The sequence below is a fragment of the Chrysemys picta genome, chromosome 10, assembly GCF_011386835.1.
Source record: "Chrysemys picta bellii isolate R12L10 chromosome 10, ASM1138683v2, whole genome shotgun sequence".
Classification (NCBI taxonomy): Eukaryota; Metazoa; Chordata; order Testudines; family Emydidae; genus Chrysemys; species Chrysemys picta.
In genome coordinates this window covers 26,892,914-27,007,835 of record NC_088800.1, presented here as the reverse complement: position 1 = coordinate 27,007,835, position 114,922 = coordinate 26,892,914, and the positions used below count along the sequence as shown (strand labels likewise).

Sequence of the window (114,922 nt, the reverse complement as noted above, 5' to 3'; positions counted from 1 at the left end):
CACAAGTGCTTGCAGCACCATTGAAAAGTACCCCTTGCGGTTTATGTACTCGGTGGCTTGGTGCTCCGGTGCCAAGATAGGGATATGGGTTCCATCTATCGCCCCACCACAGTTAGGGAATCCCATTGCAGCAAAGCCATCCACTATGGCCTGCACATTTCCCAGAGTCACTAACTTTCGTAGCAGCACCTGAGTGATTGCTTTGGCTACTTGCATCACAGCAGCCCCCACAGTAGATTTGCCCACTCCAAATTGATTCCCGACTGACCGGTAGCTGTCTGGCGTTGCAAGCTTCCACAGGGCTATCGCCACGCGCTTCTCAACTGTGAGGGCTGCTCTCATCTTGGTATTCTGGTGTTTCAGGGCAGGGGACAGCAAGTCACAAAGTTCCATGAAAGTGCCCTTACGCATGCGAAAGTTCCGCAGCCACTGGGAATCATCCCACACCTGCAACACTATGCAGTCCCACCAGTCTGTGCTTGTTTCCCTTGCCCAGAATCGGCGTTCCATGGATAGAACCTGCCCCATTAACAACATGATCTCCAAAGCACCGGGGCCCGTGGTTTCACAGAATTCTGTGTCCGTGTCCATGTCCATGTCCATGTCCTCATCATGCTTGTCACTGCGCTGCCGCCCCCGCTGCCTCCTCGCCTCATTTTTCTGGTCCTGGCTCAGCATAAACTCCACGAGAACGCGCAAGGTGTTTACAATGTTCATGACTGCTGTCTTGAGCTCAGCGGGCTCCATGCTTGTCGTGGTATGGAGTCTGCAGAGTTCACCCAGGAAAAAAGGCGCGAAATGGTTGTCTGCCGTCCGTTGCTTTCATGCAGGGAGGGAGGGAGGGAGGAGGTGAGGCTGTACCCAGAACCACCTGCGACAATGTTTTTTGTCCCATCAGGCACTGGGATCTTAACCCAGAATTCCAATGGGCGCGGGAGACTGCGGGAACTATGGGATAGCTATGGGATAGCTACCCACAGTGCAACGCTGCAGAAATCGACGCTAGCCCCGGTACTTGGACGCACACCGCCGAATTAATGTGCTTAGTGTGGCCGCATACATTTCGACTTTATACAATCTGTTTCCCAATTTCGAATTATATAAATTCGGATTAATCCCGTAGTGTAGACATACCCTAAGACTATGTTTACACTTAAAACGCTATAGCAGCACAGCTTCTGTGCTTCCCTAGACACTTGCTACAGTGACAGGAGGGTCCTCCCATTGCTGCAGTTAATCTACCTCCCTGACAGGCAGTAGCTAGGTTGATGGAAGAGTTCTTCCATCTATCCTGGCTTTGCTACATCTCTTGCAGTGTGGATTTTTCACATCTCCTGTAAGAGGTAGCTATGCCAATGCAAGTTTTCAGTGTAGGCCAGCCCTTAGCTCTGCTGGCCAGCTGGTTGCAGGCTCTACACCTTTCCACCACCTTTTTTTACCCCATGGGTTTGGGTATGGAATACAGCATGCTGCCCCTGTTCTCTTGCCTACCTCTGGATCCAAGGTGCAGGGAGCTGCACGGGGCCATCATGGGTAGTCTTATTCTCCTGGGCAGTTGCAACCAGGCCCTGATAGTCTCTGCTCTAAAAAGCTTACAGGCTAAAAGCTTCAGCCTCCTGCTTCCCTCTCTCCCACCCCTTCTCCCATTCCATCTGCTAAAATGATCAACTACTAAATAGTTGGTTAAATAGCTCACATTTGAAGTGTCACCATTAGGCTTAGAGATGAGATGAATCTGAGGCAGAAAATTTCACACCTCTGAGCTGATGTTTATGGCTGTCTGCAGAGTCAAGACAACACAGTTTCATATTTGGAAAGCTTTCTTTGCAGTCACGAGGCTAGAAACTTTTTTTTTTAAATGAAAAATCAAATTCTGAAAAATTGAAATGTATTTATGTGGTTCCACATGAAACATCAGGTGGGCCAGCGCTGGTCCAGGAGCTCTGTGTTTGCCACACCTGACGTAAAAGGAATCTTAGAACTTGGTGAATGTGAGAGAAATTGTGCACCTGTGTCAGTGGTCATCATATTGTATTTGCTCTCTTGTCTGGCTTCGTTGGGTATGTCTATGCTGCAATCAGACACCCGCAGCTGGCCCATGCCACCTGATTCAGGCTCGCTGGGTTCAGGCTAAGGAGCTGTCATAACTATAAAGGGAAGGGTAACAGCCCTCCTGTGTACAATACTATAAAATCCCTCCTGGCCAGAGACTCCAAAATCCTTTTACCTGTAAAGGGGTAAGAAGCTCAGGTAACCTGGCTGACACCTGACCCAAAAGACCAATAAGGGGACAAGATACTTTCAAATCTTGGGGGGGGGGGGGGGAAGGCTTTTTGTTTGTGTTCTTTGTTTTTGGGGGAGTTCGCTCTTGGGACTAAGAGGGACTAGACATCAATCCAGGCTCTCCAAATCTTTCTGAACAAGTCTCTCATATTTCAAACTTGTAAGTAAACAGGCAGGCAAGGCGTGTTAGTTTTATCTTTGTTTTCTCAACTTGTAAATGTACCTTTTACTAGGGTGTTTACCTCGTTTGCTGTAACTTTGAACCTAAGGCTAGAGGGGGGTCCTCTGGGCTCTTTAAGTTTGATTATCCTGTAAAGTTATTTCCCATCCTGATTTTACAGAGATTATTTTTACCTTTTTTTTTTTAATTAAAAGCCTTCTTTTTAAGAACCTGATTGATTTTTCCTTGTTTTTAGATCCATGGGGGTTGGATCTCGATCCACCAGGAATTGGTGGGAGAAAGGAGGGGGGATGGTTAATTTCTCCTTGTTTTAAGATCCAAGGGGTTTGGATCTGTATTCACCAGGGAATTGGTGAAGAGTCTCTCAAGGCTACCCAGGGAAGGGAATTAGCACATTGGGAGTGGTGGCAGTGGACCAGATCTAAGCAGGTAGTTAAGCTTAGAAGTTTCATGCAGGCCCCCACATTTGTACCCTAAAGTTCAGAGTGGGGAAGCAGCCTTGACATGGTGGCACAGTGGTGGGATCATTTTAAACCAAAAGCTAGTAAAAAATTTTTTTTCTCCTTTCTAGCTGCTTGGGAAGCAGAACTGAAGGTAGATGCATATCTGATCTCTCCTTGCCTGAAGGCAGAGGTGTTAAGTTTTTTTTAACAAGGGTCTTTGTTAAGAGAAGGGTTCAAGCAGTGAGCAAACAGCTGGCAAAAAGAATTTACAAGCTGAATTGTTTTTTTTCTTTCTACCTCTCGGGGATAGCTAATTAGAAAGTCTCTGTTACCTAAGCAGCCTGAGCTGAGTGCATCCCAGTTTCAGTGAACCGCAGAGGAGGTGTGACCCAGCACAAGAAAGCAGGAAAATGACTACCAGTGAAGCAGTTAACAAACTAGAACTGGCCAAACTAGAAGCAGAAGAAAATGAAAAGAAACATCAGAGACTGCTCCAATTAAAAAAACTCGAGAAAGAAGCTGCTATGGAGGAGAAAGAAAGAGAAGAGAAAGCCAAAGAGGAGGCCCACAAGAGAGCTATGGAGCAAAAAGAAAAAGAGATGGAGGAGAGAGAAAGAGAGAAGAAGCATGAACTGGAATTAGCACAGGCTAGGCCGGATATACCAGCCAATCCTAGCAACCCCTCTCCAGGTACCACTTCCCATCCCAGAAACTTCCCCACCTACAAGGCAGGCGATGATACTGAGGCCTTCTTAGAAAATTTTGAAAGGGCCTGCCTTGGGTACAGCATCACTACAGACCAGTACATGGTAGAGCTGAGGCCGCAGCTAAGTGGACCCTTAGCAGAGGTGGCGGCTGAAATGCCTAAGGAACACATGAACAGTTATGAACTTTTTAAAAACAAGGCCAGAATCAGAATGGGGCTAACACCCGAGCATGCCCGTCGGCGGTTCAGAGCCCTAAGGTGGAAACCCGATGTGTCATTTACCCGACATGCCAACCACATTGGGAAAAATTGGGATGCCTGGATATCAGGAGCAAATGTTAAATCTACAGAAGAGTTGCCCTTCCTAATGCAAATGGAGCAGTTTTTAGAGGGTGTTCCTGAGGAAATAGAAAGGTACATCCTAGATGGGAAGCCCAAAACTGTAACCGAGGTGGGGGAGATTGGAGGCAAATGGGTGGACGTGGAAGAAAAGAAAAAAAATAGTAGCAGTTGGAGCGAATATCAGAAGGGGCAACCTGAACAAAACCTTACCACCGGGGACAACCCAAGGCCCCACCTACCTCCCAAGGGAAACCCCAGACGCCTTCTCACCCAACCACACCAGTCTCCACCAACCAACATCACCCCGGTGATACCTTAGCAGGGCGATGTTTTAAATGTAATGAACTGGGACATATAAAGTCCCACAGCCCCAAGAACCCCAACCGATTACAGTTCATTACACCACAATCACACCAAAGATCCCCTGGCCCAGATGACTCTCTCATACCCTTGGAGTGAAGGGAAACCTTGAGAGTGGGCGGAAAGAAGGTTATTGCTTGGAGGGACACTGGGGCACAAGTGTCGACTATCCACCAATCCCTAGTGGACCCCAAACTCATCAACCCAGAGGCTCCAATGACAATTCAACCCTTCATGTCACAGTCTATAACCTTGCCTACAGCCAAGTTGCATGTCCAGTACAAGGGCTGGTCAGGAATGTGGACTTTTGGAGTCTATGACAATTATCCCATCCCCATGCTGCTGGGGGAAGACTTGGCCAACCATGTGAAACTAGCCAAGAGGGTGGTAATAGTCACCCGCAGCCAGGCTAAGCAAGCTTTCACCCCCATCCCTGTTCCTGAGCCGTCCACCAGGGCCCCGTCTGTGTTACCAGAGACCCAGACAAAGGTGGTGGAACCGGATCCCCTGCCAACGACTGCAACAGCCGTAGTGGATCCAATCCCAGAGACCCAGCCAAAGCCAGTCCCAGAACCGGAACTGGAAACACAACCAGCGCCAGAACCATTGCCAGCACTGAGTACAGCATTTGCAAACCGGTCTACAACTCCAACGCCAGAGGGCACCAGCGAGCCTGAACTGGCAGAAGCAGCAGATAACCCTACCCAAGAGGCCCAGCCAGAGCCTGAAATACAACATAGTGCACCAGCGGACAGCAGTTCACAGTCAACGGAAACAGCCCCAGTACCTGCATCGCTTCCAGAGGGACCAAGCCCAAGTCCACAGTCCAAGGAGGAACTGATGTCTCCAGCATCAAGGGAACAGTTCCAGGCTGAGCAGGAAGCAGATGACAGCCTTCAGAAAGCTTGAGCGGCGGCACGGAGCACCCCACTGCCTCTCAGATCTTCTAACCGATCCCGGTTTGTTGTAGAACAAGGACTTTTATACAAGGAGACTCTTTCTGGTGGATACCAGGAAGACTGGCATCCTCAAAGACAGTTGGTAGTTCCCACTAAGTATCGGGTAAAGCTCTTGAGCTTATCCCATGATCATCCCAGTGGCCATTCTGGGGTGAACAGAACCAAAGACCGGTTGGGGAAGTCCTTCCACTGGGAGGGAATGGGCAAGGACGTTGCTAATTATGTCCGGTCTTGTGAGGTGTGCCAACGAGTGGGAAAGCCCCAAGACCAGGTCAAAGCCCCTCTCCAGCTACTACCCATAATTGAGGTCCCATTTCAGCGAGTAGCTGTGGATATTCTGGGTCCTTTCCCAAAGAAGACACCCAGAGGAAAGCAGTACATACTGACTTTCATGGATTTTGCTACCTGATGGCCGGAAGCAGTACCCTTAAGCAACACCAGGGCTAAAAGTGTGTGCCAGGCATTAGCAGACATTTTTGCCAGGGTAGGTTGGCCCTCCGACATCCTTACAGATTCGGGAATTAATTTCCTGGCAGGGACCATGTGGGAAGCTCATGGGGTGAATCACTTGGTTGCCACCCCTTACCACCATCAAACCAATGGCCTGGTGGAGAGGCTTAATGGAACTTTGGGGGCCATGATATGTAAATTCGTAAATGAACACTCCAATGATTGGGACCTAGTGTTGCAGCAGTTGCTTTTTGCCTACAGGGCTGTACCACATCCCAGTTTAGGGTTTTCACCATTTGAACTTGTGTATGGCCGCGAGGTTAAGGGGCCATTACAGTTGGTGAAGCAGCAATGGGAGGGGTTTATGCCTTCTCCAGGAACTAACATTCTAGACTTTGTAAGCAACCTACAAAGCACCCTCCGACACTCTTTAGCCCTTGCTAAAGAAAACCTAAAGGATGCTCAGGAAGAGCAAAAGGCCTGGTATGATAAACATTCCCTAGAACGATCCTTCAAAGTAGGAGACCAAGTCATGGTCTTAAAGGCGCTCCAGGCCCATAAAATGGAAGCGTCGTGGGAAGGACCATTCACAGTCCAAGACCGCCTAGGAGCTGTTAACTATCTCATAGCATCCCCCACCTCCAACATAAAGCCTAAGGTATACCATGTTAATTCTCTTAAGCCCTTTTATTCCAGAGAATTAAAGGTTTCCCAGTTTACAGCCCAGGACACCGATGACGCGGAGTGGCCTGAAGGTGTCTACTATGAAGGAAAAAGTAATGGTGGCGTGGAAGAGGTGAACCTCTCTGCGACTCTTGGGCGTTTGCAGCGGCAGCAGATCAAGGAGCCGTGCACCAGCTTTGCGCCAGTCTTCTCAGCCACTCCAGGACGGACCGAATGGGCTTACCACTCCATTGACACAGGTAATGCTCACCCAATTAGAACCCCACCCTACCGGGAGTCACCTCATGCCCAAACTGCTATACAAAGGGAGATCCAGGACATGCTACAGATGGGTATAATCCGCCCCTCTAAGAGTGCATGAGCATCTCCAGTGGTTCTAGTTCCCAAACCAGATGTGGAAATACGCTTTTGTGTGGACTACCATAAGCTAAATGCTGTAACTCATCCTGACAACTATCCAATGCCACGCACAGATGAGCTATTGGAGAAATTGGGACATGCCCAATTCATTTCTACCTTAGACTTAACCAAGGGGTATTGGCAAGTACCACTAGATGAACCCGCCAAGGAAAGGTCAGCCTTCGTCACCCAGGCAGGGGTGTATGAATTCAATGTACTCCCTTTCGGGCTGCGAAATGCACCCGCCACCTTCCAAAGACTTGTAGATGGTCTCCTAGTGGGACTGGGAGAATCTGCAGTTGCCTACTTCGATGATGTGACCATTTTTTCTGAGCAGAACACCTGGAGCACCTGGAAAAAGTCTTTGAGCGCATCAGGCAGGCAGGACTAACTGTTAAGGCTAAAAAGTGTCAAATAGGCCAAAACAGAGTGATTTACCTGGGGCACCAGGTGGGTCAAGGAACTATAAATCCCCTACAGGCCAAAGTGGATGCTATCCAAAAGTGGCCAGTTCCAAAGTCAAAGAAACAGGCCCAATCCTTCTTAGGCTTGGCCGGATATTATAGGTGATTTGTACCACACTACAGCCAAATCACCGCCGCACTGACAGACCTAACCAGAAAGAAACAGCCAAATGCAGTTCAGTGGACTGATGAGTGTCAAAAGGCCTTTAACCAGCTTAAGGCGACACTCATGTCTGACCCTGTGCTAAGGGCCCCAGACTTTGACAAACTGTTCCTAGTAACCACAGATGTGTCCGAGCGGGGTGTGGGAGCAGTTTTAATGCAGGAAGGACCGGATCGAGAATTCCATCCTGTCATGTTTCTCAGCAAGAAACTGTCTGAGAGGGAAAGCCACTGGTCAATCAGCGAAAAGGAATGCTACGCCATTGTGTACACGCTGGAAAAGCTACGCCCATACATTTGGGGACGGCGTTTCCAACTACAAACAGACCATGCTACGCTACAGTGGCTTCATACCGCCAAGGGGAATAACAAATAACTTCTTCGGTGGAGTTTAGCTCTCCAAGATTTTGATTTTGAAATACAACACATTTCAGGAGCTTCTAACAAAGTGGCTGATGCACTCTCCTGGGGAAGTTTCCCAGAATCAACTGGTTAAAAATTGTTCTTGGAATATGGAACATATTGTTAGCTTGTAGTTTCCAACTACAAACAGACCATGCTACGCTACAGTGGCTTCATACCGCCAAGGGGAATAACAAATAACTTCTTCGGTGGAGTTTAGCTCTCCAAGATTTTGATTTTGAAATACAACACATTTCAGGAACTTCTAACAAAGTGGCTGATGCACTCTCCCGGGGAAGTTTCCCAGAATCAACTGGTTAAAAATTGTTCTTGGAATATGGAACATATTGTTAGCTTTTATATAATCAGTAGTATGTCTAAAGGTGCATGTGTCTTATTAACTCTATTTTCTCCTAGAGCTCCAAGAAGAAATCACAGCCAGTGTGGAACCGGCTGTCCAACACTATCTGTGATTTGGGGGGCGTGTCATAACTATAAAGAGAAGGGTAACAGCCCTCCTGTGTACAATACTATAAAATCCCTCCTGGCCAGAGACTCCAAAATCCTTTTACCTGTAAAGGGTTAAGAAGCTCAGGTAACCTGGCTGACACCTGACCCAAAGGACTAATAAGGGGACAAGATACTTTCAAGTCTTGGGGGTGGGGGGGGGAGGCTTTTTGTTTGTGCTCTTTGTTTTGGGGGGAGTTCGCTCTTGGGACTAAGAGGGACCAGACATCAATCCAGGCTCTCCAAATCTTTCTGAACAAGTCTCTCATATTTCAAACTTGTAAGTAAACAGGCAGGCAAGGTGTGTTAGTTTTATCTTTGTTTTCTCAACTTGTAAATGTACCTTTTACTAGGGTGTTTACCTCTGTTTGCTGTAACTTTGAACCTAAGGCTAGAGGGGGGTCCTCTGGGCTCTTTAAGTTTGATTACCCTGTAAAGTTATTTCCCATCCTGATTTTACAGAGATGATTTTTACCTTTTTTTTTAATTAAAAGCCTTCTTTTTAAGAACCTGATTGATTTTTCCTTGTTTTTAGATTCAAGGGGGTTGGATTTTGATCCACCAGGAGTTGGTGGGAGAAAGGAGGGGGGATGGTTAATTTCTCCTTGTTTTAAGATCCAAGGGGTTTGGATCTGTATTCACCAGGGAATTGGTGAAGAGTCTCTCAAGGCTACGCAGGGAAGGGAATTAGCACATTGGGAGTGGTGGCAGCGGATCAGATTTAAGCAGGTAGTTAAGCTTAGAAGTTTCATGCAGTCCCCCACATTTGTACCCTAAAGTTCAGAGTGGGGAAGCAGCTTTCACAGGAGCTATCTAATTGTGGTGTAGACATTTGGACTCGGGCTGGACCCAGGCTCTGGGACCCTCCCATCTCACAGGGTCCCGAAGCCTGGACTCCAGACTGTGCCCTAACATCTACACTGCAACTAAACAGCCCCTTAGCCCAAATCCCGGGAGCCTGAGTTAGGTGGCACGGGCCAGCCGCAGGTGTCTAATTGCAGTGTACACATACTTTTCCAGTCATTCACAGCTCTCTAAATTCAGGGTGTGGTTTATTTTGTATTGAACTAATGCAAATCAAGTCATAGAATTACTGTAGAGTAGAAATAATTAAATGTCTATTTCCAACATTTCAAGGTATTTTCACTGGTAAGTGAAGCTGTTTAGTTTTTGTCAGGAGGGAGAACAGAAAAGGACACTAGCCCCCTTTTTTTTTTTTTTTTGACCTTTGCTCAAGGGAGGTGGCAGAGCTCAGAAATTTTTTTTTTAAGTTGCTAATAGAAGCCTAGTTTGTTCCCAAACTATTACTTAGAAGCTTTTGGTTTTTTCTGCCTGCTGCAGACCAGATAATTAGTTCAAAACAAATGAAGGTTTTTCAACACACATGGTAAATTTATAAGCATTCCCAGTCCTCTCTTTAAAACCATGCTGTCATGCTGAAACAGGGGGACTGCATTGTTCTGAGTGTAAAATCTTTGATAGAGAGTAGGAGGTATAAGGTGTTGATTTAAAAGGCTCTGAGGCAAACCAATTAGAGGTTCATTGACAACCCAGTGACCATTCATCTTCCAGATTAAATGTAAAAATAAGGTCCTGACCACTTGTGGTCATTTAAAACTCCCAAAGCATCTTTCGAGACTGTTGTCCTGGTCAAATTCCAACTTGCCGTCATTACATTCTGCCTACCCCTACCCTAAATCCCAACAGCAGGTTCAGATGGAACAAATTTATTCACCATTTGCTGACGTAACTGCTGTGGTCATGTTGCAATGCACTATTAAGCAGTTGCTGCCTTTCAGCTTATGAGTTGCTTCATTTCAGTGGTGTATGAAGTGATTCGTGGGCATAATTTGTACTGTGCTTTGAGATCAAAGGTACTGTATGAGTGTTATCATTTTAGCCCCAGAATGTCTGAGAACTGTGTGGAGGGAGTTTTAGAGGTGCAGTATAGATAAAACTAGTTGCTCTTAAATGGTGAATAGGTAAAAGGCAGGAGATGCTGTTGGACAGATAAAAGGAATAATATATAGGGAAATGAAGTGCTTATGGTTTCAGGTACTGGTTGGCACAGAATATGATTCAAAGGATCGTTTCTCTGTGCAGCAAAGCATAATGAGAGAACACTGGGAAGCAAAAGAAGGATATAGATTTATTGTAATAGGAGACTCAATCATATGCTTTGTGGGTATCTATAGCTGTAAAAAGGGGTTAGCTAACAGGATTGTTGTTAATCTTCCAGAAGCAAAGATGAAGGAGGTTGCAGAGAGACCTGATAAACTATTCAAGAGGTTTGGTGTTCAGCCTCTTGTAGCACAACGTGTTGGACTAAATGATGTCAGAGATACTTAAAAGGAGATTCAGACTCTGCCTGGAAACTGAGAGCAAGGAAGCATGAGACAGCATAAGATATGAGAGCCTTTTAAAGGTTTTATCTGCCTCCTAAACTGCTCAATCGCGGCAGCATGCTCAGTTTCCTGTCCTTTTGTCCAGACACCTCATAGCACCTGAACTTTTAACCTTCCATGTTCTCAGGTGTAGATGCTCAGCTGCTAGACTATTTCTAAAACAAACAGCTTAAAAAAGAAAGCAGCTAAATAAATAACTGATCTGTGCAATCCTGTTTGCCCAGGGAATAGCCACATGCCAAAATAACACTTTGTTCAAACTGCAAAATGGATACAATGGATGTAGGGAACCAATTTTCTACTAGAGGCTGCCAGTTCCATTAACCTTTGCCCCCATGCTGTGAATGGAACAGCACAACTGTGCCTGCCTGATTTATCCAGCAGCCTGAAAGCAGAGATTATGTCCCAGAACATGAAGGTTTTCTCTCCATAGATAACTTGAGTTTAGTAGGTACAGCACAGCTACCCTTGCGTACTCACATTCTGCTAAGTGCCAACAGCGCCTTTCTCCTTCACTAGTTAGCAAAGAAGGTCAGGAAAAACCAGCAATTTATTCCCATCATTTAAAAAAAAAAATTGTGTGCCCAAAAGAGGACTTGGTGCTTAACAGAAACAAGACATGGTCCCTCCCCTGGGGAGCTTCCAGTCCAAGGCCCTAGCCCTGTTATGAAATCCACTAGTGCAGAATTGTAGCATCCTACAGGCTTTAGTGTGGGGCACTGTACAGTGTAGGGGTCTGTGCTCAGAGTCCCATTGTCTTGATTGGGACACTCAGAACATTGTATGGGCACGGAGGTCTGTGCGAGAGGTCCAACTGATTTCGATAGGATACTGTATGGGTGCAAGGGTTTGGTTTAGGAGGAGGGAAGTACACCTGTAGCCGATATAACGCTGTCCTCGGGAGCCAAAAACTCTTACTGTGTTATAGGGGAAACCGCGTTATATCGAACTTGCTTTGATCTGCTGGAGTGTGCAGCCCCGCCCCCCCGGAGTGCTGCTTTACCACGTTATATCCGAATTCATGTTATATCAGGTCGCGTTATATCGGGGTAGAGGTGTAGTGTTAAACTGGCTTGGATTGCTGGGCTTCCTTATGATTCTGGGGATGGACCTGCACCCCAAAACCACAGAGCTGGGTGAGAACCAGCAGCTCTAAAGTGCAAGAGGCACATACAATGAGTAAAGCACCCTGTGAACCTGGTGAGGAGTTGAATAATTAGTTATTGTAGAACTGCGTAAATATTTTAAAAAACCCAAACAATTTATGAATGGCTGTGAATAAAATACCTAAGTGCAATTTGCTGTAAAATATCTGCAGATCCCAGAAGTTTGTTTCACATTATTGAAACATTCATCTCAGAAGTGGGCTATTCATTATTTAGCATTTATAATCATTATTCTTGCTGTACGTAGCTTGTATCTGTATTACTTTTGTGCTCGCTTGTTCCTTTTAATGTAAAATAAAGGTAATTGTGTTTGAAAGTATAGAGCTGTTCCTTGTATGTGGGAAAAGAGAAGTTATTCTCTAGACTTAAAAATCTGTCATCCAGTCAGGGAACAGAAAATCTATACCAGGCGACTATAATACAAATGGTGATTAATCAAAGTGAACAGTTTATGAACAACCCCATAGACTGAATACTAATGAATAATGCATGCATTTGAGGAAACTATGATTAGCTCCTGAACAATCCACTAACAAAAAAAGGGTTATTTTTCAAAAGATATTGTTTTAAATAAATAATTTAACTAGCTCTTTTTAATTGGCAGACACAACATTAGCCAATCATAGCATGTTTTCAGCAAGTTCTGAATCATGATAGAACCCTTTTGCACTGTTCCGTGTTTACCAGTTTTCTTGCCTTAACATCTGCTTTAGTCTGTGATGCCAAGTACCCATCTATTGGTGTTAGAACACAATGTTAAATATTGAAATTACAAAATCTTAGCGCAGTATTTTAGTAGTATTTAACCCTATTTTTTGGGGGCTTTGTATTTCTTCAATCTTCTTCAGTTATAGCCTCAGTGGTAGGAACTTATACAAGAAAATATGAAGATGTACTAATATAAAAGAAAATATAACTTATGGTAAAATTTTCAGATGTGCCCAAGTGACCTATGCATCTAAATCCATATAATTATTTAGTTAATTGAGGGTAAATAGTGGAATTGTATTGAAGTAACTATGAAATCTACATGAATGTCAGAATTTCAATGTGATACCCAGTGGGGATAAAATCCCACTGCTTCTTGCTTTTAAATCAAGGAGTCTCTGCTGTTTAAGCTAAAGAACTAGGTCTGTTATCTGGAACAGTAGCAGACTCATAAACATCTTAGGTGAACCAGCTAGGGGTAGGACATCCATATAATTCTCACTCCAAAGTAGCATGGATGTTTCTGATTCCAGCTTTTTGGATCTGATCTCTCTTAAGTTTTGTATCAGTGCAGCTCCACAGACTTGAGTGACGTTACTCCAGAAGTACCTATGTTATACCAGAATCTGATTTATAGTATGTAACAAAATCAGAACACTCCCTTTCACCTGACTTTGAAACAGATTACTGTTTGACACAATTTTCACTGTAAAGTGAAGCTTTCAAACAAACATGGATGAAAATTCACTTTTTAGACAGTGAATAGTTGTCACCAGCTAGTGTCACTATTTTGTGGGTTCTACAATAGAAGCCACAATGCTACCACCCTTTTAAAAAGACTGCAGAATTAACATGTTCTTCAAATATATTCCCAAACAAGGTCACTTGAATAATAATCCATATGACCAGAGACACAATTACTGTGTAAATCTCACACACAAACAGGGATCCAGGAGAGCAACTTAGATTTTTTTAAATTGCGAAATCACAGGCCTCTCCCACATGAACTAAAGGTTATCCTCTCTGTGAGACAGCTACATCACTCATCTACATGTATTTGGTCCACTCATTATAGTGGCAAGCAGAGATTGAAGGTAAGCAGTGTTTTCCCCAGGAATTGAAATTAGGGGGGGTGTTGGCAGGTGAGGGCCAACGAGGGTCGAGACCATGAGGGCAAAGGTGTGCTGTATGGCACCATAGTAAAAATTGAAAAATGTTTCACGACCATTTTATTAGCTTTAACTCATGTTTTAAAATCATCACAAAAATAAAAGTTGGCCATTCAAGCCTACTAGGAAGCATTACATCTACATCTGTCTTGGTTTCTCATTGTAATTTTACACTCTTTGGTGTCTTCTTGTGTGTCTGTTACTTCCAGTCATTCATGATATGCTCATGATCAGGCAGAAGGTGACTTCTTTCAGAATACAAATTTTTATTCAATGAGGAAAAAGTATGCTCAACTGTAGCTGTTGTGACTGCGAGTAGCAAGAGATGAATTCCTACTTCTTTCATCCCAGGAAACATAGCACAAAGACTGGGTTGAACCACTAGTGTTAGTCGTATGATATTCCACTCTGTGTTCAAAATTCTCTATTCTGTCCTGATCACATAGCAGCCCTATTGCTGGTAGTGCCTCATGCCACTCAACCATAGGTGTTTTATAAGACAGGAATCTGTAAAAGCTACGTGGAGGTTTAGTAGAATCCAGAACTCGCTATTGTACATTTGTAAGAATCAAGTCTATGTACTTTTTCAGTTGGCTTAACAAGCACTTCTTGTCCTCTTCACTTAAGGAGTCAATATATAGTACTATAATTAGTCAACTTCTGGACTGAAGTCTTTGCTTCTTTCAGTACATTTTAAATGGATATCTTTGATTGATCCAAGAGGAGCTTCTATTGCTGGACAAAGATCTACTACTGCTATAGGAGATGCCTGGATGACATAGTTTAATGATCCAAGTGCTTTCAACAGTAGACTTTTGAGAGAGAGAATGGCAATAGTCTTCTCTGAACTTAATAACAAAAGTAGTCCACCAGCCTCACTACTTAGATCTGTCCTATTTTGGTGGATACTTTCCAAAGTCAATAATAACAGTTGCAGTAATTTTAAGATAGCAGCCAAGACTTGCTCATAAGAAAGCCAGCAGGTTTTTCCAGGTTGGACTAATTTGAACTTCAATCCCAGTGTATCTTCTATTTGTTCCCAAGAAGTTCCGTCCTTTTGGACTCTTGCTGGAAAAAAGAGTATAAAACAGCCATTAAATTTTTGGCTTTGAAATGTCTTTTTAAAATTCTGCAGCTTGTACTAGTGCTAGTTGGAGTAGATGGCCTCTGCAGTGTGTATAGGAGAGATTAGGGTTACACTTTTCTCTGAGCAAAGCTTGTACTCCACTATGTCTTCCAGAGAAGTTTGTAGCTCCATCAAGTGCACAAGCAGCCATCTGTTTGGGGTTCAATTGACAAGCATTTAACTCTTCTAAGATGTGACAGATGCAGCTGATGTGTCTTCTGTAACCTGAACATCTAGAATACATCTACTGGCCTACCATGGACATCAAGATAACATATCCAATAACTTAATATTTGATGCCTATTTGCATTGGTGCTTCATCAGCCATGTATGCACATATTCTGAATATGGTGAGAGAATTCTTCACTTTTTCAACTGCTGCATTTTTCACTGTTGCACCGCATGCTTCTAGAGCAGTGGTCTCCAAACTTTTTTGATCGCGCACCCCTATCAGTAAAAAAATTTTGAGCATGCACTCCCTGCTGCGCCGGCTCTACCATTTTTGCCGAAGCGCAAAAAAAAAAAACACTCTCGGACTCCCGCCCGAACTGCCGAAGCAAGAAAAGAAAAAAAAAAGCACTTCTCCTGCCGTGCACCCCCAAAGATCTTCTTGCACACTTTGGAGACCACTGTTCTAGAGTCAACTGAGTTTTTTCAGAAAGATAGCAAGCATTTGCCAGTCTTTTTTGAAACCAGTGTCCAACCTCAAGATTAACATTGGTCTCCAGTTTGTAGTGTGTGGTATCTCTTGCTTAAATAGAAAGTATGATGCAACAGCCATGTTGGTTCACAAACACTGAGTTGTGTCTCTAGCATTTTTAACAGCCTAATTATGTTCTTCTAAAATTGGCTTTGACAATGACTGGCTTATAAGGTTTTCTGCATGTTGATGCAGTCCAGAGGCATGGTGTTTTGCAGCCTTTTCATATAGGTTGTCAGTATTGGCTTAACTGATCAGTCTGGCAAACCAAGCTCCTTCACTTTTACTATATAAATCCATGATATGCCCACATCTTGAATACTGCATGCAGTTCTGGTCACTCCATCTCAAAAAAGATATATTGGAATTGAAAAAGGTACAGAGAGGGCAACAAAAATTATGAGGGGTATGGAACAGATTCCATATGAGGAGAGATTAAAAAGACTGGGACTTTTCAGCTTGGAAAAGAGATGACTAAGAGGGGATATTATAGAGGTTTATAAAATCTTGACTGGTGTGGAGAAAATAAGGAATAAGGAAGTGTTATTTACCCCTTCACTTAACACAAGAACCAGGGGTCACCCAATGAAATTAACAGGCACTAAGTTTAAAACAAACAAAAGGAAGTATTTCTTCACACAACACACAGTCACCCGTGGAACTTTTTGCCAGACCAAAATTATAACAGGGTTCAAAAAAGAACTAGATAAGTTCAATGGCTATTAGCCAGGATGGGCAGGGATGCAACACCATGCTCTGAGCGTGCCTAGCCTCTGTTCGCCAGAAGCTGGGAGTGGATGACAGGGGATGGATCTCTCGATGATTCTCTGTTCTGTTCTGTTCATTCCCTCTGAAGCACCTGTAATAGTCACTGTTGGAAGACAGGATACTGGGATAGATGGACCATTGGTCTGACCAAATATGGCTGTTCTTACATAAAAATAATTATAATAAAAAAGTTTAGTACAGAAACTCTCCAAGATAACGACCTCTTGAGGTAGCAATGATGTGAGATAATGACCTTGGCAAATAATGCATTTTAAAAATCTTGACCTACTAGGAAATGTATTTATATAAATTTCCCAGTCTCAAATCTAACATTCTATAGTGAAGTCACTAAAACATAATCCAATGCTCTGGCCGCTGTTGTTTGTCAAGCCACCGTTCACTCTACCACTCTGTCCCCAATGGCCCTGCACTGTCACCTTCTGTTGCCACCTGCCACTGTGACCTCTGCGTGTCGGTCTCTCGTGGTTCCACCCAGCTCTCAGTGGGGGAACTTTGCTGCTAGTACTGGCTGGACTATCTCTTCCACAGAAACACTGTCCCACAGCAGGTCCAAGCACTTAGATCTGATTATCAGTGATTTCAGCTCTAGTGGTCACTTATGAAGCCTAATCAGCTCTCTCCCTAAACAGGAGAGAGGGGCAGGTCAAAAAGGCAGAGCCCACACCACCAAGCAAAACACCTGTGCCCCACCCTCTCTCTCTTCACTAGGATCTGGCATCCAAACCTCCTGCTTAGGGAGTGCAGTTCCATTGAGGCTGACCAGTGCTTAATTTGTAACAAAAGAGGTGCTGGGGCTCAAGCAACTTTGTTACTTTCATAACTGATGTGACAAGCCCAGAGGTCCCAGGGCTATGAACTGCAAAGTCTAGAGGTGCTGGGATTCAGCCCTGGCAAGCCCCAGCACAAATTAAGCACTGAGGGAGACCCCTTCATTAAGGGCTTGTCTACACTGGCAAGTTTTTTCGATGAAACTAATGTCGCCAAGGAAAAATTGACAAAAGTAAAGTCGCCAAAGCGTGTCTACATTTGCTCCCTCTGTCGACAGATCATGTCCACATTTGGGGCACCTTTGTCGACAGTGAGAGAGCAATGGACTGTGGGTATGTATCCCACAGTGCCTGGCGACAACATCCGTCGCTAGGTGTTGGGGGACTGCAGAAACACAGCGCGGCACGTCCTGGGATGTGCAAAATGTACCATCATGCACCGCTTTGTGTCCCACCCTTCTAAGATCTCTGGCTTCCTTTCACACCGTTTTTCCAACTGTCATTCTTTTGTAGTGCGCTCCAGCATCTGCAGTGACAGAGAGGATGGATCCCTCACTTCTCTCTTATGCACTGTTAGCTGTCGTGAGGACATCACATGGCAGCACAGTTACTCTCTGAGTTACTTGCAAAGTTAGCAGAGGATGAATTGCAGGCACCCGAGTGTGATATGGACAGCAGCAACTTATCAGTGCTTTGTGCATTCACAGAGCAGCTACATACGGTAGACTGTTGCTTTTGGGCTAGGGAAACAAGCACTGATTGGTGGGGTCGCATTGTCATGCAGTTGTGGGGTGACAACCAGGGGGTACAGAACTTCAGGAAGCGTAAAGCAACCTTCATGGAGCTATGTACTGGACTGGTCCCCGACCTGCGGCGCAAGGACACCAGATTGAGAGCTGCCCTTCCGGTAGAGAAGCATGTTGCAATCGTTGTGTGGAAGCTGGTGAATCCAGACTGCTACCAGTCAGTCGTAAATCAATTTGGAGTAGGAAAGTCCACTGTTGGGGCTGTATTACTCCAAGTGTGCAGGGCAATAAATTGCATCCTGCTGCGGAGGACCATGACTCTGGGAAATGTGCATGAAATAGTGGATGGCTTTGCAGAGGTGGGTTTCTCTAACTGTGGCAGGGCGATTGATGGCACACACATTCCAATTTTAGCACCAGACCACCTTGCTTCTGAATACATCAATAGGAAGGGATACTTCTCCGTGGTGTTGCAGGCGCTTGTGGATCACCAGGGGCGTTTCACAGACATCAATGCAGTCTGGTCTGGAAAGTTTCGTGACACACGCATCTTCAGGAACAGTGGCCTGTACAGAAAGCTGCAGGCGGGGACTCTCTTTCCAGACCACAACATCACAGTGGGGCATGTGGAAATGCCCATAGTAATCCTGGGAGACCCGGCTTACCCCTTACAGCCCTGGCTCATGAAACCTTACACAGGGCACCTGGACAGCAGCAAGGAGCGTTTTCACAACAGGCTCAGCAGATGCTGCATGGTAGTCAAATGTGCCTTTGGCTGTTTGAAAGCTCGCTGGAGGTGTCTCATGGCAGGCCAGATCTTATTGAGGATAATATTCCCGTGGTCATAGCCGCATGCTGCACTTTGCATAATCTGTGTGAATCTAAAGGTGAAATGTTTGTTCAGGGTTGGAGCACTGAGGCAGAGCGCTTGGCTGCACTGTTTGAACAGCCAGATGCTAGGGCTGTCAGAGGAGCCCAGAGGGCTGCTATTAACATCAGAGAGGCTTTGAGGAACCACTTTGACAATGAGGGGCAGTAACACGTGACTGCTTTGGAGTTGCTTCCCTGTTGCATCCATGTACAATTTTGGGGCCCAAGATTCGTGCAACACAATGCTTTAGGAACCTGTTCCCGAGATTGAATTGATTGCTATTCCCTTTTGTAGATCACAGAATAAAAATGCTGTACCATTAAATACCTTAGCCTTTATTTATTGTTAAAAAGGGTAAAACCTCACAACTGTGTGTAGCTCCAGCTATCATTGTGCAAGCTGTGAGAGGGGGTGGAGTGATGGGGAAACGCAGGAGTGCTGTGAAGTGAAAAGAAATCTGTGGGCATAGAGGAGGGTGGGGTTGGCAAAGAATTGTGCATCGGCTGCAGTGGCGCTCGAACTCGGATCTGCTCAGTCTGCAGCTGTATCAGAGACTTGAGCATCTCTATCTAATCCTCCATAACTTTTATCATCCGCTCTGTCGCTTGCCTAGAAAAAGCAGCATTCTCTTTTCTGTCCTGCCTTTCGGCTTCCCAGCACTCTTTCCGTTCCCTGGTCTGTCTCTCATCGCGCTGTATAACCTCACAGAACATGTCTTCTTTACTGCACCTAGTTTTTTTTCTTATCTGCCACAGCTGGTCTATGGAGGTGCGTGGTGTGTTCTTCAAGGTCTGTGCTGAACAGAAGCGGGATTGTTACATTCCAGCAAACGATTGAAACATTTTAGTAAAAAGGGCATTTTGCTAGTAGAAATCACTTTCTCTCTGAGACTCTAGGCAAGCACACAGCTCTGCGAGCACCCCAATCATGGTGAGTTTCGGGAGTGGGGGAAGGTGGTTGTGCATACGGACAAAAAGGTCATGGCTTGCAGGGTACCTTAGCAGAGATCTCATTGTAAAATTATCCCACAATTTTTCACAGGCGGCCAACCTGCTGGCTGACATCTCGCTGCTGAGGGTGACCAGAGAAACCAGGGCTCTGCTGCTGAATGCTTGCGGTTTTCACCCCGGTCTATATGCAGCTCAGCTATGTGCTGTTTTAGTCCCAGCTCCAGTGATTGCTAAATGGTATGGGACAGTTTCCTACAATGTGGGAACTAACAAGGCTGCAATCCCTTGGAATCTGTGGCAGAGGATTAACAAGTACCTCTTGGAAACTTTCCAGAGCCACTCTCTGGAGGATTCCCTGCAGGTCTCGATGTCCATCGATACCCTGCTTGGCCATGCAGATTAGCTACACTGGGCAATGTCCAGCTCACAGAAAACCTGCCTCCCACTTTTCAATTCCCTACACAAGCCACAGCAACTTGTCTGGCATCTCATCTGCTTCCTGCTCCCCGTTGAGCACTTCTGGAGTGGAGAAAAGTTCCTGGCTGCCTGCCCCACCGGGCAACCCTGCTGGGAACAATGCATCCTCTTCTAGCTCGACTTCTTCATCCACAATTTCAGCCTCCAGGTTACCTCCTTTTCAGCTGCATGCGAAGTATCCACGGGGCAATCAGTGATGAAGGTGGGGTCACCACCGAGGATAGCATTCAGCTCCTTATAGAAGCGGCAGGTCTTAGGTGCACCACTGGAATGAGGGTTCGCCTCCCGCGCTTTATGGTACGTCTGCCTCAGCTCCTTTATCTTCGCTCTGCACTGTTGCATATTCCAATCATAGCCCTTTTCACACAGCCCTGAGAAATTTGCCCATATGTGTCCCGATTCCTATGGGTCACTCACAGCTGTGACTGAACAGACTCCTCTCCCCATATACTGATCAGATCCAATTCAGCGGTGCTCCAAGCGGGAGTGCGTTTGGTGCAATAGCCAGCCAGGCTCACCTGGGAAGCTCCTCTGGGAAGCCGGTAGGATGACCAGCTAGCAAGTGTGAAAAATCAGGACAGAGAGTGGGGGGTAATAGGAGCCTATATAAGAGAAAGTCCCAAATATCGGGATTGTCCCTATAAAATCGGGACATCTGGTCACCCTAGAAGCCGGCTAACAGGAAATGAGATTTAAAAATCCCGGGGCTTGCAAGGGGGAGGGGCGGGATGGCTGCAGGGCAGCGGAGTTCAAACCGCTGACCAGAGCGGCAGCATGGGAATTGTGGGATACTTTCTGAGGCCAATAAAATCGAAAAAAACCACTGTGGTATCTACACTGGCTGTTTGTCGACAATAAAGGGAGGGAAAAGACAAAAGTCTCTCACAGGGGTGGAAGTTTTTTTTAAAGTGTGTATTAATGTTTCAATTTCAGTTCAGATTTCCAGCCAATGACTAAATTGGCAACACTGCATGTAACTGAGGTGTTGGGAACAATCGGAGGGAGTCTAGGGAAATCCCATAAGGATGATGAAGACTTAAGTCCAAATTCTGCCCCTACTGAAGCTAATGGATGCCCTGTCACTTACTTCATTGCCCTTAAAGTACAATTTGTTTTCAGCTGGCTTTAAAATGGAATCAAAGGATAAAGAACTATGTATGGCAGAGATCAGATTTCCTGTTAGGACACAGGAAGTGTTAGCTAGTGTGTAGATAAGAATGGAAACAGTTGTTTAAACTCTGGTATCTCTTAGAGTGAATGCAGGTCCAAATAATATATACCCATGAATATTAAGGGAAATGGGAGTAGAAATTAAATCCCAATGTGCTGTTTAAATGATCAGATTCTGGGGTAAACATAATTCAAGATAAAGGTTAGGAAAGATTGGCAAGCATTTAGAGTAGCCTAGTTACCTCACAACAGTTGTGACTGAGAATATTAGCAGTCTGTTTTTCCGAATTTTGTGAAGGAACACCTTGAAAAACTTAATTTTATAAGAGCCAATCAAGCTGGATTTAGGAGAGGGAGATCTTGGTTCATTATCTTCTTGCATTTCTTCAAGGATACAGTATCACTGCCATGATTGGCACAGCTAATACAGGAGATATAATACAGAATAAATTTACATTAAAAAAAAAACATTTAAGGTCCCATGGTGATGGTATAGTGAAGACTCTCTGTGTGGGAGGGGAAAATAGTTTAATGGATAGAAATCAGTCTCAGAAACAAGTAACTGAGTGACTGTTAGAAAATGGTGCATTTCCTTCGGGGTCAGTTATGAGCCATCTTTTTGTTGATTGCTGTATCTAATTATGATGGATAGCAATATCAATTGTAAGATAACTATTTGCTGAGGATACTGAAATTGAAGATAAATAAATGGAAGAATATTCAGGGAGATTTATCTCTAAGATGATAGTGTAGGTAGACTGAAAATAAAGTGAATGCAGACAAACTTAAATTAATACTGTGGAATACACAGATTAAATGGAACAGTGATATAGCGTACCAAGCAGCCCTGGGATTTAGGAGTCAGTGCATGAAATCCTTGTACTCATCAGCTCAGGGTATGACTCCAGTAAAAATGAGTAAATGGATTGTAAGATCTTTGCTACCTCCTCCAAATATCTCCTCAAGATCCACTGCTGGCTTGGCGCATATATGAAATGAGTTGATTGATGGTAAGATAAGGATAGCTGGATTTACTGTTTATAATTATCAGAAAAAAGTGACCATACAGTCAAATAGACAAATTTTACATATTCCTTTCCTCCTCCTTTTGTATGTCAAATGTCATCTTAGATTGTAAGTTCTTCAGGGCCAGGGCACATGTGCTTATGTGGCTTTCAGTGTAAAGGATCCCCATTCTGACTGAGAGATTTAGGTGTGGCCATAATACAAATAATCTCCCCAAAGCCAGTGCAGCATGTTTATTTAGCTGAGGCAAGCTTATCACTATTCTTGCTTGTGCAGTGAGGGTTTTCTTTGCTTTATCTGAGGGAGCTGTGGCCTTTTTGCAACAAGATTCAAATCTCCGTTCTAGGATACACAGCAGCTGAAACACAAGTCCAGCCACGAAGATTGCATTCAACCACACTGTAGGCCCAGCTGCCGGGGTCTCCAGTTCCTGTATCATTGCCCTCCCCAGTCAGTGAGCATTGCTGGAAGCGCTTCAGAGATCAGGATTTTAGTCATTTTCATTCTGCTGTTGCTCACATATGCAGGGTACAGCAGAGAGAGAGAGCAGAGTAGAAGGAAATAAAAAGGGAGGAGTGAGAACAGAGACAACACAGAGGAAAAGAGAGGCTCTCATATTTGCACAGCTCTTTCACCTTTAGGTCAATGGATGAATGCAGCTCAAGTTAATGGGAGGAGATAGGCCAAGAACAAAACATCAGATTTCATGAGGTGTAGGGAGATTAGGTTCACATTTGAATTCATGTTGCTGGATCTCTCTCACCCCCACCTTCCAATTCTGGTTCTAGGTGATAACTAGAACAGTAGAAGAACCTATGTTCAGGTTTGGATTTGGATTAGGCTAAAATCTCATGTTTGGCCCAAGATGGTGGCAGTCTCACAAACTAATGATTTCATGAGATTTTTCACTGCAACTATTTATTTTGCACTGAAATCTCACCAGAATGTGCTACTAATTAATAACAAACCGTACCCTGGCCTTGGCCTTGGCCTTGAGCCCCAAATTCTCTCCTAAATGAGATCCAAACACCATCTCCTTGGCTTTTCTGTAGGTGATGATGACCAAAAGTTGTTGACATCTAATGATTGTAGGATGGCTTGTGTGAAATGAGTTGGTGGTTCCAGTCCAGTTCATGGTGGGCAGGTGTTCACAGCACCAGAAACACCATTGCATTGCAAGTGGCATTAATTAACAAGATCACACCTTTGTAGTGCAGTGCGGAGAACTAAAAGCCTGTGTGGGCATGAACACTGTGTACTTCTCTCCCTCAGACCTTTGTCTAAAGCACAAAGGTCAAGTTAGAAACCCAACAGCCACTGTCAGTGCTGTACCTGTTGTCTTGGTAGATAGAGGAACTTCAGCCTCTATGCTGCAAGTGAATGTAAGGCTGTGAAAGGAGCTGAAACACTCAAGAAAGAGCTCGAGTCTGACCGCATTCAGGAGCCAACCATTTATTTTAGCATTTCTTGCCACTCACTGTAAAGTGAGTTGTCTTTCCCTGGCAACACCCCTGAACAAAATCTGATAAGAGCCAATTGTGGCTGGCTGCAGCTGTGTGTGGTGGTGATAGACAGTTTTCTTCCCTTTAAAAAGATAAGAATATCTGAATCACCTCTTCCTGTTGCCTCAGGCTTTTTACTGAGCTCCACCAGCTCTTGAAGTGATAGTACATCATAGAAGATCAGGGTTGGAAGGGACCTCATCTAGTCCAACCCCCTGCTCAAAGCAGGGCCAACCCCAACTAAATCATCCCAGCCAGGGCTTTGTCAAGCCTGACCTTAAAAACCTCTAAGGAAGGAGATTCCACGACCTCCCTAGGTAACCCATTCCAGTGCTTCACCACCCTCGTAGTGAAAAAGTTTTTCCTAATATCCAACCTAAACTTCCCCCACTGCAACTTCAGACCATTACTCCTTGTTCTGTCATCTGGGACCACTGAGAACAGTCTAGATCCATCCTCTTTGGAGCCCCCTTTCAGGTAGTTGAAAGCAGCTATCAAATCCCCCTTCATTTTTCTCTTCTGCAGACAAAATAATCCCAGTTCCCTCAGCCTCTCCTCATAAATCATGTGTTCCAGCCCCCTAATCATTTTTGTTGCCCTCTGCTGGACTCTTTCCAGTTTTTCCACATCCTTGTAGTGTGGGCCCAAAACTGGACACAGTACTCCAGATGAGGCCTTACCAATGCCAAATAGAGGGGAATGATCATGTCCCTCGATCTGCTGGCAATGCTCCTACGTATACAGCCCCAAATGCCATTAGCCTTCTTGGCAACAAGGGCACACTGTTGACTCATATCCAGCTTCTCATCCACTGTAACCCCTAGGTCCTTTTCTGCAGAACTGCTGCCTAGCCACTCGGTCCCTAGTCTGTAACAGTGCATGGGATTCTTCCGTCCTAAGTTCAGAACTCTGCACTTGTCCTTGTTGAACCTTATCAGATTTCTTTTGGCCCAATCCTCTAATTTGTTTAGGTCCCTCTGTATCCCATCCCTACCCTCCAGCGTATCTACCACTCCTCCCAGTTTAGTGTCATCTGCAAACTTGCTATGGGTGCAATACACGCCATCCTCCAGATCATTAATGAAGATATTGAACGAAACCAGCCCTAGGACCGACCCTTGGGGCACTCCACTTGATGCTGGCTGCCAACTAGACATGAAGCCATTGATCACTACCAGTTGAGCCCAATGATCTAGCCAGCTTTCTATCCACCTTATAGTCCATTCATCCAGCCCATACTTCTTTAACTTGCTGGCAAGAATACTTGCCCAGGATCATGGACTAAAGTCAGCTGTGGCGTAAGCAGCCCTACTAAAGCCAATGTATTGCCTCTGCTTACGCCACACTGAATTTGGCCCTGTCTCTTAGTAAGCATTTCTGCATTGACAGTCTTAATGCACAGTGCTATATTCTAGATAACATCCCCACTTCATGGCATCAGAATCCTTACTGGATAAGCAGTCCCCCAAGAAGTACTGTTTGTCTCCATACTGTCAGTGCAATAGCAAAAAGCCAGAGCGCACAGGAGAAGGAAACTTATGCATTGTTGCTCTTGCATTTTTGTTAAGGAAAATAAATGGCCACTGATTGTGACATTGATGCTAATGACTGGGAATATTTTGGATCAAATATTTCATTTTCACAAAGGTCAGCCCTTTCTAAGGCTGACCTTTGTGAAAGGGGGGAGGGATAGCTCAGTGGTTTGAGCATTGGCCTATTAAACCCAGGGTTGTGAGCCCAATCCTTAAGGGGGCCACTTAGGGATCTGGGGCAAAATCAGTACTTTGTCCTGCTAGTGAAGGCAGGGGGCTGGACTTGATGACCTTTTAAGGTCCCTTCCAGTTCTAGGAGATAGGATATCTCCAGTAATTTTTTTTTATGCTTGCCTTTATGTGCTGTTACAATAGAATCTTTATTATCCAAACACCCATTAACTGACCCTACAATTTTAATGAATCACCATTGTTGTAGTGACTTGGATCATTCCACCCAGACTTCCAACAATGTGAGCATATTAGGTGTCACCAGGAAGTGATAGCATTTGTATTAGGCACAATTACAAGCTGTGTGGTCCAGCCTGTAGTGATGCAAACTGAGAGACAGGAGAGCTGGGTTCTATTCCCACCTCAGCTACTGATTTGCTTTGTGATCTTCCCTTCTTTGTCTCACTTTCCCCATATGTAAAATGGGAATACTGACCCTTGCGCGCCTTTGTAAACTGTTTTGAAATCTCGAGGTGAAAAGTACTATAGAAGAGTTAATTATTCTTAATACAGATTTTTAGGGACTCTTCATGCACGTGGCCATGTTTACATAAGAACATAAGAACGGCTGTACCAGGTCAGACCAAAGGTCCATCTAGCCCAGTATCCTGTCTACCGACAGTGGCCAATGCCAGGTGCCCCAGAGGGAGTGGACCTAACAGGCAATGATCAAGTGATCTCTCTCCTGCCATTCATCTCCATCCTCTGACAAACAGAGGTTAGGGACACCATTCCTTACCCATCCTGGCTAATAGCCATTAATGGACTTAACCACCATGAATTTATCCAGTTCTCTTTTAAATGCTGTTATAGTCCTAGCCTTCACAATCTCCTCAGGTAAGGAGTTCCACAAGTTGACTGTGTGCTGCGTGAAGAAGAACTTCCTTGTATTTGTTTTAAACCTGCTTCCTATTAATTTCATTTGGTGGCCCTAGTTCTTGTATTATGGGAATAAGTAAATAACTTTTCCGTATCCACTTTCTCCACATCACTCATGATTTTATATACCTCTATCATATCCCCCCTTAGTCTCCTCTTTTCCAAGCTGAAGAGTCCTAGCCTCTTTATATTTATAATTGAAGTGGCGTGTGTCCCTCTGGAGAGAGAATATAAGCATTGGCTTTTGCACAGCAAGGACTGCACAGGCCTGTGGGCTGGGAAAATTCAGAGATATTCCCCCATCAAGAAAACCCCAAAGGGGAGAGCAGGTCTAGACAACATGGGGGTGAAAAAGCCAGGGGCCAGTCTGCACTAGCAAGTCCTCCATTTTCTGTTATCTCTGGTGGTGCTAGAGCTGCACTAATGGTAGTTCACTGGTGTGAGTTGAAGAAAAGGAGGTAACGATGGAGGAAAGGAAACAAGTGTCAAGAGAAACTTCAATAGGATAAGCTTGTTGGTCATGTGACACTTTCCTGTCTCCTTGAATCCTTTTGTACTTGGTGTATGTCCCATTCCAGTGTTGAGATGATATGTTTTTTTCAAACACAAAGAGTAGCCATATACTTTTAGTCTGAAGACTTTTATTTTAGATAAAGGAAAACAATAAAGAAACCCAAAAGAGTAAATGTAACTTCTCCATGGAAGAGCAGTGTGTGTGTGTGTGTGTGTGTGTGTCATCTGTAGCAACTTTAAGAACAAAATGGCTACTGGCTCTGTGTTAACTTTTTTTTTTTAAAGTTGTTCTTACAACTTTACATGGGAAACAGAGGCATTATGATTTTGCGGCTACACACACCACAGATATTAGTTCCTGACTATATATTTTAAAAAAGACAAAAAGGTGTTGGTAGAAATATTTCAAAGCAATATAATCAGAAATGACTAACCAAATGTGAAAAATAATTAATTCCTTTAAGCTGTGAGTCATGATTTCTCACTGTGCATGCATTACTATTACTGGCATAGAATAAAACACATTCCAATGTACCATGGCTACCAGCATTAAGTCTAATTAATCACTGAAGAGTCATTTTTAACAGTCAGAAAAATGAAGATACAACTTTCTGAAGAAACTGTGATAAGGAATGGTTTGTGGAAGGAATGTTGAATTTCAGCAGGTCTGCTCAGGAAGAATTCCAACCTGGAAAGAATATTGGGATTTGCAAATAGACTTGGAAGTACAACTCAGTGCTATCAGAAACAACTGCATCCTGGCAATGTGAAGGATGTAAATCCAGAGATTTTCTAGCTCTTCTGCTATTCGAAGTAGTGCTCTCTAATATGAAAGCTCTGGTTCCTACTCACCATAGAAAGTGCTTTCTCAAATCCCTTACTGCCTGCTCCTTATATTCAGATTGCTACAGAGTGGTTGTGAGGTACTAGACCCCAGCTGTTATCAACCACATACAGAGGACACTAGAAGAAGACTAGGAATTAACAGAGATTTTGGGAGAGATGGTAAAAGAATACCTACCTTACACCAGTCAAAGAAAACTGTTCTTCAGCAGACAAAGGAAACCCTGCAGGGTTAAGTTGACCAATAAATAAAAAGCTACAAGGAGTCTGGTGGCACCTTAAAGACTAAAAGATTTATTTGGGCATAAGCTTTTGTGGGTAAACAAACCCACTTCTTCAGATGCATGGCTGTTATTCCAGAACAGTACAGCTTACTTGTCACTTGTAGGCAATAATCTGCTGACCAGGAGGATGAAGCTGCTGCTGGTGGTTTTGGCATTACCTAGGATTGTATGTGTCTGTGGACATGCTTTTTGTTCTGTATTGCAGCTCCTTAGCTGTTTCATTTTTGTGATCTTAGTTCTTTATGGATTTATTCCCCTCTCTCCCCTCCCCCCAACCCCTGCCTTTTACCCCCTGGGCCCTTATGCATGAAATTGATTGGGTTCAAATGAAGGAATGGTCAAGTTACCTAGCTACCCAGTCTAAATTTTCGAGCACTTTTTTCAGATTTAGATTAGATTCCAATGGAACTTCTCTGCTTAATTGTACTGATGAAGAGACTGTCACAATAGCTCCTAAATGCCCTGGTTTGTGCAATAACAGTTATAAAACTTTTGTTTAAAACAACAACAAAACTCTGTTTAAGACTGTGTCAGTAAGGGCAGCATTCTCCATTATCCATAGTGCCAATCTCTATTGGACTGTATTTGTGGTTTGTTCATGGAACTTCTATTGGCATTCTCTGGAGTTGATACAGAATGGAAGAGGAGAAGAGCAAAGAAATTCTTTGTATTTTTAAGAACAGTCAGTTAAATGTGTAGTGGGAGGGCAAAGGGAAAAGAGTATGGTCTAAACCAGGGATCGGCAGCCTTTGGCACACTGACCGTCAGGGAAATCCACTGGCGGACCGGGACAGTTTGTTTACCTGCAGCCTCTGCAGGTTCGGCTGATCGCAGCTCCCACTGACTGCAGTTTGCTATTCCAGGCCAATGGGGCCTGCGGGAAGGGTGGCCAGCATATCCCTCAGTCCGCGCCGTTTCCCGCAGCCCCATTGGCCTGAAACGGCAAACCGTGGCCAGTGGGAGCTGTGATCGGCTGAACCTGCGGACGCAGCAGGTAAACAAACTGGCCCAGCCTGCCAGGGGCTTTCCCTGGGGCACTGCATGCCAAAGGTTGCCGATCCCTGGTCTAAACCTATCACTTCAAGCTATGCTTTCCATGCTGCCTTGAATTTGGATCATGCCTTACTTTAAAGTATTTCTAAGGGAATCTCTCCTCCAATCTAAACAAATGACTGGGTGAAGGGTTGGTTCTGGTTGGTTACACAAGCAGGAAGCTTCCCTGATTTTCTGTACCAGTCACAGAACAGATTAGAGCAGCCTAGGGGCTGACCTAGCTTTCACCAGCTGATTCGCTATGGTCCCTTTTCTGTCCCCAAAACATCCCGTATCTCAGTGGATGCCTGGTGAGAGGTGTAAGAACTGGCTATGTATGCTGGGAATTTGCCGGTAATTTCTGTTCCCCTTTACCTGTTCACAGGTCAGAAAATCTGTCGTAAAATTAGCGTACACCTTGAAACATAGAGCCAAATTCTGCTTTGTTACACTGGTGTAGATCTGGAGTAACTCAGTTTGGGAGTAAATTGGAGTAACCCCATTGGATTCAATGGGATTAATCAGAATTCTGATTAGGATGACAGAAGAATTGGGCCCATTGCTCCTAGAACTGCAATACTAAAATAGTCTCTTTGGCTGCAAACAGCAATATGTAACATCTAAAATTCAAATATGTTGGGAGCTGCTCTGACTACTGTTAATATTTCATTCTTTTAAAACTAGACTTGATTTCCTTTTGTACTGAATTACTGACAGCATATGTGTTGCTATATGAAATAGTGGAGACAGTCATCATTGCTCTTTAATATTCTCTGTGTGTTTTGTGACACAGCAGGCAATTTGGCAAATCAGTGAGCTTCTGAAAACCATGTCAGGACTGGAAGAATATCCCCAGAAATAAGGGTCCACAGCCAGGGAGGGAGGGCAGGTAAATAAGACTTTTGAGCACGGGCCTGTGGAAGGAAATAGATTAAGAAAGGAGGAGGATAGAGAAATTGGAAAGATTTGCATTTAATCTGAACAGTTCCATGTATCTCCAATTAGCAGACAAAAATACATGAAAATGTATGATGAATGATGAGTCTGCTTGGTCCCGTTCTCATTATACATACATCTGAGGTGGAACCAATGCCATTTATGAATAATTTAATTAAAATAACCATGTTTTATTTTTGTAGCATACAGAACTGTAAACACTAATTTAATAAGGCTGAGGATCATGAAATGCAATCTTAATTACTAGAAACTAGAATAATCAGCTGAACTGAGGCATTTCCAAGGAGTTAATTGTCTTACTTGCATTTACAGCTCCTGGGGTGGAACTAACATACTGAGAAAGTTAGCATAGTTATTACAGTGTATACTTCAATGTTTTGGAAGAGACCTTAAAAGTCAAAGAAGACCTTGCTGTTTTGTGTGACTATCAAATAGTCTGACACACCTTTCATGGCAGTAGAGCTTAGCCTGTGTTCTTCACTAAAATATCCTCTAATCCCAATGTAGAGCAGTTGTCTGCCAATCTCCTTCCCAGAGGTGGCTGCATTCTCAGTAGTTGATGCTCTATGTACAGTTTTATCCAGTAGTTTTGTAAAGTGCTTTGGTATCCTTTGGGATGGAAGAAGCTATAAAAATGTTAAATGACACCATCATTGTTGCTATTGTTTCAAAGAAGACTTTAAGTTCTATTTTTTCATACAAATTAATATTCCTCCCTTCTTTTTAAATGCACTTTGCTTGGGCCTAATTGGGCTGCCATCGAAGTCAATAGCAAAACCCTATTGTCCTCAATGAGTTCAGGGTAAATGTCTTTTGATATTAAACCAATCTAATATCATGTTCCTAAAGATAAACATTGGATCCTACCTATATTTTAATCTAATGTTCAGTGTTGACTTAGATTCATAATGTTTTACCATTTCTTGGTTATTACAACCTTTGTTCTACCACAGGATTTAAAAAAAAGTCTGTGTATGTGTAATGGCCTGTGCTGCCTCCATGTTGCCAGAGTCTGCTCATACATCTCCTGCTCTCACCATGGTGTATCTCCACTGACTTCAGTGGTGTTCCTCCTGATGCACATATACGTAAGGAAATGAAGAATCTGGCCCACAGCTGTGATTCTACATTCATGTGCCCAGAAATGGAGTCATCCTCCTGTTCCGTTTCCCTCTCTCCTCCAGGGTCAGTTTTTTCTATAAAGGAGAATTGCATGAATGCAAGGTCTGGATATTTCAAACCGTGTCCTACTCTGTAAAACTGAACTATCGGAGACTCAGACTTGAGGCATCAGAAAGCAGAGGGTTTGTACCCTAAATATAAAATAAATGGAACATTTTAAAACTATATCTACAGTACCTGCCAGCACCTTTGTTACTGTGGAATAAGGTGAGATGACGTTGAATCTGTTCTGGAAGTGACACTCCTTTCAGTATATCCATCGCTCTGTTTCTTTTCATTACCAAAATACTCGTTCTGTGGCTCATCATATAGACTGGGGAAAAAAAAGGAATAGAAATTGGTGCCTGAGTCGTCTTTTTATCCTTTCATTGTGACCACATACATAATGCATGTTTCTAGTGTACACCGAGGGCCAAATTCATCCCTGTTTTTTAATTCCATTGTCTATATGTTCTGAGAGTTCCGTCTTTGAAATATGGGAAATACTGTGGTTTTCAAATTAGACAAGTGATTCGCCAACTCCTAGCTAGTCTTAAAATATTCATGTTTTAAAATCAAAATGAAACTGCACACTATCTCTGAAGGGCTAATGCCAATAAAACAGCACAGGATTACTAAAATAACCTTAATAAAGTGACATCTAGTGGCTATGCAGAGACTTATCATTGAAAGTATAAGATGAAGTTGTCTGGGAGGAGAATCCTTACAACTGATGTGTGTGCAGTTTGTGACATGAACCTAGACATTCAGGGGAATAATCATGACAGAACATAACAAGGGAATTGCTCTTCCTCACAGTCTGGCTGTTTCTGACGTAGGTTTTCAATACATGACTGAGAAATCTTCTACAATGAACTCTCCTCTAAAATATCTAACAGCATGGAATTATTGCTGCAACAAAACTATTGCTTCTTCAGTTGTTTCCATTTGATTTTCAAAAGTCACATAAGCTATGATATCAACAACTCCTCTCCCAGGTTTGATATTTGAGCCTGCAGGTAGCCAGTTGTAACTTTTAAGTGTCTAGTATTTGTGCATGCAATCACTGGAAACAAGCCTCAGGCAATAAAACTTACTACATACATTTTTTTTAAATCTGATTCAGGTTTGGATGCAGTGGTGGAATGATCAGCTACTTTGACTCCTAATTGTTGGTACTAAAATATACTAACGTTTTGTAGAAAGGACGCTGGCTGGCTATTGCAGAGTTTGATGTCAAAGTTGTTAGTTTGGGTCAGTACAGGTGCAGCAATGAAATCACCCTCCCCCCCCCCTTTTTTTTTTTAAGGAAAAAAATCTCCAACTTTTTCACCACCACCTGTTACCTGGTGATTCTGAGCCCATCTCATGGGAAGCAGTGTATCCTTGAGGTTAGAACTCAGGACTGGGAGTCCAGATCTGGCATGAAATCCTAGCCCCGTCAAAGTCAACTGAATCAGGATTTCACCACTAGGTTTTAATTCCAGCTTTGACACTAACTCTGTGATTTTATATAAATCAACTAACCTCTGTTTCTCCATCTGTAAAATAGGGATAATATGATAATACTTTTAATTCTAAATATAACTTTCCAGGAGTGCTGCAAGGTTTTATTTAATTAGTGTTTACAAAATGCTTTGCCATTCTCGGATGTAAGGTGCTAGAGAAGGGCTAAAGTAGTAGGGTCATTCAGTGACTGACACATGACCCACCCACTCTTTGAATTTTAAAAACTTGTGTGCTGCTGAAACTAGAATTTTGTTTTTGTTTTTAAAGGGGATGTGTGATAAAAGCAGAGTTTAATGTCATCTTTCTCTCAGAAGCGGAGCATTTGACAGGGAATTGGAGAGCAGCATTATAATCTCACCATTGTCCTTTCTATATAACAATACTAACATGCATGTTTTACTGCTTAAAAGGTGAGCTACTGCCTCATACTTGTGTCTAAAACAACAAACCAAAGAGACATCTCTCCTCCTTATGCATTTTGAGTCTCAGCATTCTTTCATTAAATACACGTGCCACTGATGTTGTCAATGACCTATACACTTGTGCCAATTTCTGCTCTCATGTGCAACCTTTACACCTCATTGACTGCCAGGGATAGAAGTGAGGGCAGAGTCTGGTTGCTCAGAAATACTGAGAATGACACAGGTTTCAACAATATTTGTAATGTTTATACTGAGTTTATAGCTTCTTTGCTGTATTTTATTTCATCTCATGCATATCCATTTGCCTTGGGTCTCTTAAATAACGGTTGCTTAATATTAACAAGGCCAAATTTGCCAAGTGTATTGGAGTGTTGTGTGTTTAAAATAGATCATGGACTTTAGAGAGAAGTTTGATGTTTTAGGTCTCTTAAATCTGACCAACTAAAGCACTGCTGTAACTTACTATGTTTCTTGTTCAGATATCACAGAACCATGGTCATCTCTGGCAACTTTGGGAGAAGATTGCTATGAAAGAGCAAATGATTTCTTTTTATTATAATAAGCACAGTATTTCTAGTAAAACTGACATGATACAGAACAGATTCTAAATTTGTTTGGCTTCTCTGTTGGGACTCTAGATTTACACCATTTGTAAGTGAGGGGAGAATCAACTCCCAAGCTTCTGGATTTATTAGTAGGTTTTTTATTCTAATTATATAAAATAGAATTAGGTTGTGGAAGAGAAATGGAATAGAGCTGCTGGTTTCCAACCCTAATAGGTGGAAGCATATTACGAGGATTTCAGAACTGAATGAAGAAGTTCTGATGATATAGAATACATGAGTGCTTAAAAAAAAATCAATCTGTTCTGAACTGAATATTTGAATTCAAACTTTAATCTGAAGATGAAGTTGTTTGTGTTAAATCTGAAGTGGCTTGTGCAGCTGTGAATCAATAGGGTTTTAGAGAGACAACCCTGGGAGTCAGGAAACTTAGAAAAATAACAGGAAGCCCACACTTCACAGAACGTGGGGCGGGTGAGCACCGGAAGGGCAGCAACTCTCTAATCGCACAAAAGCAAACACCCTTGCCCCACCCCTTCTCTGAGGCCCCGCCCCACTCACTCCATCACTCCCCTCTCCTCTGTCACTCGCTGTCCCCCACCCTCACTCACTTGCTCATTTTCACTGGGCTGGGGAGGGTCCCTTTTCGACCACATGTTCTAGTTGAAAAACAGACACCTGGCAACCCTAGGCAGCATGCTGGATGCAGCCCTGGAGCGCAGGCCCCATATGCCCTCACCTCAGCTTGGGGCCCCAGCCACGGCGGGGAAGAGTCCCCTGCAGCACAGCCCGGGAAGCAGGAAGGGGGCTGGGGACGGAGTGTGGGCGGGACCACGCAAGGCTGTTTGGGGAGACACAACCTCCCACTACCCACTGCCCATCATTCCAGGCCTTACTTTCCAGCCAGAACTTTGCCTAAAAAATTTCTTGGCTTCCTCTCAAGTCCATCATACAAAAGCTTAACTGGCTATCTTCTCACTTTTCTGGTCCCTTCTGCCTACTTTCTGGCTGCCTCTGATGTGCACACAGTTCCACCAAATTAATCCTCAGCCCTTGTACTGGCGTTCAGTCTAGTCTAGTCTTTAGATAGTCAGTCCCCAGCTGAATGTTTCCTATTGCTCTGGTTATCACTAAACAAAGGGAGAAGATGGGTGAGATAATATCTCTTATTGGACCAACTTCTGACTAGACGAGAGCTGTTGAGGGGATCCGCTGGCACATGGATGTGAGATCAGAAGGGGATAAGTTTAGATCACCAGGGCTCTTTTCCCCTCTGACTCAAGGCTCTGGACAAAGCTGAAGACTGCATGTGTTCCAGAGAGCTCATTCTGTTATCCACCCGTGCTACCTCTATTACAACACAGATGGGACAGCTGCTGCTCACCTTCCCTTTCTAGCTGAATGCCAAGTGCTACAGCACACACTGTGCTTGTTAGCAACTAGCAGGAGGAAGAAAGGGAGTCCAGCAAATCAGCAATGATTTTTAAAGTTAGCTTTTGTTTTCATGTTTTGTAATGATTCTCCCTGCCCTAAACTTACAGCTGCTATTGTGTTTGAAAAGCTATCTCTGCATGAAACAGGACACTGATGACTCGTTTGATACTTAACAGCATCCCTCAGTTTCCCTAAAACCCTTTCTCTGGAGAGATCAGATGTTTCCTGTTTCAGAAAAAAAGAAAGGGAAAAGTCAAAACAGATATTTCATTGTGAGAAAAATCCAAACATGAGCTGTAATCTTCCTTGATAAATACCCCAGTGGTGTATACTGTCCTTTGCCCTGTCATTACACTATATTTTCTTTGTTCATTTTAATGTTTCCTACATCTCTGCACTGTATGTTCTCTGGGGTATTTAAAGCAGTATATCTACTTGTATATAACTCAGCCCATCTCGCTCCTCTGTCAGTTGTCATTTTTTTTGTTTTGTCTCGTCAAATTTTTCAACAAAAAATTTTCACCTAAAACAACTTTTCATTGTTGTTTTGTGTGTGGATAATTTACCAGAGCTAATATTTCCCTTAAAAATAACTTGCAAATGCTTCATTCCAGTGGCAGAATGTCAGCTAAACAGTGACATGCCTCTTGTTTGTGCAGAAAGCTTGAAAATAATTTGCTCTCATTATACTGGATTCCAACATATAGTGGGAAAAGGGAAAAATCTAAACAATTTAAGTTTCATTGTGAGGCAAATCCAAACATGAGCCATAATCTTTGATAAATACCATAGTGGCAATAACTAGATGTTAATATTGAACACTTTTTATTTTAAAATGAGGCTGGGTTGCTTGAGGTTGCAGGACACTATAGCCAATGGTAAAAAGAATGAGGAGTACTTGTGGCACCTTAGAGACTAACAAATGTATTTGAGCATAAGCTTTCGTGGGCTAAAACTCAAATAAATTTGAGTCTCTAAGGTGCCACAAGTACTCCTCGTTCTTTTTGCTGATACAGACTAACACGGCTGCTACTCTGAAACCTATAGCCAATGGTGGCTCAGATGTATATTTGCAAACATGCTTTCATTCAAGGTCCTTTTTTGCCTGTTCCTTTATGCTCTGAACCACTGATCAGACCCTGTGCTGTAGAATGGGATGTTCCAAACAAAACCACACCCACCATTAGTACCCCTCCCCCCTCCTTTTAACTGCTCTTTGAACTCTTTATCTCATCTTTGCAGCAAGCACAGTTACACACTTTCCCTGAAATACAGGCATGCACTGGCCACTCAAATCAACAGCAATGTCTCTCTCCGGAGGGACTCTGTGATCTTTGCGGCTATTACTCTGACCTACAGAATTTGAGAAAATCATTGCCAGTTTTAAAAAAAAGAAAGGCCAGTCTGCTGGTTGAGATTATCAATGTTCTACATCAGAAACTACCTTTGCTAATTAATTCACAGTCTGTGAGACTACCTAGCTAGCTGTTATGAAATGCATTTGTTACATAATATATTACATTTTAGGAATAGCAGAATGCACTTCGGTGAGCAGAATTCTGAATAGTTGATTTAAACCTTCTGCCTTTTTTTTTTTTTTTTAAATAATGCCTCTAAGCCCACTACTCCTGTAAAGTTCCTTTTCCTCACCCACTCAACTGACGGATGCTGTGTAGGAGGAAGGGTTGTATTTAGGAAGGGTCAGCTGAAGACTCAATTCTCTAGCTGCTAGGTGTGTGGAACTCCCACTGGAGTGAATGGGAACTCTTCATAAGGTGCAGGCTCTGAGAAAACAGCTTACATTATTTCCTAATGCTGACAAAAAAGTCTCTATCTTCTGTGTGCATTACTAAGCAAACAGTGCAAACAAAAAGTACCTTTGACTTTCCAAACAGAGTCAGAGCTTGTTTGTAATACGAGATGGCCTGATCTACATCACCTAGGCAGAAACTAGTAGCACCCAATCCTTCGCAGACTTGTTGCTGGCCATATAAATCACCTGTAAGAGATCATATTACTGATATTCAAAGTTTTTGTTATTCTGTCTATATAAATTCAACTTTAAAATACAGAATGGACAAGTCAGTGTGTAAAGGGTTGAAATGTGTTGTATGCAGTGTATTCCTGAGCTAAATGGATGATGGTTTGATCCTATTCCAGTAAAAGGGTTATTGTTTGGTTGCTTTATTTTGCTTTGACAATCAGGACATTGGAACTTCTATTCCAGGAAAGATAAGATGTTTTATTTCAGGAACAATTGCTATTGATTTGAAGCAACATGGAATGCAATGATTTCAGGCTCACTTATCATAACTAAAATATTTTTTTCTCCCTCTAATAATTTTAGCAGTAGCTTAACCTAATGCTAATTTAGGGCCTAATCCAATGCACATTACCAGACATGATGTTGCCAGACATTAAATGAATAACCGCATACATGATGAATTCTGTGTATTCAGATATAATGAGAAGTCTGAGTTTAATGAAGAAATTAAAGTTTAGATGGCAATTCCAATATACAATTGCATTCTGTGTTTCTAACTTGAGGGAAAACATTTCTTGCTGAAACATGGCAGGCTTATTCACATTAAAATATAGTTTGTTGATTTTAAATATTTTTTGTTTTTACATTCAGAACTCAAATGCTTAGTTGATCTCAGCTACAAAATAACTATTAAAAAATGAATTCAGCAAGAAATTATGGCTCCATGTAGGCAAAACAGTGAAGACACATACTTAAGTCCACATTATATTTAAACTCATGCTTAAATATTTTGCTTAATCAGGGCCTAGAACAGTCCTCAATGAAGACAAGAAGAAAGACTCATTGGCTTCAATGAACTTTGGATCAGGTCCCTCTTAGGTTCATACTCCACCATTTGGATATTTAGTATAGTAGGTAGATGTGCAAATGACCAGACAACTCCATAATGACTACACAGCATTGAATGTTAGAGAACAGGTTATTCCAGAGGAAATGGGCACTAGCTTGTCCCTTTTCAGGATTTCTGATGATGCAGTATGGCTGTGTGGTGGTTTGTATTGAATTACACCCACTATTCACACCATATTCCCTTTGGGTGTTCAGTTTACCAAAATGTGAAAGACTTGAGGAGGGGAGGGTCCCAGCAGCAGGTGCTAAATTAAGTGGAGGACACTGGTGACCTCTTAAATTCGGAAAGCCACATGTTGGACATCAACACTGCAGGCCTGATAGTATTACATTGCCCCCAAAGTTTGGGTTAACTGATAAACCTGTATCTGAAATTTCCTTGCTTTTATCTACTCATCATTAAATTAAATCTACTCATCATTAAATTAGGTGCCAAGGTAATGCAGGGGTCTCAAATTGGTCTCAGTACAGTGGGAGATATTATTTACTGTACCACAACTAGTTTAAATACCTACACATGTCATGGTGATTGGGACAGAATGAGAGACTTAATGTTAAATTATTTTGCCTTTAGTGACTTAATGTAGATATTAATTGTAATTTAACACAAATTATTTTAATTCAAGTGTATTGATGTTGGAAGAGATTATTTCTCTCTGGTGCTCATTTAATACCAAAGAGAAGAACATTCTTTTCCCCTTTAATGGCTCACTTGAGGGGAAAAAAAGAGCAAATTAAAAAAATCTATTGATATTGTAAACAATTGTGCTGACCTTGATAAGCAGGAAACTCATGAGGCACTTCCATCTAAGTAGAAAAATCTTCCATTGATATTGGTAACTTTAAAAGCTGTTCCAGACCTGATCTTATGCCAGTGAAACAATTATTGGTTCCTTTCAATGAAGTACAATGTCAATGGACTTCTTCTAGTTTAGACATTTGTAAGTGTCAGACACTTTGATGTTGTATAGACTTTTTGGACACCAAACAATATCAGTACAAAGGTATGGGACACTTCCTCTGTAGTGAGAGTTGGTTAATTATGGGTTCTCCAGGCATGATATGAAATCAGTGGATTCAGCCTTCTGCAAATTAATACTACTGATTTATTAAGAGCAGAAAATAGGGGTTTATTACAAATCTGAAATTATAGTGGCTGGAGGCAGCTCTCTTACCCACATCCACAAATGCATTAAGTGCCTCTTGATAGTAATACTCTGCCATGTCATAGTTTTTCAGCTGGCTGTAAGCATATGCTAAATTGCAGAGACTTTGTCCTTGGGCGTTTCTCTCTCTCAGTGCACCTAAAGAAAAGATTAATGTAAGTGATTCATGAGTTATAGTTACATAAACAGATTTATACATACTCCCATATTCTGTATAAACAATTGGGTCCATGAATGTAGTGTTTACATTACATTACTGCCTAGAGCACTGGTGGCTGGCGGCGCTACAGTTGCGCCGCCCAGAGCAGCAGACAGGCAGCCGCACTGCCCAGTTGGAACCAGCCACGCCACCGTGCAGCACAGAGCACCGGCTCAGGCTGCGGCTCTGCAGCTGTGCTGTCCCAGGAGCTCGCAGACCTGCCGCCCAGAGCATTGTGCCGGTGGCGGGGCGAGCTGAGGCTGTGGGGGAGGGGGAACAGCAGGGGAGGGGCTGGGGGCGAGCCTCCCAGGGCAGGAGCTCAGGGGCTGGGCAGGAGGGTCCCGTGGGCCAGATGTGGCCCGCGGGCCGTAGTTTGCCCACCTCTGCTCTGGACAAAGGCTAAGTAGTTAGTTTGAATTCTAGGCCTAAACATGTTGACATGTGACCCTTTAAACCAGGTTTGGTATAAGCAATATCTTTCAGCCAGCTAGCTGAGAGGGACAAGACTTTGAAAAACGCTGATTAGCCAAACGTCTTTAATTAGCAAGTGAATTAAACAGTGCATCAATGGTGGGGGAAAGCTTACCAAAGCCTGGTGCAAACCACCTTTAAAACCAAACAAGTCAAGGACAGAAGTTGAGAGAGACAAGGTAGGTGAGATAATCTTTCATTGGACCAGCTTCTGTTTGGTGTGGAAGGTACAATCTTTCAAGCTACACAGACCTCCTCTTTGCGTACTACCTCACCTACCTTGTGTCTCTCATATCCTTGACCAACACTGCTGCCACAGGACAGAAACTGTAAGGATCACATAGAAGGATTTCTGAGCAACTATTATTTTTACTGTATAAACTGGAACAATGAAAAGAATTGTAGTGTGTGGCTTATGCCTGCACAGCCTGAAAGAGAAGCAGAGAAAATATCAAAGTGGAATAAAGTACAATGAGAGCAAACAGTACTAAAAATGTGATTGAACTGGGTGCACAGTATATGTGCTACCCACACTCCTTCTTCCACCACTTGTTCAGATGGTACTGGTGAGAAAGGTTTCGCTCATTTCCATCCCTGCCTAAAAATGTCATTTACCTTAGTGTGTGGGTTCTGAAAATTTCTGTATCTGTTTGCAGTATTAGCTGTAGCAATGTTGGTCCCAGGGTATTCGAGACACAAGGTGGGTGAGGTAACATCTTTTATTGGACCAACTTCTCTTGGTGAAAGAGACAATCTTTTGAGCTACACAGAACTCTTCTTTAAGAAGAGAGCTTGTCTCTTTTGCCAACAGAAGTTGGTCCAATAAAAGATATTACCTCCAGCACATTATAAGAGTTAGGTAATGCAGTGGGACAGACACAGCCTTGTGTGTTTTGTGGCAGAATACATGACCTGGATGCATAGAAAATGTGACAAAAGACCAGTGTGTTGTGTTGGTGCAGGGGAGACAAAGAGGGTTTTATTAATTTTTACATTTTAGAATCTCTCTTGTGTTAAGAATCACTGGTGTAAGGCTGCAGCTACCTTAGTTACTGATACTTTAATAAACAGTGTGTCTAGAAACAAGTCTTGCCTAAGTACTATGTAATGTATTTGTTTACCCTGTAAGGTTTTTTTAAATTATTCCTGGGATGTTTGCAGAACACATCATCTTTGTTCCTTTGGAAACTTGCTGTGTTTTCCTCACCTAAGGTCATTTTCTTTGCTTTGTTTTACAATAAATGTTGTTTGTTAAACAGGGAGGAACTGTGATGTCATAGTCAGAGGCTTGTGATTTCAGGTTAGGGAAAGCCAGCAGGATCAGATGACCTTCTAAAGAACAAAAAGCCTGTTGTCAAACAAATATCCAACTAATGAAAACCAGGGGAAGGAAAAGCAGAAAATTAGATGCTGTGGAGGCAGAATTGTTCCAATAGGGATCTTTTTCATGAGGCATCAATGGTTCTTTATAGCTGCTTTATGACTAACCTAAATCCATTATAACCATACTGTACCTTTTTGAATGTACAGCATGCTGATATCCCATGCAAAATGCCTGATTAGAAATACAAGCATTCAAAAGGATGCCAGAAAAATATCAAAAAGACAGCAAAGAAGGAAAAAAGACAATGTCTGGTCCAAACCTTCCTATCCTTACCTATGACAAAATCCTGCAACCTTTGAGTCTCCAAAGCTCACTGACTGAAATATACATATTTCCTGATAGCCCAGTGAATGGGTACCTGGCTAGGTATCAAGCTACCTGGATTCTAGTCTGGCTCTTGATGCTCAGTATGCAAACTTTAGCGACTCACCTTACTTCTCTGTGCCTCAGTTTCCCCCATCTACAGATGCTTACTCACCATTGTGGAGCATGTTGAGATCTATAGATAAACATCTATAGGTATGCTAATTAAATGGAAGGATAGGGCCTGCAATCTGTAGTCCGACAGCATTTCTATTCACTTTGATAGGACTTTTGCCTGAGCAAGGACTGCAGGATTTGGACCTGTGAACTTTTATTAGCTTCACCCAAGGAAAATAGAGTTAACAACCAGATTTCCTTAACAATTAACGAGTACTTTATAGGACTTAATCTGATTTCGGACAACTGAAATACTGGTCATGTTGAGTAGTTAACAGCCTCTGTACCAATCCCAGGGGCATTTTCCTTCTAGACATTGTTTGCCATAGCGAATCATCTTGCTGCATTAAGGCACCACACTTGGATTCAATCTTTTAAAAAAAAACTCTGTTTAGTGTTTAATGAAAACTCTATGGAAGATCTGTACTTTTTCATTGTTCGTTATTTATGTAAGTGCTTGTGCATTGTTCACTGCCTCTCAATCAAGTTAATTAAAAACATAGACCCGTATTCATTCTGCTGGGATTGTTCTCAAAGCTTTGGCAGCTGTGGGTGTAGGCATGGGGTCCAAATATTTCAAGCGAGAGGCTTAACCTTAAATCTTTATTAGCATATTCACCCATTCCCCAAATTTTCTTCCTTAAAACATTTCATAGGCAAGAAGATGGCACAAAATAATTTTGCTGATTCTGTCCCAAATTTTGTAGCCAATTCAGCAAAATACTTAAGCATGTGTTTAAATCCCATTGACATAAAGTTAAGTATGTGCTTGAATGCTTTGCTGAACTGGGGCCTGCAATGGAGTCTACAAACCCCATACTGCTCAGAGACAGAAGTGGGAGAAGAACCTCTCATATCTACAGGCAAGCAGCTTGACCACACCCCCATGCAGCTGCCACAGCGGCCAGTCAAGGAGGCAGGCACCCACAGCTGCAGCCAATGAAGGCAACAAGGCTTGCTATAAAAGAGAGAATACAGAGACAAAAGGTGAGGTAGAAAGGCCTGAAACACAAAGAAGCATCATTCCTGTACTAGGCCTCATCCACAAACACAGTCAAGAGACTGATGCAGACTGCTAAATTCAGTTAGAGGGGATGGTCCAAGAACTGCCTCGACTAGGGCCAAACTAAGGAGGGCTAGTCAGGAGTGGCAGGGACTTGCTCAAAAAACCACATCAGGAGCTGGTGCCAGGGCCTTGCTGGATTTTTGACAGGTTTGTAAAGTCAAGATGCTGATGCCCGTCTGATCCTTCAGGCTTGGGGGAGGTGAACCTCTCCACCCTGCAGAATGAATCACATGTTTGACACCTCACCGTACAGATGTGCTGCCTCGCCGTGAAATCTCAATGACTTTTCATACTGGCATAAAGCATTGTAGATCGCTCCCAGGTTTTGTAGTAATACAGCTCTCTTCCGTATAGAAAAGTTTGCCCCACTGCAGATTTGCATGGCTTTGATAAAGTATTTCCCAGCTTGGTGGAAGCACATCATTTCAGCATAGTGCAATCCAATGTGGTTGTAGAGTTTGCCTGAAAGGTAGCACAGCAACATTAACGTTAGATAGCTGGGGTTGGGCAAAGAGAGATAGTTTGGTACAATTTAGGACTAATAACTAGTCTTATACTTTTCCATCCATCATATTTCTAATTGGCTGAATATATGATTAATGGCTTTCAAATGGTGATGTTTACAAGGCTATTTTAGGTCAATGAACTCCAGATCAATGTACAAGATGCTGTAGCACAGGCTCAGCCTGCTCACATAATGTGTAACATGTTGTACAATTGGCTGAATCCTTCCTGTTGCATCTGGAAGTGCGAATGTGAAACTATCGCAACTGTGACCCACAGCCAATGCTTATGTACGTGGGACAATTGTGGCAAGTAAAAAGAGCAAGTAATAAATTAGCCATTTGTAGGAATTACAGTGATACTTTGCTGTTGTCAGTTTTCACTGTTGGAAATACCTGTACCACACTTGGAGAGAGGGATTGTAATTTTGTGATATGGGTTTTGAAATAGATGTACAACTGAAATCCTCTCGCTGTCTATGGACCATGATCCTTACTAGCTATTAGCTAAGGCACAAGACTGTAAATAAAGTGATTAAAATTTGCTCCTCAGTTTAGATGCAGGAATCAGGAACTGAAAGCAGTAGCAACAGGTTAAAGCTTGCTTGCATGCCAGGCAAAGGCTTTGTGACACTGTTCACTACATGCAAACACCTTTGAGAAAAGAAAGCAGAGAGATTTCTGTCTGGTGTTTAGACACCTCTGAAGGTTCTGATGCTTTACATATAGTACTTGGCCTGATGCACATTTTTGTCGATTTAAATTCTGTAAGAAAATGACTTACACAGTTCTCTTTATCTTTATTGAAACAAAATTGGTAACTAAAGTTACTGACTTACCTAACAAATCCTGGTTAGTGATTCCAGAACACAGCTGTGCACATTCAGCTAAAGTCTTGAGCACTTCTGCCTTTGAGAACTTTTGACTCCGTATCATATAGCTGACTGCCTCCCTCATGGCCATGGCAGCATCTTCAGTTTTCTCTGTCTTTTGGTAGGAGTGGCTGGCAAGCTTAAAGGAACGTGCAGCTGAGGGAAGGTCTCCTACATTCACTGAACAATAGCCAAGTTTGATCAAAGCATCTGAGATGCTTTGTGTTTCACTAGGTATGTATTCACTAATAGCTCTCTGGTAAAACTTCACCGCTTTAGAGTACTCCTTCATTTCCTCATAAGCAGCTGCAATGTTAAAGTAGAAATCACCATCTTTCTCCACAGATCCCTTTGATTTACACTTCAGCAGGCACTTCAGTCCTTTCTTTGGTTTGCCCATAGCAATATAGGCAGCCCCTAAATTGAAGAGGCACATCTTCTGACTTTGCGTCTCAGGAACCCCATCAGCCAGAATGTACGCTTTCTTGAACATGCTCAGAGCTTGGGCTGCTTCATTGTTTTTTAAAGATGTAGTCCCAGCTTTAGACAGCTTTAGTATTTCATCCTGGATGGATGGATGGTGGCTAATGGTCTGCACTTCAGAAGAGCTGGAGACCAGAGTAGAAGCCATTTCTTTGTATTGAATGCAAGCTGTGAAAGGAAGTAAATATTTATACTACTTATATTTCAAAACTGAATTGAAATTGACTGGATTTATGCTTTCTAAGATGTGTGTGATTGTTTTGCATTCATTAAGAACTGAAAAATATGTTCTTTATGATCTTTATAAAACTGATTCCCATATGGGCATGCTGGGTATTTCTAAGGGATTTTGTGGGAGGTCAGCCAGGGTTTAAAGCAGGGGAAACTGAATTGGGACTCTCTGCAGCATAATTCACTGAGGACAAATATATTCCATCCTCAGCTCCATGAGGGTTAACATTTTGTAAAGAAAACATAAATTGCTCTCAAAATAAGTGCTATGTGCCAAGTTTTTTAGCTGCACAGAATTTTTACCCCTGAATTTATAAACATCTGAAAATAGGGGATTGTAATGGAAATGCAGCCAAGCCCTTAAAATAGTATACAAATCCAAACACTACTACTATCAGAAAACTCTGCTAACGGGCAAAGCTGTATGTGCTATTCACAGTATGGAATCTAGCATTGGCTACAGTCCTGCAATATTGTCTGGCTCATCCTGCCTACAAGACAAGGAGCAAATGTAATTCTAATTCAAGAAATAACTGAAACACTTTAGATTGCTATTACAAATAACTTGTACAAGTACATTGAACCAGCCACTTAATATGTCATATGACTTAATTTAAACTAAGTTAAATATTTAAAATGGCATAGTGTGATTTTAAACTTTTTGGTGATGGAACTCTGGTTTGGAACTCCACCTATGTTGAGACTGCTGCAGAATCCAGAGGCCAAATGGACCATTGTAAGTGGGCAAATATTTTCTACAGTACATAAGTATACTTCATATTCACTATTTATTAGATCAGAAGCAATTCATTGTGACATGAATAATAGAAAATGAATTAAGTGTATGGATAGCACTGGAAATAGCCACATTTGTAGTAGTTGACTAATCTAGAGCAGTGTTTCCCAAACTTGGGATGCCGCTTGTGTAGGGAAAGCCCCTGGCGGGCTGGGCCAGTTTGTGTGCCTGCCGCGTTCGCAGGTTCGGCCGATCGTGGCTCCCAGTGGCCGTGGTTCACTGCTCCAGGCCAATGGGAGCTGCTGGAAGTGGTGTGGGCCGAGGGACAATCTGTTTTTTCCTAATTGATATTTATCTTTGTTTTTATCTGACATATGGCTGTTTCTTTCTACTGCTAAAGAGAATCCCTGCTTTGCTATCTATTATTAATGTCTTCAAAGCATTGCATTAATGATAAGGAATAGATTTTATGTTGTACTGAAGTCCTAGAATGAAAAGCCAATATAGACAAAAAGAAACGAGTCTCATTCTCCTCTGATTTACTTCACAGTAAATCCAGAGTATAACAGAGATCAGAATTTGGCTTAGTATGTGTACCTAAATATGCATGCCATTGCAGTCCAAGGTTTTGTAGGTTTCAGAGTAGTAGCCGTGTTAGTCTGTATCCGCAAAAACAACGGGAGTACTTGTGGCACCTTAGAGACTAACAAATTTATTTGAGCATAAGCTTTTGTGGGCTACATCCCACTTCTTCAGATGCATAGAATGGAACATATATTGAGGAGATATATATACACACACATACAGAGAGCATGAACAGGTGGGAGTTGTCTTACCAACTCTGAGAGGCCAATTTTTTTGTAGTAGAATTTGTAATTGTTCTAAACATCTAAGTGAAAAGATGCTACCTAGAAATGTTCCAAATCACAATAGGTGTCTGGAGATAGTAGTGAATTATTGTACAAAAGATCTCCAAATTTAGCTCTCTTCTTGCATTATTTGCACACGGTATCCCTACTTTTAATTTAATTTTAAGAACAGTAAAATGCAGCTAAAAGGCATTTCTAATTCTTTAAAGCATATGAAAGAATGTTACTTGGTTGTGGTGTCCCATGTATTAACCAGCCATTAACCTGCGGACGCGGCAGGTAAACAAGCTGGCCTGGCCCGCCAGGGGCTTTCCCTACACAAGCGGCGTCCCAAGTTTGGGAAACACTGATCTAGAGAGATTGTCTGGCCTGCTCAGTAAGAACCTAATTCCAAACCCATTGATTCAATGGGAGCCTTCGTATTGACTTCAATGAGCTTTGTCTCAGGCCTTGAGTTACTCTACTGTAATATTTGGTGATACCACAGAAAAGAATCCAAGGGGCATCAGTGAATCGTGAAGGCCGGTCAACCCACAACTGTCTATTGTACATACATGTTTTCAAAGCCCTGTCACAGGGTGGCTGGCCCCTTAAGGGTTATTCGGCTCAGCCATTATGCCAGATTAGCTACCTTCTCCCCCCATACCTCCCTGCCCCTGCAGGCTGGTCCTGATCAGCTGGATGATTTCTTTTAAAGGGCTGAGAACGCAGTTTGAAGGGGAAGAACCACAGAGAGTGGGCAGACTTCTATGGAAGGCCTGGAGTGAGGATCTGCATATGACTTTAAGGGGACTCCAAGGAAACAACCCTGACTCCCAGGCTCTGTCCCAGAGCCACAGAGGGTATGACTACACAGCAATTAGACACTGGCATCTGGCATGGGCTAAGGGGCTGTTTAATTGTGATGAAAACGTTCAGGCTTTGGCTGGTGCAAGGTGGGAGGGTCTCAGAGCTCTGGCTGCAGCTGGAGCCTGAGTCAGCTAGCAGGGGCCAGCTGCTTGTGTCTATTGCAGTGTAGACATACCCAGAGAAACAAAACAATAGCTCAGAAGGGCTGAGTTTGTGAGAGGGACTCAGGAAGCAGCTTGGAATTCATCGCTCTATCTTAAAATGGAGAGACTTAGAGCCCAGAAGGAGGGGAGCCCAAGCAGGCAGAAAAGAACCTTTTCTGTTTTTGAGACTTTTTGTTTGGACACTTGTTTCCCCAGAAGGGGATTGAATGCAGTGAACCAGCAGAAGGCTCAACCATATGTGTGCCTCTCCCCTCTCCACCCCCAGAGACAGGAAACTGGGGCAGGAATACCTGCAGTGCACACTTGGCCACCAGGGGGCGCTGCAGGGCAGGCAAGCTGCATGTTGAGCCCTAAAAATTATAATCTAATGTGTAGGTTTTGGCATATACTCAACATACTTTGGTGTGATTCAAACTGTAGAGGATTTTGGAGTACGTTTTCAGACTTGTGTGTCCTTCAGACCATGGAATAGTTCTTTTTAAATGACCGTTATTAAAAGTGAGAAGAAAAGTGCTTATGATCTGATTCTGAGTTTCAAAGATATTCTGGAACAAAAATGTGTAGACTACATACAGTTTCAGCTATCCTGGGAGCTCATTAGTTTCTCATATGTTTGGCATAAACATACATTTTATTTCAAGTAATTTTGTAATGAACTTGATAATCTAGTTTCCTGTATCAAGTGTGTAATTTTACATAGGTAAGAACTACTTTGCAAACAGGACTCTGATTAAAAATCATTATTAAAAATAATAAAAGTGACCACCAATTTTTGGTCCCATATGACCAGAGGTAATCTTGTAGCAGCATAAAACAATATACTAAGACAATACATTTTATGTAGCTTAGTGTTATTCCATCATTTCTTTCCTATCCCTTCCAATATTATAACATTCTCTAGGTAATACTTTGTTCTTGGTAGTGTCTGTGCTGCAGTTTAACCCAGGGCTCTCTCCTAGGGCTTGATTTTTTTCAGCCCTTGACCTCCACTCGTGTGCATGCGAACCTGCACATCAATATTGCAGATACAAACACCTGAAAGCACAGCTGGTTGAAAAATGGAAAAACAATTTCACAAAAATAAATCAAAATTCATTTGTTTCATAGGGTTTGGAATGGGATAATTTCTTTTCAAAAATTTGATTATTTTTTTTAAATTCCAATTTTCAAAATTTGTTGTCCCTTTTCTCCCCCTTGCCTGTTTTTCAGTGATTGTAATAAACTGAATCGTGGCAGGGTTTTCCCCCCTGATTTTTTCCTACTCTAAATTTTCAAAACTACTTCAGCTTTAGAAAAGTTAGAGTTGGCAGACTTATAGCATTTCATTTTTCCTTTTACCACTTCTTAATGTTTGGAAAGTTGGGGAGATTTTGAAAAAAATTAGAGTGGAAAAAGCAAACATTTTCAAAACTCCCCTTTCCCACCATTAATTTTGAGATTTCAGAAAACAAAAACAAATGGCCTTTTTACAAGCAGAATGAAAATGAAAATTTTGGTTTGTTCTGAAGTTTCCTGTTGAAAATCCAAAGTCACTGAAATACTTTCCCCCTCGATTTTATTTTTATGCAAACCTATTTATTTTTTTAGCTGAAAAACTTCAATCACAGTGCTCTTTAAACAGACTTACAGACAGACACAAATTTTGGAATTTTCAGTAAATGTTTGCACCTGCAAATGTTAACAAGTTTATATGTGCACTGTTGTAAAGATGGGTGCACACATGCAAATATTGGATAGAGGCCCAGATGAAAATCTACCCCTCAAAGAGAGAAATGCTAGTCACCAGAACCAGGAGTGCCACCAGCTTTTTTGCTGCCCTAGGTGGCGTAAGGCCCCGCCCCCGAAATACCGCCCCCGACAGAGGCAGCGGAAGGTCCCACCCCTAAAATACCTCTGATGACTCGAGTGGCCGAAGATCCGGCCGCCGCGGTCACCGCTCCCCAAATGTTAGTGCCCTAGGTGACCGCCTAGATCGCCTAATGGGTTGCGCTGGCCCTGACCAGAACAAATCTTAAGTAAAAGAGCTTCGTGTTTAGGTACTACATGGTTGCTGAATTGATGGAACTCTCTCCTAACCTGGAGGAAGGGTACAAAGAACCTTGGCAATTTGGCCATTGCAACTACCACATCCCACTGGGACCCTAGTTTTTCCTTGTATCCCTAGGTGGAGTTACAGACTAGATTGAAAGACCCAGAAGCCACACTCCTGCCACTTAGCTGCCTCACGACTCACTCTCTCTCCATCCCTCTGTAGAGTGCTTGCCACTGCAGTACTTAGAAGTCATTTTGTAGGCCTCTCTGCTTTAGGTCCTGGTGTGCTGGGGCAACACAGCATTTCTGCTGAATTTTTGGCCTTCCACCACCATGCTGTAGGCACAGGACAGGACTTAACCCTTAGAGAAATATGAGGTTTTGATAAATGAGTAAATTGTTATGGCCAAGTGCCTCCTGACATGAGACACTCCAATAATCTATTTCATAACAAGCACTTCCTTTACTTTAAAGATTTTCTTAAGGTTCCCAATAGGACAATAAGGGCCAATCAGCCTAACTAGAATGGCTCAAGAGTATTCCGCTTGTATTACCATTTAAGTTCCTTTTATTGAATTTTGGCTCCTGCCCCACCAATTCCATTATCTGACCGCCAACATGGTAATGGAAGATCCCTATTTTCCCCAGCCTTTTGCATATTAAGATGACTCATTTTCGGTCAGTCAAAAATCCTTCAAAAACGGTGATGCTTTTTCATTAGGCAACTTTTTTGCTGGAGCTTTTAAATGATAATGAACGTAACCAATAGAACAGCACAGGATGTGAGCTGGTTAAAATTAATTAGTATTACAAATCTAGCTTGCTTGGGATAGTCATATGAGATACACAGTCCTTGTCATGCTACTCCCTGGAGACAGTATTCATACAGGATTGCAGCACAGAAAGTAAAAGTCTCATACAAACAATATAATTAAGAACGCCATAGACCTGATAAAGAGATATATACATAGTTCTCCTGCTCAGGTCCCCTTGCCACTACAGTTGAGTTAACCACAATCTTTTGATGTCGCGGCATGCAGGAACTTTTTCCCAAATACAAATAACTTTTACTTTTTTACTTCTTAAAGTTAAAGGACCCGATTCTGATTTGATTCACCTGAGAATAAATGTGGAGTAACTCAGTGAATCCTTTGGTATAAACAAGAATCTGAATCTGTCCCCAAAACTTTGTACAATGAGTTTGGTGGTCTCTGTTTAGTGGGCAAACATTCAAATCACAAAAAACCACCACCACTGTCAGCACTAATTGACAGCCTTATCAGCAGTCTCAGCAGAGAGGTGAAGGATTGAATGAACTGTGTGGACCATCTTCTTTCCCCCAGTCCTTTCGGTCAGAGTTGAAGCACGCTGGGTCTGTGTGGAGAAGTGTATCACAGAAGTGCCTTGGGGCCTTAATAGGGGCCAGACAGCTATTGTGCTAGGCACTGTACAATCGTAAAACAAAAAAATGGTCCCTGCTTCTCAGAGTTTACAATCTAATTTCATACTCCTGCTCTGTGGAGAGAGGACTTTACTGTCCAGAACTAGGTCTTGGCACCTTCCACATATATTAAATTCATAGCATTTAGAAAGGACAATGTTAGCCTTTATACCTAAATTGCTGCTGACTACTTGAGCTGCCCTCTGTTGGAGAATGAACAAGCTGCAGGGATCAATAAATAATTTGCTTGTAAATTAAATTTTAACAAGCAGTTACCACTTGAAAAAATGTACAAATTAAGATGTCAAAATAGGCAAACAGTTTTGTGTTTATATTAAAAAAAAAAAAGTATGGACATGGCCTTTGTATTTCAAGGTGAGGAACTGTGCTGAATAGTTTGAAAAATAAATCTGACCTTGCCATAGTCTGCACATTTACAAAGCACATTTCCCACTCAGAATTAAAATATTGTATTTCTGTAGCATTTAGTCACCTATTTCTGACTGCAAGAAGTAATATAACAAGTAATGGTGAAGAATAGCAACTTGCCTTACAAGTTAAATTTAAAAATAATAATAATGATAATAATAAAAAAAGCTTTGTAAGAAAATCCTGGGGACAGCATGGAATTGATAATAACTTACCAATGCGATTGGTCATATAATTCTTTGAAAAAATTCCAGGGATTCTTACATTACTAAAGAAAGCCAGACGGATTGAAGTGCTGCCTTTCCCCAAGCTTTGCCAGTGAAATGTTTGTCAGAGCCCTTAGCAACTTTTATTCACCTTTCCTAGGAGTGTTAAACCAAACCCAAACTCAACAGAGGAATCAGGTGACTGGGGTATCTGCTCATAGTCATTTCCTGCTGTTTCACTGCTGCAGTGGAGATTGTTATATTTGCTGTAAAGAGAGTGAAATTACATCTATCTAGATTCTTATAAGGCCCCCATTACTGTAGTACTTGAGCACCTCACAATCTTTAATGTATTTACCCTCACCATACTGCTGTGAGGTTTAGAAATACTGTCATCCAGATGAGGAACAGACACTTGCTCTGGGTCACGCAATTAATCCATGACAGAGGACAGAATTGAATCCCAGGCTCCCAAGACCCTGGCTTGCATTCAAACCACTGGACCATCCTTTCAGATGCCTATCCTAAAGACTCAAGGTCCAATACAGTCGTCGTTATGGCAAAATATTCCCTTTGAGGCAAATGAAGTTACGGAAACTGATGTGAGTTTTGCCTGCAGAAAGATTGCAGGATCAGGCCCTCAAGGGTACTGCTAACTACTAAAGTGTTGCAGTTCACTGGAAGATGCAGTACATAATGCAGGGGTCTCAAACTTCCAGCCCACGGGTCATCTGCGGCCCACGAGCCTCCCCAATGTGGCCTGCGGGGCTCCAGCAGTTTTGGGGCCAGGTCTCTCCCTTGGCCCCAGCTGCCACCCCTGGGCACTCCCCCCTCATACCCCTTCCCACCCCCAAACTCCCGCCCAGAGCCTGCACCCCAATCCCCTACCCCAGACCTCTTCCCCCATCCAAACTCTGTCCCAGAGCCTTAGGCAGGTGGGGGCTGGCGTTTTTTGGGCGGAGTTTTTTCGGGGGGTGGGTTCTGGGCGGCATGAGTGACATTTGCCTGCTGGGAGGATGTGAGGACTGGCACTAGCCCTAAGGTAAATTGAGTTTGAGACCCCTGACATAATATATTGCTCTCCCAGCAGTTAGATGCCAAATGCATGAAAAGAGGGGAGTGGCAGTGCAGTCTACAGTTAGCCACTGACACTTGGAAGTGAAAAGGTCAAAGGGAAAACCATGCACATTTCATGACTAAGTGACAGAAATAAATCCATATGCAACAAATTGCTAAAAACAGGAATGTAGAAAATAAAGAAGAGTTGGCTAAATGAACACACCTGAGACCTGCGAAATAGTTGGAGGAGAAATTATATTTGTGTCTTAATAAAAGCAAAAGCCTAGCATGATTGTACAGATGTTAAATGTGTTTGTGTTAGTGATCATTCGTTGACCATTTTTAAACATCACTCTCTGAGCCACAATAATATTTTAAAAATTATGAAATGGGCTTAGTCACTTCTAACACTTGACTTCTAAATAAGTGTTGTATGTATGGTAATGGAATAAAGTGTCTAAAGCTGGGAAGGTTTTTTGTATTTGTTTTTTGTTTTTGTTCTTTTAATACAGTGTTACTCTAAAAAGTAACTGAAAAATGGCATCTTGGGGTTCTGGGTTTAGCTCTCTCTAATGTGCATATCAAATCACCTCAGACTACAGGCAAAAAGGTGTTTTTTCTAACTGACAATATCACAGGCTCGTCTGGGATCTGAAAGTCAAGCTGGGTTCTTACTGGCTTATGCATCATACCCATAAATAAAAATTCTTCAGTCAGAACTTAGTTAACAAACTAATAATTTTTTCCAAACCAAGGTTGATTTTGTATAAATAGAATCCCCAACCCGCTCAGATTTTGCATGTTCTAAACTTCAAATTAAATTATCATAAATCCTATTCCTAATACACCACAAATCATAACATTTGGGCCTCTTGAAAAAACACTTGTCTCACCTATGTACCAAAAGGTCATGATTCTGTTGGGACTCATCCAAATTCCTTGAAGCGGTAATCTCTATCATGTCAGGCTCCTGTATGTAACACATCTAATAAACAAAAAGACAAAGGAATGTGATTGCCAGAGAAGTTGTTGGAAGCCCAGTTGATTAACTTGCTGAGATTTAGCTTGAAAATCACTTTTTTTTTTGGCTTCATGAAATGAGAAGGTTACTAATGGGAGCTTGTGCTCAAGGGAATAGAAAGACAAGTGGCACGCAGTCAAGACAGGAGCTGCTGAGAGACAGAAGAAATCTTGCTGAGAGAGAGAAGGGCCTGCTGCCGGTTATACTGTAAAACAGATAAAAGACTTGGAACAAGAAAAGGGTACAAATACTCTTGCTGGCAGGGTAAATATTTTAGGTGGAGTTTTTCTTCCTCCTCTGTCTTTGTTTGAAAGCTGTTCTTTTAACCGCAACATTTCTCAGATTTCAAAGAATTGATTGTGATGTGAGGCTGAGGTCCTAAAACCCCAGCTGCTGGGTCTACAGCTTTGATTATTTTGTACCTTTTTGTTGTGGAGTAGGTTGGAATGTGTGTGGTTTGCTTTTAACATTTTGTTTAGCCACAGGGTTTTACTGATTCAGAAGCCTTTGAGGTGCATGCAGTGTTTGGTTTGATTGCTTTACAATAATGTACATGGCTTGTGACTTTAGATTGTCTACTACTATTAGAAACTACTTCTTCATGTACAGCCAGTAGTTGTTAGGAATATGTGCCTCTAAGCAGAGGTTTGTGCAACTACTCCTCTGTCTCCCCAAGACTTCATGGAGCAGCTTGTTTGCTTACTCCATCCAGTTTGTTGTAATTAGGCGGTGGGGCTGGGCAGCTGCCACACTCCGGAGCTTCCTTTCCTTGTGATTATTTTGATCTCCAACGGGAGAGTAATTCTTTTCCTTATGCTCCTGATGGTTCCCCTTCCATGCCACCCTCTCCAAAAAAACACATGTGCCTGATTTTTCTCCCTTCTGTGTAGGGAGGTTAACACCAAGACTGCAAACATTAGATGCATACAGGGATCTAAGAGAGACAAGGTGGGTGAGGTAGTATATTTTATTGGAGCAACTTCTGTTGGTGGAAGGTACAAGTTTTCGAGCTACATAGAGCTCTTCTTCAGGTCTGTGGGACCGACATGGCTACAACACTGAAAACATATGGGGATTTAGACATTTAACGTGAAATCCTCACCTTCTTGAAGCCAATGGGAAAACTCCCACTGACTTCAGTGAGCTGAGGATTTCATCCTTTGGTGGCAGGAGGTATATGTAAACAGGGCCAGTGCTACCATTTAGGCCAACTAGGTGGTTGCCTAGGGTGCCAAGATTTGGGGGCGCCAAAAAGCGGTGCCCCCAATTTTATTTATTTATTTATTTATTTACAGTGCCCGCTGCGCTGGGAGGGAGAGGGGGTCTGAGCTGCCGGCAGGCAGCTCAGGGGTTCCCCTGGGTCAGGTGTATTTCCTTACTCTGAAATAAGTCATCCAGTTTGAAAATGCAAGTTTTTGCTTGTGTATTGGAAAATATAATATCCACCAATCCTAGGCCCTGGGTGAGTTTTACCATTGAGTATAATTTGCAATTTTATCCCATTCAAGAAAACATCAGATAAAACAAACAGCTATTTAAGTTAGCAATATTTTGCTGCCAAATTTAGGTATCTGTGGCTGCATGTTAGTTATTTGAGGTTAGTTACTTCTGTTGAATTCTGGTCAAGTTTGTTCCTGATCTCTGTATTCAAGTGTAGTGTTCTTGAGTTTCAAAGTGGTGCATGCTCTGTTACTTTTTCATTGACAATCCTATTTATATTACTGCAAAATTGAAATGACTGGAGTACAGACTACTTTTTGAGGATGCTGAAAGTATTCTTGGTGTATTAGATTATTATTAAGTGCTATTTGTGAGCACATTAAAATATGCAACATCATTCACACAAGACTCAAAAGTTCAACTTTTAATAAGTTATATTTCTTTGTATTGACTAGTGATGTGTCAAAACAGGTGCCTGAATTAGAATGTACTAATTTCGGGAAGGTTTGAATTCACCTCTGAGACCAGATTTTAATTTCATGAGTCAAACATGATGCTCGTAGTGGAGAAGGAAAGAATGGCCGTGATTAAGTGTTGTGACAACACACACCTCTTTTATCATGTCAGGATCCAGCGTTTCTCCCTCTGGTGTTGGGAGGAGGAGCCTGGGGTAAATCAGCCTCACTCCAGAGGTTTAATACTTCAATATTGATAGGGTAGGCCTTGGGGTTTTCACACTAGGGCATCTTTAAACAAACAAAAATACATTTCCTAACGCCCACTGGAAATCTGCCTCCTCTTATGCTACCAGTTGCCAGCAACCCTCTTAACCCACTAGGGCCCAGCTACACTGGGAATCAAGGTCACCTCCTCAAACAGAAATAAACACAAGATATCCCCTTATAGGGAAAAACTGCTTTTTTCCTAGGAGAAGCCTTTCCCCCTTGCTGTACACAACCCTTCTGCAGCTGGCTTCTCACCCCTCCTCCCTTTGCTCTCTCACAGGAAAAGGTTTTTAAATATCTCAGGCTGCTCTTAATTAGGTGCCCATAATTAACCTGAGGTAACCTCTAAGTTCATAGGAATCGTTAAAGCCCTTTTTCTAAGGGCTTGTCTACACTTGAAATGCTACAGCGGCACAGCTGCGGTGCTTCAGTGTAGACCAGCGGTTCTCATACTGTGGGTTGGGACCCCAAGTGGGTCGGGACCCCATTTTAATGGGGTCACCAGGGTTGGTGTTAGACTTGCTGGGGCCCGGGGCCCAAGCCCTACCGCCTGGGGCTGAAGCCAAAGCCTGAGGGCTTCAGCCCTGGGCATCGGGGCTCAGGTTACAGGCCTGGGACTCAGGGCCGGAGCTTCCATTTAGATGACCTAGGCGGTCGCCTAGGGCACCAAGATTTGGGGGAGCGGCATTTTGCCACCTTCGGTGGCAATTCGGTGGCAGGGGGTCCTTCTGCGCTCCGGGTCTTCGGCGGCATTTCTGTGGCGGGTCCTTCACTCGCTCCGGGACCCGCCGCCGAAGTGCCCCAAAGACCGGGAGCGCGGAAGGATCCCCCTGCCGCAGAATTGCCGACGACGACTGGGAGCGCGGAAGGAACCCTGCCTAGGGCGCCAAAAACCCTGGCGCCGCTCCTGCTGGGACTGAAACCCTTGGGCTTTGGCTTCAGTGCGGGTAGTGGGACTTGGGCAGGCTCAGGCTTCAATCCCCCCTCCTGGGGTCATGTAGTAATTTTTATTGTCAGAAGGGGGTCGCAGTGCAATGATGTTTGAGAACCTCTGGTGTAAACTCTACCTGTGCTGAGGGAGGGGTTCACCTGTCTGTGTAGGTAATCTACCTCCCTGAGAGGTGCTAGATAAGTCACTGGAAGAATTCTTCCATTGACCTAGCACTGTCTACACTGGGACTTAAGTTGGTTTAACTATACCGCTCAGGGGTATGGATTTTTCACACCCTTAATCAATGTAATTAAACTGACCTAATTTTCTAGTGTAGACTAGGCCTAAGACTGATGTACCTGACCTTACCCACCCTTCCAGAACTGTCAGGTCACAGTTGCTTGTCACCACTATCTATTTATGTCACGTTCCACAGACAATGTTATTTTCCCGAAGTGGCCAAACATTTATTATGTCTGCCTTGTCACTGGCCTTCACGTCTTGGTTTGTTTTGCCAAAATTTGTGGATTTTCTGTTTCTGAGCACATTTTCTTATTGCTTCTATAATGTTTGACAGAGATTCCTGAAATTCAAATTGCTTGCAAGCTCCCTAACTCTTGCTGACATCATGCCTAAAATGCAGATCATCATCTTAGCATCTACTTGCTTTTTTTTACAGCCCCTTATTTCGCTTCTGATAGGTTTAGGATATGATGCTGGGGGACATTTGTCCCTCTAATATAAAACATAGGTTGAGAAGAAGCTGCTCAGAACATTCCATACTTTTTTTCTTATTTTTAATGATTAGATCTATTGAATGACTTTGTAGTTGTACAACTTCTATGATTCCTACCTGTCTATATAGAGCCTCATACTGTGCCCATCAAGATCGTATCTGAGCATCATGGTGTCCATTCTCAATCCTGGGCTCATGTCCTTTAAGGATGAGATTGTGCCATTAGGCACAGCCTGGAACATGCACCACCATCCCAGGAATACCCCTAGGAGGCACTGTCTCAGAGACATCCCTCTGAGGCATAGTTCTTTACCTACTTTCCCTTGCTTTGGTGTGGGGTTAAGTAATTTAGCTGTTGGTCTAACTTACAACATCCTCTGCTCTAGCTCATCTATGCTGGCCAATACACTATGGTGGCAGAGCAAAGATTCCAGCCACTCCTTAGTCCTCCTCACACATTTCCCCACCCCCGAAACAGATGGGTGGAGAATAGTGTTTGCACAGCACTCCCTGATCCAAGGGCTGGATATCCTGTGCCAGGAAAGGATTTACGGGTTCTTATCCCCCGTATGCATCCTGCAGGGGGTATAGCCCAAGTCATAGTCTAAATCTAAAGCTGAAGCCTCTAGAAAATTGGGAGGGAAGCCTAGCAGCACAGAAATCAGACCTCTTCTCCTTTCATTATAATGGGAAATTAAATTTCGCTTGAATCAATGGAAACATGCAGTCTTGTATTTTTATTGTGGGAAGGCATAAAGGATCTTATTATTCTGTCTCTTACCTCACCCCACCCCAGATACAGCTGTATGCCTTCCAACAAACAGCAGAGGACACTTCATATTTATGATGCTCACCAGCAGGCCATCCGTATCACTCCATTTACAGTTATAAAGGCTTTCTGAAAGCCTTTAGGTGAGCTGTTGTGTAAGGTGATGTGTGCGCTGATTGGCTGACATTGTCGGTTTGCATTGCCAGTTTTTACACTGTCCACAATCATTCTTGTTACATAGGGGTGAAGGTGTGGGCCTTGAAATATAGTGTAAAACGGGGGGAAGGCTAGATATTTGCAATTATGTAGTGTTTTGCTTTCATGATATTGCATTTTAGGTAGAGTGTAAACACCTGAAGGAAAAATATGGTTAAATTAGCAAAATGTAATACCGTTTTCCATCACTCTTTCCATAACAATAGGAGCCATCCCATTGCTGCTGTTTAGTAAACAATCTGTTTTTTCCGAATTGATATTTATCTTTGTTTTTATCTGACCTATGGCTGTTTCTTTCTACTGCTAAAGAGAATCTCGGCTTTGCTATCTATTATTAATCTCTTCGATGCTTTGCATTAATGATAAGGAATAGATTTTATGTTGTACTGTAGTCCTAGAATGAAAAGCCAATATGAACAAAAAGAAACAATGGGTCTCATTCTCCTCTGATTTACTTCACAGTAAATCCAGAGTATAACGGAGATCAGAATTTGGCTTAGTCTGTGTACCTAAATATGCATGCCATTGCAGTCCAAGGTTTGGTAGTAGAATTTGTAATTGTTCTAAACATCTAAGTGAAAAGATGCTACCTAGAAATGTTCCAAATGACAATAGGTGTCTGGAGATGGTGGTGAATTATTGTACAAAAGATCTCCAAATTTAGCTCTCTTCTTGCATTATATGCACACGGTATCTTTACTTTTAATTTAATTTTAAGAACAGTAAAATGCAGCTAAAAGGCATTTCTAATTCTTTAAAGCATATGAAAGAATGTTACTTGGTTGTGGTGTCCCATGGATTAACTTGCCATTAACTTTTCATAACTAGGTCTTTTATCATGTGCAACACACTACCTACAAATACAGCATCCGTGGTCAGCCCTGAAAAAATTGGCCTGGGACTTGCCGAACAGATTAACTCCTAACTGGGCTCTAGATCTAACGCATCCAAAGAACTCATCCTACAAACTAAAAGGCACCCTGCTTCCAAAACAAAACTAGTCATGCCTATGCACACTTCCTAACAGATTCTGAGATGTAGACATTCATTTCTGACTTCAGTACATACTAATTAATATAGGATGCTATCTTCAAAAGCATTCAACCTTGGCATAAGTCTGTTCCCAGTGAAGTCAGTGGGAGTTTTAGGCCTGGTCCACACTAACCCCCCACTTCGAACTAAAATACGCAACTTTAGCTACGTGAATAATGTAGCTGAAGTCGAAGTACCTTAGTTCGAACTTACTGCTGGTCCAGACGCAGCAGGCAGGCTCCCCCGTCGACTCCACGTACTCTCGCGGAGCAGGAGTACCGGCGTCGACGGTGAGCACTTCCGGGATCGATCCGGGATCGATTTATCGTGTCTAAACAAGACACGATAAATCGATTCCAGAAGATCGATTGCTTACCGCCGGACCCAGAGGTAAGTATAGACGTACCCTTACAATTGATTTCAGCAGGAGCAGAGGTAGGGCCAGTGGTAGTACTTTTGAAAATTCCACTCTTAGTATAAACAGCCCACTATATGCTAGGGCATGAGCTACAGAAACAAAAAGGAAACTGATCAGTCTGCATCTGTTGCCTTGACTGAGTGAAATGCAAAAGCACAACAGCATAAACTGCAGTGTTGCCAACTCTTGAGATTTTTATCACGAGTCTCATGATGATTGATTGTTTTTTTTTAATTAAAGCCCTGGTTCCTGGAGTCAGATGATGACATGAGAATCTCTGATTTCATTAAAACAAACAAGCAAAAATTTCTAGCCCTCATTATGAAGCAAAGATTGAAAATGTGGACCCCCTAAAGGTACAAAATCCAGAAGGCAAATAAAAAGAAACCCACATTTATTATTTTTAAATCTCATGATTTTTAAACCGATCTCATGACTGGTTGGGGTTTGACTTTATGATTTTTGAATGCTTGGGGTTGGAAATATGGAGACAGTGAGAAGTAAATCTGATTTGTACTCAGTTCAGGAAGGTGTTAATTGCATACAGAAGAATATGTTTTAATTGTTTTTTTTCCTGATAACATCCCTTTAAGGAAGGAAAAGAGGAGGAATGAGGGGAAAACCCACACAAGGATAGTGTGCACAGCATCCTCTTTCACGCCTATGTAGGTTTCTTTAGTGTTCCATTTAGATACGCAGAGCACATATCAATGGCTTAAAATCATTACCTACTATTCATTCTTGGTTGATCAGCAAACAGACACTGTACACCTTAGGCTGACTAGAAAAGCAGAGACAGTAACAGTAGTAGTGCCATACAAAGAAATAATTTTAACAAGATGCAGGTAAAAAAAAATCTAAATACTGTTATGCACAGAAGATGTTTTTTCCTAAATACTCTTTTGTTACAGTTTAGCAACAGATTAAAACGTAGAAAAATTTTTAAAACTACGGAGTCATGGAGCCAGTAATGCAATAACAATTGTACTGAACAGACAGAGAACAGCTGTTACTGCATCTTAGTCAGTTTACTTGTATTTTCCAGTGCAAGGTTGTTTGGTGGGAGAAAAAATGCAGGCAACTGCCAAAAAACAAGCATGTGAGGTAAAACTTGTAGTTGCTCTCATGAGAACAGTCTCAGATTTGAAAGTAGCTGAAAAAAATGCTGAATATAAATCTCTGGAGAGCCATTGTACTATATAGAGAAAGAGCAGAGAAAATAGAGACGGCTAAGGAAAGAGAGCAGAATGTACACTACCAGAAAGACCATAAGCTGTAGGGAGGTAATACCTTGCAGGATGATGAAGAATGAAATATCAGTTACAACTCTGAATCTCCTTGCTTGTGCTGATTTCTGTGACAAAGTGAAGAACCTCACTTAACCATTGTTTTGTTGGGTTATTTCCTTTGGTTATTGTAACCTGTACATCAAATTTTGTTATGTAAATTTAAATTAAAGAGTAAAATGCATCCCTGGTATAACTCTGTTAACCTCAATGGAGCTCCCCTGTGGATCCGTTGGCCTGGGAGTTTTTAAAGCACGGTAGACCAAATTCTGACTATCTGTGCATGCCTTAAAATGGATTGCTGGAATGAGACTTATGTAGACAAAATTATTCCATCCTAATTCTGGCTTTAGTTCAGACCTGTGGGAAAGCTACTTCAAGAGTTTTTCCCCAAGCAGAACTGCAAAGGGGAACAGGCTGAGATATAGGGGCTTGGTCCACTTTGTCTGTGCATGGATGCCTCCTGACCCCACAATGGCCATTATTCATGCCCCAGCATTCCTGTGCTCCTGGCACAGCTTCTGACCCAAGTAATTTGCCACAGAGTTTATGTTCTGGGAATAGGGTTAGTTAATGTGTTCTTGCAACACCAGCCTATAAAACACTGTATGTCATGATTAGTGGCTATTTATTTCTTAGTATTTTCTTCAGTGCCAAAGGGGAGGATTTTGATATAAATAAACATTGGTATTAGAATGTACTCATTATGGTTTGGATTATAACTCATTTGCAGTATAATCCAAATTTTTGAATCAAAACTACTTGAAAGTGCAGTTTCAGCTACACTAAGAGCCTGATCCTACAAACACTTACTAATGGTCACATTGCTTATTACTATGAGTGGTGCCATTGACTTCTATGGAACAATAGCAGTAGTAAGCATTTGACCCAGTGTTGTTTGCAAGATCGGACTCTAAATTAGTAAAGTGATTAATTAGCTTTAAGACACTATTTAAATTGTCCGAAAGATAACCTGAACATCAAATAATGCTCTGAAAGTGACTTTTCTCCAGGAGCTGATATTTCAGATTCAAATTAGTACATTGAAGCCTGCTCAATGTCAACTCACTGACTGGAAAATCTCTCTTAATGGAAAACCTTTTCTTTGTACCTGACCATCTTATATTAACTCAGGCAATGGGCACATTTGCACTATCAATTGATAATAGACAACATCATGATTATGTAAACTAAAAATACTTTTATTCTGCACAAACTGAGCTTCGTGAATTGAGGCCTGTAGCATGAGATGGAGTTCAAATTTTCAGCTGTGTTATGAAGATGCTGATTGTGACTTCAGAGTTAAGGTTGAGATGAGTTGTGGACTCAAAGCAAGGATTCAGTCTCCTTGTTTGGCATGAAGAGGGCAACATATGCTCTCAAAAACTATGGCACTTAGTTTCTGGGTGAAATCCTGGCCCCACTGAAGTCAAAGAGAGCTCTCATTTGTACAGAGGGAATCTTCTGAGAATGTAGAAATAAACCCATTAATTAGTTTGAGTTAAAATTAATTTAAAAAATAGGTCCATGTGTAGAATTGATAACTTAATGATAGCAGGTTTTTGAGCCAAATTGGTGAGATGTGTGTTGCTTCTATTCATTTTTTTCAACTATGATAACTTTAAACAATGATTTAATGTTTGTGAATGATCTAGAGAGGAGATGCACCGTTGATTTCTCTTGTAGCAGTCTGGGCACCATGCAGAAAATGCAGCAGAGGAGCTTTGTGTACCACAGCTAATACACAGACACATGCTATAGGCGTAGACCAGTTGTTCTATATCCTGTGCAAAATGTCCCACTCAGACGTTCCTGACCCATGCTTCCACGCTTTGTACCATGGTGCATAATCCAAAGGAAACAAAAGCGTGTGGTATGGGGGGCATGCTAACTGGCTGTGGCCTTCTTGTGGAAAATCCTGGCACAACAAACTTTAGCCTGCTGCAAACATTCCAGGCAAAACTTATTACTCCCATCCAGTTGCATAACACATGCATATTTTTATCTTCTGCACAGATGCTTCCGGTAAGGCACCGACTTCAGTGGGAGTTAAGGGCACTCAGCAACTTGCAGGATCACACCCTATGTGATTTTGGACAAGCTACTTAACCTCTCAGTGCCTTGGAGTGTTCTGTAATTTAACAGACTGAGGTTTGTAGAGCAGATGTTTGGAGGAAGGGTGTTACTGATTTGTACTATAAGTGCAAGTTATTGTTAGAGTTTATAAATTCCATTTTCTGACAGCCTTGTATTTTACTGTATGATGTCACAAGCTATAACAGTACACTATATCAATATACAAGGCAGAGGAGGAAGCTGCCACAGCTGTAAACCCTGCATATAGATCTGTACAGTTAGCAATCACGTATATGCCATACACTTGCTTTTCCTGTATTCTTCTCTTCGCCAAAAGACATGGACCAGCTATGCCTACCCTCCCATTTTGTTATGATGAATCTCCAAAAAGTGGTGCGATATGACAAGCAAATGGATCTAACTGAATATATGTTTTTGAATACAGTAGTCCAAAGCAAGCTGGTTATAAGCAGATATGACATTTTTCTATGGTGACTTGGCAATGTGAGTGTTTTATGGTTGTGTATATTTTCTTAAAATGTTCATTGAAAATGGAGTTATGCTGGTTGGAAAACCATTCTCAGTAGTTCACAGTCAAGCTGGAAGGGCATATTGAGTGGGGTCCAGCAGGGATCAGTTCTGGGTCTGAGTCTGTTCAATATCTTCGTTAACGGTTTAGATAATGGCATTGAGAGTACACGTATAAAGTTTGCAGATGATACCAAGCTGGGAGGCGTTGCAAGTGCTTTGGAGGATAGGATTGAAATTCAAAATGATCTGGACAAACTGGAGAAATGGTCTGAAGTAAACAGGATGAAATTCAATAAGTACAAATGGAAAGTACTCCACTTAGGAAGGAACAATCAGTTTGCACACAGACAAAATGGGAAATGACTGCCTAGGAAGGAGTACTGCAGAAAGGGACCTGGGGGTCATAATGGATCACAAACTAGACATGAGTCAACAGTGTAATATTGTTGCAAAAAAAAAAAAAAAAAAAGCAAACATCATTCTGGGATGTATTAGCAGGAGTGTTGTAAGCAAGACACAAGACACAATAATTCTTCTGCTCTACTCTGCGCTGATTAGGCCTCAATTGGAGTATTGTGTCCAGTTCTGGGAAAGATGTGGACAAATTTTAAAGACCCGAGAAGCGCAACAAAAATGATTAAAGGTCTTGAAAACATGACCTATGGGGGAAGATTGAAAAAATTGGGTTTGTTTAGTCTGGAAAAGAGAAGACTGAGGGGGGGGACATGATAACAGTTTTCAAGTACATAAAAGGTTTTTACAAGGAGGAGGGAGATAAATTGTTCTAGTTAACCTCTGAGAGTAGGACAAGAAGCAATGATCTTAAATTGTAGCCAGGGCGGTTTAGGTTGGACATTAGGAAAAACTTCCTGACTGTCAGGGTGGTTAAGCACTGGAATAAATTGCCCAAGGAGGTTGTGCAATCTCCGTCATTGGAGATTTTTAAGAGCAGGTTAGACAAACACCTGTCAGGGATGGTCTAGATAATATTAGTCCTGCCTTGCATGCAGGGGACTGGACTAAATGACCTCTTGAGGTCCCTTCCAGTCCTATGATTCTATGCAGCTCCTCAGGTAAATGGTATCGTCAATGTCCAGTCAACAATGCAAATTCAAATAAAGCTTTTGTCTGAATTTTTACTGGCATATTACGTCAAGGAAGGGGAGTAACAGACCTGCCCTCTGGAAATTGGGAGAAGGCTTCTGACCACATTATTCTCAAAACCACCTCTGTTTGTCATTTGTTGGAATGGCTGCCCATAAAAACAGTTCTGCACTCCCCAGTGTAGATACTTTGGAGAAAATGTGGGTGTTGAGGATGGATTGAGGTTAAATAGGGAACAATAATACCCTAAAATGAGTGAATAGAGCTGATAACCAGAGCTTTAGAACATAGCTTTTGAACATGAAGTCTCTTTATTCACAATCACAGCCATATAAAAATTAGAGATTGCTTTGAGCTAATTTGACACATTCCATTTACATTGATAAAACAGGAACCTGGATTTTCAAAGTGAGGACTTGATAACGATGCTGACTAGCATAAGCTAAATAGTGTGGAAGTAGAATACATCTAACCATCTTCATTAGAGAAAGAGAGCCCACTCCTCAGAGCCTGTCTGGATTTGAACTCAGTCTGGATCTCAGAGCTCAGTGCAGTTTGAATCTGGGGTCTGGCTTTGGACCTATTTCTAATTTTAATGACTGTTTTTGTGAGATGACTTGAAGCCACCAAAACAAAAATTGCTCCCTATTAGAGGATGAAATTCATCCTGTGCAGAGTGCCCACACGAGGCCTCTTATGAGCTTAAGTAGTGCATAGGACGTGTCTGCATTGCGTAAGCCTTGTGCTGCTGGCCCTCTGTGCAAGGATGAAATTCACCCAGAGAACACAGCAAGAGACATTTGGATGAATAATCTAGTTTAGGTTTTAAATAGATTCCATTAAGATTAATCAATTGGTTTGAAAACTTACTTGGAGCATTACAGCTATGAAGAAGCTGAGCAAAAGTATCAATATTATCTTTTTGGATTAGAGCTCAAGACAGAGATTTCTTACCTTTTGTCAACATGTTATCTATTATCAATCCTCACCACTTGCATAGCCTTTCACAGCTGTCCAGTTAATACCCAGATACAAAATTAAGTACAAACCACTTCAATTAACTTTTGGGCAATTCTGATATTGTTTTTCCTAACGCATAATCTTTTCAGCACATGCCTTTTTTTAATAAATGGCTGTAATGAGTGAAATCGTTTCTTTACATGGTAATGCAGCACTGGACCACTTAACTGTCTCTGTGCAGGCAGTTTTGTGACGAAGTGCCTCATCCATTAGTGGTTAGTTAGATCACTTGACTTATGGATTGTATGGATTGAATTAGCAAATCAGTGTATCATCCCATTACAATTTCATCTAGAAGAAAACTTGACCTGAAAATCACAGAAAAAAAGACAGCATTTTTTCTCCTGAAGCAAGTAAGTAATTTACGTCCCAGATTTTGGAATAATCAGCCTTCTGCTTCAGGGGAAGAAATCCTTTTTGGACTTGTTTTCTGTGCAGGTCACATGTAACTTATGAAGTGTGTACTTTAATTGAGGCACACAGTGTTTGCAGAATGGCCTATACAGTCATTTTGCTTTAAATCCGAACAGGGTTCTGATCACAAATTCTTTCTTCTTTCTCCATATTGGTAAGTTCATATTTTTCATACATATCAGTGTCTTCTTCCAGCTGTGTATCTGAATGATGAATTTCAATAAAAATAATATAGGTAATGGCTCCAATTACGCCTCCCATCATAGGTGCAACTGTAGGAACCCACCACCAGTTATTTCCAGCCCTGTAAGAAAGAAAAGCAGAATTACTATTCACTATGTTGCTAATACTGATCTATTGTTTGGAAGCCAAGTTATAAGCACTGTATGGTGGTATTGACTTTACTGCAATATTTCGTATAGCTAAAATGCCTATCACAGTGAGGTTTTTGTACCATATCTTACTGTGGTAAATGTTTACTTTGACCTAATGTTTCTGTAGATTGGTGACAACCATTATTTTCCTGTGCACACTCTGGTTGAAATATGCTAACAACCGCCTGGGCCTTAGGTCTGATTACTGTATATGTTCTTTAGAAAATAAGGCTTCCTAACTACCAGACCCTTAGGGGATAGGGAATTTGGGAAAGCTGGGATTTGTTGGCTTGTAGTGAAATTAAATGAAACATTTTTTGCACTACGTTGTCAGATGATGAACACACTAATGAGCAGCTGGCAACATCAAGTGTGATGATTGCACAGGTATGTCTTAATTTTTCTGCTTACGTGAGGAATGGTTTGCAGGATCAGGCCCTATATTCACATAGTATACAATGTTTTGCTCGAGAAGTATAGTATATTTTGTGTGTCTTGAAGAGTATAGTTTCACATACTAAAGTGTAAAGTATATTATGCTTGACTAGAGTGGTCAAGATTCAAGTTTCATAAGGCAGTTTATTATCTCTGTTTAAGGTGTGAGTTTTTTTCAGTAATAGTTAAAAAAAGATGCTGTCAAGTTTTATAGGCCTGAAACTGAACCTTCTTATAATGGCAATTCTCTGATGGAAAGTCTTGTAGAATCTAAGGGTGAAATTTTGGTTCCATTGAAGTCGATGGAAATTTTGCCATTGATTTCAATGGGGCTGGGACTGGTAGGTAATAGCTACTATATGTGTGTATCCTAGACATATACAATCAACAGCAGCAGTTAATTCTGAGCACTGGTTCCAGAGCTCTGATGATAATATAATGAGCTGTTTTGGCTTAGTAACATGATATATCAGTTGAAGATGTGATTCTCAAGCAGAAAAGAGTCACTTACATTTAATGCATACTGGAAATGAAGAGGGAACATATTTTCCCCAAATACAAAAAGATAAATTAATTTGAGAAAGGATTTTATTGGAAGACGATTCTAGGAGATTATTACAAACAATGGCAAATCAAATTTTTAAATGATATAAATAATTACTCAATGCGTGACAGCATAATTTTATGTGGAAGTGAATTTATGTTTAGCCACATTACAAGTACAGTGGTATTTGTTCAGTCTTCACAATGTCTATTTCATGAAATTATTCTTCTTTTATTCAGTCTTTATGCCATAGTCTGGAGCTTCTCCTTTGGAGTTGTTAAGATCTTGCAAGAGCAGAGGTGGACAAAAAATGGCCCGCGGGCCACATCTGGCCCGCGGGACCGTCCTGTCCGGCCCTTGAGATCCTGGCCGGAGAGGCTAGTCCTCGGCCTCTCCCCTGCTGTCCCCCCTTCCCTGCAGCCTCAGCCCGCCGTGCCACCAGCGCTGTGGGCGGTGGGGCTGCGAGCTCCTGCTGGGCAGCGCGGTGGCATGTCCGGCTCCGGACGGGCGGCGCGGCTCAGGGGTGGATTTACCAGCAAACATAGGGTGCCCTGGTACGGGGACCCCCAACAACAGGGGGCCCCAGGGCTGGGCACTCGGGCAGCCCAGCACTGGCGCACCTCCCGTGGGGGGGGGGGGGGGGCTGCACTGCGGGGGCAGGGAAGCAGGGAGGGAGCTCACCTGCAGCCTCAGGGGAGCAGGCAGGAGGTGCAGGTGGCGGGAGTGCTGCAAAAGTGGCCCGGAGGATTCAGGAGGCGCACCCGGTGGCCGCGCAGCCGGCCGGAGAGAAGCCGCACTTTGAAGGGGAAACCACCGCTTCTCTCTGGCTGCGTGACTGCCCTTGCTCCTTCTGAGTCCTCCGTCCATGTTCGCAGGGCCGCATTCTGAAAAGGGCTTTGGGGGGGGGGGTTGGTTAGGTGGTGGGGTCCCGGGGGGGACGATCAGAGGACAAGGAGTGGGGGGGGTTAGATGGGTCAGGAGTTCTGAGGGGGGCAGTCAGGAGGTGGGAAGTGGGAGGAGGTGGATAGAGGACAGGAGCCAGGCTGTTTGGGGAGGCACAGCCTTCCTTACCTGGCCCTCCTTACAGTTTTGCAACCCTGATATGGCCCTCAGGCCAAAAAGTTTGCCCGCTCCTGTGCTAGAGGGTATAAAATAGTCCTTGACATTGTCCCACTGAGTTTGTAGCTCCATTCATTGCTCAGACTTGACTGGCCATCTGGGCTCTGGATTGCTGTGGCAAGGTGTACTCAGTAGTCTTTGTTCTGTTGATCTACATGTGACGGGTTTGGTCACAGAGATCCCCTTGGGACTGTCACCTGATGTGCTGAAATTACCTCTGAGCTTGTTTTCCCTGCCAGGCTGGGACTCCAGAACCCTGTGTTGTTGATCCAGACACGCTAGCCTGCTGCAACCCAGACCCAGGGTATGGTCCACGCCCCCAAAGCTGCAGACTTAATGGAAAACAGCTCAGCAGGTACCTATCTCCAGCACCCAGACACCCAGCTCCCAATGGGATCCAAACCCCAAATAAATCCGTTTTACTCTGTATAAAGCTTATATAGGGTAAATTCTTAAATTGTCTTCCCTCTATAATACTAATAGAGAGATATGCACAGCTGTTTTCTCCCCCAGGTATTAATCACTTACTCTGTGTTTTTCATAAACAAAAGTGATTTTATTAAGTATAAAAAATAGTATTTAAGTGGTTTCAAGTAATAACAGACAGAACAAAGTAAGTCACCAAGCAAAATAAAGCAAAAACATGCAAGTCTAAGCCTAATACATTAAGAAACTGATTACAGGTCATCTCTCACCCTCAGAGATGTTCCAATAAGCTTCTTTCACAGAGTAGACTCCTTCCTAGTCTGGGTCCAATCCTTTCCCCTGGTACAGTCCTTGTTAGTTCCAGCAGATATTTCAGGTGGTAAACAGGGGATTTCTCATGGCTGGCCTCTCCTTGTCCTGCTCCACCCCCTTTTATAGCTTTGGCACAAGGCGGGAATCCTTTGTCTCTCTGGGTCCCCACCCCTCCTTCTAAATGGAAAAGCACCAGTTTTAAGATGGATTCCAGTATCAGGTGACCTGTTCACATGTCCTGTGAGACCACAGCCTACATCCTTCCAGCCTGACCCACGGGTACACAGGAAGGTTTGCAAGTAAACAGAGCGATTTACAGGTCATTGATTCAGAAGCACCCTTAATGGCTTCCACTTAATATGTTTACAATAGTAATACAAATTTATATCTTATTCTCCTAACTCCAGACATAGAAATAATACATGCAAACAAATAGGATGAACACACTCAGTAGATCATAAGCTTTGTAATGATACAAGAGACCTTTTGCATGAAGCATATTCCAGTTACATCATATTCACATTCATAAACATTATGGAGTGCAACGTCACACTACACATGCAAAACTTCATCTGCATCTTGCATGTGTGTGCATGTCCCTGTTCCAAACAAAGCCAGTGAAGACAGGGACATTCAGAGGATTCAGGGGGCATGGGGCAAAGCAATTTTGGGGTCCCCTTCCATAAAAAAAGTTGCAATACTATAGAATACTATATTCTCGTGGGGGCCCCTGCAGCCCCGGGGCAAATTGCCCCACTTGCCCCCCCTTCGCCCCGCAGGCGGCCCTGGGAAAAATAAACATTTAAAAACCTTCTGCATCTCGGCACAAACCTAGTTTTGAGAAAACTTATTTTCAAGTCACCTTTACAAGGTATCACTGGTTCTCAGCATCAGCTAGTGCTAAAAGGCACTAAAGCTCATTAAAAGGGTTGGACAAATATTTTCCGTCAAAACTTTTTTTGGATCGAAAACAAGGGGTTTTAAAAAAGCAGAAAAAAATCACGGACAATGTCTGCTTTCCTTCAAAATTTGTTATTGTTTTTTTTAATTGAAAAGCTGAAATTAGTCTGCCAAAACCTGAACATGGTTTGGGGGTTCAGAAGTGTGTGGCCAAATATTTGCTGCTTGCTGTGTTTGATTGTTTAAAGAAACAATAAAAAAATTCTGCTTAAAAAAAAAATCCAAAACTTTTGAACCACCTCAGCTTGTGACCAAACACCTGAACCCATCCACTCAGAGATTTTTCCAGGTTTCTGATACTCTGCTGGCTTCCTTGACTCATATCTGTCTCCATAACTTTGGGTTCATTTAGGTTAGAACATAAGAACATAAGAATGGCCATACTGGGTCAGACCAAAGGTCCATCCAGCCCAGTATCCTGTCTACCTACAGTGGCCAATGCCAAGTGCCCCAGAGGAAGTGAACCTAACAGGTAATGATCCATTGATCTCTCTCCTGCCATCCATCTCCACCCTCTGGCAAACAGAGGCTAGGGACACCATTCCTTACCTATCCTGGCTAATAGCCATTAATGGACTTAACCTCCATGAATTTATCTGTTTCCTAGAGACTGGCTGCATGGGGCCCCTCACAAACTGGAGACGGTTACTGTGGGTTTGTCTTTAGTATAGCTTATGTACGTACTCCACGAACTGAGCATTTGAGCTTGTTCCAGAATGTGGGATGAGCCTATGTTGTAAAAACTGAAATGCTCAAAATAGCACATGCATGTGACTGGACACAGGGTGCTAAAATTAAATTAACCCAGGGGTTCTCAAACTGGGGGTTGGGACCCCTCAGGGGGTCACGAGGTTATTACTAGGGGTCGCGAGCTGTCAGCCTCCACCTCAAAGCCCACTTTGCTTCCAGCATTTATAATAGTGTTAAATATATAAAAAACTGTTTTTAATTTATAAGGGGGGGTCACACTCAGAGGTTTGCTATGTGAAAGGGGTCACCAGTACAAAAGTTTGAGAACCACTGAATTAACCCCTCTGGAGCCTCGGGGAATGCAGGGGACGGGGGTCTCCCTTGGTAGGGTTGGGAAGGAGGTAGGTGGTGTATGATATTGCTCTTCTCATGTGAACCCTCCCCCATGGATCTCTTGGCTCTATCACTGTTAATTTAAAGTGGCTACTTTTAAATGAAGCTACCCTCTCCTGACATGAGTCTCCCTATGGCATTGAAATTAAATGTAGACTATAATTTGGCATTTGAGAAGTGAAAGGGATGGTAGCCCTAAGGGAAAAGATAACAGCTTGGCTTATTGTGTTAAATAGCTGTCTGCAAGCCTCAAACTGCTGAATGAGCTTTAGCGTAGGGAAGGCTGTGCCTCCCCAAACAGTCTGGCCCTGCCCCCTATCTGACCCCCACCCACTTCCTGCCCCCCGACTGCCCCCCTCAGAATCCCCGACCCACGCTGCTCCTTATCCCCTCACTGCCCACCCCAACCACCACCCTGGGACCCCACCCCCCACCAACCCTCCCTGTCCTCTTACTGCCCCGACCCCTATCCACCCTCCCCCCACGCGTCCTGACAGACCCCCGGAACGCCCACGATCCAACCCCCCATTCCCTGTCCCCGACCGCCCCACCCCAGCAGAGCTGTCCAGGGCCGCTCCTGGGTTACTGCTGCCTCTCCCCTCTTTCGGAGCCTCAGTGCGCCGCGTCCAGGAGCTGTCCTGGCCCCTGGAGAGCGCTGCAGCGGCGTGGTTCCGGCGGGACCAGAGCTCGCAGCCCCGCCCCCTTACCACGCGGCTCTGACTCAGTGGGAGGAGCTCAGGCCCCGCTGGAGCCACTCCGCTGCAGCGCTGTCCAGGGCAGCTCCTGACGCGGCGCGCTGAGACGCTGGGGGATGGGGGAAGGCAGAGGTGGGGCTGGGGGCCTTTGTGGGGCCCGGGGCCTGGGGCAAATTGCCCCATTTCCCCCCCCCCTCCGGGCAGCCCTGAGTGAAGATGGGGCCCTGGTGCTCCCTATTTTATCTTCTCTAAATTATGGCCCTTACTTGCACTGGACAACTGCAGTTCTGGCATTTTCCCTCCTGCTAGGAGAGTACAAGAGCAGATGCCCTGGAGTTGATTGCAAAGCTAAACTGAGATCAGGACATGCTTGAGTTATGAGTTGCCATTACCCTCTGTCCTCCTCCACTGAACCAGTGGCAAATACTCCTTTGTGACATCCCTTAGCTCCACTGATGCACATTTAGTTCTCCTGTTGCCCAGCACGCAGCTGGGCTTCCAGGTCAGAAGGAAATCATTCAATTATATCTTTGTGATAATAAAGTATTTTCTCTGCCACTACTACTAAAGGGACACATTCTGCCCACTTTATTCATGCAACTGAAGACTAAGGGTATGTCCAGACTACCCGCCGAATCGGCGGGTAGTAATCGATCTATCGGGGATCGATATATCGTGTCTCATCTAGACGCGATATATCGATCCCCGAACGCGCTCCCATTGACCCCGGAACTCCACCAGGGTGAGCGGTGGTAGCGGAGTCGATGGGGGAGCCGTGGCTATCAATCCCACGCCGTGAGGACCTGAGGTAAGTCGAAATAAGATACGTCGACTTCAGCTACGCTATTCCCGTAGCTGAAGTTGCGTATCTTACATCGACTCCTCCCGCCCCGTGTAGATCAGCCCTAAGGGAGCTTGCAGGTAGTTTCCTCTGCTGCAGCTAGGGATTCCCTCAGGGCAAAAGAGTTCACAGTGGATGCAGACCTCACAAAGCCGATACCTATGCTTTCTTTTCTGCAGCCCTTGGCTCAGGGAGCATGGTATAGGTGGGGGAGTAGGAGTGGCTGAAGTACAGTGCACTCTGGTCATCCCCAGCTGGTTCATGGTCCTTTGGGGAGCTGGGGCAGAGAATCAGGGAGCTGTAATTAGTTCAGTAACAGCTCCTCACTTTGCTACACCCAAAACTGGGCACAGCAGAAAATCTGCCCCATTGGGACTGCTCTCATAAGTAGGGGTCTAATGAATTCACAGAAAATCATGTCATGGATTGTGAAATCTGGTTTAAACTGTGAAATCTGGTCTCCGGTCACCCAGCTCTGAAGGCAGAGCGGAGAGTGGCAGCTGCTGGTCATGCGCCCAGCTCTGAAGGCAGCGCCGTGGCCAGCCCACCTTACTTCTCTGCTGCTGCTGCTGGCAGCAGTGCTGCCTTCAGAGCTGGGCGCTCGGACAGCAGCCACTGCACTCCTGCTGCCTAGCTTCAGGAAGTGGTGCTGCCAGCAACAGCAGAGAAGTAAGGGTGTCAATACCACGCCCCCCTCCCAATAGGTTTGCAACCTCCTTTTGGGTCAGGGCCCCCAGTTTGAGAAATGCTGTGGAGAAATCACATTTTTTGTGGGTTGGTCATGCAATAATAGCAAATTTCGTGGATATGATGCATGGTGTAACACATCTGCAAAATTTGCTATTTATGCCATAACCAACCTGTGAAAAATGTGATTTTTTCCCCTCTGATTTAAGTAGATCTCCTACTCATAAGTAAAATAAGTAGGGATTTGGTCCAGTATCCCCCATCTGTAATGGAACAGCAAGTTAAAAGATGGGTGTGGTTAATCAGAAAATCTGGAATGAAACTATATGGGATAAAATATATTAAACAAAATCCTGTGGAGATTTTTAAACATGGGGCAGCTGCATCACAGAGAGAACATTACACGTATGAGTGCCAATTAACTACTGTATGTTACACTTTAAAGGGAAACTCTCAGGTTCAAATCTAGTCATTTTTAAAAGAGTTCAACATTGTACAGAGTGCTTAAGCCCCTTTGCCCATTTTGATTGTTTTACAGTCACATTTTCTTTGTTTTAAAAATGCTTGTCCTCTCCTCTGTTGCTGTTTGAAAGTTTCCCAACAACAGGAGAAACTGGCTAGTTGAAGGTACATGCACAGAGAACCTAAGGCTAATAATGCACCTTCCAACACATCTCTCACCTTTTGAAGTAGGATATTGAGGTTAGAATAATTCTGATTTGATTTTTCAAAGAATTCAAACAGTTTAAATTCTGGGAATTTCTAGATGCTCCTTTACATTTTAAAACAAATGCAAAATGATGCACAAAATCTCACTGTACACAAGACCTTATGTAGTTCTTTTGGACTTCTCCAGAACAGAAGTTGGTTTTAGTTAATGCTATTCATGCTGTTTGCATCACTCAAACTAGACATGTCAGCAGAGATGTGTAGATATCTGAATGCTACCTATAACCTTTAAATAGGAGAAGCTGATAGCCGATAAACCCCTAAAGCTTCAGTATGGAAATATTAGAACTGATCTCTTGCAGCTAGCCGCCAGAGGGCACTACTACTATACAATATAACTAAAAAATCCCCAACACATTTTAAATCAGATAAAGGAATTCTGGTCTGAAGAAGGGCTCTGTGTGGCTTGAAAGCTTGTCTCTTGCACCAACAGAAGTTGGTCCAATAAAAGATATTGCCACACCCACCTTGTCTCTCTAAAGGAATTCAGAGGCAGTTTCAGGGGAGTCTAAATACACTGCAGATGTAATATTGAAAGGAACAGTACTGGCTGCACAGCTCATACAGAACTTTCAGTCTGCTAGTCAGTGCTTACCTAGCCTTTCGGAATCATCGTGGGCCCTGGTTAAAAAGGAAGGTATGATAAACACAGGGGGGGAAAATTCCACTGCTGCTAGATAGTTTCAGATACTGTAGTAAAATACTCATCTGTAGCAATGTCCCTCCCTCATCACCTCTTCACATTTTGTTAACCCGCCAGCTAATCAACTACAAGGTTGAGCATTTGTATCTGAATCTCTGGCTTTTTTTTCCTCACGGTAACCAGAACTGTTAGTGGAAACCATGTTTAAGTATGGCTGTTAGGAGATTCTAGCATTATTGCCCTGTTCAGGTGGCTAAACCTTGAAAACTTTGGCTTTCCATTGATACAGTAGACTTCAATAGGACCTACTTGTTTGAGTAAGTTATCCGAACTGTACTACAGACAACCTTCTCTGTCCCCTTCTAAAGTATACAGAATGGTTTGACAACACAATTCTAACATGGGTTAGGCAAACCAAATCTGTCTAATCTGTGATTAGAGAAATCCTGCCACTGACCTGCTTATAATATTATTCAAACTTTAGCGTATGCAAGACCTTATCCGTATTCTGCAACCGACATACTGTACCTAAATTTTAGCCCAGTTATGTAACACTCCATTTAACCTTCTGTACTCCAACTTGGAATTATGTTGTAAATGGGTAAGGGAACAAGCATGTTGTAACTTGCTCCCCAGTTACAGCTGTAGGGTAAAGCTGTAGACAGCAAGATGTCCTACTTAATTTATATGTCTCTAAGACTGCTCAGATTATTTTTTCTCATGGTTTCAGAGATCTACTGCAATACATTCTGTGCTCTCCCTTTTAAATGCTCAATATGGTCTTTACGGTATGGATATATTTCCCACCTGACTATAAATCCCAAGCAAAACTAACAGAAATGATCTGAAACAGGTAACAAATGCATTTTCTTCTTAACATAGTTTTCCTATAGATTTTAAAATATAAATGTGTATGACACCTCATATGAGGAGAGGGGAGTTCCTAGGGAATCAATGATTAGATTACTGCACGATAAGACTTCCCAACCTTCTCCAGCAAAATTGCCTATTTATAATGAAAGGTTTTTTTCCCTGGATATGAAATCTTACACTGATGTGCTCCATTTTTTTATAAGGCAGTGTTGTCTAGTGGACAGAGCACTGCCCTGGAACTCAGGAGACCTGGAATCTATTCCCAGCTATGCCACTGGCCTGTTGGGTGACCCTGGGCAAGTCACTTCCCAGGCACTCTGTGCCTCAGTTTTCCTGACTGGAAAATGGGGTAATGATACTGACCTCTTTTTATAAATGCTTTGAGATCTATGGATGGAAAAACGTGCTATGTAAGATCTGCGTAGTAATATTAATTGTCTTTGTATGGAATATTAGGGGCTCTGGATATTTATCCTGTAGATATCTAGGGGCTTTAAGTAGTTGTGGTGAGTACTTGGGATTCCTACTTGTAAATAATTAGCAATACAAAACTAAGCAACCAGAGGAGCCTCCTCCTGAAGAAAGGTTTGAAAACAGTGCTGTTTGTGTATGTACAAAGCAGGCACCTGGATACAACTGGATACAGGTGAGCTTTGCTTTTGGTATGTGCACATGGCTAACAGTGTGCCTAGCCAGTTCAGTATGTGCAAACCAGGGATTTGAGAGTGCATGCTGAAACATGAAAACTAAGGAGGCATCACACAGCCTAAACATCAGGCCTTTAGATTTTTCAGATTTCTGTAATTACCTGCATTCGACTCTCAAAATAGTAGTCCAAGTCAGCCTGATCTAGTTATGTTGTTTTCAGCGTTATTGTGGCCAGGTGGGTCCCAGGATATTAGCGAGACAAGGTGGGAGAGGTAATATCTGTTATTGGACCAACTTCTGTGAAAGAGACATGCTTCCGAGCTTACACAGTGTTCTTCTTACCTTTCCCAGACCTGAAGAAGAGCGCTGTGTAAGCTCAGACTTGTCTCTTACCACCAGAAGTTAGTCCAATGAAAAGATATTACCTCACCCACCTTGTCTGATCTATCTATGGCTTTTAGTGCACCTATCACTGCACTAATTGCTGACTCTCTACAGCAGTTTTTGTTCTTTATGAAAACTGTTGTGAGAGAAGAAAGCATTTCCTTTATGCTATTTTCAGTGTTATCTGAGACCCCATAATATTTTGGGAGAGTCTGTCTGAAACTGTACCTGGTATTTGAGGAAATGCAAGTTTTATTTTCTGTATGTGCCAAAAATCCTCATTAAGACACGGTACTTACTTTATCATGTGTCAAACTTCAAGTACATGAATAGACTTCACTGGAACTATTTCATACGCAGGTGAGTATGGTATGTGCTGAAGTACCAGGCTTGATCAGGGTCTTAATCTTTCAGCAGAACAACACTTAACAGGGATATATTCACATCCCACTGATGCAAGAATTACTTACGTGAATACTTCGAAACCCCATCCGGCTATAGCTGTGAAAATCCTTGGGCTTAGGTCCCTGGCTGGGTTCATGGCACAGCCACTGTTCATTCCCAAGGAACAAGTGAGCAGAAGGATAAGAAGTCCAACTGCAATTGGTTCCAATCCCTTTGGTACACCCATATTTTTGGTGTCAAAAATAGCAAAGACAACCAGAACAAGAAGAGCTGTTGACATCACCTGTCCAATGAAAAGAAAATATATTGAATAAATATACACATAAGCTCTAAATAGAGAGGGGGCCATCTGGATCAGAATCTGAACTTCCCCAAAATTTGGTGAAGTTTGGATTTGATGATCAGATTCATCCCATTACGGAGAGATGACAGAGCAGCCCAGTTGCGATCCCACTGTCCCTGTAGTTCAAGGTGATAGGAATATAGTCCGGTTTATCGCCTATTAGCAATAAGCATCCAAAATAAAAAAATCCAACTCCACCCAAATGTTCATCATTTGTAAACACATAATAGAAAGGTGCCCAAGCAATAATAGATATGAAAATACTGAAAAATGCAAGCGGAGAAATGCAATGTAAACTGAAGCTGCTGGTACCTGGCAGATCACATTCCTTTATGCAATAATTTTGCCAACACAAAACTAATTGCTTCAGATTTCTGCTTTGCTCAGCAGTCCCTGTTGCACATTTGATAGTCAGTTGAAGTGACTATTTGAACACAGCATCCATGCACATTAAAAATGTTGCTACAGAACCATTTGCTTATGATGGGCTTAATCCCGCAGACTGTGTACAGGCAAAACTGCCATTAGTCAGCCCAGTGTGCTTACCTGGAAATGTATCCAGGGTTCCTTTACTTGCTGTCTAGGATGCTTCTGAAGAATAAAAATCACCTTTCCCACCCCCTGAGTACTTCATACAGTGACAGCTAGCTCTGCTTGATTCTAGTTAACTTTACGTAAAGTGTGTGTGTGTGTACATAGACACAAAAGACGAGACTGTCTGAACAGAAAGCAAAGGACAAATCTTAGAAATGTAGAGAAGGAAGTGGCAAGATTTGTTTACAAGCCTGAGAGAGACAGAGAGAGAGAGAGAGAGAGAGAGAGATGTCCCCCAGTGTCTAAGTACTCATCTACACTCAGGTTTTTGTAGTAATTTAGCTATTTCAGTTAAGAGTGTGATTTTTTTTACCGATATCATTAAATTGGTACAACTCCTAATGTGGTAAGTTTTATATACCAGTATAAAGGTGACTTATGCTGATACAGCTTATTCCCCTAAATTTACAGTTTAAAAAAAAAAAGAGAGAGAGAGAGAACCTTTATTCTGGTATTACATCCAAAACCTACATTTAAAGAACAATAAGTTTACAAAGTTAAGCACTCAAAAGTTAGGGAATGCCGGAATTTTCATTGCCTGTACAACCTTAATTTGGGCCCTTTGTGCATATGACTTATGACATAATTTTTAATAGAGCTGCATGGAAAAACTTTGACAAAACAGTTTTCTGTCAGAAAAGACAGTTCTGACAAAATCAAAATACTTTGCAAAATTGAGTCAATTTCCCCAAAAGTTTATTTTGGAGAAAAACCTGGGGGGTGGGGTGGGTAGAAGGGGAGAGTTCTGACAGTGTCAAAACGTCCAATGTTCACATTTTTGGAATGACATTTTTTTATTTTATTTTTTTGCTTTGAAATGACTTTTCATTTTGAAATTTTTTGGTATATCATGTTTTTAATATAAAATAAAAAAGTCCTTTGTTGCAAAATATTGATCAATACACTACAATTTTTTAAAAAATTGTTTGCAGAGAATTTTGGAATGTTCAGGTTTTGTTCAGATTTGAAATGAAGCCATGTTTTGAAAATCTCAAAATCCTTCACCAAATGGAATTTCCATCCTTTTGACAGCTCTAGTCTTTACATACATAATCACATGCTATTTTTCCACAGTGCTGGAGAAGGCAAACAGAGGGATTAGAGGCAGACAGCAGGTAAGAAATCATGCTGTCATTGAAGGAGGAGGTTAAAGTTTTGGAAGGGGTGGAGAAAGGTGGAGGTTGTGGTGGATCGTCTCAATTTTTCTTTAATCATCAAAAATTCGTGCAGAGCAGGGTGGGGTGAAGTGGCATCTATGAAGGAGTTAAAGATAACAAATAAATGACTGCGGTTCTAATTGTAAACTGCTATTTAGCAAGGGATAACATACATGTACCTAATGGGCCAGAACCCCAGCAGGTATAAATTGGTGTACTCCCCTGGAGACAGTGGAGCAGTGCTGATTTGCATTAGCTGAGGATCTGACTCAATACATTGATAAACATAAAATAGTAGAAGAATTCCAAAGACTGTGTGGATAAGAATAGCTATTATCTGGGGTTTAACATGGCTCTCACCGCTGGAAAGAGCAATTTTAAAGAGTTTTGCTTGCAGTCTGAATGAAATTTTCTCTCTACAAGCAGTAATATCTTGTCATTACTATAATGCATAACAAGGAGTGACCAAAATGATAAACTTGGCCACAGTTAGACTTTTAATTGTTTTTTTTTAATTGGCCAATTTTATGTTTTTCAACATTTTGTTTCTACAATCAAGACAACAAATGTAACAAGACTAGGTTTTTTTTTGTTTTTCTCTGTGTACTTACTTGATCTGCAAATCCACTTATCAGGGACAGATGTGGAGCTGGATAAGTTGCAAAAATATGTGCGGTTGCATTAGATCCTGTAACTATAAGCTCTCCACCACTGTAGTTCATGAGTGCATCTACAGAAAACATATCCATTGCCTGGTTATGCTTACTTATCAACATTACATACAGTGGGAATTGCACATCACATTCTCATTTGGAAGCTATTGGATCCTGTTTTATTTATGGCGAGGAATGATAAAACCACCTCCTCCATGTCTCATTTCCGCTCCTGTGCATTCAGGCACTGCAGTGCACCTCTTGTCTCTTACGGTCCATCTTTCAAATCCAGGCTCATGTGTTCCTTCTTTCTGATTGCTCGCCCCAAACGAGTGCTTGGAAAAGTTTCCTGGTCTTGAACTCATTTATATTGTTCTGCAAAATGTTTCTAGACCTGATATGACATCTTCAGATATCCGATTTCAGCAGCATTCTGATTTTATTGTTGTAAAACCATTCAGGTTACCAGCAGCCAGGGAAAAATGCCACATTACTTTTTGCATTATATTACATTATACAGTCCCTTGCTGTGGTGAAGGAACACTCCCGAGAGATCTCTGGCCCCAAAAGAGCTTGCATTCCCTGCTCTGTGTGAGGGCTTTACTTCAACCAACTGCCAGACATTTCTTCTGATACCCAAACGTCTGCCTGCCTGGAGAAAGGGAGTCACTTCTCTCAAATGTTGCCATTCCCCAGCCAAAGAGTTCAGCTCCCTGGAAGGACCTGCTTGGTGGCATGGGAGTTGGTGACTTAGTACCCTTAATTTCTCTATCTAATTTCGTGTTTACCAATGTCTTTAGAGTTGCATTCCTTTCCCAAATTATAGTCCCTCCTAAAAGAAGGTCTAAAGCCTAAAAGAAAAGACTCCCATTTTCCTAGCCATCCAACCTACTTTTTCTTTCAAATAGCAGACATAACATGGTAGTTAGCTCTTATCTTTTTATCTGTACGTAAGGTATTACCACTTCTAGCATTGGTCTTCATTATGGCCAAGATTTTTTAAAGTGACTTGTGATCGATTCTTGGGTGCTAAACCTGAGATACTTTATAGGGACCTGATTATCACGATGTGCTAAGCACCCACCTTGTGAAAGTCAGGTCCCTTTAAGGTGTCTCAAGTCAGACATCCAAAATCACCCATCAGTTTTGAAAATCTTGGCTGAGAATGGAATATCTTCTTGTCATACTACAGCTGCAGCATGGTATTGTGGGGGAAACTCATTGGGGCAGAAAGAAATGAGGACTCCATTACATATATCAAAATAAGGTATTTTAATGTAAAACTTCCTGTAATTTGACTTACAAAATTTGAGGTAACAAAATTCTGGTCCTAAAGATCCAGCTTTCCAGATCTCCTGCCTGGATCCTAACCTGGAATGAGCTATTACTAGAACTGGGTCTAACTTGGGGTGGGCTCCAAGGCCATGGAAACCTTGCATTAATAGTCCCTTTGCTCCACCTTCCTTTTGCTTCAGCCAATCAGCCCCCCTCCGCTGCCCATGCGGTGGGGCAGGAGGTTCATAACTTTTTGTCTGTGAGTTTGTAGTGTGTTAACTATCTAAAAACAACTTGCCACCTTGGCACCCTGCCTGACAAGGAGGAAGGAAGGGGTCACCAACACCAGGGACCCATGAAAACAAACAATGAAAACAAACTGAGCATTGCTTTCTGTGCCACACTCCTGCCTTCAAGTGGTGCTATGGGAATGTAGAAATAGCCTCACCTCTCTCATAATGGAGGTCACTGGTAAGTATTGCTGGCTAGAGCCGGGGGAGACCCAAAATGGTTTTAGAAACTTCTCAGAGGTAAGAGTGCCCAGGTCTCTACTTTTTGTAATAAAAGGGCAAGCTGAAGAAAAAATACAACTCTGCTGTGTACACCCCATGGTTGTTTTTTCTTTCTAGCTTTGTGTAAAGTTGAGATTAATTTAACTGTGAATGGCTTTTGGGTTAGCCCTTGACTAGTTGACCCCTCCTCAGGCTTCCTCCTTCTCATTGGTGGATGGTTCCATCACAACTATCTACGAATAAAAAGGGAAAAGAAAACTTTTTAACTGTGCCCTACTTTTGTTTAATTCTGTATATCTTTAAAAATTCCATATGTACATCAGTCAGATTATCACAGAATCATGTTGTGTGAAGTACCATCTCTCTCTGGAACATCATTGGTGGTGAAGGAAAATAGTACAGGCAAGTGATGTGGAGTAAAATTATAAAAAGCTCCTAAATCCCACTGACTTTCACATAGGCTTTGGCTCCTAAGTGCCTAAATCACTTTTTAAAAAGAACGAGAAGTACTTGTGGCACCTTAGAGACTAACACATTTATTTGAGCATAAGCTTTCATGGGCTAAAACCCACTTCATCAGTAATAGCCCAGCTTAACTGATGACTCTCGTTATAGTTGGTATGGCAACACCCATTTTTTCATGTCCTCTGTGTGTATATATCTTCCTACTGTATTTTCCACTGCATGCATCCAATGAAATGGGTTTTAGCCCATGAAAGCTTATGCTCAAATACATTTGTTAGTCTCTAAAGTGCCACAAGTACTCCTCGTTCTTTTTGCTGATACAGACTAGCACGGCTACCACTCTGAAACCTGTCACTTTTTAAAATGAGACTTAGGCTCCTAGGTCACTTTGGTGCTTTGGAAAAGTTTACCTGGCTTCAGGAACCACAAGCAATAGTATAATGGGAGGAGCATATATGGGTGTAGGGATTGAACAAGGACTAAAGGAGAGAGAGAGGAGAGGGCCTTGGGAAATTGGAGAAAAGAGAGTTCCTGTAATCCTAGATCCTAGGAGACAGTAGCAGAAAACAAAGAAAAGGAGCTTTCATGAAATACAAACACCCACAGAGATCAACAGAATTAAGGATGGGACCACAGAAGCATGGAGTGAGTCCTTTTAAACAAGAAGCAGTGGTTAAAGAAATGACCTAGTCCTGGAGGATTTATCTAGCCAGGGAGGGCTATAAATATACAGTCTGATATTTTATTTTTCTATTATGCCTCAACATGTCATAGAGAGAAGCATGGTCCAGACAGAGCGGGGAGTAAGAAATTCCTGCATTCTAGTCTTGCCTCTAATATGTGACCCTCTGCCTCAGTTTCCATCTCTAAAATAGGGTTAATACCTAGCTCAAAGAGGTGGTGTGAGATTTAGTCAGGTGGGACTTGATCTCCCAGTCTGTAGCCTCATTGAACAACGTTGGTGTTACTTGTATAAGAGCTGTTGGATCAGTCCTTCAATATTTCTAAAGTCCTTGCAGGAGGAGAAGCCCTATATACATGCTAAGAATTAAATAAGTAAAAGTCTTTGTGAGAAATACATGTTCTTAGAGTATCTAATTTGCCAAGAATGAGTCATTTTTCTACATTTCAGAACTTTTTCTGTTTTCTGAAATGTTAGTATTGTCGAACACTTGGGAGGTCAGAGCCTTCCCCCTTAGTTCTTCCTTTCTCTTTTGTGACATAGGCAGGGCCGGCTCCAGGCACCAGCTTACCAAGCAGGTGTTTGGGGCGGCCACTTCGGAGAGGGGCGGCACATCCAGCTGTTCGGCGGCAATTCGGCGGACGGTCCCTCACTCCCGCTCGGAGTGAAGGACCTCCCGCCGAATTGCCGCCGCAGATTGCGATCGCGGCTTTTTTGTTTGTTTGTTTGGCTGCTTGGGGCGGCCAAAACCCTGGAGCCGGCCCTGGACATAGGCCCCAGTCTTGCAATGAATTGTGTGTGGCAGACCTCTGTGCCTGCTTGGAACTCATTGAAGCATCAGGGTGTCAGAGATTTCCTTATTTCTTGCAAGTCCTATAGGTGTGTCTACTATATACTCACCATAATAAATCCCAAAGACAGCTGCTGCTCCAACGAATGCTCCCAGGAATTGTGCTAATATATAAAAAGGTAATTTGGTCCATTTCAACCTTCCAGTTGCACACATGGCTAATGAAACGGCTGGGTTTATGTGACCACCTGAAAAATAAATCACAAAATAATACCAATAATATAGATAACACAGAGAAATAGGAGGCAGTGGAGTGTTTGTAAAAATGTGAGCACTTTTGAACACTAGACCATGTGTCTAGGTTTGCTGGGCAAGGGGTTATTTTGCTACCTCTCACTCTTCTCAGTATTTGGGGGGAGGGGGAGTCAGTAGAATGTTATTGACTGTTCATTCTGTTTCCCAAGCATTTATTAAGATTAAGAAGTAACGTTGACTTGGTCATGCTGCAAATCTTGATCTGGATTCTGGGCTAATCTGAGCTGCACTCAGGAGAAGGTGGCATTAAGTCATCTTTATGCTCTTTGATCCTGGGGCTGGATGGGAACTGAGCCTTCCCTGGCATAAAGTAAAATCACCTCAGACTGCTCAGGTCGTGCTGACTAGAGGCTATCTGGAATTGAGATCACCAGTGAATAGACGCACTCTTACCCCTCATTGGTGAATAGACGCACTCTTACCTCTCATCGCACCCTTACCCCTCCCCACACTCTTATGCTGAGTTCAGGAGGGCGTGTGGCCAGGGAGCCGCTGTGGTGACCCTGTGTAAGCAGAGGGACCTATTTTTAAATATTTAGGAATGCATTTGTGACAGGGACCGTGTAAGTACCTAGATATTTAGGAAGGACGAGATTTCTCCAATAGCTGAGTTGGCTGTAACAACTTCATTATCAAAATCTGAATCGTGTTGTTTATTACGTCATGTATTATCCACTTCCATCAACACCTTTTAATCCGCTTTGGGGAAAAGTGTTGAATGCCTTTGTAAACCTCATTATTGCTGGATGTGCACTAGATGCTTAAGAAATGCATATTTCTAGTTACAGTAATAAGTAGACTTCAAGATATTCTAAAATGTAAATATGATTAACTTGGATTTTGCTACAGTATAGAACATGTCATGTGGTAACTTCCAGGTAAAGCCACATTCAGAGATATATTGAGACAAGAAAAATGATGGCCATTGTCTTTGATAAAATGTATATAAGAAAGTGACCTTTGTCAAAGGATAGCAGTGGAGAAAGGGTTTCTCTCTGCTATTTCCATGTTTACTTGCACTGTGTTATCATCTTGTGAAACATAAGCACCTATGACACGTGAACAGATAAACACAGATAACAAGTAGGATAAAGACCTCCCTTGTATCCTCTCCAAAACTGTCCCTTGTATCCTTTCCAAAACTGTCATCAGTCTGGAATGAATTCTGAACTCCTCTAATTCTTCATCATAGAGCTAATAGATGGATGGGAGCTTATTTAACAATCCTTCATGCGAATTTCATATGTCCTTGTCTTATCTTTCTTTTTTCTTGCTCTGTCTGAAATGAACAATTTTCTTTTCTTTCAACAATCCCACAATCCCACACCTGTGCTTAGCGGGTACATGCAGGGGAGATGATTATAACCTGGAAAAGGAGCTCATTAGAAATGGCTGATAAAATTAGATCTGCAATGGGCTAGTCTACTGGATGGATTTACCACTGACTTGGGAGAGACTCAAGTTTCTTGGTCTTTGAGCCACCTACTGCTCCTTCGAATGACGAAGAGGCTTTGGAAAGTGTCATTTCCATTCTAATTCAGCCAGAAAGATGGGGAAGCCTCCACAGTGAAATGAGGAAAAAATGTGGGGAGGGGAATTCTCAGGGCATTGACAGGGATGTAGACAGCCCCAGAATGGTGGGAAAAAGGGAAATTCCCTTAAAATGGCATCTAGAAGAAAGCTCGAATTATCCAGACCTTTTAACCTTATGATACAGGGAGTTAGAATTTCCTAAAGTACCAATGCAAAGGATGTCAGCAGCACTTAGCCCTGGGAATGCAGGATTCTAGTGAGCCAGAGGGTGTATTAATGAGGCTATGTGGAAATGGATATTCTACAACATATACAAATAATTAGAAGTTGGGTTGTCACATCCTATTGACACATCTGCTCTTTCCCAGAGAAAATTTGCTGCATGCAGAATCCCTTCTCAAAGGAAAAGCTTTGCAACCTTGCCACAGATGAGCCCCATATATTTAGACAGGTCCATATGAATATCCTTTAAAGGTACAAAAAGTGAGATGTGCTTTCCAGGTTATTTTCATAGTGCTGCATTGGAAGACCTAACCTAACTGTATCCACATCACAAGCAACAGCTGTAGTTAATCCTTGCTCAGATTAGAACAGCATTCCTGACATACTGTACTACCAAATTAAGCTTGTGTGATACTATTGAATCACACTTATCTGTCTGAGTGAAGGTAATGAGATCTGGCTGTTTCACAATACACTGAACCACTTCTTGGTATGAACCTAGAAACATCCTCTGTCAGTTATCTCAATGTATTGTCTGCGTAAAAACACACTAGAGAGGAGAAAACAAACAGCCACAGCAATTCCTTCCAAGGCAACTAGATTTAAATGCTTATTGCTCGGCTGAACTGCCCCTCTTTATCAGTGGTCGCAGTTTCCTCAACCGAAACTAGAGGGCAAGGGAACCCTTTAACTTTAACCATGGCAGTCTCCTCTTCACTTGCAATTAATTTTGCTTAAGTTATAAACAAAAAATGCAAGCTTCCCTTTTAGGTGCGGGAGCTAACTCCGAATAAACACTAGAGCTGAAAGGAGGTATACAAACGCTCCCAGGATCAATTTGGTCAGAGCCGAATGGGAGGGTATAAATGTGCTACATGTCGGTACTGTAATGAGTTACCTCAGTGATAGGCACATTAGAGATGCCTGGATAGATTCACTGATTTTATTTATATAGAGACAAGTGGAAAGTTAGACAGAGAAACAAAGGGAAAGTCTCACAATACAAGAAGAGAATTATTATGGGTTTGCATGTTATTCCCAGATAATGAAGAACATCTGGCATGTTTAAACCTTTTCCTTGAATCCCTTCATCTTTTATTGATTTCTGTAATGCCTGATTCTTAAAAGTTACCCAACTGACGTTATTTTACAAATCTGGGGGGGAGAGGCACGGAGGGAGAGGAGGAAGACACTTGCTACTTTATTGACCTGAGACCTAGATCTGTAGTCTGGCTCAGTTCCCCTTGCTGCAGACATGGGGAAGGGGATGGCAAAGGTGTATGTATGTCACCTTTATATATCCCTGATCTGGGGCTGGCTAGTGATGCAAGTTAGAGCAACTTCAGGGTCACTCTAACTTGTACCCAGCTGAGAATCATTGTAGTAGCTGGGCATGGCTGGACTCTACAGCTTTTCCTGGCCATTACCTTAATATGGCTCTTATGCTGTCCAGGGAGCCCTCACTGCTGAGGAAACCTCAGGCCAGTGGCTTGGCTGGTTTCTGACCTGGTGCAAAGCACTTATTGTAAGGACCAGGATCCCGAGGGGCCTTAGTGTTACGTGTTTAAATCCAGAATGGAAACTGGTGGCTGAATTTATTAAATACTGAAAAAGGAAAGTGTGGGGAGGGATGGGATTCATGGAAGATCCTCTGCTATAATGGTACAGACAGCAACTTGAAGTTGCTAAATGTGTAACTGATAAGAATACCATGAAACTGGACTATATATAAATCTGTGAAAGCTGTGGTATGAATGCTTCACCAAAAAAATGACTTACCAGACACGCCCCCAGAGACATACACTGCCATAGTGACTGCCATTGCAAATCCAACAGATATTGTTACGGTTCCACCCATGGCCCCTCGGCTAAGGACGGCTTGGGCAACAGACCCACATCCGAGTGCCTGTAGTTCAGAAGGGAAAGGTAAAACATGAGCATGCTGGCACCAAGCTGTAAATGAGATCTTACTGGATAGTTTGTAACTCCTGCTTGCTGCCTTAATGGCAGGGGAAACGTGCTAGTCAAGAAATGCAAGTATTTGAAATCAATGGCATGTGGACAACCAGTACTTCAATTGTGCTGGGTATTGGTTTTCATCCCCCTCAATTCAGTGGCAGAAAGCGTGGCTTGTTGTGGGTAGGAATTCTATCCACCAATGTCCTATAGCAGGGGTCGACAACCCTTCATTTATTCACTCTAATTTAAGGTTTCGCGTGCCAGTAATACATGTTAACGTTTTTAGAAGGGTTCTTTCTATAAGTCTATAATATATAAAGAAACTATTGTTGTATGTAAAGTAAATAAGGTTTTTAAAACATTTAAGAAGCTTCATTTAAAATTAAATTAAAATGCAGAGCCCCCCGGACCGGTGACCAGAACCCAGGCAGTGTGAGTGAGACTGAAAATCAGCTTGCGTGCTGCCTTCGGCATGCATGCCACAGGTTGCCTACCCCTGTCCTATATTATAACAGAGAAGGATCTGGTATTCATGGAATAAAAATGAACTTCTAGGTTGGAAGACAAAGTGCAATGACAATGTTACATTTCTCTTTTTGCTTCATTAAAAGGCAACAAACCTAGCTCTTGCCTCCTAGCTCTACTTTTGTTGGGTATACATAGAATTTTATATGGTCTCTCCCAAGAAAATGCTTTTGAGCTCTGTTGGTGAAATTCAGCCCAGCACGGAGCCTGCATCAGAGCCTGCGGGCTGTGTGTCGCTGGAAAGGAACACACCTTCGGGTGCACCAGCCTCACAACATTCAGCTTGATTTATTGTGTAAAGCATGTTCAAGTTTATATATTTATGTTGACTTTTCTTTCAGACTAAATCCTTTTAATGCTGCCCTTTCTGAAGTCCACCTCCCAAAACAAACAAGTCCACTCCAGTGGCTGGATGCTGATTGGGGAAGATCAGTCTGTCTGGTAAGATTTCAGTTCCAATAGGTTATTATAAACAATGAGAAAATGATGATAAAAAATTGTGAAATATATCCCAACAGTTTCTTAGCATGTAACTTTGTTTTGAAACTCTGGATTACACAGTTCAACCAGCCGGTAAAAGAGCAATCTTTGGAGATTTTATTGTGTGCTTATATAATGCTGTCTTGAGATCAGACAACACTCTGTCTGAATGTGAATTGCTAGAATATCATGTAAAAATATTTAAAATGCCAGGTGTCCATAAAATGGACAGGACAGTATAGAGGAGAAGAGGTTGGAACAATTGGAAAGATCCAGCGTTACATAAACAAAGGCCAGAAACAAGAATGAAAGACGAGGACTAATTAAGTTGTGGGCCTAGGTTGGAAGGAGACAAGCTGGAGCAAGTTCCGGAGAAAACAGCCAAATAGATCTACCTGTTTTCTGTTGCCCTGTGAAAACAGCCTGTAAAATAAATAGTTATACATGCTCACTAGTGAATGCCTCTTTCCTTTACCACGTGCTCAGCACCCAACCGCTCCTATTGAGTGCCAAGGGGATTTGCTGTGTACTGAGCGTTTTGAAAATCTGCCCACTTGTGACTATTTTATTTTAAAAAAAGAAGAACAGGAGTACTTGTGGCACCTTAGAGACTAACAAATTTATTAGAGCATAAGCTTTCGTGGACTACAGCCCACTTCTTCGGATGCTATATGGGGTGTAGTCCACGAAAGCTTATGCTCTAATAAATTTGTTAGTCTCTAAGGTGCCACAAGTACTCCTGTTCTTCTTTTTGCGGATACAGACTAACACGGCTGCTACTCTGAAACCTATTTTATTTTAGCGCTGTTCTTGGATGTGTGGACAAGCGGAAACACTCACATGAGTGCTTCATTATCTCTGCATTCTCCACATGGCACATCATTAAAATGAGCATTCTCCATCAGTTCACATGGGGGTTGGGCGGGGGGAGAGTCATCCTCACTAGGGTAATGAATTTACATTTTATGCTGGTTCTCATCAAGGTCCCAGTTCAGCAAAGCACTTAGACTGATTAAGTCCATCCCAAGTCAGCAAAGCACTAAAGCTTATGCTTAGCTTTAGGCACATGCTCAAGTCCCGCATTAAACCAATAGGGAAGATTGTGAATGTCACAAAAGGCAGGTAGGCACCCAGCTCTCGCCACAAGCCAGTTTGTGCCTTTGAAAATCTCCTTTAAGCATATTTCTAAATGTAAGCACACACTTAAGTGCTTTGCTGACTAGGGATCCACACTGAACTGGGCCCTGGGGCCAACAGCCTGAACACTTCCATTTCCATGTCCTTCTGTATCTAGAGGCTAAGGCTCATTGGATAGTAGCATGTGCCTCAGGAGAGTGCAGTCTGACTCACTCCTTGTTAGGTTGTGAGTGGGATCATCTTGAGCAATGTTAATTACCTTGGTGATTCACGTTCATGTGCATATTCGTTTTCTACCTGTCCATGTGTATGGGATTCTAATTTTTCTTGCTCCTCTTGAACGATCTCTTTCTTATCTTTACTTAAAAGTGATTCCAAGTTAGCCAGTGCTAATCACCTCTCTTAATCACTGTTGTAATGTTATTGGGAACCACCAGATGGCTGCATTGCAGATGGTCTTGCTAACTGAATGTATATACATTTGTTCTTGGAGAAGTGCGTATTGTGAGAGTGAAGCAAAGTCTTTGCACAAGCTAAGCAGAACAGCAGTAAAAGCCTATTTTGCCTTAGGCCTACTCTAAACTACAAAAGGTTTGTTGGTATAGCTATCAGGCAAGCCCTCCTAGGACAGATGCAGTTTATACCCAGGAGCGCCGCCAGCTTTTCTGCCGCCCTAGGCAGCGGAAGATCCCGCCCCAAAATGCTGCCCCCCACAGAGGCGGCGGAAGGTCCCGCTGCCGAAATACCGCCGCGGTTGCAGCCCCCCAAATTGTAGTGCCCTAGGTGACCGCCTAGACCCACAAATTCCATGCTTCAGTCTGCTTTATGCTATATTAGGAGTGGAACACTTCTGTAATGTATATTCTCTCTTGTGCTTTAAGGATGATATACTTAATGATTAGACACTCACAACAAAACCTAAAACAAAATGCATTTTTAATTGTTTTCAGATCTGACTAGTTTTATTGTCTTTAGCTACTGCCTGGGTCGTTCAGGCTCATATGCCTGGATTGAAGCAGCTCGAGACTTAGACCACAAGACTGGTGTATTGGAATAGTTGATGGGACCAGAGCTGGTAGAGGATGAGTAAAGCATTGTGCTCTGCAGCTACTTCATTCTTCAGACTTTGTAACGGGAATATCTGAGGAATTGCACCAGGCAAGACCTAGTGAATGACACAGCTTAGAAGTGTAACAAAAAGATCCCAGTATTGCTATGGTACCTATGTACCTTTCTGCAGGTACAGTGTGCGCTCGGTCAGTTGGTATCCCTCAAGTGAATGGCTCGGCACAAGTTTTGCAGGCTCAAAAAAGAGACCACCTTCTTGAAAATGTGACCCAGTCAGTGTGTGAGAGAGACAACTGGGGTGGGAAGATGAGGGGAGGCAGGGAGTGCTAAATGCTGACTTTTTTAAATATATAGTGATGCCCTGGGCCAAGTTTTCAGCTCTAGCCCCTCTGTTTTTGTGCTTGCACCCACAGAAGCAGGCACACAAACTAAAATTTGCACAGGTAGCTAAGGTACTCAATGCCTTGCCCAGTGTGTATGTGTAATGCTTGCCCATGCGCAGTGAATGAGTACTGTCTATCGTGGGCACAGTCAATTATATGCATACCAGGAGCTAAGCTTGCAAGTATTGCAAATACCGCCTCATAATATAATTGCATAAGCAGCAATTTAATATCTTGGTAATCTCCACTAGTCTGAGCTGAAACTGGACTGGATCATCACATGGTAACTCAATATTTTGAGTTTCTAGGCCAAGTTCAACCTTCAGTTACACCCATGCAATCTCACTGTTTGAAACAATTGAAATCAGTGGGGGTTGCCTGCGTGTAAATTGAAGGCAGATACCTTTATCTTATCTTGTGTTGCCAAGTTCTCATCTCCTCAGCAGTTGTCTGCAGCCTCTTCTGCTTAAATTTGCCCCTGTAGCTTCAGGGCTGACTCTTTTTGTCCCAAAACAAATAAGATTACTGTCGTCAATAACATGTAGTTTGGCTGGGTGTGGGATGGCTGTCTGCACATTCTCTGCTAGAAGAGCTTGCTTTTCAGACATTGAAGCTTTTCCTTTGTCTTGGGTAATATGACAAACATCAGGGGAAGGAGAACAATTGGGCTCCTTTTAGCATAATATCCTTGTTGCTCCCCGGCAGCTTGTAGAACTTTCCCAGACATTGGGGAGACTGAGAGCAAACTGACTCCATCTGTGTGATAGTCAGGATTTCTGCAAAGATGTATCTAATAATAGCATTTTTGGTATTAAAAAGGGTTTTCTGAAAGGTCTAAGTCCAGAACTATAGAGAATATATTTTCTATAGAGGCTATAATGTCTGAGTCCTTTTAAAGTGCAATTCATAAGTATATATAAGAATGGTATCTCTTTACTCAACAGAGTTGCTTCTTGTGTATTCAGAGTCCTGTCTACTTCCTGTAGTGCCAAAACTAAGTTTATTGCTTTATACCGCTGTTAGCTGCAAAGAGCCAACACAGTTTAGACAATAAACTGCATTCTTTTGCATCTTGCGCATCATCATCAGAACTGTGCACTAGGCTACAGTCAGTTACACTTGTGCAAGCCTACAATGGAGTGGCACAGGTGTCGCTGAGGGCAGAATATGATCTCCAGGATCTTTACAACTGCTGATATTGTACAAAAAGGAAAGAACTCAGCACAAACTCAGGCTGATCCCAGAGGTGGCAGTTACAAAACCCATCTTTTAACTTGTCCATGAAGCACTCTTAATCTGGAAGTCATTGAAAAATAATAGTGTCTGTTTTAGTCACTTTTCAGAGGATAGCCACACTTTGACACGCACGTTTGCTTGCTCCAAGGATCACTCTAATGCAGTAGAACTTTCAGTGCAGATTTCTTTATGAAGGGAGGACAGCTTCTTTGCCCCTTTCCGACACCAGACCCACCTTCCTACCTTTCTCTGCAACCCCCGGTAGGCATTTTCTGTTGGCAGGCAAAATGCCTTCTCCCTCTTTCTTAGGCAAGGTGGACCTCTTTAATATTTGTCTGGATTATTCTACAGCTGCATCTGGTTCTTTGAGGCTGAGATGCCCCAGAATGCAATGCAGTACAATAGGCTAAAAGTCCTATTATCCCATGAGAGAGAGTCCTTACTGTATCCTAGCTTCATCCATTCTGAGTCTGTGGAAGCAGAAAGATTGTCATGGGACCCTGCTGGGAGCTTGGAGGACCATCTCTAAGGGAAAGCTGTCTGACATGACATCCTTAAGGCAACAGCCATATTTCCCCCTGGCTGTTTAGGATTTTGCAGGATATAGGATTCCAGAAAGTCCATCAGGTGGGCAGCTGAAATGGCTGCAAACTGCCCTCTGCTGGGTTGTGGTGGGGAACATGTCTAACCAGTTGTAAGGGACAAGGGTATAGGCGGTCACAGCTGAGGTTTGCCCACTAGGGATGGGAGTTGCCTGGCAGGAGTTGGAGCAATCGCAAGGCCAGGTCCCATAAACAAGAGTCAGGGTCAGAGTCAAGCTAGGGTCAGAGACTGGAGATCAGAGATAGTACCAGGTTAGAATCAAGAGGCAGAAATCAGGGTTGAAGTCAGGCTGGAGTCAGAGACGGAGATCAGGAGATGAGGCGAAGTCTGGTGTTCCAGCAGGCCAAAATCTGTGTGGCTGCCCCGACAACTTCCTGGGGCTAAGTAGGAGTACTTGGCCAATCAGAGGGCCACAAGGTACAGTCATTCTGGATCCCTTGGGCAGTGCTTTTTGCAGCACCTACTCTGCACAGTGCTCCCTAGCTGTGCCTCTGCATGGCCTCCCAGTGCCACTGTGGAAATATCAGCTGCCCTGGGCTCTGCAGACCTGAGTTCTATTCCCTGGGTCCTAACACCAGCGCAGCCCATAAAGTGGTGTCCCTGGCCTGGGATTGGGTATAGCTAGGTTCTCAGGCGATGTGCTAATTTGCGCGTGCCTTTGACAACCTCCGCCAGCTGGGTTCTGGTGGAGTGCTCCAGGGAAACTGAGGATATGTCTAGGCTAGAAATGCGACTGCAGTAGCGCTATAGTGTAGGCACTTATTACAGTGATGGAAGGGGGTTTTCTGTCACTGTAGTGATGGAAGGGGTTTTTCTGCCACTCCTAGAGGCAGTAGCCAGGTCGATGGAAGAATTCTTCCACTCCCTTAGTCATGTCTATATTGGGGCTTAGGTCAGCCTAACTATGTCTCTCAGGAGAGTGAATTTTTCATACCACTGAGCGACTTAGCTAGGTCAATCTAACTTTCTAGTGTTGAGCAGCCCTGAAGCTGTCCCTGACCTGTGGCTGCCTCAAGGAAGAGGGCCAGTGAGAACATCAACAGCCCTTCCCACAGGTTAATTCTGCTACCCTCTTCCATGGGGCATAATAGGCCTTGCTAGTGCTGCAGGGTGTGATCTGCACCTTCTTGTCTCAAGGGCTGAATCTATTCCAAAGCTTCATTTTCTAAAATGAATGCAGACAAAGGAACAGTGGACATTTCCGATCTGCTCAAACATTTGACACATGGAAATCTAGTCAATTAAAGAAAACTCAAAAGAACATAGCTGTAATGCAAATCAAACAAGTAAATTTTTTTTAAACCCTAACACTTCTGTGACCCTCCCACACACCCCTAAAAAATACCCCAAACAGGTTTTTTTTATTCTGAAATGGGAGGAGAGTCAGAGACTCCACTAGGGTCTTTTGTATTGCTGTCAAGCATGTATAAAAGTTGCTTTGCTCAGCTACTGCGGTGACAGACAGCAGTATAATCGAAAGAAAGAAAGAAAGAAGTTTACAGGTCGTACCTCTGCCAGTTTGTAAAACCACAAAAATTGGCAGGGGGACAACCACATTTTCCTATTTGAAAAAAATATTATTTTTCCCTGTTGCTATATGAAGGATCTTCACAAGGAGGGGAAACTGGCTAAATACCTGATTCTACGGGGGAAACAGTGAAATTGATCATACGCAAATTGCTGTCAAATGCACAAAGTAAAACTGAAAATGTAAAGAATATTTTTCTGTGATCTTCTTCAGTTACGGGAATCTTAGGTGTTGTTGTTAATAATACTAGCTAAGCTGTTTTCAGACAGAGAGACAATTATCAAGTCGATGGTATCCCTTTGAAAGTTTTTTCCTTTGTCTATTTTATAGTGCTCTTTCATTTACAATCCATTTACTTGCAAAATCAGCGTTGCTTAAATCGTTATTTCCCATTTGATTTCCTGATTAGCTGTTTTTATAATAAACTGTAAGATCTTTGGGAATAGGGACCATCTTTTTGCTCTGTGTTGGTACAGCACCTAGCACGATGGAGCCTAGTCCATAACTGGAGCTCCTCAGCACTATCGCAATTCAAACCATTACAACAACAGAGGCATGTTTTAAAACAGCTAGTATGTAGGGTCAGAGCTCTGGAAGAATTCAGGGCACAGGATTTTTATGAAGCTTTTTTGTTCTTTCTGGAAAGTCTTCAGCAAAAAGTACTCCTCATCTCCATCTTTTCCAATATCTCCAGTGTTTTGGCTGATATCATTTCTAATTTTCATGGTGCAATAAAAATGTAGTCTACTAGTAAAAAAAAAATCATGTAACTACTTTAAAACCACATGGCTCTTTATCATTAGTTATATATTTAGTTTTGTCCTGCTATTGCAATTTAATCAAACTTGGAGCAATAACAGTGCCATATCCATTCTTCTGGAGATCTCCTGGGACACAATCAATATCCTTTCAGGCTCAAATGGATTTTCCTCCATTTGTTTTCACTATCCAATAAAATAAGGTTTGGAATTAAAGCTGATCATTTAAGTAAATTAAATAGTATGGACATAAACCCTAAAATGATTATCATTTTGAAAATGTTTCTTTTTAATGGCAAAAAACATTACTACTAGGAGACAGTGATATACTGTACATTTCATAGGCTCTGGCAGAAATGACATTTAAGCTTTAAAACACACGAAGATCTGGTTCAAATTGCTCTATGTAAAATATATATGAGAAATATTGAGCTATAGACCGTACTTCATTTTTTAAAGTAGTGTTTGAAATGTTTTATTTTTGTTCTTGCATGTGCTATAGAGGAGGAATAAACTGATAAATTGCCCAGGGAAACTGGAAAGGTCTGTACTCTCTCATATTTTTTAATATTTTAATTTAATATTGCCCTCTTCAACCTTGGATACTGAAATGCTTTTCTGTCCTAAACTAGCCAAGACAACCAGTTTGAACCAATTTCTTCGGTGAAAATTATTTTCAGGTTCTCACTGGGTTTTAGAAATCCAGGAGACGGTCGGAAAGGAAAACACTCTGAAGGAGTTCAGGTTGTACCCTACCTTGCAGGGGTGGAGGGTGTCTGCTTCAAACAGGGGTTGGGATGCAGAGAAAAGAGAAGGAGGGAAGAATTACTTTTTAGCTTCTTGAGAAGAACTAGAATATATTAATTTGGTGTTTCCTTGCAAGTCTCATAATTTATTCTTGTACTGAGATGTGTCTGTCTCTTTTCCTTCCTGCACCAACTTACAAACGTAAAAGCTTAAAAAAAGTAAAAGCATGTTTAACCACAGCAATGCTGGCTGGGGAGTTGTATCACCCAGGCAGTAGTGCCTGCAGGTGTTGTGCCTGTATAGGACAGAAGCTGGCCTGATGGCTCCTGGGAGAGTGGTACCTGAAAAGTGCAGTATGTACTTCCTCCAGGTGCTGGCAAATGAATGGGAATGCAGGGCCTTGGTCATGCTCCCAGATGTACAGTCACACCCCAGGCTGGGTGTACAATGCCATTGGTCATTGGCCCTCAGCTGGTTGAACTTTGTTTTCATTCAAAAATAGGATAAATTTTGTAAGTTTAATTTTTTTGAAATGTTAATAGAACAGTGTGACACGGTAGGTGAGTTAATCTCTTATAGGACCAACTTTTGTTGGTGGAAGAGACAAGCTCTTCCTTAGGTCTGAAGAAGGTAACCAGAGTGCCTAAGCTAAACAGAAGGTGGAATAGATTGTTAAGCATAAGGGGTTCACACCTGCTGTAGAAGACCGCTTAAAATGAAGTGAGCAATTAAGGGCAGCAGGCAATAGGGTATGTTACAAATTGTTGTAATGAGCCAAGATAAGTGCACTTGTTAAATCTATGGTTTTTAGCATTCAGCAGAGTTATGAATTTAAGTTCTCTGGCTCTTCTTTTGAGGGTGTTGTGCAGTCACAACTGCACCTATTTTCTCCCTATATCGTCCACCCAAGGGCACCCATTTAATTGTTTCCAGCTTCTTGCTGTCACTTCTTCTGGGTAGAGATTTGTGCCTCTCTCCCTTCTGAGTGGGGTTTTTAAGGCAGTTCCCTGATTTACAGTGTGATACCCCCAACAAGTCAATCTGCTTAAACAGGCCAGTGGCTGTGCTTTGCTTTCTCTCCAAAGGTTATGACCAGTGTATTGCCTGCAGGTGTAAGTTACCACACTGTTGCTTCTAAGCAAGCATATTGTTTGTTAAGGTAAAAGCATTAGAGAGAGAACATATCAAAACAATAGAAGTTCCTACGTGCATGCTAAAAGGCTTACCAGAGGTCATTGCCTTCTCCAACCAAGGGGTCTGGTAGGTTTTAGTCCTTCACAACTCACAACTGGGTTTTCCCCATGGTTACATCTTAGATCCAGAACCAGAACAAAAACTGGACAGATCAGCCTATTTCTTTATAGTGCTCAGGCCTTTGAGCTTGGCCTGCTGTAACAGCTAATCAGCAGACAATGATACTCTCCTGGAGCTGGGGAATTTGCATTAACCTTTCCCAGGGGACTCCCCAGAAAATCCACTTATTGTTCCAGAAGTCCACACTTGTCTGGCATATTTTCAATATAGTCTTTTTAGAACTGCCAGGTCTGGTATCTGCCACTCAGCCCACAATAATACATAAATTAAACATAATAAGGTTTTTCAAGAATATTGCAGGAAATTGCCATATCAGTCATAAACCATTTTAGGGATGGCTTGGAAATTAATTCTTCCATTATACAAAGGAATGAACTAGAAGTCTCACAATAATTCCTTCTAACCTAAACAATTCTATGATTCTAACAATCAGAGCATACTGAAGGCAAAAGAGTGTAAACTCACTTTATAGTGAAAAGTTAATTTCTTGTCTCTCATTATATGTTCCAGGTTCTTGTAACAGTTTGGAAATTTTATTAGTTTAACTTCATTTTATTTATTTTTATTTTCTTACTTAATGGGCCAAATTTCCAAAAGAGCAGCGTCCAAATTTGTGCCTGCAAAATTTGCACCCACATTTTGCACCTACAGTTGAATTGTGGATGTAGTTTTGATTATTTTGCAGTCAGGTTGGGAGAGGCTAATGTACTCAGCAATGTGCATGCAGTTCAGTGCCAATTTTGCTGGCAAAAGTTATATCTGCACAAAGGACTCTGGGCCTCTGCCCTTTGAAAATGTATCCCAGTTTACTTATTGGTACCTCTGTGTTAATCAACAGAAGCCAATGAGATGGGGCTGCTGGTATTGCAAAGATTAACTGAATTCTCTTTTAAAACCTTTGCACAGTACAGAATGCTTGCAGCACCTGAAATTAAAATGTCATATACTGGAAAGCCTGACTACCACAATTTTGCACTTTGGGTAACAGGAAACACAAAGGATTTCCTGTAACTTTTTTTAAAATTATTTGCTGTGAAAAACATTTTAGGTTTGAAAAACATTAGCTAGCCTTACTTCCAGTTCTTCCACTCCACTGCTAACCATTCAGCTCAGTTAGAAAGAAAAACTACAGTGAGATATGAACTGCTGTTTGGAGCAAAAACCTAATTTTGATAAAAGTACAATTAGGGCCAGAAAAGTGACTATGCAAAAATATCCCCCTCACTCAACACAATCTGGTGCCTGTGTGTTGGTGACTGTCCCCTTTAGTGACAAAAGTAAGCGATGTTTTTATTACGTTTGACTTCTGTTTGCAAGCAGGTTCAATACAATTGAGAGAGAGAGAGAGGGATTATTATTTGGCTTGCAGGTCATCAGTAGAATGGCCAACAAAATTCTAGCTTAAGAATCTATGTTACTGGTAAGTTTGCAGGAGCCAGAAAACTTTCTGACCCCAGGTTGAATTTGTGGCATTGGCAGATAGGAAAAAACACAGACATTTTTACTTGTAAAATGCTCCGGAAGTTTAGGACCAAACTGGGTCAAGTTCAAATCATGAGTGATGATTATTGTGTTATTTGTACTACAGTATTGCCAGAGGCCCTACTACATAGAACTCTGTAACATTGTAGAGCCACTTTTCAGAGTATTACCATACCTGAACCCCACAATGCATAGAACGTGTTATAAAGGGTGTTGCCATAGTAAATGATGTATCAAAATTTCAATTATAAATGCATTTTAATCTTTCATTTATAACCGCTTTTTTCTCACTCATGACTAACCCATCCTACTTCAAATCCCTTCTAACTAACCATTCACGTGATGCTTTCTGGAAATTGTCAATTGATAACAGCTAGTAGCTAGGTGGCTATTAGAAGCCACTGATATCTATTTAATTTATATTTTATAATACACAAAAATGACTGAACCCTCTCATTCTATAAATAGATAGTCTAACCTCTCTTCAAACTTTGGATTTTTGATCATGACAAAACTTAAATCATCTTTGTTTTTAAAAATATAAAATGTATAAGTACTTATTCCATAATGTAGGCTAAACACATCTTTCATTTAATAAACAGAAGTAAATAATCAAGATTTAAACTGGCTATTATCCAATAAACACCACTTTATAAGGACTTCAAATATGGCTTTGCTACTGTGGATCTGCAATACAGTGCCATTCTTAATGTGCACTGGAGTACATATGGAGTATGGACGAAGAAAAATATGAAGTCAGCTAAATTGTAATGGATTTATTGACTTGATTGTGACTTGACCAGCAGTCAATGATTGATTTGTAGCTTTTTTAGGCAGGAATAAACCAAGATGTGGTATTTTGGTGCAAACCCAAAGAGTTTATTTACAATAGGAACCAGAAAAAAAAGTGGTGAATACAATAATGAAGTGCTTGCAGTTTGAAAACAAGACAGAAGATATTGACGACCACAAGATAAATAGGCATTCAGTCATTAGTCAAACAACTGATGCTACCTTCCCTCAGCCTGTACCAGCGTCTTCAACACAGCTAGTGTATCAGATCTCCACAGACCACAGTCTTTATGCACACAACAAACACCCATCCGTTTCAATGGGAGTTACACAGGAGACTTTGCAACTTCAACCGCAGACTAAAGCTGTGCAGAAGGACAGCAGCCATCCTAAGTCCTCAGCTCTTCCCCTTTCAAGGTCAAGTTTAAGGGTTTACCTGCACTGCATTTGGGGTGTGTGATTGCAGCATTTTGCAACATACATACCCAAGCTAACTTTAATCTAGCTAGCGCGGGTACCAACAGTACTGAAGCCACAGTAGCATGGACTTCAGCGCAGACCAGTTGCTTGAGTAATTACCTAAGGTTCTGGACAGGCTTGAATGGCCTGTGTTGAAGTCTGTCCAGCTGCAGCTTCACTGGTCAGGTACCACACTAGCAAGGTTAAAGCTAGCTTGGGTATGTATGTTGCAATCACACACCCCAGTTACAGTGTAGATGTACCATGAAACATATACAACATCATCTCCAACTATAACATACAGTGAAATGTTCTCCACAATCAGTAGGAGGACACAGGTAAACAACACACAATCTATATGTAGAGGGAGCCTGCACAACTGCCACCCACTTGCCCTGATATTGCAAGTGGAAGCTTGTGCTCTACTTTAGCAAGAAAACAGGCCCTGCCCCTACCTGCCTGTTGGACTCCGGAGTTATTTGCTCCATAGCCAGTTTTCTGGGAAATTGCTTTCAACAAGAACATTCTCTCGAGAGTGAAAATAAAACAGAAAATACACTAAGTTCATGGAACAAGCGAGGGAAGTCGCTCTTTTGGAGCATTTCACTGCTCCAGTTCAGATGAGCTACACTGGTGTAAACTGGAGTAAGTCTGACTTTACACTGGAGCAGCACATCACCACCACCTTGGTTCCTGTGTAGCTGCATTGGTGTAAGACACCCTTGCACAGACATGACTTTAGAAAAGGGTAAGAAAACAGAAGGGAAAAAATATATGTAGAAAGAAGGTTTAAACCAGAGAGAGGCAGACTAGGCCTACGTAGACCCCTAATGAGAGATCCACTGGAATGAGAGATCAGCTGGAAATCATGTAACCCACCGCTCAGCTCCACTGCTTCTCTGCTCTGTTGTGCCACTGTCCCTGTGCCATCTCTCCCACTAGCCCCATGGAACTCTGGGAGGAAATTTGCCACAGGCCCCACAGCACGAGGGCTGCAGGCAGATGCAGGAACCCTGTCAATGTGGCTCCAGTGGAGTCTCACCGCCAGGAAGCTGTCTGTGTGTGGGAGGTTGACGTGGGGCAGGGGTTGGGTGCATGCATGTGTGTGGGAGACCCAGATGCAACACGGAAACCCATGGAAGGTCCCTGAGATTTGGGAGCAGAACCCACAGCCTGTTTTGGAGGGGTGCAAAGCCCACCATAATGTGAACGGGGCCAAATGTCAGCCAGAACTGGAATGATCTGGTCCATACTGTAGTTTCCATATTCTGGGTGTGCAAAAATCACACGACACTGCACCTGCTGTGAAGAAAACAGGTGTCTCTATTTTTATATATGTGCTGCAAACGCTGCAGACATACCATAACTGGGTGGGTTAAAGATAGACTTTCATCTTTAAAAATGTATTTAAACTACACAATGAGACTTTAGATGTTACATGTAATGCCACCAACACAAGTGTAAAAACGGGGAAATGAACAGTTCAGACATCAGCAAACCATTTGCAAGCAGAAATCTTCGGCATAATGCACGCTCCTCGTAGCACACATTTGCCTGTGCTGCTAATATAGAAACTGCACTAGTCCAAGTTTGTTTCTTAGAAATTACACATGAGGCCTGACATTCCTACCTTGATTAAGTGTAACATTTTCACTGCCTATGTATGGTGGAACCACTCTAATCCTGGTCCTAGAGCATAACTAGAGCAGCTATGCTGTGTGCTGGGGAACACTTTGGAAACTGGTGGTGAAAGCAGAGGGGTCTAAAACTGGAGTAGGCTACACAGCGGCATCTATGACCCATTCTATATAGTGGGCCATGGCCCTTGCCCTATATGCCATCAGATCCACCTATCACAGTGGCTTCCTATGGATTTGTGGTGGGCTGTGAACCCCATGAAGCCAGGCTCTGGCATAGGGTGTGTGAGTAGCTAGCTCTGTGTGGCATCCTCAAGGCCTGTCCTCAATGAATCCACATCAGTTCTACTGTAGGCGGAACCCTCTGCAACCCTGGTGGAAGGGCAGGTTTTGCCCCATAACCAATTGCTACTTTACCAATATCCTGAAATAAATCCTATAAGGCTTTCACACTTAATTTTTCAGAGTCTGGAAAATAATATTCCTGGTTTGAGTGAACTTTTCAAACATGGTAACATAAGAACGCATAGCAGTCTAGGATCAAGATGTTAGCCTCCCAGAAGAACTGGAGCCAAAATTGGATTGCTCTGTGTGTGTGTGTGTTGGCGGCGGGAGGGGGGCTACATCTTCTTAGGATCAGTGGGGTTGGAATCCTGAGGTTAGTAATAACATATGCAGTCTTCCACTTCTAGGAGAAATAAGTGACTGGCCAAATTATTATTTTTTTTATTTTTATTATTCCATTAAACCCCAATTTGGTAGTGACTGAAAAGACATTGCAATATGTGGCCTATGGGAAATCAATAGGCGAGCTGACCCATTTCTAGGTGGATATAGTATCCACATCCTACAAGCAACCCTCACAACTGGCATTAGTTGTGCCTCCAGAGAGGCTCTGGATTGAATAGACCAGCGGAACTGTCTGACTCTCACTCTAGAATAGGATTAAGGCATGTCAGTGGGACAGTGTGGGGAAGCTCATACTTCTGCAGTCCCCCCCTGACGCTGGTCTGCTCTTCGTGGATTTCTGTCTCCAGAGTTGTCAATCATGCCCCTTTCACCAGCTCAAAATTAAATCGGTTTTAATATTTTTTTTTAAAAGAAGTGAATCATGAGGTGAGAGATGCTATTGGTAGTGGGATCCCATTAAATAGTGAGGCAAGTAACTGCAGAAAAGGGAGCGCCTTGTTACAATAACCCTGTACTGTAGTTTACTTCAGAAAATCCTGTGCAGTCAAAACATCAGCCTAGTTTCTTAGCAGGTTGCTGATTGCTCAATTATCCAATTGTCTATTTGTAGGTGTTTTCAGCATTATTCAAGGCTGAAACAACTTTAAACTAAAAAAAGAGAAAGTAGGTTGTGAAATTTGGTTGCCAACCCCTGGATTATGTATTTTGTTTTCCCCGTTATACTGTAAAACGACTGTACGGTTGCATTTCCTTCCACTCTTGCATGGCAGAACATTAAATAATAGCATCTGCACTATAATATATTTTCTTCACTTACATAATTTGATTAATGGGGGCGGGGAGGAGGATCGTGTGGTTAAGACATAGGACTGGATATCAAGTGATCTGGGTTATATTCACAGCTCTGCCACAGACTTCCTGGGTGCCTCCTATAACCTCTGTAATCACGCTTCCTAATATGTAAAATATTTTCCTTCCTTACGGAGTTATTGTGAAACTTAATTGATTATTGTTGCTAAAATGCTTTGAGAATCTTGCATCTAACTGAGTCCCTTGCTATAACACTGTGCAGAATAGGATTGTTACGGTCATGCCTGTGCTAAGAGTTGGTTGACGTATGATAACGAATGTCATTTTCAACACTTACATAACTATCGGGAGTCTTCTAGAAGATGACATGCTTTAAATCTAACTGACATGATTACAGACAAAAAAATACACCTTTCCATGCTAGTATTATGCCTGTATTTAGTTTGGGGTCTTGGTAGGTATTTTTATTTTTATTTTGTTTTGTTTTGTTTATTTTCTGATGCAGTTTCACCTTGATAAAATACTTAGCAAAACCACAAGACAGTTGCATTTCATCTACAAGGAAGGATAGGGGGATTAGCACTAGTATTCTAATCCCAGATAATCCTCTTTGGTAAATCGGTGACCTGCTCTGTGCCTCGGTTTCCCCATCTATAAAAAAGAATAATACCAAACTCACTAAGGATTAGTCAGTGTCTGGAAAGGACAATGTAATCATTATTTTATGTGCTATTAGAATATTACTAACATGTCAGTGTGTCTTTGTAAATCAAATCTACATTGTGTGTCTAATTTCTAATATGCAAAGGTCCCAGGAAACTTTTTGAACAAGAAGTAAAGAGGAAAACATTTTGCTGCTGTGAATAAATAATGGAGGGATCTAATATTTACCTGAAATGGAAAATAGATGCAGGTTACAGCAAATGTAACAGTGTAAAAGCCACAAACAAAATGTGATAAGCTTTCAAATCCCTGAGGATTCAGCAGTGCAACAGCTATTACGTTCACTAGGAAACACAGGATTAAATCTGTGTAACACAGTGAAAAGATACCTAGTCTGAGATTTGTTATCCCCTATATGTGCAATATGGTTCATTAGTCAATGCAAATAGAACTGAGAAATTCCTGATTTTTTTTTAAAAATAGAAAAGCAGGATTATTGAAGTGTATTGTTCACATCTGCACATTTTTCAGAAGTTGGTAAGTCACTAAAAACCTAGTCAGTTATCAAATGAAACTTTTAAGAGACAATTGTAAAGTATATTCAACAAATATTGTAGTGTCTATATTTAATAGTCATGCATATTTATTTCAAGTGACTGAAGTAATAACAAACTTACCATTAATAGAAGCAATTCATTTACTGCTGTGCACTATTTGTCAGTCAGTGACCCAATCTACTTGTAGAGTACAAGGAAAAGCAACACATGTCCCCTTACAAATACTATCCATCATTAAATTAGTGGGAAGGAAGGAAAGCAGCTGAAACTTACTATCATTACAAATGTTCCCAGGAATTCGGACAGGGCTTCTTTTATAAAGCTGTTCTTCAAGGCAAATTTCTCCTTGAATGTTCTTTTGCTTTGCCCGTTCATTTTTTTGTTCCTCTTGTTGCTCTGTAATGCCAGTTATGCTCCAGCACAGACCCCTCAAATTTGCTTTGTAATCATCCCTGCTTCAGCTGAACTTTGACACTTTTACTTATACATTGAAATATGAGATTTTGACATCTGTGCAGCCAGTGAAATCATCTGACTGTGCAGGCATTGACTGGATCCCCTCAACGTGACCTGATGATGCATCATAAGTTTTCCATCCTGTGTGATATCTGAGTTTGCTGGCTTCTATTTATATTAGCAGAACTAGATAATACTGGAAACCTCACAATCAGAAGCTGATGAACTTTTTTTCTTCTAATTCCACACAGAATGGATTAATCATTGTCTTTCCCCCAAGGTTACCTTTTACCAAGGTAAACTTTTGTGTGTTTATTTCCCCAAAAGATGAGAAGGAGAGAGATTATATAAACTGCCAAATATGGAAGCAAGCCCTTGGTTTTGCTCCCGGATGGGATTAAAGTTACGCAGTTGTTGGCCATTTGATACCTTTCTGCAAAGGAGGCGGTGCCAGTGAGTGAGTGCTTGCCAAAGAAATGTGCTCTAGCCTTTATTTATTTATTTTTTTAAAAAGGCACATTCTGTACAGTTTAGAGAGATTTCAGTGCCTATTGAAGAATGCTGCTTTAGAAGTGCTGTGATTTTGTACATTCATGGACTGAATAGTAATACACTGCTTGGACTAAATACCTTAACTCTCTAGTGATGAGAGAGCCCTGTTAATGAGAGAGCAATGAGGCAGAATAATGTAAACGCCTCTGATGAAATCTGCTTCAGTCCAGTGGCTTTTACAGTGTGGTATAGTCTGGTGAGGCACTGGAAAAGAGTGTATGCCTCCCAAATGTTTAGCTTAATTGTAGAAAAACTGACTAGGGGCTTGATCCTGCAAGGTATTCAGGACCTTATTTCCCACTGACTTGAAAGAGAGCTGAAGGTTCTGAGCACACTACAGGCCCAGTGTGGAATAATATTTCTACAGTGAAACATTCATCTACTTTTCTTTAAGAAGCTATTAGCATCTTGGTTGTTCCTATCAGATGTGTCACTGACTCAGCTGACACATTGATTGATTGACTTGAACAAATTGACACATTGTTTCATCCGTTGGCTTTGTTTGTATTAAGTACAGGAATACCCAGAGCCTAATCCTTGTAGGTGACTTCATGATGAGTTGGGGATGCATAGGGTCTGGTGCTGTGTCTACGCATGGGGTCTTTTGGATCCCTGGTATATTTTTACACTGCATTTAGACACCTGTGGCTGTCCTGTGTCAGCTGACTCAGGCTCACACGGCTTGGCTAAGGGGCTGTTTAACTGTGGTGTAGATTTTTGGGCTCAAGCCCAACCTCTAGAATGTTCTGGGGGGGGGGGGGAGGAGAGGGTCCCAGAGCTCAGGCTCCAGCCTGAGTCTGAAGGTCTAACCTGCAATTAAAGACCCCTAGTCTGAACCAGCTGACATGGGCCAGCCGTGGGTTTTTAATTGCAGTGTAGGCATACCCACAGTTCTCAGTGGCTGCAGTTCCACTGGTGGGTTAGATGCCCCGGTAGTAAAGATGTCTAAGCCTTGTTTATGCTATTCCTGTCTCCAGCCGTGCTGCACCCATGGGGTATTTGGTGTCTGAAATATGCTAGTGTTAATAAGGCTATGTAGAAGGCAGCAGCACCTAGCAGCATCAGGAATATAGAGCCTGACCTAAAGCTGACTAAAATCAGTGGGAATTCCCATTCCCATGAACGTCAGTGGGTTTTGGATCTGGCCCATCCAGAACAGGGCCTGATTCTGCAGGATCAGGATAAGGGTAAAATTCACTTCCCTCACCCAGGAGTCTTCTACTCCAATTGCTTCAACTGAGTTATTCCAGAGATCACTCTGGTTTGGTGCAACTTTGGAGTGTAATGTGATTATAATTTATTTATAATATTTATTATATTTATAATAAATCCCAATTTATTACATTTTGGGAGACACCTTTGCACCAAAGCTTCATGTTCAGGATATTAGTTATTACAGCACATAAAAGATACAACTTTATTGTGGCTATGAAAGGAAAAGATTTGCATAATTATTTGTGTAAAAAATTGCAGCAGGTTCCCGAGGACATGTTCATTACAGCAAGAATGAGGTGAATACGGTGTTTCTTCCTTGAAAGATGAGACATAAGTGGTGTACTTAAGAAAAGTAATTGATTAAGAAGAATGTCGATAGCAATTCCTTCTCTAACAGAGGCCGAGATTGTGGCAGGTAGCCACAGCCCTGAGTAGGGAGGCAATGAAGAGCTGCATTGTTCCAGAGTTGCACTGCATTTCTGTACCTCTTTTCATTCTCAGAGGGCTGTGTGGTGATCACCTCATTAATCCTCACAACAGGTGTGCAAGGTTTGGTAGCCCCATTTTTGGTAGCTGGAGATACTGTGGGGGAGAGTTGGCTGAAGTCACAGGGTAGAGTCAGTGGCACATCCAAGATTATGAGTCAAGAGCTCCTCATTCCCAACTCCATGTTCCTTTCTCCAGACCACACTGCTTTCCCCATAGTGCTTTTGTTCCTTGGCTAGGTGAGCATAACTCTGAGAATCTGCTTTCTAGTGCCAATACCTACACTTAAAAGATCAGAGTTTGCTTTCTTCAAATATTCTTTAATATTTGCTTAAAATTTTCAGTTTTCACATATATTCCTCCCATTAAAGTCATTGGCTAGACTCTTTGCAGAAAGCCAATACAAAAGGGGCACAAACGCAGCTGTAGTGAATTCAGTTTATCATTTGAGTGATAATCACAGCAGGTTTGTTGAAGTATTCTCCCAGTTCTAACAAATATCTAGATGGCATTGGGGGTGGGGGGGAAAGAACATACTAAATGTAAGGAAAAAGAAATACTATTAAACATTTAAAACCTTAATTAATAATCCATGCAACCTACCTTTCCTGTTACTGCTCCTTTACTACATAGAGAGCTGGACTGCCCAGTTAAACAGTGGTCGGATGATAACACCATGATTACTGTTTTCTACTAATCTCACTCATTCTCAGGTTTACCATCTTGGCCCTGCTCGCGATGTCATAATGGTAGGAATACTGGCACTGCCAAACAGATGACAGGAGCATCCTTCAAGACTGTCAGGGTAGCTTAGAGCTTAAAAAACTGACAACTGGGATGTAACTCCCCGGGTCCATGCAGTAAGCACCACTGCTCTGCACCAGCATCTCTGGACTGTGATTAATCCTGGCCTTTGATCATCGCTCATGTGGAAAGGCTGCTATTACTGCAAAGAGGTGGAGAGGGTCGCACATGTGCAGAACAGCGCAAAGAGGCTAATACTCTCTGCCTGTAGTTTTTTGATTTTTGCTAATGATGTTTCATTTGGACTTGAGTTTCCAATTTGTGTAACATATACAGTTTAAGTATCATTAAACGGAATTCAGGTGACTGAAAGCAGGGAGGCCAAAGCTTTTTAAAAAAGGGAAAGAATGTCTACAATATTAATGTGATCCATTCTTGAATGTACCTATACTGTAACCTCAGAACTGGGCCCCATAAATTGTCCCATTACATCCGTGAAATCTGCATTAAAGTACTTTGGCCCTATGTCTATATCCAAGCAGACTAGGAATGAGAAAGGCTTATATAGACTGTATTATTCTACCTTCCTTACGTTCCCCCTCATGCTTTGTCCTACAGAAATAAAGAATAATGCTGCTACATATTGCTCCCAGAGCTTAATTCTCAGGGGTAACAATATATACAGCACTGAGTTCTTAACAGTATAGTATTCCGAGTATCACATAAATCATTATTGATGTAAGTGATAAACCCAACATAGCCAGGGTGAGCAAGTTTATTAACATGCAACACAATGCACCTTTCAGTATTTGTATAATATGGGCCAAATTCTTCCCTACTGTAAATCTGTTGGTTTTAGTTGAGCTAATATGCCCATTAGCTGTATTTCCTGTCTGTATGCAAGTTTATTCACCTAACTTACATTTTCACAGAAAAATTACTACACGGTTTTTGAAAGATTTTTCTCTAGTAAGTGAATCATTGCTACTGCGGGTGCATTCAAAGAAAGCAACTATTTTATGATGAAGAGCTGAACAGCTTCAAATACAGCATTACTGATTCTTTGCATACCCAAGGAACACTTCTGCAGACCATCTTTCCCTTTCTGGTCTGCCTCCATCTATCCTTTGCTGTCATCTCTGATGCATAAGTGCTAATGTGAATCAGATATAGGAGTAAAAGATCTCAGTCCATAGAAGAAACATCAGCCCCTTGGAGTGACAAACTTGAAAGATACCTATGAATTCATGTTACTTCTATTAGTAAACACTGTAAGCATATTCCACATTGGCTATAGCCTTAAGGGCCTGATTCAAAACCCACTGCAGGCAGTGGGAGTCCTGTAAACTCCTTGGGGCAAAGCCAACAGCTCTCTGTTCTGTAAAAGGCTGAACACACCATGAGGTCCCAGGAAATAACAAATAATGATAACATTTTAGAAGATACAGAAGTGCAGTGTGACAGGGTGCTGGGCACGAAGTGCTTAATCAGCCCCCTGCCACACCAGCTCCAATCAAGGGGAATGGATTGGGGCTGGCTGAATAGCCCTGCCTACTTGGCAACTAGAAACAGCTGCCAGCCTAATTAGCCAGGGGAGTGGGCAGGGGGGAGAAAGGCCAGAGGCTGAGAGGGGCTGGTGGCTCTAGCCTGTTGCTGGTGAAGTCTGGCTGTAAAACCCTGTACATAGATAGCTGGTGGTGGGAAAGACCTATCATTAAAATACACAGTGATTGCATGGACCTAAGGTGTTCCTGATTGGTTTTGTAAGGGCAGCGGGGCAGAAGCAAGAGGGGCCCAGCAGCGCCTTGCTACACACGGGGGCTTGTCTGGGATATGAAGCCAGCATGAGTGCGTGGTGGCCCGGAGATGGAAAGGATCCTGCAATGGCTAGCGAACAGGGCCGGTTTTAGGCACTGTGGGGCCCGATTCGAATACCCGGCGGCGGTCCAGGTCTTCAGCGGCACTTCAGCAGTGGGGGGGGGTCCTTCACTCGCTCCGGGTCTTCTGCGGACCCCCCACCGCCAAAATGCTGCGGAAGACCTGGAGCGAGTGAAGGACCCCTCGCCGCCAAAGTGCCGCCGAAGACCCAGACCACCGCCGGGTGAGTAAATAAAATTAAAAAGGCGCTCTTCTTTAGGGGGCGGGGCCCTCTTAGGCGCGGGGCCCGATTCAGGGGAATCAGTGGAATTGGCCTAAAGCCGGCCCCTGCTAGCAAAGCAGCAGGAGGAGATGCAAAAGGTGTTGCAAGCCTTCCAGCAGTCCCACCAGCTAGAGAGGCAGGTCTTACTCACCAGAGAACCCTGCAGGACTTTATAAGGGAGCAGGCTAACATGCAGCAGCAGCTCCTACAGCGACTGGTGAGTCCCATGTGGGGTGATGGGCACCCGGGCAACGGGATTGGGCCTGTGTAAGATGGGCCCCGCCGATGACACGGACACCTTCCTCTGCACCTTCAAGCGGGTAGCCCTGGGTGCCAGATGGTATAGGGCAGCCTGTGCCCTATGACTGGTTCCCTATCTGGCTGACAAGGCTCAAGTGGCCTATATGGCGCTCAGTAATGACCAGGCCAAAGACTATGAGGCAGTGAAGGCGGCCATCTTAGACCAGGTGTGACTAGCGGCATAAAAATACCGCCAGAAATTTCAGTCAGCCAGATGGACAGGGGGTTTGCGGCCCCGGGCATTCACCCAGAAGCTGATGGATTGGGCCACTCGTTGGCTGCAGTCGGATACCCAAACGGTGGGAGAAATTATGGACCGAGTGCATCTAGAACGGTTTTTACAGGCCTCTCAGAGAGCGTGCGAGTCTGGGTCAGACGACACCAGCCGAGCACAGTGGAGGCTGCAGTCAAACTAACTGAGGAGTATGCGGAAGCAGACTTACCCCGGAAGGAGGATCGGATGTGCAGGGACCTGGAGTCAGGGGAAAAAACCCAGAGAAATGCCCCCCGGGAAGGGCCCGGAGAGGAAGAAAGAGGAGCCCCCAGTCATCCTGGTCAACTCATGTCCTGGCAGTGCGGATGACCGGGACATAAAAGGGGTGACTGCTAGGAGATGGAATGCGGCCTAGCCGAGTTTTGCAGCTGGACTAACATTGGAGGGTGGGGGAAGGGGCAAGGACTGCCACCATTCCAGGGAGGGTGGAGAGGAAGTCCCCGGAGGACCCTAATGGACATGGCCTCAGCCTGCTCGCTCATCCATAGGGGGCTGGTAAAGTCACACTGGCTTATCCCTGGGGTGAGGATGAAACTTGAGTGCGTCCACAAGGATAGGAAGCACTGTCCAATGGCCCAGGTGCCCCTGGACACGTGGGGCAGGTTTTCCTGGAAACGGGTCAGGGTAGTGGAGGGGTTACTGTACCCAGTGATATTGGGGACTGACTGGAACCCCTTCCCAAAAGGGAAAGGAGGTGAGGGGAGGAGACTCATGGGAGGAAAAAAGAGAGGGACCCTGAAGAAGGGAGGGGTGCCCTCTATGCTAATGGACCCCAGTAAAGGGGAGGACCAAAGTCCTCAGGAAAGAACAGAGGAAAACCCTAGACAACAGAGTCCGAATGGGGAAGAAAAGGGAGTAGAGGAGGAGGGGCCAAAGGAGTGCCCCAAAATAGAGCCCCCAGACAAAGAGACCCAGACCCCACTGGACAGGTTGGAGGAACCTTTGGCCTGGGTGTCCTGGGGGAAGTCACGGCTGACCCTGATCCCCTGCTGGAGGGAAAGGGGGAGAAGCAGGGGGGCCAAACCTGGGGGTGCAATTGGTGTGGCGACCTGTAGGTGGTGGCAGAGCTGTGGGGCCATCCACCCCCTACACAGGGTATGTTCTGTGGGTGGGGGATGAACGAACCCGCAAGAAGGACCCTGGGGAGCACCCAGTGGGAGGCAAGAGACTTCCCTGGAGTAACACCACTGGCAGAGGAGGAGAGGCCTGGGATGGACCAACCTAGTGGTTACCTAAGAGGTATCTGACAGGGTGCTGGGCATGAAGAGCTTAATTAGCCTCCTGCCATGCCAGAGTGGACTGGGGCTGGTTGAATAGCCCTGCCTGCTTGGCAACTATAAACAGCTGCCAGCCTAATTAGCCGGGGGCTATAAAGGCTTGTGCGGGGGAGAAAGGCCAGAGGCTGAGAGGGGCTGGTGAAGTCTGGCTGTAAAACCCTGCACATAGATAGTAAGGTGGTGGTGGGAAAGAACTATAAATAAAATACATGAGTGATTGCATCAACCTAAGGCGCCCCTGATTGGTTTTGTGAGGGCAGCAGGGGCAGAAGCAAGAGGGGCCCAGCAGCGCCTCGCTACATGCAGCCATCCCATTTATTGACATAGCTTTAAGGAGCGTACAGTATGGCACTTCCTATGTTCATGTATATGACGACTGTGCAATGATTCGTTGAGAATGTGTGCTCTCAGAGATTATCTATCTGAAATAGTATGACAGAGATAACATTTCACATTGACAGGGCTCTAAGAGCTGGGCAGAGAGCAGTAGTGAAATGCTGCTGTATCACTGCTCTTGTTTCAAAATGCAAGTGTAGTAAACATGTTGTAGTTGTACAGCTATTTTTGTGTCCATGCCAATGTTATATGTTGGGTTAGTGATGGCTTTTCCTTAAACCTGCTGGTTATAATATTAATATAAGCTCCTTTTGTACGTTACACTACACGTAACTCTATCTTACTGTATGTACTGGGAGAGGGGTGTGTAAATCAGGGCAGGATTTGGCCAGCGTTTTTTTTTGAGAATGGATTGATTGAGTACAGAGAAGTAGTTTGTTCTGGCTAGTTCCCTGTCCGTTTTCAGACATACACTCCCTTTTTCAGAACAATTAAAGTCCATAAGTTGTGCATACCTTTCTCTGCAAGAACAGAATATCGTTGGCTCATTTCATATTTTTTTATTAATTTCAGACCCCTGAAGAAGAAACACTTCCAAAGGGTGTTGCTATGAAAACAAAAGGTTTCTTCGTAAATACATTTGTGCTGCATGAAGAAAGCAAGACAGCCTTGAAGTATTTCCAGTGGATTTTTCTGATGATGTAAGTTCTACATTTTCCTAATCAGAATGGGATGCATTATCAAACCCTTTTACCCTGTTACAAAGACTAAATTCCTTATGGTAGCAGGAACAGTGGACCTTATTATGGCTACTGATAAGACCATAAAGATTCTAGAAGGGCAGTAGATCTAAACCTTCCTAGTGTGAAATATTATTTTAAGAAAACCCAAGGGAAGTGAGGACTTGATTCCATCTCCACAAAAACAATATAAAATGCTGCATTTGGCAAGCAAATCTTTGAAGATGGATAGGGCAGCATCTTTAGGAGGGCAACAAAACTTCCTCCATTTACATTGCAAACCACCTTCCCTTTACACTGCCAGTCCACTCCCAAGGCCACCCTCCCCGCCCTCCCCCCCCCCCCCCCGAGATCTCCTTGTATCCAGGCACCGCTTCGTGCTTAGTGCTTCTACTTCCCTACTTCTAGTAGGTCTATCCAGCAATTAACAACTCGTGTCTGGATCATGCCAGCTGACTTGGGCTCATGGATCTCAGGCTGTGGGCCTGTTTAATTGCAATGTAGACATCCGGGCTCAGGCTGGAGCCCAGGCTCTAGGATCCTGTGACATGGTCCCCCTTTATCTTCTCACTTGGGTCACCTCTAATAGCAGTGTTACACTCACTCCATTGAAAGCTCATTCAGTCCATTACTTGCCGCCTAACAGGTGAGAAGCTTCCTGTCTTGCTATTTCTAGGTGCTCTAAATCAGAGTCGCCCTCCCACTTTGTTCTCTCCAGAGGTCCCAAATTCACAATGGTTCAGTCTGGAATATCTAGATTTCCTGCCTCTCCAGAAACAGAAGTGTTGCTGCTTGGGTTCATTTTGCATGGGGGAAACTATCAGATGCTAGAATGAGGGCAAAGACTAGAAAATTGTCCAATTCACGCTGTACAGAAATGTTAGATTGCATGTGCGCTGTGCTCTTAGCACTCCGGTTTGTTTAATTGAAAAAAATTGCTCTGAGATTCATAGCATGTTCTTTACAGGATATATAGGTAGGAACACTCCGACACAGCAATCTGCTATTGCCCCAGTGCTGTATCCATATTCATTAAGGTATAATGAATCTATTAATTGAATATGTAAGTTCAGTTAATTAGATATAAGACTTATTCCTTTAGTTTAAAGGGTAATAATAAAAAATTTAAACTGGCAAACCAGATTGAGCAATTAGAGATGATAAATGTGAACTGGAAAGTGCAATATTCCAATATGAATTAGTTAATTGCATCCGTTCATTAGGTGATATACATTAGCAGAAAGGTCAGTCCATTTGAGGCTTGATGTGTTTTTCAAATAGTAAATTCAAAAAAGCAAATTGAAGAGAAGTTCAAAGTAGGAAGGTATGTTATATATCTCGCTCAGCATA

General features: G+C 42.7%; 2 protein-coding genes across 6 annotated transcripts; both read right to left on the bottom strand.

Moving 5' to 3' along the window:
• Positions 1-30,655: 30,655 nt before the first annotated feature.
• On the bottom strand, positions 30,656-69,829 carry LOC101943069 (tetratricopeptide repeat protein 24-like). Of its 5 annotated transcripts, none has more exons than XM_065558259.1 (10): positions 69,693-69,829; positions 53,700-53,791; positions 44,276-44,959; positions 43,180-43,395; positions 39,343-39,471; positions 37,152-37,273; positions 35,380-35,499; positions 33,741-33,802; positions 31,545-31,680; positions 30,656-30,794 (listed from the first exon to the last, which is right to left on the bottom strand). In XM_065558259.1, the coding sequence occupies exons 2-9, from the start codon at positions 53,734-53,736 to the stop codon at positions 31,560-31,562; spliced, it is 1,491 nt and encodes a 496-aa protein (XP_065414331.1). In that variant the 5' UTR covers positions 53,737-53,791; positions 69,693-69,829; the 3' UTR covers positions 30,656-30,794; positions 31,545-31,559. The 5 variants fall into 5 exon arrangements, with proteins under 5 accessions (XP_065414331.1, XP_065414330.1, XP_065414334.1 ...); XM_065558258.1 differs by having other exon boundaries at positions 30,674-30,811; XM_065558262.1 differs by lacking the exon at positions 35,380-35,499 and having other exon boundaries at positions 30,674-30,811.
• On the bottom strand, positions 65,384-105,907 carry AQP9 (aquaporin 9). Its single transcript, XM_005309388.5, has 6 exons — positions 105,326-105,907; positions 88,004-88,130; positions 84,265-84,402; positions 80,389-80,507; positions 77,749-77,966; positions 65,384-66,829 (listed from the first exon to the last, which is right to left on the bottom strand). Exons 1-6 carry the CDS (start codon positions 105,425-105,427, stop codon positions 66,628-66,630), a joined length of 906 nt encoding a protein of 301 aa, XP_005309445.1. The 5' UTR covers positions 105,428-105,907; the 3' UTR covers positions 65,384-66,627.
• Between the last annotated feature and the right edge of the window lie 9,015 nt (positions 105,908-114,922).

Coding starts and splice junctions, on each gene's coding strand:
- AQP9 (XM_005309388.5), bottom strand. CDS start 105,427: ATGAACGGGCAAAGCAAAAGAACATTCAAGGAGAAATTTGCCTTGAAG. Junction 88,131..105,325: donor TGGGAACATTTGTAATGATA/GTAAGTTTCAGC, acceptor TCTGAACTACAG/GCACTCGGATGTGGGTCTGT. Junction 84,403..88,003: donor TGTCTCTGGGGGCGTGTCTG/GTAAGTCATTTT, acceptor TTTATTTTTCAG/GTGGTCACATAAACCCAGCC.
- LOC101943069 (XM_065558259.1), bottom strand. CDS start 53,736: ATGAGTCCCAACAGAATCATGACCTTTTGGTACATAG. Junction 39,472..43,179: donor CGAGGCAGCACATCTGTACG/GTGAGGTGTCAA, acceptor TCTTTTCTTTAG/GTGCACTGAGAGAGAGAAAC. Junction 35,500..37,151: donor CTCTGTTTGGAAAGTCAAAG/GTACTTTTTGTT, acceptor TTTCTGAAACAG/GAAACATCTGATCTCTCCAG.